The sequence below is a fragment of the Heteronotia binoei genome, chromosome 20 (assembly GCF_032191835.1).
Source record: "Heteronotia binoei isolate CCM8104 ecotype False Entrance Well chromosome 20, APGP_CSIRO_Hbin_v1, whole genome shotgun sequence".
NCBI classification, from domain to species: domain Eukaryota; kingdom Metazoa; phylum Chordata; class Lepidosauria; order Squamata; family Gekkonidae; genus Heteronotia; species Heteronotia binoei.
In genome coordinates, this window is record NC_083242.1 from 206,793 (window position 1) to 343,428 (window position 136,636).

Genomic DNA, 136,636 nt, shown 5'->3' on the forward strand with positions numbered 1-136,636 from the left:
TCTTCCCAGACTAGCGGCTGCTGCTCAGGGGCGGAGCCTCTGCCTGCCCTGCCATGGTCCCGGGTTTGATCCCCACCATCTCCAGGCAGAAGAGGAGCAGGCAGGAAAGACCTCTCTGCCTGAGACCCCAGAGAACCACTGCCAGTCTCAGTAGCGACACTGACTCGGATGGAGCAATGGGGCTGATTCAGCAGATGGGGAGGGGCCATGACTCCGTGGTAGCTCTGCATGCAGAAGGTCCCTGGTTCAATCCCCAGCACCTCCAGCCTGATCGTAAGCGATGTGAAAGGCGCCTGCCCCCCTGAAGAGCTGCTGCTGGTCTGAGGAGACAAGGCTGCCTTGGATGGTCCCAGCAGGGTGTGACTCAGCAGAAGGCAGCTTCAGGGGTGTCCCTGTAGTCATCTCTCTGGGCTGGAATGGGGGGTGGGGCAGTGTCCTTTGCAGAAGTGCTAGACTGGGAAGCCTCCTGCAGAGGAAGGTTAGGGAGATAGATAGATAGATAGATAATTTTATTTGTATCCCGCCCTCCCCGCCGAGGCAGGCTCAGGGCGGCTAACAACATCATACAAATTTCAATTATACAAAAAGCAAAAAACACAAAATTACATTTAAGCATTAAAATTCTGATTAGGTTTAAAATTAGTTAATTAAGTTAATAAAAGTGCTAATACTGTTCTTTAGGATGGCGGTTATCATTAACAATTTCTTCCTTCGTCAGCGAAAGCTAGTCGGAAGAGGAAGGTCTTGCAGGCCCTGCGGAATTGTTCAAGGTCCCGCAGGGCCCGCATTTCCTCTGGAAGTTGGTTCCATAGGCTCGGGGCTACAGAGGAGAAGGCCCGGTTACGGGTACATTGCAGCTTCACCTCTCTCGGTCCGGGAGTAGTCAACAAGTTTTTTCCAGTTGACCTCAGTGCTCTCTGGGGTTCATATGGGGAGAGACGGTCCCTAAGGTAGACAGGTCCTCGACCATATAGGGCTTTAAAGGTAATGACCAGCACTTGGGTCAGCCATAGCCCTGGCAGAGGTTGTCCTTGAAAGGGCAGCTGCTGTGAGAGCCCTCTCAGCCCCACCCACCTCACAGGGTGTCTGTTGGGGGGAGGGAAGGTAAAGGGAGATTGTAAGCCACTCTGAGATTCGGAGTGGAGGACGGGAGCTCCAGCCTCCTCCTCCTTCTCACAGTATGGAGGGGGGAAGGGGACACGACAAGAGCTGCTGGCACATTCATCCACAGGTTTGTGTGGGGGGGGGGGATGGGGGGAGCCAAACATGGTGGCTGGGCTGCTTCCCATAACAGTCATATTGCCTCATGTGCTTGTGGACCGCTGGTGGCAATTGCCTATTGTACAGCTCAGAAAATAAAGCTCTGAAAGTCCCTGCCAGTTTGGTGTAGTGGTTCAGTGCCTGGACTCTTATCTGAGAGAACCGGGTTTGATTCCCCACTCCTCCACTTGCAGCTGCTGGAATGGCCTTGGGTCAGCCAGAGCTCTCTTATCTGGGAGAAATGGGTTGGATTCCCCACTCCTCCCCTTGCAGCTGCTGGAATGGCCTTGGGTCAGCTATAGCTCTCTTATCTGGGAGAACCGGGTTGGATTCCCCACTCCTCCACTTGCAGCTGCTGGAATGGCCTTGGGTCAGCCAGAGCTCTCTTATCTGGGAGAAATGGGTTGGATTCCCCACTCCTCCCCTTGCAGCTGCTGGAATGGCCTTGGGTTAGTCAGAGCTCTCTTATCTGGGAGAACCGGGTTTGATTCCCCACTCCTCCACTTGCACCTGCTGGAATGGCCTTGGGTCAGCCATAGCCCTGGCAGAGGTTGTCCTTGAAAGGGCAGCTGCTGTGAGAGCCCTCTCAGCCCCACCCACCTCACAGGGTGTCTGTTGGGGGGAGGGAAGGTAAAGGGAGATTGTAAGCCACTCTGAGATTCGGAGTGGAGGACGGGATATAAATCCAATACCACTACCATCACCACCACCACCTCCTTCTCCTTCCTAGGTCTCAAGGAGAGCAGTCATCTCAGCGTGGCCCTGGGGTTAGTGATCAATGTACTGCTTTGGAGCAGGCAGAGAGCCTTCATCTCCCTGAGTCTGTTCTAAAAGGAGGGCTTCTTATGAGAGCCAGTTTGGTGTAGTGGTTAAGGGTGTGGACTCTTATCTGGGAGAACCGGGTTTGATTCCCCACTCCTCCACTTGCACCTGCTAGCATGGCCTTGGGTCAGCCATAGCCCTGGCAGAGGTTGTCCTTGAAAGGGCAGCTGCTGTGAGAGCCCTCTCAGTCTCACCCACATCACAGGGTGTCTGTTGGGGGGTGGGGAAGGTAAAGGAGATTTTGAGCATTCAGACTCTGAGATTCAGAGTATAGGGCAGGATATAAATCCAACATCATAATCTTCTTCTTCTTCTCAGAGTAAGTAGTGTGTTTGCGTGTGTGTATGTGTGAAAGCACAATTCATACCCAGACTGGGGTTTCTCCAAGGAGACAGTCAGGCTTGCAAAGACAAGTTTTCTGGTCTGCTGGCAAGAACTGATCCTCTCTCCGTCACAGATGGAAGCACCCAGAGAGCATCTCCCCTCTGGCATTTTGGCAGCATTTTGGAAGATGGGTGCAGCCTGGAGGCTTGCAAAAGGCCAGGCAGGCTTCAGGTGGGGGAAGGACCCGAAGGAGGAATGTCTCACACGCTCCCTGTGCAGCAGCAGCAGCATGGGATACTGTTGCAGCCCCAGAAATACCCACAAACCCTGCCCCTCTGCCCTGTGCAGACAGCTGGGTGCTCTCACACAGGGGAGAGTTGATTTCTAACCGCCCCCCCCCCCCCGCCGTCAGCCATGAAGCTCACCTGAGCAAGCTACAGACCTCGAAGGAGGAACCTGGAGGAGCCTGGCTGATGGAACACAGCTGTGTCAGGTCAAATAAGTGCACACAGCAGAGCACCATGGGAAGGGACTTCCTTTCTGCAAAAGAGGGTGCTTGCTGGGGGCATGGTCCCTTCCATGGAAGTGGGAGCAGAGGGGAAATGGGTTTTGCCCCCTCTCTGCATTGTGAGCTCATCTTTCTAGGGATGCTTCCTCCTTCGTGAGCAGGGCCAGAGGCAGGAGGCTTGAATCCAAGCCTAGAGAACCTGCACAGCCTTGCCTTGCTTTGACACGTGTGGCAGAATGAGGCTGCTCCGGCCTGCAGGCCCCATTTCCTCCCTGCCCTCCTGGGTCCTCCCCCCGCCTGACCTGTGTATGGAATTGCCCACTAGGAAGGCCAGACTCCTCGCTTCCCTTCCCAGTTCTGAGACCTGGCCTCTGGGTGTCCCACTGCCCGGTGCCTGGTCACCAGGGGGGGGGGGCAGTTCACTGCCTTGGGCACCCCTGGAGGAATAGCTCTTTGCCTGCCGCCTCCCTCCCCCAGAATGGCTTCTAAAAGAGAGCATCTGACAGGATGAAGGCCTGCGTGGTACAGAGACTCACAGCCAGCATCCAGAGTGATCAAGTATTTATTAAAAAGGAAATGTTAACAAGCCTCCTTTCCGCAGAACAGCTGGCCTCCTTGTTCCTTTCCTGACATGCCCAGGGGGCAGGGTGCGGGAGGGGTGGGGGTGGTCCGCCTTCCCACCAGGGCTCCCCAGCACATGAAGCCAGAGGGTCACTGCCTCTCAGCCCTCCCAGTGAGCAGCCATTGACGGACCTGTCCTCCCTCAGCTTGGATAATCCCTCTTCAAGCTGTCCTGAGCCGCCAGGGAAAGGCAGGTGTATAAATATTTCAATAAGCAAAGCCAGCTTAACCAGCAGCCATCGCTATGTCTGCCCACTGGGGGGGGAGGTTTGCAACTTTTTGTAATATAGGGAAAGGGAGGGAAAGTTCTCTCTGTCCACCTTCCCCTCTGCAGGCACAAATGCTCCAGAGCGACCCTAACCTGTGGCCCACAACCTCTGGCAAGATGTGTGGCTCTGAAAACCCCTTTGGCGGTCAGGCCTTGCAGCTAAGTCCCTCCTCCGGGCTGGCTTCGGGGGGGGGGGGACCTTGTAGCTCAACCAGTGAGGAGTTTCCAGGCCTGCCAGCATTTTGTTTTCCTCTGTGCTTCACCACCTGCCAGACAGATTGATTGGGGTTCCCCTCTCGTCCCCCCATTCTGAGGGTGCCAAGGAAGAAAAACCCTCCTCTATAGAACACATCCTGGGTGCGCTTAAACAAAGTCCGCTCTGCTACAGACGACGACTCTTTTGTTGTCTGCATTCAGCCTCTTCTCTTGGTGCCCATGTTGAGAAGCACAGGGAAATGTTCATCTGCCAACAAAACAGGAGCATTTAATTACAGACTGTGAGTGTTTGGAGGGTATGATTTTGGAATGTTTGCCAGAGGAAAGCAAGAAGCAGGAAGCCAACTGTGAGAGACGGAACCGCCTGTTTTCATGTCGGAGATGTTTACGACTTGTGATACTCAGCCACTGCGAAGCTGTAATTTAAGGATTTAACCAGAAAACGATTAAGCGTGATTCAGACCGAGGCTATCTGCATACCCCACCCCCTCTCTTGTGTGTGTGTGTGAGAGCGAGAGAGAGAGAGAGAGAGCGAGAGAGAGCTTGTCCATCTTTTTGGACCTGGAAACTGGTAAAGTTTCTCCCCCACCCAGCACATAATGAGGCTTTTTGTTTGTTTTACTGGAAACAGCCCTCATTTGAAAGTCACCTGCATCTTCCTGTAGGCAGGCTTGCCAAGAGGAGGCATTTATCAAAGGGAGGGAGTGAAGTCATTTGGGAGAGAAGTCAGGAAGCAGAACTCCTCAAGAGGAGGTGAAGCAGTCCAACGGTTTGATCAAAGGAGAAAGAGGGAGAATCCAGGGAATCAAAAACTGCAATTGTCGCTGCAATCGTCCTGCGGGCCTTTGACTGGAAGGGCAGGCCGGTCAACCACACGCAGCCCCCTGAGTGTTTTGGCTTGACAGGACTGGACAGAAGAGGAGGTAGGATGAAGCAGAGCAGCTGAGAGGGGAGGCCTTGGGGCCTTGGAGAGAGAAAGGTTATCGCCTCCATCCCACTAAAGCTCTGGGTCTTCCTAATTCCAGAAAGGTTTGCAATCCCTCTGCCTGGGAGTCTCTTTGCTTCCAGACAGCCATTGCCCAGCCAGGCCCTGCAGCCTCAGGAGGGGATGGGAGCTGTCCAGTGCTGATGTCTGCCCTGTGGGCATTCTGATGCAGATTTATACCCCGCCCTTCTCTCTGAACCAGAGTCTCAGAGCGGCTCACAATCTCCTTTATCTTCCTCCCCCACAACAGACACTCTGTGAGGTGGGTGGGGCTGGAGAGGGCTCTCACAACAGCCGCCCTTTCAAGGACAACCTCTGCCAGAGCTCTGGCTGACCCAAGGCCATGCTAGCAGCTGCAAGTGGAGGAGTGGGGAATCAAACCTGGTTCTCCCATATAAGAGAGCTCTGGCTGACCCAAGGCCATTCCAGCAGGTGCAAGTGGAGGAGTGGGGAATCAAACCCGCTTCTCTCAGATAAGAGAGCTCTGGCTGACCCAAGGCCATTCCAGCAGGTGCAAGTGGAGGAGTGGGGACTCAAACCCGGTTCTCCCAGATAAGAGAGCTCTGGCTGACCCAAGGCCATTCCAGCAGGTGCAAGTGGAGGAGTGGGGAATCAAACCCAGCTCTCCCAGATAAGAGAGCTCTGGCTGACCCAAGGCCATCCCAGCAGGTGCAAGTGGAGGAGGGGGAATCAAACCCGGCTCTCCCAGATAAGAGAGCTATCGCTGACCCAAGGCCATTCCAGCAGCTGCAAGTGGAGGAGTGGGGAATCAAATCTGGTTCTCCCAGATAAGAGAGCTATGGCTGACCCAAGGCCATTCCAGCAGCTGCAAGTGGAGGAGGGGGAATCAAACTCGGTTCTTCCAGATAAGAGTCTGCACACTTCACCACTATGCCAAACTGGCTCACTGCACCAAATTGGAAGACAAGCTCAGTGCCCAGCGCAGCGTGTTGCCCTGGCTGGCAGGGCCCATCAGTGGTCATCAGGCTCCTCTGCAGACAAGACATCCTGGGGGGGGGCTGCTCTCTCTGCATGCTCTCCTGCCTGCCACCCCCCTGCTGTGTGACTCATACCTCCCCTCTCCCTGGTAGGCTGTGGGGTTGCCCCTTCTGAAAAACCAATCACTGGCTGACTGGTAACATCCTCTTGTCAAAGTTGATGGATTCTTACAGGAGCGGCTCTAATGCATCCCAGAAACCTCTGTGGCCCCCAGAAGACTCCAAGGTGAGGAGGAGGCCCCACGCCTGCCTGCTTTGTGTTCTGATCACGCATTTTGCAGCTCTTGCTCCCCACCTACCAGAGTAGCCTAGATGTTGCTGTACTCTGTAACAGGGGCCCCCACTGTTAGCAGTCAGACCCATTCTTTGCGGGGGGGGGGGAGGCATCCCTACAAGATCATCTCCAGAATCCTCAGTGCAGTGCCCTGCCAGGCCCCAAAGGACACAAAGCAGATGCCAGACAGAGGCAAGGCGGGTGGGAAAGAGGGAGGGAAAGAGGGCCTCCTCCCCACCCTAGAGGGACATCTGGCCTCAACACTCACCTCATTTCCCTTCAAGCAACACTTGGCACTATTCACCAAACCTGGTAGCTTTTCCCATCTGGTACTTACAGGCAGGGGTCATTTCCTAGCAAAAGAGGTGCTGGAGCTCATTGGCACAACTCATTTGCATAACTTATTTGCATATGCCACACACACCCCCTGACATCACTGGAAGGTGAACTCAATTATATCAGCTCAGCTTCTACCTTAAAGTGCTTCTTGAATTATCACTGTCGTAATCAAACCTTACTCCCATCATACTTATTAAATTACTTTCTCCTATGTGACCACAGTGACATGATGGAGATTTCCATCTGTCTGCTTTATATGTTTTGGTTATTTCCCCATTTTTTGGGGGGAAATATTAGAAAGTTTGTCAAATCTTAGAGTTCAGCCGAATTGCCACGGGGTGGGGGTGGGGTTGAAGGATGGAGCCCAGAAGCCTCTCCCTGGGGGGGCACATGAAGACAGGAAGTCTGGGAGGGGTCAGTTATGTAGGAGAGGGAGGCTCAGAGCAGGCCTCTCTCCTCAGCTTGCTGGAGCAGAAGGGATGATATTTATTTATTTTAAAATATTGGTCAGCCTGCCGCTCTCCCTGCAGAGAATGGCCCTGGCCAGTAGGGCAGAGAGACAGGGAGGGAATTCTCAGCCTTGCCTTGGGTGGGCAGGAATCTCTCCTCCTTTCCCAAGCAACCCCCAGGCAGGGAGCAGAGCCTGGCAGAGGACCCAGCTGCTGTGGGGCTCCTCTTGGGGAAACGGAAGGGCCAGAGAGAGCTCTGCGGTGGCAGACTGGACTTCCCGGGGCCTCCTGACAGCATCCTGTCCTGCCCTTGCTTCTCCTGCACTCTAGGAGGGGATCCCCCCTTTGAGCAGAGACCCTGCCCCACTGGCTGGAGGATGCCCTTCCTTGCTGCCCCCAGGGCCTGAAGGAGGAAGGGGCCTCGGTGGGGGGAGGCTTGGGAGCAGAGGCATCTTCACCGTGGGCCGTGGGGCAGAGGAGCGCTGGGGCTGGAGCCTCCAAGGGCCAGTGGGATTCCAGGCTCCAGGCCTTGTGGTGCCATCCAGTGCTCTTGCTGGCAGTCAGGGTGAGGCCGCCAGACACAAGTGTGCCAGGAGGGCTTCCCATGCAAGTCGACACTTGAGCACGGTGGAAACACTGCTCTGACCGCCCCCCTTCCAGGCTCCCACACAAGCGACAAGCCAGCAGGCAGGCTGGAGGGAGATGTTTGTTAGCCTAATGTGAGCACTGTGGCACACCACCAGATGGGCCTGCCTGTTGCCACTGGGTGTAATTGCTCCGCCCCCCCCCCCAGCCTCTGTCAGAGCCCCCACTGTGATTGCTCCCTTGCTCCAAAACACCGGCACCCTGGGGATGGTGCAAAAGGAGCCGTAAGGAAGACCTCAGGAGCCTCGTGAGTCTAACAACATTCATCCCAGCAGCTGCTTTTCATGGAGTGGAACGGCGGAATCACAGCGGAGGCCTTTCAGGTGCCGCAGGAGGTGCCTGCTGCTGATTCTCTCAGCAGCAGACTAAGGGGGAGAGTCTTCCAAAGAGTTCCAGCTGGCTCACAGATCAACAGCCCTTCCTCTGCAAGGAGGAGGAGGAGGAAGCATCTCTGAGGAGCTGCCAAGCTGCAGTGGCTGCAAAGGAGGGAGAGTTAGACAGGGAGGATCGGAGCTCCCCTCTGCATAGAGGGCCCAGAAGTCACTGGAAGAATTACCTCAACTCCCCCCCCCCCCCGCAACATCTACCTTGAGATTCGCCAGGCAATGCTTAGAACCAAAGGCCCCACCTGCTGCTGCTTCCCACGGATGCCACCAGCACTAGACACAAGGATCCCTCGGCCCACCCTGGAAGCCGGACGGAGAATGCGGAGCTGCAAACTTTCTGGTCAATGTTGCTCTGAAAGGAAACTGTGCAGGCAACATGCACTGAATCCCCCACATAAAATGAGCACATCATGAATTGACCAAGATGGGCAGCAGCTGCATTAGTCTGTCCTCAGCTGGAGAAAAGAGCCGGAGTCCAGGAACACCTTCCGGGCTGGCAGAAGCCGGGGCCTCGGGGGGGGGGGGGAGGAGGAGGCTTCACCCTCTCTGCTTCAGACACATTCCTTCCTCCGGGGCTCCTGCTCTTCTCTCACCTGGTTCCTTTTGCCTTGGAAAATGGCCCTGGGCATCCAGGCCCCGGAAGAACGGCCAGACAGAGAGAAGTTTCAGGACAGAGAGAATAATAATTCCACTTGGACTCAGGACATTCTTAAACTGACATAATTTGGGTTGGATTTTGAGAAGTATCTTTCTGACTTCTCATCTCCATAAGCTCCTTCAGCTCAGAAGCTCTGCTGGCTGCATGGAGCCTCCTACCCACTCAATGTGCCCCCTGCCCAGGCTGACCTCACTGGGCCCAGTCATAAGAGCATAAGAGAAGCCGTGTTGGAACAGGCCAAGGGCCCTGCCAGCCCAACACTCTGTGTCACATAAGAGAAGCCCTGTTGGAGCAGGCCTCTGGTCCATCCAGTCCAGCACTCTGTGTCACATAAGAACAGAAGAGAAGCCCTGTTGGATCAGCCCAATGGCCCCTCCAGTTCAACACTCTGTGTCACATAAGAACATAAGAGAAGCCCTGTTGGATCAGGCCAATGGCCCATCCAGTCCAACACTCTGTGTCACATAAGACCATAAGAGAAGCCATGTTGGATCAGGCCTCTGGCCCATCCAATCCAACACTCTATGTCACATAAGAACATAAGAGAAGCCCTGTTGGATCAGCCCAATGGCCCCTCCAGTTCAACACTCTGTGTCACATAAGAACATAAGAGAAGCCATGTTGGATCAGGCCAATGGCCCATCCAGTCCAACACTCTGTGTCACATAAGACCATAGGAGAAGCCCTGTTGGATCAGCCCAATGGCCCCTCCAGTTCAACACTCTATGTCACATAAGAACATAAGAGAAGCCATGTTGGAACAGGCCAGTGGCCCCTCCAGTCCAACACTCTGTGTCACATAAGAGAAGCCCTGTTGGATCAGGCCAGGGGTCCCTCCAGCCCAACACTCTGTGTCACATAAGAGAAGCCCTGTTGGATCAGGCCAGGGGTCCCTCCAGCCCAACACTCTGTGTCACATAAGAGAAGCCCTGTTGGATCAGACCAATGGCCCATCCAGCCCAACACTCTGTGTCACAGAAGAATATAAGAGAAGCCATGTTGGATCAGGCCAGTGGCCCATCCAGTCCAACACTCTGTGTCACATAAGAGAAGCCCTGTTGGATCAGGCCAGGGGTCCCTCCAGCCCAACACTCTGTGTCACATAAGAGAAGCCCTGTTGGATCAGACCAATGGCCCATCCAGTCCAACACTCTGTGTCACAGAAGAATATAAGAGAAGCCATGTTGGATCAGGCCAGTGGCCCATCCAGTCCAACACTCTGTGTTACATAAGAGAAGCCATGTTGGGTCAGGCCAAGGGCCCCTCCAGCCCAACACTCTGTGTCACATAAGAAAAGCCATGTTGGGTCAGGCCAAGGGCCCTTCCAGCCCAACACTCTGTGTCACATAAGAGAAGCCATGTTGGGTCAGGCCAAGGGCCCCTCCAGCCCAACACTCTGTGTCACAATATAGAAGCCATGTTGGATCAGGCCAAGGGCCCCTCCAGCCCAACACTCTGTGTCACAATATAGAAGCCATGTTGGATCAGGCCAAGGGCCCCTCCAGCCCAACACTCTGTATCATACAGTGGCCAAAAAAAGCAGGCACCATCAGGAGGTCCACCGGTGGGGTCAGAACTCCAGAAGCCCTCCCACTGTTGCCCCTCCCAAGCACCAGTCTGGGCACCCAAAGGGGGGCCATCAGTGCCAGGAGGTTCAGCTGACAGGAGCAGTTGCTGGGGCACGCACACACACACACTCCAGCAGTGAAAAAGGCAAGAGAAGGACTCCCTTCCCAGCCCCCCCTTCCTGGTTTTACTTCCCACCAAGGGCAGTTTGGAAGAGAGGGTGCAGCCTGCCTCAGCCCACCCCACTGAAGGCTGCCCTCTGGAGGGGGTCTGTACCAGTGTCCCCTCTACGCTGAGTTAGCGTGAGCTAGCTCACAGATTTTTAACCTCCAACTCACACATTTGTGTCTTAGCTCAGGAAGGATGACCCCAGAGCACACTAATTGATGCAGCAGCTCACAGCTTTAATACCAGCAGCTCACCAAGTAGAATTTTTGCTTCCAAGATTCTGCAGCTTAGAGGGAACATTGGTCTGCACCCAACTCCTGGGGGTCAAGCGCAGAGAGGCGCCGGTCTCACCCTGCAGGGACGCAGGGCCATCTAAAGCCCTCTTGAACACTAATGGGCTCCTCGGCTCCACAGCCTCCCTGCAGTCTTCCCTCCCTCCCTCCCTCGAAGGGCAGTGGCTCTTCACCTCCGCAGTGACCTGGCGTGGAGCAGATGGTGCAGGCAGAAGGACACAATGATGCTGGAGAGGTAAGACCTCCCTCACTTTTTCCAAAAGGAGGCTTCATATGCAAATCCTTCTCTCAAGAGCTGAGAAATCACAGCTCCAAAGCGCATTTCTCCTTGGCTACGGAGAAATCGCTGCCCTTTGGGTCTCAGAGGCGCCAGAAAACATGGGGGCCACCACAGCCAAGAGCCCTCTTGCCCTGGCTCCAGAGCCAGCCCGGGCCTGCCCTTCCCCCAGCTGCCGAGGCCAGAGGGAGGAGACAGCCCGGCCTTCTGGGTCCAGCCTGCCCTGGGGCTTCAGAGGAGCTCTGCAGTGGGGCAGAGTCCCTCTGGCTGGGGGACCTGCTTCCCGCCCCCCCCCCCAGGTTGTGGGAAAGAGCAGGGCTCAATAACGCCCTCGCCCGGTCACTTGGAATGGCTCTGTCTGGCCACAAAAGACCGCTGCAGGAGACCCCCCCAGCACAGGCCACGGGGGAAGCGGGGAGGGGGGCTTGGCCTGCAGCTCAGCTTCCTGCTGGCCAAAGGAAGCCTGTCCTGCCTCAGTTCCCCAGCTGTAGGATGGTGGGATTCTTCAGCCTGGGAACAGGAAAAATGGAGGAGGAGGAGGAGGAAGAAGACTGCAGATTTATACCCCACCCTTCTCTCTGAACCAGAGTCTCAGAGCATCTCACAATCTCCTTTACCTTCCCCCCCTACAAGAGACAGCATGTGAGGTGGGTGGGGCTAAGAGAGTTCTCCCAGAAGCTGCCCTTTCAAGGACAACTCTTGCCTTGATGGCTGACCCAAGGCCCTTCCAGCAGCTGCAAGTGGAGGAGTGGGGAATCAAACCCGGTTCTCCCAGATAAGAGAGCTATGGCTGACCCAAGGCCCTTCCAGCAGGTGCAAGTGGAAGAGTGGGGACTCAAACCTGGATCTCCCAGATAAGAGTCTGCACACTTAACCACGACACCCAACTGGCTGTCAAAGGGACTAGAGGAAGGAACCCCCTCCCTTGGCAGAGGCAGCTTCTCACAGGAGCTGATGGACTCACCCTGCCTGAGGACAAGACCTAGGTGCAGGCTGAGGGGTGCACTCCTCCCATGCTCTGCTGCAGCCCCTTGTTTGTCTCTGGGTGTGTCTGCTCATTCCCTGGGGCGGGTCTGGCCTGAGCAAGGAGCCTTGCCCGTGTGGCGCCCCTCCTCCCTCTGCCCCCCCCCCAGTCTCCTTTTGTGCCTCTGCCTTCTGGAAAGCTCCACGCAGCCACTTCTTGCCAGCCCAGAGGAGCGTTCACTGGGCACGCTGTCCAGGTCCAGTTTTGACGGGATTATAATTGGATCTGACTCCTCTCGGCAGCCGGGGGTCTTGGTTGATCAGCTCCCCCTCAGCAGAAGACAGCCTCTCCCTCCGTTTCCTGGGGCCTGGTCTGGCAGGCAGGCAGCTTCAGGCAGGACACACCCCACTGCCCCCTTGACTTTGCCGTCTCCAGGAGAGCTGCTCTCTCTCTCTCTGAGATCTCCCAGCCTCATCTGTCTCATGGAAATCAGATGCAGGCTGGAAACATCAAGGAGACAAACTGTAAAGGCAATAAAGCATTCCAGCTGCACAAAAAGCTCCCAGCTCTCGGCCTGACGGCCCGCCAGCAGCCAGAAGATTTGGGCTTGAGCGGCAGAGAGAGAGATGGTTGGGGGGGAGGGGGCAGCAGAAAACATGGCCTCTCCTTCTGCGGAGGCCAGAAGGGCTTCAGCTGGCTGCTTGTGGGCAAGAGCCTCTCTTTGCCTGCAGTGGAGGAGGAGGGGGCGGCGATCCCCTATCTGGGCCCAGCCCTGTGGCTGGCTCAGCAAGAGCAGCCACCACCTGGGAGAGAGCCCCTCCATCCAGCCGTCTGTCCAGTGTTTACATTGTCAAACTTGTTGCAAATCCATTGGCTCCACGTGTACCAGATCCGATTGCATTTTGTTAGCCGACACAGGGAATGGTTTTCCCCTTGATGGCAAGCCGGGCTTTGTTCAAGGCAGCGTTTTAGAATAATTGAGACCAAGCAACCATCCTCCTTATTAATATTAATCCAGACATGCTTGGGAAACTTTGTCTCTTTTAGATGAATTTTTAATGCACTCTATAATCTATTGCACGGACAGAAAAGGCGGGAGAAGGCGGGGGGTTGGGTGGGTGCCCGGGGACGCTGCCAGCGATTGGGCCAGCTGGCTTTCTGCAAAGACCAGAGGGGGGCAGAAGCAGTGGCTTAGTGAGGGGGGGTCTCACCTGACTGCACCTCCCCCCAGTCCAGAGAGGCTCTTCCAGGAAACCCCCCTCTGGAGAGGGGCTTCATTCTGCCCTTTTTGTCTTCCTGATGCTAGGCCAGGCAGAGTCCGACAAGAGAGGTGCACAAAACGGTAGACATCATTGGAGTTTATTTTGCTTTTTGGTTTCTTAGTTTGTTCTCTAGATAATAACCCTGCCTGCTTGGGATTCTATCCTTCCCCCACCTCCAACTGCAGCGGCAGCGTCCCCTGCTCAGTGGCAGGACCACCCTTGCGGGGGGGGGGGGAGTGCCAGGCCCGGGGGGGGGGGCTGGAGCTACTGGGGCTGCCAGCATCGTGCCCACACAGCAGCCCTGGAGCAATGCCAGGACACTTGGATGTGGGCACAAGAGACGCAGAGGCAGGCAGGGATGAAGCCTCACCCTCATCCAAAGGAGAACCCCAAATGCTTCCAGCCACAGGAGGCACCCAAGGAGACCCAGAGTTATGGCTGCAGGGTGCTAGCAAGGCCGGAGCCCCGAGACAAGGCAGAAGGCTGGCCGGCCAACCACAGTACTGCAGCCTGCTGGGACACCAGGCCGCCTTCAAGCCTCACTCCCCTGCCCAGGATGGTGCTGGTCTCTGGAACTCCTCAGCGGCCCCTTGTCTCAGACTCTGAGATTGGAAGTTTCCATGTGCACACACCTCCCCTAAATCCTCCCCAGCGAATTGGGCAGTGTGGGGGGTGGGGTGGAAGGAGTTTGTCCCCGGCCTCTCTGCAGGCCTCTCTGCTCACGGCTGAGTCCCTGGAACGTCCTGCTGCTCCTACTCAGAGGCCCAGCTTGAGCTGGTGAAGTCTTTTCCCACCACCAGCCCTGCATCATCAGCCCGGGGAGGCAGGGGCAGGGAAGGGAAGGGAGAGCGGACACGCAACAGCTTGTCCCTCCCTGGCAGGCTGCTCCAAAACATTCTCATGCTGCAGGCCCAAAATGTGCAAAGGCCCTCCCTCTCAATTGACCCACCAGGAAGATCTGCAGGATGAGGCTCCCTGCAACCGCCCCCCCCCAACACATGCTCCTGTGCAGCTCCACTCCGGGCGAGGGGGAGCAGCGCTTGCAGGAGAGCTCTCTCTGGTGGGTTGCTAGAGACGCCTGCTGGGTGCCCACCTTCCACCTTCCCCACACTCCCTCTTCTGCACCCCAAACCCTATAACCGCAAGAGCCCTCCTGGACCCGTGCTTATCTCTGCAATTCCTACAACGTTACCAGAGAATCTCGGGGGCTTGCCTAGGAGTCCTTGGCTGCTGTGAGAGGGCGGGGGGGCCCCCCAAGACTGGCAGACCTGATGTGGCTGCCCTTTGCCACAAGAGGAGCTCTTCGTGAACTGGAGGAGCCCCCAGTCTCCCCACCTCTGGGGCTCTAATAGAGCAGCAGCAGCAGCATTTCTCAGAGGCTGCCTTGGGAGGGAGAACTGAGCTGCCTGGACTCCTTCCGGTGGAGAGGTGAATGGGGGGGATCGCTCTGTCCACGAGGGGGTGCCCTACCCGTGGGCAGAAGGGAGGGAGAGGAGGTTTGCCTCCTCCTTCTCCTCAGCATATTTGCAGCTGGACGAGATGGGTTTTCTGCAGCTGTCTGCCTTGTGCCTGCCTGGCCGGTGTGTACATTTCCTAGGACTGCATTCCTGGTACCAGCCCAGAGTTATGGCTGCATGGAGGCAGTAAAAGTTTGACTCTCCCTGCTCCACCACAGCAGGCCATAAACAACCCAAATTACCTCTTTCTTTAGCTTCCAAGAGGACTAATCCCCCGTCTGGTGCTTTATCAGTCAGCTGAGAAAGAGTTAGGCTGACCTGCCAATCCAAACAGAATATATTGGGGGGAGTCATATTACTCCAGTCTGAGACTCCTCTATAATTCAACAAACAGCACCCACAGCGAGATTCTAATTCTTTTCTCTGTAATGAGGAGAGACGTTGACGCCCTGGGTGCCCCCCTTCCTCTCTCTTTCCCGCTTCTGCTGGTTTTGATACATTTTTCTGTTCTGTGTAATTAATTGCTATTGAGAGCATCTTCACAAAAGGCTTCAAACATTTGGAGCAGCGGAATGTTATTTGAAATAAACAAACAGAGGGCGGCGGCTTCTTCCCTCGAGTGGGCAAGAACTGCGTGCCGAGGGAGTCCCACTGCCTGGGCACCTCTGGAGCCAGAATGCCAGCTGCTACCCTTGCCCAGGGCATGGCAGGCCAGGCCCATCCCACCACCCTGCCCCCGGCTCTCGCTTCTCCACATGGACGTAGGGAGGCTGGGTTGCTCGGAGCTTTATCAGAAAATGATCAGGTTAGAACATGTTCCAGCAGGCGAGAGGAAATTTATTGGTGCTCCGGCCTGCAGCCCAGCAGAGCCTCAATAAGCCCTGTGCTGGGAGAGCCATAAATCCCCCCTGTGGAAATCACACAGCAAAGAAGACAGGGGAACAATAGCAAATGGAGGCCAGTTAATATTTCTTCCACCTCGCCAAGAAGCAATATTTAAAAAGGAAGCCCAACTGACTGACAACTGAGGAAGAGGGCCAGCCAGGCAACTGGCGGAGACTTTCACTCTAGCCTTGGAGTAACCCCCAGCTCCTCTAGAGGCCAGCAAAGAGGGGGTTCCACCTGCCTTCAGGAAGGGGAGGGGCATGTCCTGATCACAGCATGTCCAGACCCTGTGCCTGGAGGACCACCTGCTCCCCCCTTCTTCTCATCACCTTATGGGAGAGCAGGAATTCCTGCTGCTCTGAGCCCAGCCAGACCCAGAGGGCTCAAATCCATCCCCCAAGCAACTGTCGCCTTCTGCTTCCTTCCCCTGAACTGCTGCTGCTGCAGTCACTTGCTCTCTCCCCCTGTCCCCCTCCGCTCCCTCAGTGGCTCCCTTTGCCTCCTGTTTCCCGCCTCCCCCCTTCCCAGGCACACTGAGAGTTGCTTCCTGCTTTGTGCTTGAGAGATGCAAAGACAAGCCTCTCTCTCTCTCATCCACACACACACAGAGCTTCCATATCCTTCTCCAGGTTTGGGGCGGGGGGAAGAAAGTCCTAAGGCAGCTTTAAGACCAACCATGTTTTATTCCAGGTCGAAGCTTCTGTGTGCAAGCACTCTTCTTCTTCTGAGGGTGGTTGAATTCTTCTAAGAAGCACAATTTACATTGAGGAAATTATTTTGGCTTATTCTGAAAAGTTGTTTTTTTAAAAAAAGATTGGATTGCCTTTGTTCCTATCTGGATTTATTTCCTTCCAAAACAACTCTGATTAGGAATTAGAACACTTGGATTGGTATCTTGGCGAGTGGAGTGACTTCAGATGCCAAATGATAACAGCACACATTGGAAATGAGGCAGGAAGCTGAGGTTTCAGTTCAGTCCTGGAGGATACCTTGTCTTGAGCAACTGTCATTTGCAATTCAGCAGTCTTTTCTTTCTAATCTTCCTTTGAAATTCCTTTGTAAGAGAATTGCTATTCTTAGGTCAGCAAATGAATGTTGTAGTTTCTAATGTCAGACTTATGTCCATTTATTCTTTGCCTTCTCCTGGACTGAATCCTCCAGGACAGAACTGAGACCTCGGTTTCCTGTCTCACTACCAACACTGGTATCTCCACGCCTCCTCTTCCTCTGTATATCACACCTGATCCAATCAAGGCTCCTATGGCCATTCACCTGCTACTGCCATCTGAAATCACCTTTATGAAGTTTATACCTTCAGTGCCTTGTGTTACATTTTATGGCAGGCATGGGCAGGTCCCACAAAGTGGCATTGTCGCAAAAGAATGTGGCGCCTCTGTCCTATTCACTGGGAGTGGCAGGATTTTGATTTCCCACCTCGAGTGCCAAAGTGCTTCAGCCCAGCCCAGAGGACAGCTCATGTGACAGAGGAAAGCTGGAGAAACATCTGGGCAGATGTGAAACAGTAACTCCCCAGGCCAATTTCCCAAGCTGCTCACTAGACGGGCAGGTGGCGGGTGGGAGGGAGGCTGTCCTCCTCCCCCTCCCCCTCGCCACTCTTTGCTTTGCTCTCTCTCTAAAGCTCTGGGGATTATTGGCTTTCATGCTAAAGAGCAGCTCAGTTGGGCTGCAGCAATTTGGGTTTAGATGCATTTTAATCCTCCACTTGGTAAATGAATTCTTGGAGCTCTGCCAAATTATGCCAGCCTCAGCCCCACCCCCCTTTGAAAAGAGGCCCCTGCCCAGCAATGCCAGGTGCCCGGACCTCTGGGCATGGAGCTGCTGCAACAGCTCCCTCTGTCTCTGGCCATCGAGGCTGCGGGGAAGTGCTGGGGAAAGAGCAGGTGGCAGGCAGCCTTCTCCCTGGGGCTCCTCCCCTCCACGTGTGCCACGCACATCCTCCTCACACACCAGGGTGGGGGCAATACTTTTTACAGCAGGAGCCACCAATACGACCAGCAAGCAGCGCAAGCAGAGGCAGAAGGGTTCAGATTCCTTCCAGCAGGATCATCTCACTGGTTTAGTTTTTGTGCCATGGGGGTGGGGGAGGGAGGGGGGAATCCACGCCTCGCAATAGCTGCAGGCCTAAGCTGGTGGGTCTTCTTGAGGTCTTTCCCTGCCTAGTAAGCCTTCAGTTCCAGGCAATCAGCCCAAGGGGAACCAGCAGCAGCAGGCCTTCCTTCTGAGGCCCTTCCCTGGGCAGGGGGCATCCAAGGCAGCCAGGAAGGCCAGGGGTCCAGTTTCCAGGGCTCTGGCTTATAGGCTGCTTCCTCTTCCCTGGAGTGCGGAAATGGCCCAAGCCCTTGGGAAGTGAGAGCTCTGCTCTGGGTCTGCTTCTCTCCTCTGTCTCCCTTCTTCAACGCACTTGCTTCTTAAAACCTTTGTGAGTCTGCCTGGTTTGCTCCTGAGAATAAATATTTCAAGAAATTAAGTGCTCTTTCTGGGTCATGTGGGGCTAACACCCCACCCCTCCTGCCTGGCATCCACTCTCTGCCTCATCCAACTTCTGTATATTTCATTGTGGGAGCAGGAGGGACTGTGCTGCTCCCACCAGACCCAGATTTCCTGAAGCAGGAAGAACATAAGAACACACAAGAAGTCATGTTGGATCAAGCCAGTGGCCCATCCAGTCCAACACTCTGTGTCACACAGCGGCCAAAATTCAGGTGCCCTCAGGAGGTCCACCCACAGGGCCAGAACTCCAGAAGTCCTTCCACTGTGCCCCCCACCCCAGACACCAAAAAGACATAAGAACATCAGAGAAGCCATGCTGGATCAGGTCAGTGGCCCATCCAGTCCATCACTCTGTGTCACACAGTGGCCAAAACCCAGGGACCATCAGGAGGTCCACCAGTGGAACCAGAACTCCAGAAGCCCTTCCACTGTTGCCCCCCAAGCACCAAGAAGACACAGTATCACCACCCAAGACAGAGAGTCTGGGGGAATCACTGCTGAACTTCTGCACATGCACCATACACTTATGCAGTCCCCTCTTGAAGCTGTCTATGTTTGTAGCTGCTACTGCTTCCTGTGGCAGATAATCCCACCCATGAATGACTCCTTGGATGAGGAAGTACTTCCTTTTCTCTGTTTAGCAGTTCAGCCACCACCAAACACCTGTTTAGCCAAATGGTCACCTGGAGTCTCCTGGCTATGGCTCCCTCAATATGCTGCTTGCTGGCAAGATGGCCTCTGTATTCAGAATGCAGCCAATCAGAGCTCTCTCTCTTTGTTGTCATTTTACTTCAAAAAGCAAGTTAGACACTTTGCTGCAAGGGAGCATTGACGAATGAGAGAGTCATCCACTGGCATTTCATTGAGCCAGGGTCATTTATATTCTTCATGGCCCATAACTATTGACCACTGTGCCGGAAATGTCCAGTTCCGAGAGGGTTATGGGAGGACTGGGCAAGAACTGAAGTTTCCTCTTTTTCAGTTCTCTTTATTTTTCCTATAAGGGCCTCCAGCCTGCTTTCCAAACACCCCATAAATGTGATTGACTATCCCAGTGGATACTGGCTGACTTCTGATTCGTCTGAGGGAGCCCCTGGACTCCCTCAGAGGGGTCTACCTTTCAGGCACTCCAGCACAACCCAGACCACTCCTTTCTTCATCATTGGATCCATCACCAAAACCCTCCATTGTTTCCCCTGTAAGCTGAGGGAAGAGATGTCTGAGGCAGGAGGGCTGCAGGTCTACATTCCCCATCTCTGCCTCCGAAAGAGGTGTGACCCACTGGCTTATGGGTAGTTCTCTGGGCCTACTCTGCATCATGTCTTAGAAGCAACATCAGTCTTCCTTGAGAGCTGTCCTGGGTCCTGAAAAGCCTGCCTCTGCCTTCCTGGTACTTATTAATTTATTTCCATCACTTATAGTCGGTTTTCCTCCCTTGGGCTCCAGGTAGATGGCCCAAAGTGAGTGTGCCTGACTTTGTGGCAGCTGCTGGCTGTTCCCAGCTCTTCCGCTTGGGCCTCACTTGGCCCATCCATGGGACTCATACACCAGAAGCAGCCTCAGCCAACCGATAAGGAAACGGCTTCTCCATGGAACTCTCCACTCCTCTGCATTTGCTCTTGGGCCAGGTTGCCATCCAAGGTGAAGGGCCAGCTCTGCAGCAGTAGAGACCAACGAGCAAACATGGGGGGGGGGGTGGCTAAGGAAGAGCAGGCTGAGACTGAACCCAATAAAGATGGAGGTGCTGAGATGCGTGGGGGGGAGGGGGCTCAGGATTGGGGCAGAGACTTCCTGCTCTTGATGGGGCACAGTTGACACTGGCACAGTGTGACAGGAGTTTGGGCATGATCCTTGATGCCTCCTTGAATATCAAGGCTGAGGTCACGCATATCGCCAGACTGGTGTTTTTTCATTTGCGTCAGGCTCAGCAACCCGCCCCTTTCCTGCCACACCCCAACCTAGCCATGGTTATCCACACAACAGTCACCTTCAGGCTAGACTGCTGTAACATGCTGTACACTGGCTTGCCCTCGAGGCTGGCCCGGTAGCTTCAACTGGTCCAGAATGCAGCATTGTGAGTCCTGACAGGAACATCACAAACAGCACACACACGATCCGTGCTGCTCCAGCTACACTGGGTCCCAGTGGAGTGTCAAGTCAAGTTTAAGGTTTTGGTGTTAACCTTTAAGGCCTTGAGAGGTCAGGGACGGCCTCCTCCAGCATGCCCCCAGGAGAGTGTCACGCTCCTTGGAAAACAATCTGCTGGTGGTCCCTGCCCCCAAACATATCAGGGCCTTTTTAGTCCTAGCCCCAACCTGGTGGAGCTCTCTGCCAAATACCATCAGGGCCCTGCAGGACCTGCAAGGCAGAAATGTTTTGCCAGGCCTTTGGTTGAGGACAGCAATGGTTTCCATTCTGGCGGGCACTCTCCCCTATTCTCCTTTCCCTTTAGATTGCCCCCCCGCCCCCACAGCCATGTGGCAGTCACAGTCCTGAATTAGGGGCTGAATTGTAATGTTGTCTTTGCCACTTGCTTGTTTAGATTGCTGCAGAATTTGTCAGTATTCATTTTTAAAATGTTAAATGTTTTACTATGTTGTACATAACCCTGAGCCCTGCAGCCCCCCCCCCTCGTGGTTTCTGGAAAGGGTGTTTTTGGCCCCTTACCAGAGCCCAGGGATCCCCAGCATGTTACCCCAAGCCTCCCCCCGCCTCCACCCCCCCGCCCCCACATCATGCTCAGCACAGCAGCCAAACCTTCACACTGAAAGCTCCAGTACAGATCAATAGCATTTGCAGCAGCCTGGGTTCTGCTCAGTCACACTTTGGAGTGCACAAATTAAGAATCTATCAGTGAGCAAATTGCAAAGAAGCACCTTCAACTGAAGGATGGGGGATGGGGTGGGAGAACATCTCTGGATCTAGCAGAGAAATGGCTTTGCTTCCCTTCCCTTCGCTTCTCTCCTCTATCCCCTTCCCTGAGCAGACAAGCAGCTGCCAGACCACACGGCCACACGGCCCATCTTTCCTCCCCAAACGCAGCATGTAAATCCTGCTGTTGGTGAGTTCAAGCAAAGGATTTTCCGTCTAATCTGTTGTTAACAGAGCTATTAAAGAGAATGTTTAAGCTGCAAGGATCTAACTGATTACAATATTTAACCACCGTGCTCCGAGGAAAGCAACCCTAAGCCCTCTCAAGGACCCAATCTGGACTGCAGCCCCACCTCCCCCCTGCAACACACACACACACAGCAGCCAGAGTCGGCCTGAGGAAGCAACATGAAGCTGGGCCGTGGGGCTGCTGATCATGGCGGGAGAGGGAACCAGCCTTTCTCTAGGGGAAATCCTAGGGCTCTGGGTGGGGCCAGTAGCAAAAGCGACCTGACCCACCCCTGCCACAGGATGAGGGGACCCATGGCCACTGCTGGCTGCAGGGTAAGAACCCTCCCTTCATGCAGAAAAGTAGCCCAGCAAGGAGCAGGCTGAGTTGGGACTGCTGGTTGTGCTCACTTGCAAGGTGGCTGCTTGTACGCTGAGGAGCATTTGGAAATGGTAAGTCCCTGCAGGGGCACAGCCTATATCCAGGGTCTATGTGCCCTCCTGGAGCTGTGCATGTGAGCAGACCAGGGTAGGGGCTCAGGTGGCATCTCCAGGGCTTTCAAGGTGTGGCTGGCTGGCAGGTGGGGGACTTTGTGGGCATCTGTTGGCGACATAATAGGTCAGCCTAAGAGTGAGATGTCAACATGGCTGTCTTGTTTTTAGCATGCGACCTACCTTGCCCCCTTCTCTGTTTTCAGAAGTAGGAAAAAAAATGCCAAAGGCCAAAAAAGCACATTGTAATGCAGCCTTATAGCCCCACCAATTAAAACCTGGGGTCCTGGAATTGTCTCACAGGAAACAGAAGCCAATACAAATAAGAATGATAACAGAATACACAATGTTCCAAATGTTGTTTGTCAGAAGCTGGTGTGGGAAGAGCCACAGGGGCCTCTGGTGGGCTGAGGGGTGTGTGTGTGAGTGGGTGTATGTGCGTGCGTGAGAGGGAGAGAGAGAGAGAGAGAGCACTCAGATCTGTGTCCACCTTGGCTTTGGTGTGTATAAACACAAGTCTTCCTAGCTCTTCCAAAAAGGTCCAGAACAGCTAACCACATCATTAAAAGCAGAGTGACCAAAACACACCTGTGGCGGAACCGGCCCGATTCTGCCTTCAGGCCCGGTCCCGTCAGCTCCCTATGGAGTCGCCAACTCCTGGAGGGAGCTATTTCTCCTCCTGCCCCTTGGGCTCGCTGCCACCACCTGCTCAGTCCCGGGGTTCAGATTGAGAGGAACAGGACTCCCAATCCCCCTCTCCAGCTGTGAGGCCAGGCCTCAAGGTCCTCTGCCACCCTGCACTTGGGTTTCACAGAGACCTCAGCGCTTCTTTGGGGCACCCCTGGAGGATTGGCACCTTATCCAACTGCATGCCTTCCCCCTTCTCCGGGGCCCCCTTCTCAAAACCAGCGTGGTCTAAAGCGGTCTGGGGATCTAGGTGGTACAGAGATTGACTGCCAGCATTTAAACAGTAAAAATATATTTATTTAAAAAGAGAAAAAGATAGGAAAAGAAAAACAAACCAAAAACAGTTGCCTTTAAAAAGTTAGCACAGCACAGCACCGCACAGCAAAGCCCAGCAAACAGCATAACAAAATAAAGGTGGTTTTTAAACGCATCGTATTGTCCCTGGTCTATACTTGATCTGCCTAAGAGAATGACTTACTTTGTCTTACTGCCTGGAGGCCTCATTTTCCTGAGCAGGCCCCCCCCCCCACAGGCCGGAGCTCAGAGGCAAGCAGCCTCTCTTCCCGAGCCTCTGCTGCAAACTGAGAAACTCTTCCTGCCTAGCACATGGCAAGAACAACAGCCCTTCCTGCCTCTCTAGGAGACTTTCCCCCTAGCGTTGTTGGTTTGGCTCTGGAAGGGAGGGGGGGAGTGAGGGGAAGGCTACAAAGCCTGCTGAATGGATTTACTGATCCCTGCCTTTTTGGATGAAGCACCAACACTCTCAGATGGCGTTTCTCCACACTTCCCCCTCCTTAAATTCTGAGCCGGAGGGGTTGCCTCCTACAGAGGTGACCCCGTAGCAGAATCCAAACAAACAAGGAGAAACCCATTAACCAAAATATTACACAAACATTCAGGTATTTCTCCAATAATACACAAAGTCCAGCACCCTAGGTGCCCATGTCCTTTCTGGACAAAACGTTGCATGGCTGCATGCAGCAGGAATGTCCAGTCTTTAAGATGTACTCCTCCATCTCCCAGGACCACCTCTGGAGTTTGGTGCTCTCCCTCCGTTGCTGCTGTTGCTGGGGTGAGTGGCCCATCACAGGAGGAAATTCCTGGCCCCACATATGAGGTTGGAAACTGCCCAGTTCCCACACAGTTGCTTCATCTTTATCCCTCATTGGTGGAATATTCCCTCTGTCCACTCTGTCCTCCCAGAAAACCACCTCTGGGGCTCCAAACAATTGCTGTCCCAGCTTCTTTTTGTCTCCTTCCTTCCTACCTATAGGCAACACCATGGACCTCGCAGAGAATGGCTGTGGTATATTCACCTGCACCACTTTAACTGCCTTTCCCATTTTCTCCATAGCCCCCACACAGGTAGCATCGTCTAGATCATCCACAATCACATGGGGTCCCTCCCATTCCATTTTCCGTTCACCAGTATGAAGGGGCAGGAAAACCATCACCCTATCCCCTGTCTCAGCTTCTGCGAACTCCACCTTCTGGTCCCTTGCCACATCACACAGTGTTTCCAGCCTCGGGTCACTTTGAACCTCAGACAGGAACAGTTCTGGCTGCCCCAGACTTCCTATCATCTGTTCCTTCAAGCCACCCCTAGTCCCACTGTTTCCAGAACACTTAGCCAAAGTTTGATCTGGGTTCTCCGCCCGCTCAGTGGCTTTTCCAGTGTCAGCCAACTGAGTTCCTTCCTTCCTGGAAGGCTCCACAGCATCCTGCTGCCCTTGCGGAAATTGGCACCCCTCTTCCCATTGGGCACACCCTCCTGCAGGGTTTGAGACAGACTGGTCCTCCCCCTCCCTGGTTAGTGGTGAGGTGGCTTCCCTAAAGTTGCCTTCCTCCCCCCACCTTCCCCTGAGGGTTTGGCTTGGGTTCTCAGTCCCCTCGGTTGGTTTTTCAGTACTACCCAACTGACCCCCTTCCTGCCTGGAAGGTCCCACAGCTTCCCAGGATTCCTGTCTGCCCTGCTTCAAGACGACCTGTTTTGAGAGCGTCTCGGACGATCCCACTTCCTGATCCACAGCTACTTGGTGAACCGGTTCCAACCTAAGGCCGCTCCGGACCCCCTTCTGGAACCGCTCCCGTTCCCCCAAGCCTTCAGCTATGTGCTCCTCTGAGCCCCCATTAGCCTTGCTGCTCTCAGAACCTCCTGTGAAATCTCCACTCTCCACCTTGGTCTCTTCAGCATGCACATCCTTTATGCTAGACAGGTTCCTTTCCTTGCTAGGAACATCCACAGCCTCTTGCTGCACTTGGGGAAAGCTACACCCCTCTTCCCCTTGGGAACACCCTCCTCCAGGGCTTGAGATAGGCTGGCCCTCCCCCTCCTGGGTGACTGCCCTCTCTTCGTCCTCAATAACCTGGGCTATTTCCCCCTCCCTGGTTGGTGGTGAGGTGGTTTCCTTAAAGTTGCCTTCCTCCTCCCACTTCCCCCTGAGGGTTTGGCTGTGGGTTACAGCATTGATAGAGTACTGGCCCACCAACAAATCCCGACCCAATAGCACTGGAACTGTCTGTTCCTTCATTACCCCACATTCAGAATAGGATTTACCTTCTTGTGGAGCCAAACCCCTGAACTGCCTTCGGGAGTGGTCTGGCCCCAGTTTAAACCTTTTAAACACAGTGGCTTTATAGGCCGCAAAAGTTATCCCCCCATCTTCCACAGGCATGCTGTAATAGATGGCTGAAAGCTCTCCAGTCAGGTTGCTGCAGAGGTAAGACATATAGTCCTCCTCTGCAATCCCCCACTGTTTGGCTGCCCTCTCAAAGTTGGAGAGGTACATGGAGGGGTCTTCTCCCTCTTGGTACACTGCAAAGTCCTTGGGGGTGACTTGGATCTCTTTGCTTAGTTCAGCTTCCAGACGTAGCACCTCAAGCTCATGGCGACGTTGCTCCTCCTGCTCCCGTCTGCGAATATCAGCTCTCTCTTTTTCCTCCTGCCGGCGGATCTCTGCTTCTTCCTGTCTGCGGATCGCATCCCTCTCTGCTTGTCGTTCCTCTCTCTCTCTTTCCTCCCGTCTGCGGACTGCATCCCTCTCTGCTTGTCGTTCCTCTCTCTCTCTGCGCTCTTGGTACGCCTTGGTACGTATTCTTGCCAGTTCCAACTGTAGCTGCAAGGTTACTTCTGACTGGGTGGGGGCCATTTTTGCAAGTGCCCCTGCATGCTGATGATACTCCAAAAGGAGGTCTTTCATATCTACTACAGTCATGTTGTCACACTCCAGCTTGTGCTTTGCACACTCTTCCTGGAGCTGTGGCTTTGTCATCTTCAGGATTTCCAGCATCTTAGCACGCTCCATCCTAACTAGCTAAACTTTCCCTACTCCAGTTGACCCGAAAATAAAACAAAACCGCTGTTGCTTCCTCTGGGTGCTTGCACGTATCAAAAAGCAAAAATGCCTGGCCAATCAAGTTCTCTGTTTGTTCTCATCCCACCGCTGCCGCCAAGTGTGGCGGAACCGGCCCGATTCTGCCTTCAGGCCCGGTCCCGTCAGCTCCCTATGGAGTCGCCAACTCCTGGAGGGAGCTATTTCTCCTCCTGCCCCTTGGGCTCGCTGCCACCACCTGCTCAGTCCCGGGGTTCAGATTGAGAGGAACAGGACTCCCAATCCCCCTCTCCAGCTGTGAGGCCAGGCCTCAAGGTCCTCTGCCACCCTGCACTTGGGTTTCACAGAGACCTCAGCGCTTCTTTGGGGCACCCCTGGAGGATTGGCACCTTATCCAACTGCATGCCTTCCCCCTTCTCCGGGGCCCCCTTCTCAAAACCAGCGTGGTCTAAAGCGGTCTGGGGATCTAGGTGGTACAGAGATTGACTGCCAGCATTTAAACAGTAAAAATATATTTATTTAAAAAGAGAAAAAGATAGGAAAAGAAAAACAAACCAAAAACAGTTGCCTTTAAAAAGTTAGCACAGCACAGCACAGCACCGCACAGCAAAGCCCAGCAAACAGCATAACAAAATAAAGGTGGTTTTTAAACGCATCGTATTGTCCCTGGTCTATACTTGATCTGCCTAAGAGAATGACTTACTTTGTCTTACTGCCTGGAGGCCTCATTTTCCTGAGCAGGCCCCCCCCCCCACAGGCCGGAGCTCAGAGGCAAGCAGCCTCTCTTCCCGAGCCTCTGCTGCAAACTGAGAAACTCTTCCTGCCTAGCACATGGCAAGAACAACAGCCCTTCCTGCCTCTCTAGGAGACTTTCCCCCTAGCGTTGTTGGTTTGGCTCTGGAAGGGAGGGGGGGAGTGAGGGGAAGGCTACAAAGCCTGCTGAATGGATTTACTGATCCCTGCCTTTTTGGATGAAGCACCAACACTCTCAGATGGCGTTTCTCCACAACACCCATCACTGACCCCCTTCAGCCATTTTAAGGCATCTCCTCCACTGCCTCATAAGCCAGACATAAACGTTGCAACCGGAGGGGAACCAGCGCGCCCTCTGAAATCACCATGCCACATCCCAGGTCTTTCCAGAGATCCCAAGAGTGGAGATGGGGTGAATTCCTTTGTGAGTCCTGGGCTTCACTGCACTGCTTCTGTGGCCCCGTTGCAGCCCCTGGACCATTCAGGAGGGTGACTTGTGCTGGCTCCTGGCGTCCGTGGGGGCCCCAATCCCTCCTGCTGCCCCCTCTGCTCAAGACCACTTGAATTGCCTCTGAAGAGAGTGCCTCTCCTCCTCCTCCTCTCTGCCGACCATCCTTGGGGGGTGGGATCCTTTGAGGAAGGGACCCTGCCGCCTCCGGAGAATTTTGCTTAATTGGATCAGGGGGATTTAGAAAGGGATCCAGAAAAGTGTTTCTCACAGAAGCCAAATGGGAATGAAGAAGGAAGGTAAAGGGAGAACAGGAGAAAAGAGGCAGAGGTCAAGGAGGATGATACAGACAGAGAAGGGGGTGGGGGAGCACTGAAGACAAAAATGAGGCTCACGCAGAGTTGTTCCCCTCCTGAGCCTCTCTTGGGTGAGCTCTGCCCGCCAGACGAATTTCTCCCCTGCAAGGTCTTTGGCCAGGCTAGACGGGCAGAACTAGCAGAGCTGGTGAAACCGCCAGCAACACCGTTTAGAAAAACAAAACCCTACAGCCCCGAGCTGCTGTTTGTATTCTGTGGGAGATATTAACTGTAGAAAATCTGAGGTCAAGACAGTGTCATATAATTTCATGGTTGACAACACCAGGCCTTAGCAGAGGACTTGCTGATAAGGTGTTCTGCACTGGAGGGGAAATGTCATCAGAGAGAGCCTGAGCGCAGCTGGGGCCCAGAACAAAGCCCCCAAAGCCCCCGGCTTTGTTCTGTCCCACGATCTGCAGGAGGGGAGGGGGAAGGGGAGGGGAGGGGAGGGGGCAGCACAGCAAAGCATTCGGGAAGGGGGGGCTTCAGAGACAGCCCCATGCCTTCAGGGACACTCCAAGCACATGGCTGCCACAATGGCAGTCACTGGAGAAGCTGGGCCATGGTGGACTCTGGAGGCCTTCTGGGGGCCTCGCCCCCTAGCACATGGGGGGAGGAAGGGGCTTTGCTTTCCTGGGGAAGCCACCAGGCCCCTGCCCCAGAGAACCTCAGGCAGGGGGACGAGAGCAAGGGATGAGTGGGCACAGCATGGCCAGTGACTGTGGCTGGAAGTGTGCCATACAAAACAAAAAATTCCTTCCCTTTTTGGCAAAAGACACAGAGAGAGGGAGGCAGATGAATCCACGGGGTGGTGGTGGGGAGAAATGTCAGAGTTTTGGTGCCAGGACCCAGAAGGTGCTTCCTCGGGCTGCCCCCCCACCTCCCGTCTATCTTCTCAGATTGGGGGCAGCTGAAGCAGGACCTCCTAAGAGGAGTTGTTGGGCATGGGCAGGCTCAGACAGGAGGAGGCAGTGGTCCTTCAGATACGCTGTCTGGTTTCCTTATCCCTGAAAAGGAGGTCACAACAGGGGTGGGTGGGGGGTGGGCATGCAACCTGTGGAAAGCCCCACTCTCCTGTCTTGTGCCAGCCTGGTCTTGTCTCGCAGCAAACCCCAGCACAGCCCAGGCCCTGAGAGCTTTCTTTTCTGCCACAAAGGCATCCAGGCATGGGTGGAGTTGGCACAGAGGGGACTGCCCTGTCAGTACACATTCTGGTCTTTCAGCCTCCAACCAGCCAATGCCAGAATGTTCTGCTTCTCACACAGCAAAGAGGAATCAGGATATCAATATGAAATGTGGGATACTTGGTGAGCGGCACAATCCAGCCCCATTCTAGAGAAACCCAGCAAAGAAGGGCTGCTTTAGAGTAGCAAAGGTTTCATTTTTTGCTTTGCTGAGTGTGGGAGGGGGGGGGGGAGGACCCTGTTAGCAAGCAATTCTCTTTCTTCCCCCTGCAGACTCCAGACTCCTCTTTTTGGCAGTTTAACGATGCTTTAAAATCCCCCGGGCTTGGTGCCACTGAAAATCTGCTGCACATTCCTGAAGTTCGGAGGTTTCAAAGGTCAGCTTTTAATCAGCAGGAAGGGAAGAGGGAGGAAGTGGTGTCTGTTGGGCAGAAGAGAGCCAAGTGGGGCCACAGAGTCCCCCCCCCCAGCAAACCGGCCCCAGCTGCACAGAGCAGCCTTCAGATGTGAGGGAGGGGCACAACATTCTCTGATAGGGGGAGGCTGATGGCAGTTTGTGTGGGGGAGGGCACTGTCTAAGGATCCCTCTCAGAGTAGGAGACAGAAGGCCCAGGGTTCTCCTGGCTTCTGGGCAGGCCTTCTGGGGCGGATGGGAGAAGGGGAACCGTCACCTGCTCCAAATGGCTCCTCGTGTCATGGGTGCTGGGGACCCTTCAGAGGAAGTTGAGTCTGATGAGGAAACTGTGCCCCTGCCACCTGCACCAGTGCCCCTGCCTCCTGCTGGAGAAGATCCCAGCCCCCCTGCCTCGCCCTCTCGGGTGGCTCGTGTGCGTGACCGCCTCCGGCAGGACCTCAGGGATCGGAGGAGGGCGGCACGCTCACAAGCAAGACGCTCCCTGAGCCCTGAGTTCTGAGAGGATTCTGGCCCTTCTAAGAGCAAGGATGCTTGAGTGGTAACAGGATCCTGGCTGCCTCCCTGAGCCAGCAATTAGCCCAAACGGGCAACAGCCAGCAGAGGGCTATATAGCTGTGGGCTTTGGGAGGAAGCTTTGTGGAAGCAACTAGTCATCTCCCTGACATTCTAGCATCCACTCCGGCTTGACTTTGGTTCCTGACTCCCTGACTTTGGCTTTGGACTTCTGGACTCCCTGACCTCGGCTTCTGGACCTCAGACCTGCGATACTTCTACAGTGATTCGGATTTGGTGCCTCGGACCCTCCTGCTTACTGGCTACAGACCTCGGACTGCCTCTGGACTTTGCCTGACCCGGCCCCAGCCGTGACACCTCGTGCCTTTAGCACCAGCCCATGTGGTGCAGGAAAGCCAGTGGGGAGTGGGGGTTAAGAGGGTCAGAGTAGGACTGGAGAGACCCAGGTTCAAATCCTTCCTGGTGGCTGGAAGTTCTTTGGCCATGACCTCTGCTTCCCCCCCCCTCGCCACTGACTCAGAAGGCAGCAGAGTGTCCCTCTTTATATGGATCCCAAATCCAGGATTTCAGGAGTGCAAAGATAAGAAAGGCTTTTGAGAAGGTTTCCCATGCTATCCTTGTTGACAAGGTGGTAAAATGTGGCTTGTTACTGTTAGGGGGATCTGTAACTGGTTGACAGATCGCACCCAAAAAGTGCTTGTGAATGGTTCCTCATCCTCTTGGAGAGGAGTGACAAGTGGAGGGCCTCAAGGATCTGTCCTGGGACCTGTTTTGTTTGTTTTAAACAGTTTTATTAATAGCATATGGTAACAATATCCATTTATATCATCTCTATCCCTAACCCATATGATATTTTCTAATCCCCCCTTCCTCCGTTTCTAGACTCCCGCCGAAGTTATATACTTCAAGTTCACATATAAAGGTACCTTTAACTATAACAATCTAAATTCACATTCTACCTTTTCCTAATACTCATTATTAAAAAATTGTCCAATGTCTTTTTATGTTCCATTCTTTCTCTACATAACCTCTAAATTTCTTCCAATCCCTTTTAAACACTTCTAAATCATCTCTTAGAATTCTTGTTAGTTTATCCATCTCACTCCACGATAAAACTTTCACAATCCAATCCCATTTCTCTGGTATTTGTAATCCCAAAAGAAAAGTCTCTGCTACTTTCTTGAAGTCATATCCCAGAATCTTAGATATTTCTTGTTGTATCATCTGCCAGAACTTTTTCGCTCTTTCACATGTTGGGACCTGTTTTGTTCAACATCTTTATCAATGATTTGGATGCAGGAACAGAGGGAATGCTTATTAAATTTGCAGATGATACTAAATTGGGAGGGGCTGCAAACACAGAAGAAGACAGAAACAGGATACAGGATGACCTTGACAGGCTGGAAAACTGGGCTAAAATCAATAAAATGAATTTTAACAGGGATAAATGTAAAGTTCTGCATTTAGGTAGGAAAAATCCAATGCATGGTTATAGGATGGGGGAGACTTGTCTGGGCAGTAGTATGTGCAAATTTTTTATTTAATGAATTATTTATCAAATTGTACTGATGTTTTACTGTAAACTGAAATTTATATGTTGTGAGCCGTCCTGAGCCTGCTTCGGCGGAGAGTGCGGGATATAAATAAAATGTATTATTATTATTATTATTAAAAGATCTAGCTGTCTTAGTGGACCATACGCTGAACATGAGTCAACAGTGTGATGCAGTGGCTAAAAAGGCAAATGCAATACTGGGCTGTATCAACAGAAGTCTAGTGTCCAGACCACGTGAAGTGATGGTATCGCTTTACTCTGTTCTGGTAAGACCTCACCTGGAGTATTGTGTTCAGTTTTAGGCACCACATTTTAAGAAGGATATAGACAAGCTGGAACGAGTCCAGAGGAGGGCGACGAAGATGGTGAGGGGTCTGGAGACCGAGTTCTATGAGGAAACGTCGAAGGAGCTGGGGGTGTTTAGCCTGGAGAGGAGGTGGCTGAGAGGTGATACGATCACCATCTTCAAGTACTTGAAGGGCTGTCATCTGGAGGATGGTGTGGAATTGTTTTCTGTGGCCCCAGAAAGGCCAAAAAGAATTAGTTCTAAATGTGAGCAAGAGCAGTTATTTGTTGCTGTAGTTTGGTCTCCTTTCATGTAAAGGAAACTCATTTGCTGCAGCGGATCTCAGTCTCCCTCACTCCTCCTCCCTCCACCTCTGAAACCTCAGACTTTCTGTCCAAATGCTGCAGCTGGGACCGAAGAGAGGTGGCTGAGAGGTTGGGCTGCTTTGGCTTTCTCAGGGTGGCACACTTTGTCTTTCTCCAGCTTCGCCTTCCCTACAGCAGGTCTTCTTGGGGTGGAGGGTTTTTGTTTTTTTGGTGTTTTAAATGTGCCGGAGTTTAAAATGCTGCTCTGTTTGTAAGAATTCAATTATCCCTGAAGATTACACAAAGATTATCAAACTTGTAAACAGCCGAATATGTTCCAAGATCAATGAAGCACACCAAAGACCATATTTAACAGGAGGCATAAAAACCCCGCCTGGCTGGCTAACAGTGACAAGTGAGCGAGATGTCGCACCGTCATCCCACTGAAGGTTAGGAAGTAATTGAAATCTCAGTTACGGCACAATCCAGCCTGGTGCGCAGCCCGCCAGCCAGCCAGCCACCCCCTTGCTCCAAGCGGGCACAGCATTAGCCCCCCGACCCTATTATGCTGCCTGAAAAGAGGGGTTCTGGAAGAGGGGGGCTGCCTCCTCCACAACTGGCATCCAACAAGAACCCCACAAACTGCACCAAAGGCATTCCTCACAGTGTGGGAAAGGGCAGCTAGAAGCAAGGCAGGAGGGGACTTGACTGGCACCTTCCCACAAAGGCCCTGTGGACTCCTGGCCAGGGGCAGGAGAAAGGGAGGGAGGGAGGCAGGGAGGAAGAGAGGAAGGAAGAGAGGGAGGAAGAGAGGGAGGAAGAGAGGCAGGGAGGGAGGCAGGGAGGGAGGGAGGCTCGAGGAGTTGCACTCTACAGAACTTCCCAAGTGAGGGTCAGGCCTTCTGGGATAATTAGGGGGTTGGTGGGGGGAAGGAGGCCCACAGCTCTGGAGGTAACATGAAAGCAGGTTTCACCCAGAAGGCAGGGCGGGCAGCGCTAGGTGGAGAGGAGGCCTTTTCCATGGGGCTTGCATGGCTCTTCCGCAGCCCCCTTTACAGATTCACAGTGCGAGCCCAGAAGGAAACCCCACTGTTTCTGAGAGGACTCCCTCCTCAGCGTGAGTAGAGTTGAGACTGCAAGCTGTCATAAGTTGCAGCCTCGCTCTGAGATTCCTCTCTGGAGACATGTACAGGGCCTGACTTTAAAGGCAGAAGCGCCACTGGCTGGAAAAGTCGTACACGTGGGGAGGCAAAGCCAAACCCCAACCTGGCTTAGCAGAGGGAAGTCTCTTGGATGGCTTGCCTCTGTGTGTGTGTGTGAGAGAGAGACAGAGCCCCTTGTTTGTGGGAGGAAGAGACATAGGCTTTCTTCTGTCCTTCTGGTCCGGAGAGTCTCTTGGGAGAGAAAGAGCCCCTCCCCAGCCTCATCCCCCAAGAAGAATCTTCGGGCTTTAGACATCTGCTGTTTTCTCAGGATACTATTAAAAATGTAAATCACAAATTACAAGTCTTGCCTGGGAAGAAAAAAATGGCTTCCCTACCAATTACAGTTAATAGGAGAAAATTAATGTACCAATTAATAGGGCTGCTTTTAAAACTCCATCTAATGTGTTAACCACTGTTCCTGCCACTCTCCACATGGCAAAAACGGAGTGGCACCTCGGAAAGAAAGAGGCAGGCAGGAAGGCAGGCACGGGGCTGGGGAAATGTCGCCTCCCCGACACTTGAGGTATTTGGCAGGAGATGCGACACCTCGGAAAGGAGGTTATTTAACATTTGGAGGTTTGCAGGAGCCATAAATCACGGAGTGCATGCCAGGCGGGTTGAAAAGGATAGAATACATTCAATTTTACAGTATATTAAACTTCATCTAATTTGAACATAGGAAGGGACCAGCAAAATAAATGACCAATTTCTGAAGCAGAAATTACCATTTGGCTGGGGCCATTATGAAGCTCCTGGCGTTTTGTCATATTCTTAACATAATATCGCTTGTCTATTGATGCAGAGTTATAATGCAGCCTCAAATGAGAAGGCAGCGAGAGAGCACAGCAGAGCAGAGGCCTCCTTGGAAACACAGGTGTTGCTGCTGCTGCCGCTGCTCACAAACCATTCAGAAGGTCTTCTGCACGAGGAGAGACTACGAGTAAACAGGAGAAAAGGTGGCAGACGAGAGGGTGTGGGAGGGGCCGTGAGGAGGGGGGGCCACTCCTGCAATGCCCCACAGAGGGCAGAAGCCATTGGGACCCACACGGCCTCCTCTGCTTGCCGGGTCTGGGAGGGGCCTCTCCTGGAGTTCCCCCTGAAGGCGAGAGCCACAAAATGATCCGGCATCATCATGAAACACAGAAGAACCTCCTGGAATGTCCGACTCGCCCGCTTTGCCAGAGCAACCAGGGACTAGACCAAGGAAGGGTGAAGAGAAGCCACGTTCCTGGGGCAGAGAAGAGAGTGAGCTGCTATTAGGGGGGGGGGGAGTGGAAGGGAAGGCAGCCAGCAGAGCTGAGCAAATGTCTGGGGAGAGCCAGTTTGGTGTCATGGTTATCTGGGAGAACCGGGTTTGATTCCCCACTCCTCCACTTGCAGCTGCTGAAATGGCCTTAGGTCAGCCAGAGCTCTCTTATCTGGGAGAACCGGGTTTGATTCCCTCCTCCTCCACTTGCACCTGCTGGGATAGCCTTGGGTCAGCCAGAGCTCTCTTATCTGGGAGAACCGGGTTTGATTCCCCCCTCCTCCACTTGCACCTGCTGGAATGGCCTTGGGTCAGCCAGAGCTCTCTTATCTGGGAGAACAGGGTTTGATTCCCCCCTCCTCCACTTGCAGCTGCTGGAATGGCCTTAGGTCAGCCAGAGCTCTCTTATCTGGGAGAACCGGGTTTGATTCCCTCCTCCTCCACTTGCACCTGCTGGGATAGCCTTGGGTCAGCCAGAGCTCTCTTATCTGGGAGAACCGGGTTTGATTCCCTCCTCCTCCACTTGCACCTGCTGGAATGGCCTTGGGTCAGCCAGAGCTCTCTTATCTGGGAGAACCGGGTTTGATTCCCTCCTCCTCCACTTCCACCTGCTGGAATGGCCTTGGGTCAGTCAGAGCTCTCTTATCTTGGAGAACCGGGTTTGATTCCCTCCTCCTCCACTTGCACCTGCTGGAATGGCCTTGGGTCAGCCAGAGCTCTCTTATCTGGGAGAACCGGGTTTGATTCCCTCCGCCTCCACTTCCACCTGCTGGAATGGCCTTGGGTCAGCCAGAGCTCTCTTATCTGGGAGAACCGGGTTTGATTCCCTCCGCCTCCACTTCCACCTGCTGGAATGGCCTTGGGTCAGCCAGAGCTCTCTTATCTGGGAGAAGCGGATTTGATTCCCTCCTCCTCCACTTGCACCTGCTGGAATGGCCTTGGGTCAGCCACAGCTCTCTTATCTGGGAGAACGGATTTGATTCCCTACTCCTCCACTTGCAGCTGCTGGAATGGCCTTGGGTCAGCCATAGCTCTCGCAGGAGTTGTCCTTGAAAGGGCAGCTTCTGTCAAAGCTCTCGCAGCCCCACCCACCTCACAGGGTGTCTGTTGTGGGGGGAGAAGATAAGATTGTAAGCCGCTCTGAGACTCTGATTCAGAGAGAAGGGTGGGGTATAAATCTATGGTCTCCTTCCTTCCTTCCTTCCTTCCTTCCTTCCTTCCTTCCTTCCTTCCTTCCTTCCTTCCTTCCTTCCTTCCTTCCTTCCTCCCTTCCTTCCTCCCTCCCTCCCCCCCCACACACACTGTGGGTAATAGCCGCTGATGGACCTCTGCTGCATATTTTTCTGTTAGCCGGACCTCATCAGTTCTCTGGCGCTCAGCAGGATCAGGCCTGGTGAGTATTTGGAGGGGGGCCACGCAGGAATGCCAGGGCTGGAGGCAGGCAATGGCTGGCCACCTCTGAGCCTCTCTTGCCTTGAAAACCTAACAGGGTTGCCGTAAGACAGCTGTGACCGGATGGCAGAAATGAGAAGGTGCTCTCCCTTGGCTTGGCCGACCTCCTTGCCAGAGGGCTCCATGACTGCTGCAATGATGCCCCCAAAGAAAGACAACTTGGAAGCTCCAGTGAGCACAGGAGACCCAGCCCAGCTGCTGTGGGGTGCTGAGGAACATCTGCACATCACCCCCACCCCCAGCTGACATGTCCCTCGCTGGGACAGCTCCACTCACGGGGGAGGGGGGGGCCTCCTGCAGGGGCTGGCTTTGCCAACAGGTAGGATGGGCAGCTGCCTGTTCCTGCCCTTCTCTACAGAGGCCCCTGTGCTTTATGGAACAGTCTATCTGAAGCATCGGTCTTTTCACAAAATGCACAGAGCAGAGTTGTTGAGGGGGGCAGTCTCTCTCGTAGGGGGGTCGAGCTGTGGTGTAATGGGTTGGCTCAGGAGGTGAACTCTATTAGGGACAACAACACGGCTTGTTCTTTTCTTCCAGCTCTTCCACCGCATTATGTTGGTTTACTAATACTCCTTGGTTTTATACTCAAATAGTGCCATGTTTTGTAAAGCTGCCTTCTCATGAATCAGACCCGCCCCCCCCCCCTGTCCATCAAAGTCAGTCTTGTCTCCTCAGACCAGCGGTCTCAGGCAGAAAAGGGTCTTTCCCCTCCCCTCCTACCTGAACCTTTCCCCCTGGAGATTCTGGGGACTGAACCCTGGACCTTCTGCAGGCTGAGCAGAGGTTCAGCCCGTGCGCCATCAGCCCTGGCTGACTGACAGAAGAGCTTTGTGTTAAGAGGCATCTTTGCTGTTACATTTAGATGTTATCAGTCAGATGTTATCATGTTTTGTAACTGGCTTACTGATGGACCAAACAGCTCTATCAGGCTTGTAATCTGTCTTGACTCCCAGCGAGAGAGCCAGACAGTCAATGAAACGAAAGGAAATAAAACAAGAAACAACCCCCCTCCCATCTTGCAGTCTGCTGACCCTCCCTTTTAGATGGGGTGATGATGATGCCCCCCCTTTCTCTGCATCCTTTGCGGGAGGGATGTCTCACCTGCTGTTTCACACTCTCTCAGCCACCTGGAGTCTCCAAGAGAAGGGGGGGCTATAAATAAAGAAAATAAGTAACATAAATAACAGCAGAGCCTGGAAATTCCTGGGAGGGGTGTGGGCAGTGAAAGTCCCTCATGTCAGCACATGCCCCCAGCCATGGTGGGCGGATGGCTTCCACACTCACCTCACCCACGGGGGGAGCTTCTCTCTCTCCTCCCCCCCCCCTCCATCATTCACCAGCTGCAGCAACCACAACTCTGAGTGCAAATAAAAACTATGTTTAGTTTGCAAAAGAGGAGGCTGCTGGCATTTCCATCCTGTAAAGTTCATTGTTCTGGCTGGCTTGCTGTTATAGCAGCCGTATATTAGAGGGAAGCCATTGCAGCTGGCTGAGCCCCATTCGGAGAGACAGACAGAGGGGGCTGCACCGCCCAGAGGCGAAGGACTGGGAGGGGGGGGCAAAAAGAACACAAGCAGAGTCCAGCGGGGCCAGAGCAAGAAACCAGATCCTAGGAGGCCCCGGGAGGAGGAGGAGGAGGAAGAGGAGGAGTCCCTCCTGCTGGGATCCATCCAGAGGCTCCCCGCCCCCTCCCTGGCGGGCTCTCTCTTTCAAGAGGCCTTCCAAGGCTCTCTGGGTTCTTGGCCAGCACCGCCTCTCCTGCCCACCAGTCCCCCAGTTTAGCTGCTCCTGGAGGGAAGTGGGGTCTCGTTCTGCCTGCCCGGCCAGTATCCCTTCATTGGGCGCCCCTCCAGTTCTAGCGCCAGCGGGGAGGGGGACGTGTCTCTCTCGCGGGGTCTCCATAGGATGAACGATCTCTGGGGGTGGATCCAAGTGGGCAAAGAACAAAAGAGGAGTCCAGGGGCACCTAGAAGACCAGAATGGAGGCTTCCCTCGGCATGCCATGCGAAAGAGGGGTCCCCCCCCCCCCACCGTGCCCTCCTCTGGCCTCTGGGCCGCCTCGCCTCGCCTCCCCCGCGGCTGCTCCCCTCCGGCTGGCTCCTTTGCGAGAGCGCGTCTCTCCTGCCGGGGCCGCTGAAGCGCCAGGGCACGAAAGTGCGGCGGTGAACTAGAAGTGCTCCGGCCCCTTCCAGCCCTCCTTGCCGGCCTCGGGCAGCCGGCGGGCCCGGGGGGAGATGGAGTCACCTCACACGGCCGCGCGCGCGCAAAAGGGGAGTCCCTGCTGGCCCCATGCCCGCGGCGCTCTCGCCTCCCTCCCTCCGTCTCGTCGAGGGGCTTCTTCAGCCGGCCTCCTTCCTTCCTTCATTGCTGGCCCGGCGGCCGGGCGGGCGGGCGGAGGGGGCTTCGTTTCCCACCCAGAAGCCCCCGAGCGGCTCCCCCCCTCCCCGTCCCGTCCCGTTCAGTCCCGCGCCTCCGTGGCCGGAAGGAGCAGCTGGTGCCTCAGCCTTGTGCCTCGGGGGCGCGAAGCCCCGGTTCCCCCGGCTTGCTGGACTCCAGCGCAGCTCTTCGGACCCTGCAGAGGCAGCTGAGCAAGCCCCCCTTCCCCGCCTCTCCCGAGGGTCTCTTCGGCCTCCCCCTGCCACTGGGCCTTTGTCCTTTCCCGAAAGCCTGGAGTGGGGCAGTGGGGAGGAAGTAGGAGAGACCAGCCGGCTGTTTCCACAGCCCCCAGGCAGAGAGAGCGAGAGAGCGCGCTGGCCACGGACTCCTGTGGAATCGCAGGACTTCCAAAGGGCGCTCCGAGGAGCTGGCCCCGGGCAGTGGGGCGGGGAGGGGCAGAGGCCCCTGCAGAGACGCCGAGCAGCGGGGGCGGGAGCACAGCCCTGTCCAGTAGCCCGTGGGACCTCCTTCTCCATCGCGGGGCCTTGGGAAAGAACGGTGGGGCGCCCCTGCTCGCTTCTGGCACGGCGGGCAGGCAGATGGGTTGGGCTGCAGGCACTCCGCCTGGCATGGCCTCCCGTCCTGGGGGCGCCTCTTCGGCACCATGCTCCGTGAGGGCGTGGGTCTTGGAGTGGCCAGAGGCCCTGCCAATTGTGCCATTGTAAACAGCTGCGCAGTTGGGGGGAAGAATTCTCTGCTGGGCCCCGGGAAGGGCTGAGGTGAGGGTGGGCACCTATGACTCCCCCCCCCTCAAGTGGGAGGAAGGAAGGTGCTAAAAGCCGCCGCCGCTATGTCTGTTCCTCGTCACCGGCTTGCTCATTGCCACTTCAGCGACATCCTGGGGTCTGAATGGGCAGAACCCCACCCGCTGAAGAAGCTGCAGCAGCGGAACAGAAGGGACTCTCTGCCCACGACGTCCACTGAGCCCAGTGCTGCGCCAGCCGCCTGCAGCAGCAAGGAGGGAGGGAGAGGAGCCCCCCAGAACAGCCCAGATGGCCCCTCCCTCGGAGGAAGCGCTGCCAGTCACCCGAGGAGGTGGTCTCTTGTTTCAATGGGGAAAGTAACTTCGCCAGAGACGGTTCCGGGGATCGCCACCAATGTATGGCAGGATTTTCCCCTTAGAGAACTCTGGGAGTGTTTCCATTGGAAAATAACTTTAAAAGGCAAAAAACACGGAGGCAAGCACTCTGGAAAACACAGTTCATGAAGAGGAAAGGAACGGTGGAAATGGGAAAGCTTGTTAGGGAAGCACAATATTTACCAACTCTTGTAGAGGAGGGTCTGCAGAGAGAGCAAAACAGCCTGCCTCTCATGGAGTGGAGCGGGGAGGAAAGCCCCCCCCTACAAGAAGGGCAGGGGTGCATGGTAGTGCTGAGAACACCGCCCCCCCCCTCCGAGCTGGGTGCTCTTTGTCTAGGAAATGCTGAGTTGTGCCCCCGAAAACAATGACCGGAGGGTCTTCCCAGGATGCCTGCAACACCTTGGGTGTGCGCTCTCTCTCAGTGGGAATGTTTATTGGGGGCCCTTCAGTATAAAGTGGGGCCTTTATCCTTTGGGTGAAGGTGTTCAGAAGGATAAACGGGGCCGGGGGAGGACCAGGCAGGATGAGATCAAAAGGCTGTAAATGCCTTTCTTTTGCGGATCGGGGGAGGACTCAGAAGAGAGCTGCTAGCAAGCCAGCCATTCTGGGAGAACCAGGTTTGATTCCCCACTCCTCCAGTTGCACCTGCTGGAATGGCCTTGGGTCAGCCGTAGCTCTCGCAGGAGTTGTCCTTGAAAGAGCAGCTTCTGGGAGAGCTCTCTCAGCCTCACCCACCTCACAGGGTGTCTGTTGTGGGGGGGAGAAGATAGAGGAGATGGTAAGTCGCTCTGAGTCTCTGATTCAGAGAGAAGGGCAGGGTATAAATCGGCAGTCGTCGTCTTCTTCTTTGCGCTGCACATAGGATTGGGGGAGGATATTTTATAAGAAGGGTGTTTCCTCTCTCTAAGCAGAACTGCCCCTTCTGCAGCCAGGAGGAGGGTCTGTTGTGGCCACTAACAGAGGGGTCCACCAGGGTCTCTTTGCTTGAGCACTGCTGGCTGAATTCCAGATGGAGGGGGAGAAAACCCAGTTTGCCCTGTCAGTTGGGTGAGGTCTCCGCAGCTGCATGGCTCAGCTCCATTGTGCAGAGGGGCAGAGTCTCTCCTCATCAGCTTTAGCAAAGCCCCAGGGTTTGCAAGCACACCGTCCCCTCCCTGAGAGAACTGCTCTGGAGAGAACTTGTGGCTGACGCAAGGTCACCCAGCCGGCTGCATGTGGAGGAGACGTGGGGGATCAAACCTGGTTCTCCAGATTACAGCCCACCATTTTTAACCACGGCATCCAATTGGCTTTCCACCAAACTGGCTCTCCAACACCCTCAAGGGCAGATGCAGCTTTCAGGAAGCATCACAAGCTGTGCAGGCCCTGCTCTTGAGGGAGGTACTTGACCTGGCTCCCAGAATCCTTTGCTCCTTCATGGAATACCCCCCCACACATTGGGCCCTCCTTCCTAAGCTAAGACACAAATGTGGGAGCCAGAGGCTAAAAACCTGTGAGCTGGCTCACACTAACTCAGCTGAGAGGGAACACTGCTTACAAAAGCAACTTTTAAATTTGAGAAGGCATTGAGAAAGAATCATTTCCTCCCTCCCTCTCCCCCACCAACCCCGCCCCTGCAGCTTCGTAAATCTTACTTTAGTGGTGAACACAAAGGTACAAGGAAACCTGGGCCCCCCAAAGGAGGGGCCCTGCAGAGGGGAGGGGTTTTTTAACAGAGCAGCAAGGCCCCCCCCCGGAGCCCCCATAGCTACAGGCCTGCTAAGCCCCCTTGACTTCCGTCTTTCGTCTGCCTGCTCAGACTACTCCCGGGGCATGAGTAGGCAGACTTCTGATGGCAGGGAGTGGGTGTGGATTCCTGATGTCTCCTGGGTGGAGGCTTGGTGCCCCCCGGACTCTCCAGAAGTGGTTCTGACCCGAGGGCTCAGAGGACAGGCAGTTGGCCAAAGGTGCAGAGTTTCCTTTCCCCCTTCCAAGGCAGGGAGGGCAAAGGCCACAGAGGGGGGAGGGGCCAAGCCAAGAGACCAGAATGCCTTTGTCCCACAGCCATCCTCTCCCCCTGCCCAGAGTCCAGCTGCCCAGCCAGGCAGTCCTTGGCCGGCCTCCCCCAGACTCAAGGAGCACGTGGGCCCTCCCCTGCTCCGCCAGGGGCCTGGCTGAGGCCTCTCTCCTCCCCTTAAGGAAGGTCATCTTCTTATTTGCATTTCAGGAGGTTGTTGGAGCCACTGCAGTTTGTGGAGGTGACTCTGGCCTCATCCAGGCTCCTGGATGGGAGAGAAGGAACAGGAAGATGTGGCCCAGCAGACTCAGGACTGGAAAGAAACACTGCTGTGTGGGGACAAGGATGTTCTTCTCTGGGCCAGTTGGGCCAGGGAATCCTGGAGGTATTTTTTTGGGGGTGGGGGCTGCTGTCTTCCGGACATGGTGCAAGGTCACCGGGGGCGTGAGTGGAAGGTATTTACGAATTACCTGCCTTGTGCAGGGGGTTGGACTAGATGACTCTGGAGATCCCTTCCAACTCTTCTGTGATGCTATGAGGGCAGAAGGTGGAGATGACGGCCTTGCTGGCCAGCGGCACCTTCTCCTCCCACCAGGAGCTTCCGCTTGGGCTGGTGCCCTGCATGGCTTTCCCAGCAACAGGAGGGGAGCCAATGGGCTTAAATGGGGTCCCTTGGAAGGGGAGGAGCTTCCCGGCTGAGGCCCTGAATTCTGGGATCCTTCGGGGCCCCAAAAGCCACCCAGGCGGAGTTTGGGATTTCTCTCTTCAGCGTTCCTTCCAGGGGACTCCCGCCCCGCCTAATCATAACAAATGTTTTTAAAATGTATCTTAATGTGGTGCTTAATGGATCATTTGAGAAGAGTTGCAGCATCTGGCGGAGGGTTGGGGGCACAGCAGGGGAGCGCCGGGAGGCATCCCTTCTTCCCCTCCTCCAGCCCAGCCTTTGTTCCTTCCTGCCCACCCACCCCCAGGAGGAGGAGGAGCAGCAGCCCCCTTCTTCCACCTTGCCTCGGTAACACCCACCACTAATGGTGCTTAATGGGGCCTGTAATTGGTGTCTCAAGTTATTCAAAAGTAAATTTACTAGAAAATAATTAGCAATTTTACAGTTCACTACTTTCTTCATTTTGTTGATTAAAAAAATCCAGTGGCATTTATCAGATGACACAATTGCATGAGGCCTGGGGGAGGAAGGGGAGATTGTTTCTGCAGACTTCAGGGTGGGGCCCCTCCCCCCAAGCCCCTGCCCCACTTCTCCATGCTGGGGGGAGGGGTGTTGCGGAGGTTTTCTGGAGCTCCTCTCTCCCTCCCGGGGTCTGGCAGGGTCACTCCTCCGCCAGCTCCCCTCTCTTGCACCTGGGACATGGCAGGCAGGCCCAGTTGCGGGCTGGGGGGTCCCTGGAGATTGGGGGGCTGGAGCCTGAGGAGGGGGAGGCCTCAGCACAGGAGGAGCACACCAGAGAGTCCACCCTTCCGGAGAAGCAATTTCTGTCACTTGGAGATCAGTTGTAATCCCAGAGATCCCCAGCCACCACCTGGTGGGTGGCACCCTAAAACCAGAGGCCCTGTCTGTGCTGGAACCAGGAAGGGGGCAGGAGGGAGCTGGAGTTCCGATTTCCACTCAGAAGCCATGTTCGCGTTTTGGCCCTTGGCCCAGCCTTGGGGTCACAAGAGGAGAGAGAGAGAGAGAGAGACCTGTGCTTGGGCCCTGCTCCCAGCAGCCCGGTTGGGAGGACTTGAACTCTTCACTTCCCGACTTGCAGATTTGCTGATTAAAGCTGACCCCCCACCCCCACACACACTGATGCTGCTTTGCAGAAGAAAAAGGCAGAAGCACAGAGATGACCACACCCCCTTGCCTGAGCCTCCGCGCAGGGTCCTCATTAGCATTTCTGCACAATGTTGCCAAGATCCGACCCCAGAGCTCCCTGGCTGTGGCCTCCTTGGCCCACCTGACCTCCTGGGATAACAGCGGTGTGCGGGGGAGGGGGGGAGGAGCACTCTGCCTCCAGGCTCCCTTCCCTGCTTCGCCTGGGCCTCAGCCCCACCCCAGAGACCCAGGGCCCTCTGCTCCGAGGCAAGAGAGTGAACCCAGAGGGGGGGATTTGAGAGAACTTCCTAGGCTGGGAAGCCCCTCCCCATCTTCCACTGGACCTTGGGGGGAGGGCAGAGAGATAGACAGACAGCAGTTGACAAGATGATGCATGGAATAGAGAAGGGAGAGAAAGAAGTCCTTTTCTCCCTTTCTCACAATACGAGAACTCATAAGTGGGCACTCAATGAAATTGCTGAGCAGTCGGGTTAGAATGATAAATGGAAGTCCTTCCTCTCCCAAAGGGTGATTAACACATGGAATTCTCTGCCACAGGAGGTGGCAGCGGCTACAAGCATAGGCAGCTTCAAGAGGGAATGGATAAGCATATGGAGCAGAGGTCCATCAGTGGCTGTTAGCCACAGCTTATCATTGGAACTCTCTGTCTGGGGCAGGGATGCTCTGGATTCTTGCGCTTGGGGGGGCACAGTGGAAGGGCTTCTAGCCCCACTGGTGGACCTCCTAATGGCACCTGGTTTTTATGGCCCCTGTGTGACACAGAGTGTTGGACTGAATGGGCCATTGGCCTGATCCAACATGACTTCTCTTATGTTCAGTGACTGAGGGAGACACACAGCAAAACCCTTTCAGTTGAGATAGACCACAAAGCAACTTTTGAGAAGGCAGCAGCCCCAACCATAACTCCGCCCCCCGCCCCAGAGAGAGCAGAGCATTGCAGCTGTTTCAAGGTTTTTATTGTGAAGAAGAGCGGTGGGGGCTCCAGATTCACACTTTGCATTTCCCTAACTTCCAGGCCAAGGGTGTGGACACAGACAGGCGGGGTGGTGGTGCATGGGGGGTGATGGAGGCAGCATAGCGATGGAGCTGGGAGGGGAGGCAGCGAATCCTTCCGCTGCCAGTCTCTGAGCCATTAGATCCCCAGCTTTCCAGGACAATAAATCATCCAGTCTCTGTGAGTAGAAAATTAAATATAATTTATGCTTTGCTAATTGAAATCAAATACAAAATTCAATCTCTTGTGTGCAGGAGAATGCTGACATTTAAATAGGGGAGAGCAAGAGGGGGTGTGTGTGCAAAGATGGTGTTCTCTGAGCTGGGGACTTCCTCAGAAGACAACGTCCTGCCCTGCAAAAGCAGAGGGGGTGGTGCTGGCAGAATGCAGGCAGAGTGCCTTGTCCCCAAACAGGCCGGCCCTTCCTCCGTTGGATGCCCAGCCCAGGGGCATCAGAGTGGGCCGGGGGGGGTGGTCACACTCCAAGAGAGGCCTGCAGGTTGTGCTTGGGAGAAACACCTGATTGCCCGGCCCACTGGAGGGGTCTTGCCACGCCACCAGTCATGAAGCAGCCATGCTTCCGTTTCTCACTTCTACCCTCGCGGGCTCAGGCCATATAAAAAATAAACCTCTGAAGAGATGGTGCAGGATGCGTGAAGCGGCTCTTCTCCCCACCCCCTTCAGGCAAACCATATCCATCTCCAGCAGCCAAGACATCCAGCTGAGCCATCTTTTCTTCCTCTCCGGACGCACAAAGACCCGGGCTTGGTTCTGCCAGGACAGACGGCCCAGGTGCCCAGAAAGGTGTGTCCTTGGGACATGCTTGGCTCTCAGGCGCCTGCTGCTCACGGGAGAGGTGATTGTACGTCTTCCAGGTGCAAAAAGGGAGCTTTGGCTACCGGCTTGTGCAGAACTGGTCATGGATCTCAGGGCCTGGAGAAGTCAAGGCGCTTCTCCAGCTTCAAGCAGATTCTGTGTTAAGGAAAAGAAAAGGCAAGAATTAAAGAGGGCCAGACCCACTGCGGAGGACCACCCCTTCACCCCCCCACCCTTCCTCTCCAGGAACAGGCCTCCTGCACTTCTCCTCTTGCAAAGTCTGGCTTACCCAAGGCCAGGTGCCCTCTTGTGCTGGGCCCACTGGAACAGCGCAAAAGAACAATCCCCCCCCTCAGCCCCCTCTCCCCGCCCCGAGGGCCAGAAGGCGGGACTCTCTTGGCCAATTGCCTCTTCTATGCCCTGAGGAAGAAGGTCGTGGGGGCGGCCCCCAGTCACCCAATGAGGTGAAACAATCAGCCATCACTGAGGATTAAATGGTGTGCTGCCACAGCTCTCATTTAGCAGAAGAAATGGCAGTTTCAAGAACATGTGAAACAATCAGAGCTGGTGCATATTTCCAGTTTTCACAAAAGAATTTCTGGGATTGGAGGCTGGTGGGGGAAGAGGGGTGTGTGCCGAACCCTCCTTTTATACCTCATTGGGCAAAGGACCTCTTTGGAGAGCAGCATTCTCACACCCTTGAAGGCCACACCCAAGCGCTGGAAGGCCTGGCCTGGGGCCCCCTGCTCTCTCCATCTGTCCTGATTCTCAGCCGGGAAGAGGGGGGGGGGGCTTCCGTGGCAGCAGGATCCCAAGTGGCCGGCCTCAAACAGGCCCGATGTCACTGGCTGAGTTCACCACCACCACCACTCCCACCACAAAGGCACAGCAGGGATCAGGGGGGTGGGCTAGGAAGACCCCGGGCAACCTGGGTTGGAATCCCTACTGGAGGGGAGGAGAACAAGTTTCTAAAAGCTGCTTTGAGTCTTTACTAGGGAGAGAGGAAGGAAGGAAGGAAGGAAGGAAGGAAGGAAGGAAGGAAGGAAGGAAGGAAGGAAGGAAGGAAGGAAGGAAGGCAGGAAGGAAGGAAGGAAGGAAGGAAGGAAGGAAGGAAGGAAGGAAGGAAGGAAGGAAGGAAGGAAGGAAGGAAGGAAGGAACTGCAAGTACATGGGAATGGAGGATATGATCTGATGGGAAAACATTCCCAGCTCTCTCCAGATTAAGGTGGTTGCCCAAAGTGGGCAGGGCCATCCCAGCCCTGTCTGTGAAAGGAGAGAGCAGAAAAAGACATCCCCCCCCCGCCGCCTGAAGTGAGCTCAGAGGTGCTGGAGAGCAGATTTCCCCCCCTTCCATTGCCAATCTCAGGGCGGGGGGGGGGGGGCTTCTTCCTTTGCTGTGGCTGGCAAAGAGCCGGGCAGTGGAGAGCAGCAGGCCTTGCTGGGGCTCGCTCTCTTCCCTCCAGATCAAGCAGCTCACCTCTGGACAGAGAGGGCCTCCTCCTCCTCTTTCCGGCCTGCTGCGGCCTCACTTCTCCCCCCCTTCCTGCTCCCACTGGAAATCCTCTCCGGTCATCTGGTAGAACATGACGTTGAAGGGCTTGTAGAATTTCCGCAGCCTCTGGATGACGCTCTGGTCGATTCTGGGGTGAGTTCGGCCCTTGGACTTGCCCAGGCAGCGGGGAGCGCTGCTGTCCTCGGGCCTCTTGAGGCAGGGGAAGCCCTTGGTCTGGTTGAAGAAGAAGTATTTCTCCGTCACGACCCTCTTGAGACCCAGGAAGTCCTGCACTTTGGCCATCTCCCCCGCCGGGTCTTCGATGAGCCGCTCCCCGCTGACAAAGTGGATCTGTGAGAGAGGGAAATACTGGAGCCAGTTCTCCAGGTGCAGCGCGTAGATCCCGATGCGGATGGCGCTCCAGGAGGCGTCGATCAGGCCCAGCGTTCGGTTCTTGAAGGCCAGCACCTCAAAGGTGGGGATGTCTGGCTTCTTGGAGAGGGTCTGGGTGTAGTCGGAGATGGCTCTGGTCACAGGGTCGCGCACCACCACGATCAGCTTGGTGTCCTTGGCCATGGCGTAGATGCGCTGCGGTGCTTCGCTGGTGACAAAGTAGCTGGGTGTCTTCTCCATGGTCAGCTGCCCTTCGAGGGTCTTGGGCATGACGTCCCTGCAAGGCAAGAGAGAGCCAGGAAGGGGTCAGAACTGGAGCCAGGAAGGCCGGCAGAAGAGGGTGGGGGGCCTCTGGCCTCTAGGCTCCTGGGCCCGGCAAGGGTTAATGCTGGTCCCGAGAAGCGGCTCCACAGTCAATTTGCCATTGGCATCTGTAGGCAAAAGTTAATTGACAATAAACCTGTCCCGTACCTGCCGGAGCAGCAGCCATCTGCTCAATTAAGTCTCTGCACTTCACAGCCTTGTTCCAAAGTGGTGCATTTAGGATTACACGAGACCTCTTTGTTCGCAAGACGTGCTTTTAAATGTCTCTGCTAATAAAACATAATACAGACGCGGATCCCCTGCCTCTTGTCCCCCTAATTAAATTTATTTACTATCTGGTGCGCGAGGAGGAGCGCCGACTTTGCTTTTATCTCAAATTCACATGCGCTGTCAATAATTAACTGCGCCGGGGCCTTCAGTTACCCAGGCAAGCAAGGAAAGAAGGAAGGAAGGAAGGGCGGGCTTTTGGGGAGACAGCAGGAAGAGCAGGCCGGCCAGCCTGGCACTCCTTCCTTGGCAGGGAGCCCCCCACGCCCCGGGCTGCAGTCCGAGGGGAGGGGAGGGGAGGGTGGTGGAGGTGGCGGTAGCTTTGAGAGGGCAACCCAGGTGACCCCAAGGGAGGGGGAGGGCAGGGGTTGTTGCCTTGCCAGCTCTGAACCAGGAAAGTCCTGGAGATTTGGGAGGGTGGCCTTTGGAGGGTTTTCTCTGGGCAAACTAAGTTGGGAACCCTAGAGGGGAGGGAGAGAGGAGAGCCGGGCCCTGCTCTCCTTCTCCTGCCGGGCTCCTCCTGGCACTCCCAACAAAGAGACTGGGCAGCCAAGGCCCCGCTAGGCTGCCCCTCGGGACTGGGAAGCAGCAGGGCCCCGGGTGTGGCGGGGCGGCCACTGGCGCAGGGTCTCTCTCTCGGCAGCTCCAGGGCAGGCCAGGGAGAGCGGGCCCCAGGGGGTGGGGCAGCCGGGCTGGAAGCGGCCCCCCTGAGTCCCGGGGCGGTGGGGCTGCAGCAGCAACAACAGCAGCGGAGGCTGCCTGGGAGGGGAGGGGGGGCGGCGGGCAGGTGCTTGAGTGATGGCGCTTAAGCGCCGACTTCAACCAGGCTCTTAATTTTGAAAGGAAACGTTTTACCAAGTGGTGCATTTGCATGTGGCCAATCCGCCCCGGGTGGCTTGTTTAAAGCCCGCTTATCCTGTTTATTCCTCCGACGCAGCTGCCATTTATCTCCGCGCCGGCGGCAGCAGCAGCCTCGGCCCGCCCGCCAGCCGCCTCCCCCCCTCCCGCACACACCGCCCGGGCTCCCAGGGGGGCGGCGGCGCAGCTCCTTGGCCTCCAGCCCCGGGGGCCTGCCGAGGGCAGGGCAGGACACGCCAGACATCTGCCCCCCGCCCCTGCCGGCCCGTGGTCGCTCCGCAGCAGCAGCCCAGGCAAGGCGGCCGGCAGGGGAGCGCCTGCCATGAAAGGGAGCCCGCCAGACCGCCGGTCTATTTGCTGGAAGCGCCGAGTCCAGTCCCTTGTTGAATTTGCTCAAGGGGGGGGGGGGGCAAGGCCTCCGCGGTGTCTGCTGCAATTTGCATCGCTCTAATGTCTTGCAAATCTCTCCCTGCTCCCGGAATCCATATTCAAGACTGAAAGCATCAAGGCGGCTGAACTGTGGCGCTTAATGCAGAAAAGAATGTTAATCTCTGGCCTCCTCGTGGCCTCCCTCCCACCCCTGCAGCAGCTGCCGGCCGCGCCAGAAGGTGGGCGGGGGGGAGGGCGCGGCATATGGCTCTAATTCCCGGAGGGCTCAGCCACCCTTAAGCGCCTTGGCAGGGCGCATCCCAGCCCCCGCCCCCCCCCGCCCGCAGATGGGTCAGGATGACCACGGGGGAGCCGCAGGTCCTCCACCCCAGAGACCCTCCGCGTTAAAGAGCAAGCCTAGATTAGACCAGGGGAGCAGCGCTTTTGTTTTGCGGGTGGGGAAGCCTCCTTTTGCCCGAGAACCCCGGAGAGCTGCTGCCAGCCAGAGCTGGTGACACACAGCCAGCGAGCCAGTCGGGCGTCATGGTGAAGTATGCTGCTCTTATCTGGGAGAACCAGGTCTGATTCCCCACTCCTCCACTTGCACCTGCTGGAATAACCTTGGGTCAGCCATAGCTCTCTTATCCGGGAGAACCGGGTCTGATTCCCCACTCCTCCACTTGCACCTGCTGGAATAACCTTGGGTCAGCCATAGCTCTCTTATCCGGGAGAACCGGGTCTGATTCCCCACTCCTCCACTTGCACCTGCTGGAATAACCTTGGGTCAGCCAGAGCTCTCTTATCCGGGAGAACCGGGTCTGATTCCCCACTCCTCCTCTTGCACCTCCTGGAATAACCTTGGGACAGCCATAGCTCTCTTATCCGGGAGAACCGGGTTGGATTCCCCACTCCTCCGCTTGCACCTGCTGGAATAACCTTGGGTCAGCCAGAGCTCTCTTATCCGGGAGAACCGGGTCTGATTCCCCACTCCTCCACTTGCACCTGCTGGAATAACCTTGGGACAGCCATAGCTCTCTTATCCGGGAGAACCAGGTCTGATTCCCCACTCCTCCACTTGCACCTGCTGGAATAACCTTGGGTCAGCCATAGCTCTCTTATCCGGGAGAACCGGGTCTGATTCCCCACTCCTCCACTTGCACCTGCTGGAATAACCTTGGGTCAGCCATAGCTCTCTTATCCGGGAGAACCGGGTCTGATTCCCCACTCCCTCACTTGCACCTGCTGGAATAACCTTGGGTCAGCCAGAGCTCTCTTATCCGGGAGAACCGGGTCTGATTCCCCACTCCTCCTCTTGCACCTGCTGGAATAACCTTGGGACAGCCATAGCTCTCTTATCCAGGAGAACCGGGTTGGATTCCCCACTCCTCCGCTTGCACCTGCTGGAATAACCTTGGGTCAGCCAGAACTCTCTTATCCGGGAGAACCGGGTCTGATTCCCCACTCCTCCACTTGCACCTGCTGGAATAACCTTGGGACAGCCATAGCTCTCTTATCTGGGAGAACCGGGTCTGATTCCCCACTCCTCCACTTGCACCTGCTGGAATAACCTTGGGTCAGCCAGAGCTCTCTTATCCGGGAGAACCGGGTCTGATTCCCCACTCCTCCACTTGCACCTGCTGGAATAACCTTGGGACAGCCATAGCTCTCTTATCTGGGAGAACCGGGTCTGATTCCCCACTCCTCCACTTACAGCTGCTGGAATGGCCTTGGGTCAGCCATAGCTCTCTTATCCAGGAGAACCGGGTTGGATTCCCCACTCCTCCACTTGCAGCTGCTGGAATGGCCTTGGGTCAGCCAGAGCTCTCTTATCTGGGAGAACCGGGTTTGATTCCCCCTCTCCTCCACTTGCAGCTGCTGGATTGGCCTTGGAACAGCCATAGCTCTCTTATCTGGGAGAACCGGGTCTGATTCCCCACTCCTCCACTTGCAGCTGCTGGAATAACCTTGGGTCAGCCATAGCTCTCTTATCCGGGAGAACCGGGTTGGATTCCCCACTCCTCCACTTGGACCTGCTGGAACGGCCTTGGGTCAGCCATAGCTCTGGCGGAGGTTGTCCTTGAAAGGGGAGCTGCTGTCAGAGCTCTCTCAGCCTCACACACCTCACAGGGTGTCTGTTGTGGGGGAGAAAGATAAAGGAGATTGTGAGCCACTCTGAGCTTCAGAGTGAACGGTGGGGTATAAATCCAATATCATCATCTATGCAGGGTCAAAGAACCTCATGCAGATGCAGCTCCTCTGCTGGAATCAGAAGCCCCGGCTGGTCCCAGAATGCCCTGCCAGAGAACAGCCAATCCACAGCCCTTCTGGATCCAGGGTGGGTCTCAGCCGCAAGGCACCAGCCAGCCCCGCCACCTCCCCGACACAAAGAGACCAAGTTAGAATCTTGGTATGAAACATACAATGCAATCGTTTAGAACCACACTCTACGTCAGTCAATCTTAAATAATCCTTCCCAGCTCATCAAAAGCCTTCTGTCTTGCACGGGGGGCTGAGAACAGAGGAGTTCTCTCTGCAAGCCCCCCCCCCCGCAAAGGCCCAAGAGCAGAAGGGAAAGAAGCACCCCCCAATCCTCCCACCCGGCCTGCCAGCCAAAGGAAGGTGGTTCTCCAGAACTTCCAGGGGTCACCAAGGAACACGCCAACCTCCTCCGCTCCCACCAATGGCCGAAGTCTGGACTGAGGGCTCTGCAGACTGAGAAGAGGGGAGCTGCTGCTGGCACTGGGCCTCCACAGCCCCTGCTCCATTGGCTCCCGCCCCACCCCACCCCTGCCAGGAGAAGGCCTCAGAGAGGGTTACCGTAACAACCAAGGTGCCAGCAGCAGCCTTGACTGAGCTGCAAACAGAGAGGATCATTAAAAGCAGATGAAAGAAGGGAAGGACCAGGTTGCTACAGCAACTGGAAGGTGGGTTTGGGGAAATGTGTCAGTTGCTGTGGCTAGCAAGGAAATAGCAACCTCTCCTTCCGCCTTCCCTCCCCCTGGCCCCAAGCCCCTCCCCCCCGTGCCGAACCGGACCTGGAACCCAGGAGATGGCCTCTTTGCGGCTGGCTGCTTCAAACCTTCACAGCCAGAACTTGCAAGCCCAAAAGCTGGGGGAGGCGAAGGGATTGAGAGCCACTTGAATGAACCAGGGCGGGGGGGGGGGGTAGTGAAGTCCCAGCAGTTTACAGCAGGCAACCCTCCAGGCCTTGCATGACCAGGTGAGCAGAGGGCAGGTGAGAGCAGCACACCTGGGAGCTCCAGAACAGGAGTTAAGCCCTGCAGGACCGGCCAAGGGGGCTCCATCCAGGCACCAATCCATCAGTGCCTCTCAAACAGAAGAGACTCTGAGGCTGTTCCCTGCTCCCAGCAGCTAGTAGGTTATAGGAAGAGGCCTTCCTGACTGTTCCATCAATCAAAGAAGCTCATTTGGTGGGTGCCCAAGACAGGGCCTTTTTGGCGGCAGCCCCATGAATATGGAACAACCGCCCCAGGGAGCCAGGCTGGGGTTGGGGGCCAGTGTTTGCATTGTGCACCCCTTGCAACGAGTGCAGCATGCAGGTGTCTGCTTTCGGGTTGGAGCGGCCGAGGGGCGCCTTCCCGTTGTGCTCATCAGTGCAATGGGAAGGCGCCACTTTCAACCCAGAAGCAGCTGGGCACTGCTAAAACAGTGACTCTTCAGTGACTGCGAAGGTTTGCCTCTGAAGAGCGCGCTGCAGGGGAAAGCGACGGCGGGACAGCACCATTTGTGCCGCATGTTGCTCCCTCATCCTCTGCATGATGATGTCACTTTCAGTGATGTCATCATTCTGAGCAGGATGATGTTTCCTGAGGGAGCTTTGAGGGGAGTGGGGACACGGCACAGGGGTCTGCCTCGAGCAGCAGAACCGCCAACCCCAGGGCTGCCCCGGCCCCCTCCGGGTGGATCTTTGGGAGGCAGTCAGAGATGGCTGTATTCAGGACTGTGTTTAATTAAGCTGACTAGCAGTCCCAAGTTGTGGTTTTACATTTTGTTTTCTACGTTTTTAATACATCTTATGTGGCTTATCTGTGCTGTAAGCTGCCCCAAGCACCTTAAGGGGGGAAGGCAGCTCATGATGTGAGTGTTTAAAAGAAATCGCAGCCAGCTGCAAAGGGCCCCCAATTGTGGAGCTCTCACTCCGTCACGCAGTGTCAAGGTGTCTCCTTGGCAGGCTCAGATATTCAAACTCTGTGCCTTGTGCTTGCAGCTGCAGCTGGCTGCTTCATCAGACATAGTGCGTCTGGGAAACTCACAAGTGTCCGTTTCTCACCCTGAGGTATTTTGTGTGCCTGAACCTTTCAAGGCCCTTCTCTCAGAGACCATCCTTGCTTGCAGCTAATGGGAACTGGAATGCTGGGGTGGGGCAAGCATTTCCCTTCATTGGTAGGAAAAAGGCGCTTTCTTATTTGAAATAATGGTCTGAACCAACCAATATATCTGATTGTTTACCTATGACTCTTTCATTCTATAAGAGCCCCGTGGTGCAGAGTGTTAAAGCTACAGTACTGCAGTCCTAAGCTCTGCTCAAGACCTGAGTTCGATCCCCGGCAGACGCTGAGTTTTCGGGTAGCTGGCTCAAGGTTGACTCAGCCTTCCCTCCTTCTGAGGATGGTAAAATGAGTCCCCAGCTTGCTGGTGGGAAAGCGTAGATGACTGGGGAAGGCAAGGGCAAAGCACCCCGTAAAAAGTCTGCCGTGAAAACGTTGTGAAAGCAGCATCACCCTAGAGTTGGAAACGACTGGTGCTTGCACAGGGGACCTTTCCTTTCCTTTAGCTCTAGCAAGACCTGGTCTTGCCTGATACAGCTTCATTACTGAATAAAAGTTTCAACGATTAAACAAACCTAGAGCTCATCATGAATGACGACTGTGCAGTCCTTGAGCGGCAGCTTCCAGGCCCAGCCGGCCTCCACTCCCCCCCCCCTCCCCGGCTTCACTGATCTTTCCCTCAACAGTTTCCCTGTCTGCTTTTCGCTGCCAGTTCTGCTGAGTTGTTTGTACCATAATGTTGGGTTTTATAAGCAATGTGTGTGGCATTTATGCACACAACATATGTGCGGCTTCATGTGTGAATCTGAGGGTCAAAGCAGCAGAGACAAGAACGTTGCGATCGTCCCTAGACCGAGTCTTGCATTTGCATCAGTCCCTTGCCTGAGATTTGCTTTCTTCCCTGTTGTCACAAGCAGAGCTGACCATTTCCTTGCATGATCCATACCTAGTGGCAGGGTGTGTGGAACCATGAGCGGTTTTGTCCCACCCGCCCCTTTGCTGGCCACTCACCCACCTTCAAGAGATCCAAGAATAATCTGTAAACTGACTCCCCCCACCCCCCCTGTTCACCCTGACTCCCAAACCATTTGCAAGTAAATCTAGTCACCCTCAGTGGAGAGCCTTGGGGTCATTCTGTCCGTGGCAAAGAGAGCCAGTGGATTCCTACTCCCGGCAGTATCGAGTGGCTCTTGTGCAAAGCCTGCCTCCGGCCTCACTCTGACCCACATACTTCGTGCCACTCACAAAGGCTGGTGAGGCAGGATTTCCTTCTGCAGAGCCCATGCTGCATCGCTCTCGGTACAGCTTGTTCCTCCTCTAGAAGCTTAACAAATCTCTCTTTAATGGCACTTCTCACCAACTGAGCAGGAACAGATGTTAGGCTTGCGATTGACTGGATTTCCCTTTTGTCAAAAGCCCTGTTCTGTTGGCTGCTTCCCAATCCTCCCATAAAGAGGCAGATTTGCTGTTAGGAGCTCAGCAATCTCACTTCTCTGCAAGTAAGATAATAAAAATCCCCTGTGAAAACTGGTGCCCACAGTCCCATCCCTTTCTGCAGGGGCAGGATTGTCTGGGGCAGCTGGCAGGAATGTAAATACACTCAGAAATGCCCGCTGCCATCTGTCCAGGTCAAGACAGGTTTCCAAGAGCCCCAAATAGAGAGCCAAGCTGCTCCACCAAAGTTTCTTTGCGGCAGCAACGACCACAGCCCACAACCACCACTGAGCCCAGGCCCTCGACACCACATCAGTCTAATTCAGCACTGGGGGGCTGCTAGGAGCCCGAGAGAGACTCCAACCACAGGCAGTCCTGCACCCTTGAGTCCCCCCCAAGGAGGCTGCTGGCAATGTCCCAGCAAAGCCCAGGTCCTCACCCTACCCCGCAGGACTCTTGCTCCCTGGGACCTCCCCAGCAGCCTCAAGCAGTTCGTGTGGGCTGACCATTCCACCACCAAAGCCACCCCCAGAGCTGAGGCAGGGTGGAGCTGTGAGGTCTCCTCCTGCCCATGAAAGCTTGCCCTGAGGCATGCCCCACAAAGATGGGGCTGGGCCCCACAGTGAGCTCAGGAGCAGGCAGGAAGCCCCACCCCGCCGGCAGGAAGCACTGCTTTCCCAGGAGCCTGCCCACTGCCTGGCCTGCACTATGAAGGCAGAGTTGCTGCTGCCAGTCCTTGCTGCCCCCTTCTCTCTGGGGGGGGGAAGCAGAGCCTGCCCTCCCCATACCCTTTGCCCATCCAAGGCCTTCTGCTGAGTGCCACACCACACCACGAGGCCTCTCCTCCTTCCTCCTTCTGCAGGATAACTGAGTGAGTTCCCAAGAAGCCGCTCAGAATTCCCCAGGGGGAAAAAGAGATTGTCGCTGGAGAGAAAATGCCGAAGGCAGCAGGAGACACAAGAATGCGCTCCAGCAATAGACGCACACCATGGGTGGGGGGGGGGGATGCACAAACTCTGGGGGAGGCACCAGCACCAAGCAGCTCTGCCTCCCCCACCGGAGCCAGCTGGGAATCTTCTCTGCTCAGCATCCCAGCTTTGCGGCAAGAGCCCACCTGGTGCTGCAGACAAAAGCCACCCTGGGGGTGGGTGGATCAGCACGCAGCCCTTCCAACCAATGTTCTGGGGCAGCACACGGGCCCACCACCTTGGCTGGAGGAAGTCAGGCTTCTCTGTTGGCTCAGTGGAGGGGGCTGCAGCCCCCGCAGAGGAGGAAAAGCACTTGGCCCCAGTGAGCCCAGCTGGGCGGCTCAGCCTGCTTGAGGCCAAAGGAGCAAAGTGGAATCAGCCACAGATTCCCCATTAAGAGTTTTACAAGCAGACTCTCTTCTTGTGTTAAGTCTCTAAGCAGCTTGGAGGAGCCTTCCCTGAAAGCATCTGCATGCGCTGGCTGTGGGAGGAGACCTGCCTCACGAGGGAGGGAGGCGTCCTTGGGGTTCCAGCCAGTTCCAGTGGAAATGCCTAGACTGCTGCATCCCTGTGCTCTGGGCCCCCCCCCCAAGCCCAAGCCCATGAAAGGGGGCCAGACAACCTTTGCTGCCGTGGGGAACGGGGGGCAGAGGGGCCCCACGCGAGCAGGAGAAAAGTCACATACCCCCCCAGACCCCGGCTGCAGGGCTCTCTCCTGGCCCAAGGATGCAGAGAGATCCGAGCATCTGGGTTGTTCCCAATTCCTCCCGCAGGTGTGCCAAAGGATGCTGCTAATGGCCAACGTATGAGCTGTACAGTTGCCATCCTCAGGAAAACCAGTTTCAAGCAGGAAAGCAATGGTGAAGGGGAGTTCCCTGTCGACTGGATTCAATGGTGCAATTTAGGCCGTTCCGATTCCCCCCCCCCCCCCCGAGAGGGCTGCTGCTGCTCCTGAGGAGAGAGGAGGATTGTCAAAACGATGTGTTAAAAATGTAATACCAAAGATCTCCATGGCAGAGAGTTCAGTTTCATCTGCGGGGGAATTTACTCCCACCAAAAAGAGCAGGCAGAAAATAATGGGCCTCCGCTGGATCAGCCTCACAGCTTTTCAGAAGAAAACAGTCAACACCATGTTCCATCTCTCGCTGTGGGGGTGGAGGTTGTCTGAGCGTAGCCAGAGCCCTCAGCACAGACCCTTCAGGGAGGCGGGCTACGGAGAAGGGTCCTCGGCTGGCTGCAGGAAGACTCGGCAAGGGCAGCCAGGAGGGGTCCCGCTCCGAGGAGCACCTCCGGACGGGGTGGGGGGGTGGGGCGGGGCTGGAGTCTGCCCCCAGGCTGTGTGGTGCAAACTGGAGGCTTCCTGCAGAGAAGCCGAGCATGTCCCCCCATCCCCACCCTCATTTCCGGAGATGCTTCGCCCGCTGTGGGTGCTGGGCAGCAAAGGGGCCGAGGCGGGGCCTCTCGAGTGCAGTCTGGCCTGACACTCTTTCTGCTGCACCGGACTTCTGTGTGCTGCCATCGGACCAAGTCAGCATCACCTGCGTGCCGAGTGAAAACGCACCTGGCTGAAATGGAGGCACCTTCAGAGGGGGCTTGGGATGCCAGCTGGCAGAGCCCCAGCGGGGGGGGGGGGTTGCGGGTAACAGAGGTCCCTTCCTTCGGGGGGATGAGACCACTGGCCGATCCTGGCCTGAGCTGCTGGGGCCAATGTGGGAATTTGGAGACAGGGAGTGGCCACAACCAGGACGCGAAATGTCAGGCAGCTGGTTTGGATGGGGGGCGGGGAGCCTGCAGAGGCCAGCTTCCTTCCAGGGCTCCTCTGCAGCACCTTCTCTGTGTGACAAGAGAGGCCAGCAGAGGCCCCTCCCCTATCCCACCTCCCTGGCACCTGGAGGCACTGGCTGGGCGCTGAGAGCAGCAGCAGCCTCCTCGTCTTGTCCTGCGTCTGGCCCTTGATTAGGCATGCCAAAATGGCATGTCCCCTGCAGCCCCGCCTTCCCCTTCATTGGCTGACTGGCTGGCTTGCTTGGAGATGGGCTGGCCCTGCCATTTTACTAGAGGGAGCTGGGGGGGAACTGGGGGGGAGGGGTGGCCGCAGCCAGCACTGCTGCCAGGAATTGACTGCATGCAAATAGCCAGGAAGGTGGCAGAGCAGCCGCGGCAGCCAAAGGGGGGCTGGAAGTTGGAAGGGCTGGGGGGGGGAGGAGGGGGGGAACAACCTGCTTGCTTCTGTGTGGAGCAGTACCTGGAGGGGGGGGCTTGCCTGCCTGCCTGTGCACGTGCACGATCCCAGGGTGACAGTTTGGGCATTAACACAGATAGAGTATTATTTATATCAGTTTGTACATTTAATCAGATTTTTTGCAGTTTTCAGCAAGATGCGGACTCCATCCTTGTGCGTTTGGTTCAAATCAGCAGAGACAGAGCATAATCAAGATTTATGATCCTCATTCCGACTCCGGATCACACAGTCAGTGCAGCTGGAACAGCTTGGCGTCCTTTCCCAAAGCCTGACTGGCATGCATGCCACTCTCCCGCGCGCGCCAGCTATTTAATGTCCATCTTGTGAAGCTGTCAAAACGCTTCTGCCACCGCTGCTGAGAACAACAGCCACGCCCCCCCCCCCCAGCACAGCCGCCCCGGAACATCCTCCTGCGAAGGGGGCCACGTCCCGGAGAGGCGGAGGGATCCGGCCAGGCAGGGCTCATCACGACAGACCAGCCCTGCGAGCAAAGCCCATCTGCTGGGGCTTCACCTACAGGCCTGTTTGCTGACGGCTTCTTCACAAACAAGGCATGTCACCGAGGAAAGGATATCCAGCAACACATTTCTGTGTTTGCTAAGCCATCCTTCAAAGGCTCATCTGTGCAAACAGAAAAGCCCCGGCAAATCAGGCCAGTGGCCTGTCTCATCCTGCACCCTGTTGCACGGCAAGGGACAACCGACAGCCCAGAGGCCTTCCCCAGCCCTGATGCCACCTCCTGGCTCTGGCATCCAGAGACTGTCTCCCTCTGAGCGTGGAGGTGCCACACGGTCACCACAGCTGGCAGCCACAGCACTGTCCGTGGCGGCAGAAGGTCAAGATGCAAATCCAGCCTGCAGGCAACGGTCCAAAAGGGCACTTCTTTCCATTCCGAGATGTTCCTTCTTGATGTCTTTAGGCCATTGCTAATGCAAAGCGCCTATTGGTGGCTTTGGGGCTTAAACACACACACACACACACCCTGAGTGCTTTACTACCTCAGAACTTTCTCCCTGCAGAGAGAAAAGCCCTGGGGGAGGCCATTTGAACCAGGCATGCAGCTATCAGAGGAACGGCATGCAACCCTTCGGCCTGCAGGTCTGCTTCCGGTTCTTCTCTTTGGAGCAGCTTAGTTCTTGTCTTTTAATGAGGCGCAGGGGCCCTCTTAGTGGCTTTGCTATGCCAGATGTAATTGGCCCCCTTGTAGACCCCGCCAAAACTTGCTGCTTACCGGGAGATGTGAGCTCCTGACTGCTGGATCAAGAGCTTTGCTGCCTTTCCAAGCAAGGAGAATCACATTCCTTCATCCCCTTCAAAACTTGGCTCTGTGGGGTCTCCACAGCTTGGCTGGGCCAAGGCTGCAGGGAATGGTATTCAGGAGGGGCCATGGCTCAGTGGGGAAACATCTGCTTGGCAAGCCGAAGGTCCCCGGTTCAATCCCTGGCGTCTCCAGCTAAAAAAGGATGAGGCAGCAAGCAGTGTGAGGGACCTCCGCCCGAGACCCTGGAGAGCGGCTGCCAGTCTGAGCAGACAATGCTCACCTTGATGGACCAGTGGTTGCCTGATTCTGCAGATGGCATCTGCCTCCGGGCCTTCCAGAGAAGCCAGCTCATTCTCAGCAGGCTTAGCAAAGGAGGCTTTGGGCCGCATTGGACACAGGCCATTGATGTGCCATTTCTCATTCATGAAAGCAAAGCTCTAGAACCTTCCAGGAATGCGGGAAACGCCCCCTAAGAACCTTCTCCATCTCCATTCCCTTCATCACAGAATCAGGAGAGGTGGGATGAGCTCTTTGCATGGCCCTGCAGAGCAGGTGGGAAGACAAAAGTTCTGCCCGGCCAGGCAAGGGACACCCCTCCCCTCTCCTCTACCAGCACCAATCCTGCACAGACTGCCGGCCTCTGATCCAGGACACAACGACCCAGCCCACAGGGCCTCACCCACCCACAGCAGGGACCCCCCACTCAGGACAAGAAGGAAATGAGGGGCTCCCGGACACAGCTGGTTGCAGACCCTCCCAGGGCAGCTTTTCCTGTGTCACTCAGCTCTGGCACAGGGCATGATGCTAAACACACTTTGGCACCACCATCCAGTCTCTCAGCCCCAAAAGGAAACACTCTACAGTACTATGGCCCCACCTGGATGTACTGCATTCCCCCCCCGCCCCACCCCAAACCCAAAGCTGCCAGGGTATGTGGGCTAAGAGCAGACAGCCTTTCTCTCTTGCTAAGGCCTCTGGCCAGGATCACCAGGGCTTAAATGCCATGAAGAAAAACTTCAGAGGCTGTGCAGCTGATGGAGATGCTCCCAAGATCCTCCTCCTCTCAGTGTCCCCCAAGAGTCTTCTACTCCTTGCTCCTCCATCAGGGGCACCACCTTCCAAGCTGAGGGGACCACCTGAGACAGAGAACAATGCCCCTATGAAGGCCACACGCTGACCTCCAGCCTCAGGCCCTGCATGCTTAGCCCAACGGTCAGTCTGGCCCATACCAGCGTGCTCCTGCCTCAGCCTCAGGCCCTGTATGCTTAGCCCAACGGTCAGTCTGGCCCATACCAGCGTGCTCCTGCCTCAGCCTCAGGCCCTGTATGCTTAGCCCAACGGTCAGTCTGGCCCATACCAGCATGCTCCTGCCTCAGCCTCAGGCCCTGTATGCTTAGCCCAACGGTCAGTCTGGCCCATACCAACGTGCTCCTGCTTCAGCCTCAGGCCCTGTATACTTAGCCCAACGGTCAGTCTGGCCCATACCAGCGTGCTCCTGCCTCAGCCTCAAGCCCTGTATGTTTAGCCCAACGGTCAGTCTGGCCCATACCAGCATGCTCCTGCCTCAGCCTCAGGCCCTGTATGCTTAGCCCAACGGTCAGTCTGGCCCATACCAGCGTGCTCCTGCTTCAGCCTCAGGCCCTGTATGCTTAGCCCAACAGTCAGTCTGGTCCATACCAGTGTGCTCCTGCCTCAGCCTCAGGCCCTGTATGCTTAGCCCAATGGTCAGTCTGGTCCATACCAGCGTGCTTCTGCCTCAGCCTCAGGCCCTGTATGCTTAGCCCAACAGTCAGTCTGGTCCATACCAGCGTGCTCCTGCCTCAGCCTCAGGCCCTGTATGCTTAGCCCAACGGTCAGTCTGGCCCATACCAGCGTGCTTCTGCCTCAGCCTCAGGCCCTGTATGCTTAGCCCAACAGTCAGTCTGGTCCATACCAGCGTGCTCCTGCCTCAGCCTCAGGCCCTGTATGCTTAGCCCAATGGTCAGTCTGGTCCATACCAGCGTGCTCCTGCCTCAGCCTCAAGCCCTGTATGCTTAGCCCAACGGTCAGTCTGGCCCATACCAGCGTGCTCCTGCCTCAGCCTCAGGCCCTGTATGCTTAGCCCAACGGTCAGTCTGGTCCATACCAGCATGCTCCTGCCTCAGCCTCAGGCCCTGTATGCTTAGCCCAATGGTCAGTCTGGTCCATACCAGCATGCTCCTGCCTCAGCTTTGCCCAGGTTTCCATTCAGATCCTGAGCTGAGGGTGCCTTTTGCAGGCTGGCTGTGGGGGAGGCCCCAGTTCCAAGCAGCTCACCCAGAGGGTCCCAGACAAGCTGCTGCATCCTCTGCTTCTGCCATGATGATGCTAAAACAACCAGCCTTTCCTTGCCCTGCTCACCCGCTGCTGAAGCCTCCATGCTTTTCTTCCAAGGGAGGTCAGGTTTAGTAAAATCCTGCGGAATACTCCAAAGGGCACCCAAGGAAAAAGCAAAGCAAGGCTGGCCTTGGCGATTCTGTACCTATGAAGCAGCCTCCTGATCAGGTTCACCTCCTGAGGCCGGCAGCCCCCTCTCCGCTGAGTGGCAGCCACTTCCCCAGGCCTCAGGCAGAAGTCTGGCCACTGCTTCCTGACCCTTAAAGCGGTTCCTCAGTGGAACAGGCTTCCTCCTTGGGAGGTGGTGGGCTCTCCATCCTTGGAGGTTTTTCAACAGAGGCTAGATGGCCATCTGACAGCAATGAGGATCCTGTGAATTTAGGGGGAGGGGTTTGTGAGTTTAGAGCGGTTCCTCAGTGGAACAGGCTTCCTCCTTGGGAGGTGGTGGGCTCTCCATCCTTGGAGGTTTTTCAACAGAGGCTAGATGGCCATCTGACAGCAATGAGGATCCTGTGAATTTAGGGGGAGGGGTTTGTGAGTTTAGAGCGGTTCCTCAGTGGAACAGGCTTCCTCCTCGGGAGGTGGTGGGCTCTCCTTCCTTGGAGGTTTTGAAACAGAGGCTAGATGGCCATCTGACAGCAATGAGGATCCTGTGAATTTAGGGGGAGGTTTTTGTGAGTTTAGAGCGGTTCCTCAGTGGAACAGGCTTCCTCTTTGGGAGGTGGTGGGCTCTCCTTCCTTGGAGGTTTTTAAACAGAGGCTAGATGGCCATCTGACAGCAATGAGGATCCTGTGAATTTAGGGGGAGGGGTTTGTGAGTTTAGAGTGGCTCCTCAGTGGAAGAGGCTTCCTCCTCGGGAGGTGGTGGGCTCTCCTTCCTTGGAGGTTTTTCAACAGAGGCAAGATGGCCCTCTGACAGCAATGAAGGTCCTGTGAATTTAGGGGAAGGTGTTTGTGAATTTCCTGCATTGTGCAGGGGGTTGGACTAGATGACCCTGGAGGTCCCTTCCAACTCTTCTATGATTCTAACAGGCTTCCTTCTTGGGAGGTGGTGGGCTCTCCTTCCTTGGAGGTTTTTAAAAAGAGGCTAGATGGCCCTCTGACAGCAATGAGGATCCTGTGAATTTAGGGGGAGGGGTTTGTGAGTTTAGAGCGGTTCCTCAGTGGAACAGGCTTCCTCCTCGGGAGGTGGTGGGCTCTCCTTCCTTGGAGGTTTTTAAAAAGAGGCTAGATGGCCCTCTGACAGCAATGAGGATCCTGTGAATTTAGGGGGAGGGGTTTGTGAGTTTAGAGCGGTTCCTCAGTGGAACAGGCTTCCTCCTGAGGAGGTGGTGGGCTCTCCTTCCTTGGAGGTTTTTCAACAGAGGCTAGATGGCCATCTGACAGCAATGAAGATCCTGTGAATTTAGGGGGAGGAGTTTGTGGAGTTCCTGCATTGTGCAGGGGGTTGGACTAGATGGCCCTGGAGGTCCCTTCCAACTCTATCATTCTGTGCTGGATTCTTTCCACCGGAGTGGAGCTTTCTGCATCCCACGGAGGTGCTCTGCCACATCCAAGCCCCACAGCCCCTCCACTTACAGAGCCTCCTTTTAAGGGAGACCTTCTAACCGCCTCCCGTTTGCCTTAGTGGAGGGCCCCTTCCAACCCTGCTGGAGACCCCTTCTGCTCCCAGGATCCCCTTTGTTGCTCTGGGGGTGCTTCAATGGCCTGCCTCTCCCCGCCTCTGGCTCCTCCCCAAGCAACTTCCGGCAAATGTTCAAACCTGGGGTGGGGGGAAGAGATCCTGGCACACCCCCCCACAGTAGGACCCCTCCTGGCTGCAACAGACCAAATAAAAACCAGCAATAAACTCTGAGCCTCTGCCAGGAAACCAGCAGCTGGTGTCCTAAAACACGGGAGGGACAAACAGGATGAGAAGTTGGTCACCGAGGGAGGGGGGGCAGAGTGTGGCAAAGGCAATTTGGAGGGTGCTGCTGTCTTTCCAGTCAACAGGCAGTGCAGGCAGCCAAGGCTGAGTGGCAGGACAGATGGGCCGGCTGGCCTGAGGAGGGGACCCCCTCCCCCCCGCACAGAGGACCTCAGCATCCCCCAAGTGTGGCAGGGGCACAGGGCCTGGGGGGGGCAGTCTGCTGCCTCACTGTCTCCTCTGCCGCAGCCACCTGCTGTCCTTGGGGCTGGGCTGGAGGGGCACAGTCTGGGCCTCACGGACGGTTCCAGGTAGCTCAAGCTGCGGAGCCCTCAGAATTCTTTGGCTGCATCTCCCCGGGATCCACAGACCGAAGCCTCCAAGGCTGGAGGAAGAGAGCAGGAGCAGAGGAGCAGCTGCGGCTTTGCGCTCTTCCCTTCCGGAACCCCATGCCCCGCAGGGCAGCCGCCGCCTTGCAGAGGGCCGGGGGGATGGGCCAAGCACGGCCCTGCCGCCAGGCAAACGAGGCAATCGCCTCGGGCACCGGCCTTCCGGGGGCACTGGACTGAGTGGCCCCCATGTGATTCGGTGAGGCTCTCCGTGCAGAGGGTGTGCCAGAAGTCAGCCTTGCCGAGAGTGCCAGACCGTCTAGGGCCAGCAGAGCATAAGAACCGAAGAGAAGCCATGTTGGATGAGGTCAGTGGCCCCTCCAGTCCAGCACTCTGTGGCACACAGTGGCCAATATATGTGTGTGTGCGTCTATAGATATACACATGCACAGCCCCACAGCCAGCCTGCCTGCCTCCCGCCGCCCAGTTGGCCCTTGTAGAGGGTTGGATGTGGGGGGGAGAAGCCTGAGTGGGCTGGGCTGAGGAGAGATGTGGGGGCCCCACTGCAGCCAGAGTTCTGCAGGCCCTGAGGACAAATCCTCTCCCTCCCTCCCTCCCGGGAGCTGCCAGTCAGTCCCTTCCTTTCTGGAGGTGGCGTCCATGAAAGACACTCTCCTGCCTGCTGCCAAGAGGAGTCTTTCTGAGGGCCAGCAGCTGCTGTGAGGAAGCAACAGGTGCAGCGAGGAGGGGCGGGTGAGGCGGGGCACCCAGGTTGGGGGAGCTAATTGGGGCCAGGCAGGCCAGCCCAGATTGTCGGCTGCCAGCAGTGCAGAGGGAGCAGGAGCCGCACAAGGAGGAGGCGGGGCCAGGCTGGCCATTCAGGCACCTTCCCCCATTGGAGGGGCGGGGGGGGGGGGCTCTCAGTCTTCAGGCTAATGAGAGGGAATTGAGGCCCTCCAGCCAAACAAAGGTTGGCCAAGGCATGCTCAGCCCCAGCCGGTGAGTAAGCAGCTCCCCAGGAGGAGGAGGCCTCATTAGCTCCAAGGAGGAGGGGGCCAGGAGGGGCAAATGAAGGGCCAGCCAAACGGCAGAATAGAAGCAGTGCCTGAGCTTCTATTCAGACGCTTCAGTGTCAGGCCTAAAATAACATTTCTATGGAGGCTTCTGAGCGTAAACAGCACGGCTGACTCAAAGCCAGAGTGAAGCAGCCCCCTCCTTTGGAACAAGACTTGCCCATTTGGAGCAAGCACCTCCCCCCCCCCTGCCTAATAGCAAAGGCAGCTGGAGGAAGGGAAGGGCGGCCCGGAAGCCCCTGCCTGGGGGTGGGAGGCCAGTCTGCCATGATGCCTGAACCCAGAAATGCCCGGCTGGGTCCTGCAGGGGGGGGGAGGAGCCCCCTCTGCCCCTCCAACTCTCTGCCCCGCCCGCTCTGCCACCGATGGGATGGTCGCTCTCTGGCCCCACATGGCCAGGCAGCGGGGCTCGAAGGCCCCAACTCTTCCTCTCTCTGGCAGCTCCACCCTCATGCCTGCCCAGAGGACCTCCAGCCCACCAGCAGCCGGAGGGAGGTGAGGGGAACTCTGTGCCCACCTGCACCCCCCATCTGGAGGAGGCCCTGCTGGCAGCAGGGCTGCAGGGACACGAAGGGGAGCCCCAGCCAAGGAGGGGGAGCCTCAGCTCAGCCTCCACACCCCGGGAAGAGCAGGGCTCACCCAGCTGCCACCTGCTCGAGTTGGGAGTCGAGTTCACCTGTACCCAGCCCAGCCTTGCTCCGATCAGAAGGGAAGCCAGCAGGCATGTGGGGCCTGGCCCCCCCGACAGGGGCTTTGGGGCCCCTCACCCCGCATCCCCCTCGCCCCCTCCTGGGCCATTCAAAGGGCTCACCTATCAGCTGACCAGCGGGCTCCAAATCACACCAGAGGGGGGTAGGAGCAGCCAGTGGCCGGCCTGCATGCCCCTCCTACCTAATCGAAATAACGCCAGGGAGAGGGGGCAGCCCCACCCTCTCCAGCTTCCTGCTCTCCCCCCCTGCAGCCCCCCCCCGTGGCTCTCCCACAGCCCCTAGCTATGGGGCAGAGGGGAAGCCCAAGGGGGGCAGGGCAGCTGGGCTCAACCAAAGAGGGTCTTCCTGGTGCCAGAAAACGGGGAGGGTAGGTGGGTGGCCACAACTGCAAGATCGATAGGTACTTAACGCGTCGCCTACCCTTTGGAGGCCCTTAATTGTAAATTAATCATCATTAACTGACAGTAATTGAACTCACTGGAAGCCAGGCTCCTCATGCTCTCTGGAGAGGCCTCCAGTGGGGGGGGCACAGCCTCCACGGAGAGAGCCCGAAAGGACCCCCCAGCACAAAACGGGGCCTCTCCTGGACACTGGACCTCCCCACTTCCCATAAGAAGTGCTCCTCCAAGAGAGCAGCTCCACCCAGAGCTTTGTAAACTGGTGGGGGCACCCCAAGGGCCTCCCCCAGATCTCTCCCGGGACACACAGCGGACAGTTGGAAGGCCCCCAAGAGCGGCACCACCCAGACCCCAAAGGAGAGCCAGCGATGGGGAGGGCTGCCGGCCTCCACCTGGGACCTGGCGCTCTCCCAGAATCCCCACTGAACTTCAGAGTTCCCTCCCCCTGGAGGAGGCAAGGGCTGCTCTGGAGTGGGGAGTGGATGGCATTAGCCCCTCCCCCTCCCCTCCCCCCACCCTGCCCGCCTAGGCAGGATTTCCCCAGTCTTCCCTTAGCAACTCAGCAGAGGGCCCCAGTAGTAGAGGCCCTCTTCTCGGAGGGGAGTTTCCCAGGACGGAGAGGGCAAAGGGTCTTGGGCCGCCAGGGGCCATCAGTCCATCTCCTCTGGTGGGCAGAACCCACCTCTGGAGCCTCAGAGAGAGCTCTTCCACCTGTGGTACCGCCTCCTCCTAAGTTCTTCCCTGGAATCATTGGCAGGCCCCCCAACAGATGCCCAGCCACTGCGCCCCCACCAGTCTACCACAGGCCCTGCACTCAGCCTCGGCCCTGCCCTCCTGGGATGGGGGCCTGGCAACAGCCCATCCAAGCCCACTCAGCCAGGCAGCAGCTCTCCAGGCAGAGGTCCTTCCCATAGCAACACAGAGCCGGGGGGCCTCAAAGGTCATGCAGACCAGCAGGGAAGCTGCGCTACTCCTCCTGCCGGGCCCTTCCCACTGGGGGTGCTCAGGACGGAGGCTGTCTGAAGGAATGACGGCGGATTTGCAGCCCCTGCAGCACGTTCCCAACTCTCCCCCCACCCGGCAAGGAGCGACTGGCATGTCGAGGACAGCCTGGCCTTTGTGTCTTGCTTGTTGGGAGCCACGCAGCTCAGGCGCGTTGGTACGGAGCCGGGCCTCCCGCCTCTCTCTTTTCAATGGGCCACAACAATATCATTTCAAAAGGAGCAGCCGCTCTTTAAAGAGGAGTTCTTGTCACTGGCTGTCTCTTCTGAAGGGAAGAAAGGGCGGAGAGACACCCAGACGCAGGCCTCCGTGCAGCTTCTGCCAGGAGGGAGGCTGCTGGCAGGGCGGGAGGGGACGCTCATTGGTATGGATCAGCCAGGGCCAGCCAAAGAAACCAAACACCCCTCCTGAAGCAAAGCAGCCCAGCTGCTGAGCACAACACCTGCTCCTTCCCCCAGCCCATCAGAGCCAGAGCCAGCCCAATAGATACCTGGGCAGCCAAAGTTGCCACACAGAGAAGCTCTCCAGATGCTGGCGGGGGGTGTGTGTGCCTAGCACTGGGACAGGACCTGGCTGACCGGGGAAGCAGGTGAGCACAGGTGAGCAGAGCTGGGCGCAGCAGCTGGTGCTTTCTGCCTGGGGTGGGGGGGACAACTACTCAGGACCAATCCCAGCAAAGACAGCCCCAGGCTATGCTTTGTAGTGTGAGGGAGAGAGGGAGGGAGGGAGGGAGGAAGGAAGGAAGGAAGGAAGGAAGGAAGGAAGGAAGGAAGGAAGGAAGGAAGGAAGGAAGGAAGGAAGGAAGGAAGGAAGGAAAGCAAGGGAGGGAGGAGAGGGAGGGAGGGAGGAGAGGGAGGGAGGGAGGAGAGGGAGGGAAGGAGGAAGGAAGGAAGGAAGGAAGGAAGGAAGGAAGGAAGGAAGGAAGGAAGGAAGGAAGGAAGGAAGGAAGGAAGGAAAGCGGGGGAGGGAGGAGAGAGAGGAAGGAAGGGAGGGAGAGAGGGAAAAAGGGAGGGAGGAGAGGGAGGGAGGGAGGGAGGAGGGGAAGGAGGGAGGAAGGAAGGAAGGGTGGAGAGGGAGGGAGGAGAGGGAGGGAGGAAGGAAGGGAGGGAGGAAGGGAAGGAGGGAGGGAGGAGAGGGAGGAAGGGAGGGAGGGAGGAAGGGAGGGAGGAAGGAAGGGAGGGAGGGGGGAAGGGAGGGAGGAAAGAAGGGAGGGAGGGAGGAAGGGGGAGGGAGGGTGGGAGGGAGGGAGGAAGGAAGGGGGAGGGGCATGTGTAGCCATGTGTAGAAGGGAGGAAGGAAGGGAGGGAGTGAGGAAGGAAGGAAGGGAGGGAAGGAGGGAGGGAGGGAGGAACTCCCAGAAACCTTCTCTCAACACTTCACCTGGTCCCTTCCATGGCCCACAAGGGACGCGTGAGGCCAGGGTTCCCCCCCCACACACACACACATGCATACACAAAGGGCCCAAGCCTCTTGGAGCCACGCAAGAGGGCTGCAGTGTACCTGCCAGGGAGGTGGGGAGGGGAGCGAGAGGTGCCTCAAGTGCCATGAAAAATTATCCCTTCCCCCCCAAGCTGAAGCAATCACAGATTTATAGTTTCATCTGCAAGGCCTCAACACCTCCTTCAGTGCAGTTATGCGGCCATTATTAGGGCGATTTAGCAATAAAATGTGACTGACTTCATTACGGGCAAAGAAAAAGAGCCCGGCTGCTCTTAAATCACCGGCAGGCCCCCCCTCCACAGGAGCAGGGCATGTAAATGGGCTCACTCCAAGGAGGAAGAGGAGGAGGAGGCTTCCTCCCAGCTGAGGGGGGCTCTCTCGTCCTGAGCAGCAGGCCCTAGGGAGGGGCTGTCAAGAAAGACACACCTTTCCCAAGGGGCGATCCATCGGGGTGCCTCTCAGGAGAGACCACAAGAGGGGGACTGGGTGGGGGAGAGGCTGTGGTTCGGGGCTACAACATCCCCCTTCTGTGCCGGAAGGACGCCGGTTCAATCCCCAGCAACCCCTGCCAGAAGGACCAGGCAGTGGGTCATGGGAAAGACCTTTCTCTGCCTGAGACCCTGGAGAGCTGCTGCCGGCCTGAGCAGGCAATACTGACGCTGACAGTCCGATTCGGTGTAAGACAGTTTTGTGTGTTTGTGTGGCTGTTGGTGCAGAGGCGGAGGAAGCTGAGGGGTGCCCTGGGGGGGCAGGCCCTTGAACCCACATCTGACTGGGAGAAGGCTGCCATTCCCAAGGGAAAACTTGCCCCCCCTCACTTGCCCACCTTGCCTAGCTCTCACTGCCCCCAGACTCAGGCAGGAATGTTTGGCTGCTGGATAGAGGGAGGCAGGTTGGATCCAGCCCACAGGTGAGGGGGCAAATGCTCCCTTTGCATTGCTGGGACACAACCAGGGAGAGAGAGGGTGTTCTGGTCCAGCCGGGGGTGGGGGCAGTGGCAACCATGAGATGCAGCATAGCCAGGCTTCCCACAGAGACGGCAGAGGGGGCAGGGAGAGGAGAATTTGGCTGGCTCTTCTTGCCCAGGCTATGCTTGGCATGTGGGTGCCAGGGTTTCCACCTGCCCTTGCTGGAAGCAGGCCCCAAACAGACTGTGGAATGAGATCCATCTGTCTGGCACATTCATTCTGCAGGACATCAGCTGGGCCATGGGGGGGGGGAATAAACAGAGAGCTCAGAACAGGCAGAGGTCAAGGACTGACCTGCCTTTGGAAGGAGGCCGGCAAACAGCCGCTCTCTGCTGTCTCTGTCTCTTCCTCCCCTCCTCCCCCTGGCTGGCATTCCTCACTTGATAGCTTAGCCGGCTCCCATGCCAGCCTCACTGACAAACAGAACCAACCCAACTGGCCTGGCTTGCAAAATCGTGCTCTCTCGCTCTCTCTCTCTGTCTTTCTGTCTCTCTCTGCCTCTGCCTGTCTGTCTCTCTCTCTCCCTCCCTCTGTCTTTCAGCATCAAGCGCAGCAGACAGGAGATGTTTGCACACAGCAGACTTCTACACACAACCCAAGTGCTCTGGCCCTGCCTGGACTGCTCTCCAAGGTCTCAGTCTTGCCCGTCACCCACAACCTCCCCCCTTTCACTGGAGATGCTGGGGCTCCAACGGGGGACCTGCTGCAGGCCAAGCAGAGGCTTAGCTGGTGAGCCCCCATGGCCCCTCCCCAGAAGAGCACCCAAGGCTCTGTGTCTCGGCCTTGCCACGTGCCCCCCACCCCCATCTCTCATCCAGGCCATTTCCCAGGGGCCCAGCACTTGGAGCAGCCACCCTCTCTGAGCAGGCTGAAGGAAACCCACCCCACTCCCCCGAGCAGGATCCTCATCTGGCAGGCCTGGCCTCTCTCCTCCACGTCCAGAGCCCTGAAATCCTAAATGTGCTTGTTAGATGGAGAGCCTTCTCCGCACTCGGGCAGCTCTGCTCTTATCTCAGATAAGTCAGAGCCAAAATCAATTTTGCTTGACAGGTGATGCACTTCAAGTCAACCTGCTCGACAGGCCTCGGGCGCCAAAAGAGGGGTGGGGGTGGGGGGCTTCTCGGCTGGCTGCCGTGCAGAGAATGCAGAGTGGGCTGGCCGGCCTGGAACAGGGGGCAGGGCTGGGAGGGGCTTCTGGAAGCAGAGGGGGGCGGGGTCTATCCAGGCCTGCCACGGACAGCCCTTCAGATGAGGCGGCAGCTACAGACGGGGAGATCTCAGCAGAGACTTCCCAATGGGAGGCAGCCTTAGCCTGCGCAGTGAATGCTCTCGGATCATGACCCAGTTCCCCAGGGCTCAATGAAGGAGCTGGTGTGGCTGGTAGCTCCTGATGCCCCCTCCCTCTAGAGATGGGTGTGACTCGCCCCCCCCCCATCACAGCTGCTTGGAGGAGATGCTGTTGAGTCACCCATGGGCTAGAAAAGGTCCTTGTCCGAGGAAGCAGCAGAGCCCGGAGGAGCTCATGCTCTGCGTCTTTCACAGCATCAGTATGCAAAGCCTGGTGCAGACCCCAGGGGTGAATTCCTGCCTCTGCCTCACACTCCAGAAGCCCCGTGGGATTTCTGCCCACTTGACCTGTGGAGGCAGACTACAGCCAGACTCCCCCCCCCCGCACCCGCACGGCACCTACACGGGTCGGAATGAGACTCTGTTTCCACTGCAGCTGCAGCGTCCGCGGATGGACACCTCATCGGGCCCACGTTCCCACTCCACATGGGAAGGAACTGTGTCTTTGGGGAGGGGGCAGCACAGGCGCCCCCCCTTGAGAAAGCCCCATCCCCACCCCTCCTCAAATCCCACTTGCAGATCTATGGGGCAAATCCTTGCACCCCACCTCATCAGTGAGAACTCAAGCGACGTCCAGCTTCTGTATTCCTTGAGAGCTGGGAAGTGTGTAAATGTATCCATAAGCTATCCAAAGCTGCTCCGCCCCAGCTTTGGGGGGGAGGCGATGTTTCCCTCCACCGGAGTGCCTTGAGAGCAGGTACAGGCAGTGCACAGGCCAGGTGTGGCTGGGGGTTGCAGGGGCAGTCCAGCCACAGTAGTGCAATGGGGGGCGGGGGGCAAGGCCTCCTGCTGAAGGACAAAAGGATCGGGGGGGGGGGCTTTACAAGCCAATTGGCCCCTTCTGTCCCCCGGGGCTCCTGTGGCCATCAATCTGGGCCGTTCTGCAAGGGAACAGCTGCTTTGGCCGGCCAAATTTCCCAGGCACTTTTATAGTAGCCACAACTCTGATATATCTATTTTACTGCGGCACCATTTGCACTCCTTCGAGATCCGCCTGAGTCAGCAGTCCTCCTCACCTGACTGCCAGCCTTTATGGCTCCGGAGTGAACGCCAGGAGAGAGGGAGGCGGGGGGGCGGGTTTGGAGACTGCAGGTGGCAGCTGCTGATCACAGCCCTTCCCCCAATAGGGCCCTGCACCCCCCAACTGCCTCATACCCTCTCCCACACACACAAACCCTCACCTTTGGAGGCAAAGGAGGGAGGGAGGGGGCTGCTCTCTGGGGGCAACCTGGCAGCAGAATGCCCTCCCCACAGTGTCCCTGCGGAGTCCCAGGGGCCAGGCACAAAGGGGAAAGGCTGGTTCCCTTTGACTTTTTAGTTAATTGCTTTGTGTTCTCTCCTTTACTACCCTCCTGAATTTTATGCTGCAATCCTTTATTTTGCTTCGAAAGAGAGAGATCTCCTTTTAATCTTTCCTTTCAAACTGTTTTGTTTTATCTGAACCTGCGGTGTTATTTGTGTTCTCTGGCCCGTTCCTTTTATTGGCTTTATGTGGTTCTCAATTGTGCGAGGTTTTAAATGTCTTCGGGAAGGGAAGGTGCCCTGAGAGTGGAGCAGGAGCGGGCAGGGGGGCCCATCGGCTGGCCTCACCTGCTGGAGCAGACCTGGACGACCAACGGACTGCTCTCTTGTGGAGAGCCTGGCGGGGTTGTGGAGCTGCATTTCGGCCTCTCTTGGGCTGCAGAAGCTGCCCCCAGCCTTCAAGGCCTTTCTCCCACAGCCGTGTCACCCCCCAGAAGCACCAGCAGGCATCATTTCTGCTCATGCCATGAGCCAGGATCCCCCCCTCCCTCTCTCTCACACGCACACAGATGGTTGTCCGTGGGGATGGGGGCTCTGAAGACCATGGGGAAGGAGGAGCACTTTTGGCTGAAGCCCCTCCCCCAAGAGCCTCCAAGGATTCACTGGAAGAACTTCTTGCATCTCAGGGGAGCCCCCACCCACCCTGGCAAGTCCCAGAGGCCTTCCAGTGCCCCCGCCCCCCAACGCCCAGCTGCATGTTGACTGGAAAATACAGACTAGCCCAACTTTCATCCAGCAATCAAGACTCACAGACAGTGCACAACAGCATATTCCAGTTAAGCTGCATCCCATAACCACCGCAGGAATCCCACCACCAGCCCTCTTTCCAGGCCCCCCTCAAAGGGGGGGGGGTGGAGGAGAAAGAGCGCCAGTGGGACCCACCCTCTTCAGCCAGGAAGAGACGCCAAACGCCACCAATCTGAACAGCAGAGGTGTCACCCTGGGCAGCAGCAGGGGGGCCCCTGCCCACCCAGCACTCCAGGAGAAGGCATGGGGCCTTCTCCCCCCCCCCCAGCTGCTCCCTCCTGAGAGGCGGGGCTGGCAGGGCCAGATCTAGGGGGGAGCAGAGCAGGCACCAAATTGGGTATGGAGTCCATTCTATTCAGTGGCCCATAAGATAGAATGGGCCCATAAGGGGGTGTCATTTCTTAATCCCCCCTTCAAAAAACATGTAGATCCCAGTCGTCCCTCACCTAGGGGGGCTGCTCAGAGGCCATCCTGGGAGTGAGCTGTGGTCCTCGCCAGGCCTGCTGTGCCACAGGCGGCCCCCAGAAAGAGGCCAGGAAGGAAGGGTGTGGTTGGCTTCAGCCCCACAAACCACAGCCACGTGCGACCTTCGGAGTCCCCCTGCCCTTCTGCTCAAGGGGCACGTCCCCCCCAGACCCAGCGAGTGGCCAGAGGGGCACCTGGAGCTAAAGGGAGGGCTCCCCCCCCCGCCCCGGAGGCCCAAAGCCAGGCTGGCTTCACACTCCTTCTTGGGGAGGAAGAACAGGGCCTATTAAAAAGTCAATGGCTCCTTCGACTTCCCTTCCTGTGGCTCAGGTTCCGCGGGGACTTGACAATGATAGAAAACAGATTTGTGTTCAATACTGCCAATAGCAGCGCCTCATTGTTCAAGGTTACGCCGCTCCTCACGGGCAGCTGCTGCAAGTAATCTACTGCCTGGGAATGAGCGCCCATCCCCAGCCGCTACTCGGATTGCAAGCTGAAAGCCAACAAATCCAGGCTCTGGGGAATCCCAGCAGAGCCACAACCCGCAGGCGCTCTGGGGCCCCCACACAGATGCTCCGGCTGGTGCAAGACAGCCCCACTGCTGTGCAGCTGGCACCGTTCCGATCAGAACGCACCTCTGCGGCTTTCCGGGGGGACTAGCAAGCAGCATCCTTTGGCTCACGGCTTTGTGCAACTGAATGCAAATGGCAGGTTTGGGATTTGCCAATTTGGCTGGCATTGCAGCAGCCCCCCCCCCCCCCTGATTTCGTTTGCACCCTCTGTGCATCTGACCAAAGCCTCCAGTCTGCTTCAAGCCAAAGGCTCGCCTCCTTCTCCAGGCCCAGAAGGGTGGAGAAAGGAGATGCCAGGGCAGGGAGCCATCAGGAGCCAGCCCAGCACCCTTTCACACCACAAGGCTTCTCCATGCAAGGTGCCCCACCACCTGCCCTGGACAATGTCCCCAAAACACTGCCCAGACCACACCCAGGCCCCTTGCAGAGGGTGGGGCTCGTGCCAAGGGGCACAGCTAGCCACTGGCCTGGGAAGGAAGACAGGCTGGGAGGGTGTGCCCTTTGCTCTGGCACCAGGGCAGCTGCCTCTCTGCACTCCTGAAGGCTGGAGCCCTTGGCAGGCAGGCAGGACGAGCCCCCCCACACACACACACTGACTGCCCCTGGGAGGGAAGGGCGAGAGGCCAAGGGAGAAGCAGGTGGGGGGGGGGAACACAACCCATCACTCCTTGGCCTGGAGAACAGAACGCAGGCAGCAGGCGCAGCGCTGCTTCCCCCTCCCCTCCCCTCCCCACTTTGGGGGTGGAAGCAGCCCCCACGAAGCATCCACAGGGCATGCTGGAGCCCATGCGACCCAATCCCATCCCAGAAGGTGGCCCCCTCCCTCCCCTCCCCTCCCCTCCCCTCTCCCATCCAGCTCCTCTGCCTGGCTGGGGGGGCCCTTTGTTCCCCAGACCGGGATCCTAGCAGCGAGAGAGAGAGAGAGAGAGAGAGAGGAGCCCCAATACAAGCCCTCATTAGCCTCTGGACCGAAAGAGAGAGCCAGGAGGGGGGGAGGGAAGGGAGGCTGCTATAACTTGGGGGGGGGGGTGTCTGCTGCTACAAGCCTGCAGGGGAGAACAGCCTCTCTAGGGTCTGTGCAGGAGGGAGGATGTGAAAGGGGGGCTACAGATCTCCCCCCCCTCTCAAACAGTGCCTGTGCTGAATTCATTCATTATTTGCTCAGCTCTCCGCCCTGGCCTATGAATAATGCACAATTCCCTCTAACAAGCAGCAGCTGCTCTGAATAAGGAAACAGACTGGGGAGGGCTCAGGGCCCCTCCCAGACAACAGCCCCCCCCCCCTGCTCAGCTTCTGCTTCTCTGGGGCTGCAGGTAGGAGTGCCATGGGGGGGGGGGAGAATTCCCTCCACTAGGGTCCTCAAAGGTGGGAAAGGTCCTTCTCCAGGGGGCAGGGGGACTGGCTATCCAGCTCACAGCTTTGAGTTGGGCCCCCTTCCTGTTGTGGGTGGAATAAGATGCCCCCCCTTATCCTCTAGTTCTAGCTCCACAAGTTTCTAGGAGCAAGCCCCAAAGGGCTCAGAGAATGCCCTAAGAGAAAGGGGCTGTTGTGCCCCCTTGGAGTCCTCTGTCAGGTCAGAGCAGGTTTTGAGGGATGGAACCTTCAGGAAGGTGGCCCAGACCTCCAGCCAGAGCTGCAGAAGGGCTCAGCATCCCAAGAGATGCGGGATGCAGTAAAGGCCCAAGAGAACTCCACGCCTGCTCTCTCCGCCTCTCCACTTTTCTTGCCTTCTCCCTCTGTGTCCCAGTCTGACTTCATCTAAGAGAGCTGTCTGCTGATCATTGTACCCTGCACAATATCCCCACAGTGAGGAAAGGGGGTGCATTTTTTAGGATCAGCTGTTGTTTTGGCACACAGGTGTCTCTCACATGTCTAATTACCAAGAAAGCTGAACAAAACGTTCACAGAAAGACAAAACATCCAGCCAAAGCCCAGGTGGGGAGATTTGGGGGTGAGGCCTGGAGAGGGCAGGGTTTGGAGAGTGCAGGAGGGACTTCAGCAGGGTAGAATGCCAAAGCAGCCATGTTCTCCAGGGGAACTGATCTCTTTTGCCTGGAGACATGAGTTGTAATCCCAGGAGATCTCCAGCTGCCAACTGGAGTTTGGTAACCCAACAGCCATTCCTAAGGAACCCTGCTTCTGCTCCCCTCCTTCTCCTCCCCCCCAGCAAGGGGAGCAGATTTTCCTGTAGATTTCCCTTTACTCCTCACCCCACCTTGGGGAAGGCTTGAAGGCCCAGTTTGTTTGGCTCCCATCCTGGCCACAAAGAGGGGCGTGGCTTGGAGGGCAGCGGCTTCACTGATCTGTCTGCAGGGTTCTTCCCTCTCATTCTTTGCCATATTCCTTCCTGTTCAGCTCAGACTGGAGCAATCATTGCAACTGGAGTGTTTGCACAGCCCCCGCCCCCTGCCTCTGTCTTGAGCAGGTTTTAGGAGATGTTGCTTCAGCGGTTGGGGGGCGAATTCAAGTTCTATTGCAATTAGTGCATTCCACATCTGGACTCGTCAGCCACCGTGGCCCACAAGGGAAAGGTGGTGCGTCAACATGGCAACCAATAAAGGGAAGAAGAGCCATTCCCATGCCCAAGTCGAGAGCCTTTGCCAGGCGAACTGCGACTGACTCTGCCAGTTTCTTCCTCCTGCCAACAAGACGGGCATCTTTTCTTCTGCTTCTGCTGACCTGACTTCAACCTGACACTGGCAGAGCTCAAAGGCCTACTGCCCCCCCCAAAGCCCTCCACAGAGAACCCCCCCCCCTTGAGCATCACAGGAGCATTGCCTGGTGGGGAGGAGACAGCTGAAAGGAGGACATGATGTGCACACACACACACACACACAGAGGAGGCCTCTCCTTGGCCTGACACCACACCAGGGGACCCCCCCCCCCCCCGGCAGGGCAAGGCACTTCAGTGACAGGAGGATGCTTTTTGCCCGAAATAAGCCCTCTTCTTCTCAAAAGCATTTCCTTGTTTTGATTCCAGGTTCTGGCTGTGGACCAGAGCAGCTCAGCGGGGTCTTAAGCTCAGCAAACGTAGGGATAAAACATGAGCTGGGAAGAAGAAGCTAAGCCAGGGGGCTGGGGAGGGGGTTCTGGGGCATGGTGGAAAAGAGCTTTTAAGGGTCAGGCCCCCAGTGCCGGGTGGGGGTGGGGGGAGAGGCATGTTTGCAAGCACAGAACATTTCTGGACTCCAAACGGACAAGCCGCTTCCATTCAAGCTCTGCGTCATCTGAAAAGGCTCAAAAGGGGTGACGCGATTATTAATTAGGAGGACGGGAAACTCGGTGTTTGCACAAAAGCAACATTGTAGCAAGAGGCCTTTTCCGGATGGAAGCGTCAAAGGAGCAGAGAACAAAGGGCTTCACTTGATTGCCTGCGCTGGAGGAAGCTGTTTAACGGGCGAGCAGTGGCTTAAAAGCATGCAAGAGATTAATTAAGTGGATCCATGTCCACATTAACAAGCTGCCAATTGAAAAGCGGGGAGGGGGGATCACTCAGCTGGGCCCAGCACAAACACCCCTCCTCCAAAGTCTGTTTCTGGGGAGAGCAACTTCTTCCTTCCCTGGAAGGGGAGCTCTTGGCCTCCTCTTAACTTTACGTCATTTATAGCCTGTCTTTCTCACTTGGATTCCAGGCCGATCAACCATACTAAGGAGGCAGAAACCACAGTGGAGGAACAACCCAAACCACACCTTTTTCTACCCAGAGCTCCGCTTGGGGTGGCCTCTGGGATCCTGGACTCTCCAAAAGGCCCGAGTGAAAACTTGTGCCATTGCCTGAACATCCCTCACCAGGGGAGAGACCTGTAGTGCCCCTCTGATGGCCAGATCCTGTCCTCCTCCCTCTTGCCGATGCTGAGGAAGGGACAGATCCATCTCCTGCTATGGGTCAGGATGGACCCTCCCTGGTCTGACCCAGCAGGGCTCTTCTGATCTTCTCAGGGGAAGGCCTCAGCCTCTCTGCCCTGTTGTTGGCCCTCCAGAGGGACTGGCTGGCCACTGTGTGAGACAGGAGGCTGGACTAGATGGACCCTCCCTAGTCTGACCCAGCAGGGCTCTTCTGATGTTATTTTCAGGGGAAACCCTCGGCCTCTCTGCCCTGTTGTTGGCCCTCCAGAGGAACTGGCTGGCCCCTGTGTGAGGCAGGAGGCTGGACTAGATGGACCCTCCCTGGTCTGACCCAGCAGGGCTCTTCTGATGTTCTTCTGAGGGGAAGGCCTCAGCCTCTCTGCCCTGTTGTTGGCCCTCCAGAGGAACTGGCTGGCCACTGTGTGAGACAGGAGGCTGGACTAGATGGACCTTCCCTGGTTTGACCCAGCAGGGCTCTTCTGATGTTTTAATGAAGGCCTTGGCCTCTCTGCCCTGTTGTTGGCCCTCCGGAGGAACTAGTTGGCCACTTTGTGTGACAGGAGGCTGGACTAGATGGACCCTCCCTGGTCTGACCCAGCAGGGCTCTTCTGATGCTCTTCTCAGGGGAAGGCCTCAGCCTCTCTGCCCCATTGTTGGCCCTCCAGAGGAACTGGCTGGCCACTGTGTGAGACAGGAGGCTGGACTAGATGGACCCTCCCTGGTCTGACCCAGCAGGGCTTTTCTGATGTTCTTCTCAGGGGAAGGCCTCAGCCTCTCTGCCCTGTTGTTGGCCCTCCAGAGGAACTGGCTGGCCCCTGTGTGAGGCAGGAGGCTGGACTAGATGGACCCTCCCTGGTCTGACCCAGCAGGGCTCTTCTGAGGTTCTTCTCAGGGGAAGGCCTCAGCCTCTCTGCCCTGTTGTTGGCCCTCCAGAGGAACTGGCTGGCCCCTGTGTGAGACAGGAGGCTGGACTAGATGGACCCTCCCTGGTCTGACCCAGCAGGGCTTTTCTGATGTTCTTCTCAGGGGAAGGCCTCAGCCTCTCTGCCCTGTTGTTGGCCCTCCAGAGGAACTGGCTGGCCCCTGTGTGAGGCAGGAGGCTGGACTAGATGGACCCTCCCTGGTCTGACCCAGCAGGGCTTTTCTGATGTTCTTCTCAGGGGAAGGCCTCAGCCTCTCTGCCCTGTTGTTGGCCCTCCAGAGGAACTGGCTGGCCCCTGTGTGAGGCAGGAGGCTGGACTAGATGGACCCGCCCTGGTCTGACCCAGCAGGGCTCTTCTGATGTTCTTCTCAGGGGAAGGCCTTAGCCTCTCTGCCCTGTTGTTGGCCCTCCAGAGGAACTGGTTGGCCACTGTGAGAGACAGGAGGCTGGACTGGATTGACCCTCCCTGGTCTGACCCAGCAGGGCTCTTCTGATGCTCTTCTCAGGGGAAGGCCTCAGCCTCTCTGCCCTGTTGTTGGCCCTCCAGAGGAACTGGCTGGCCCCTGTGTGAGGCAGGAGGCTGGACTAGATGGACCCTCCCTGGTCTGACCCAGCAGGGCTCTTCTGATGTTTTTCTCAGGGGAAGGCTTCCGCCTCTCTGGCCTGTTGTTGGCCCTCCAGAGGAACTGGCTGGCCTCTGTGTGAGACAGGAGGCTGGACTGGATTGACCCTCCCTGGTCTGACCCAGCAGGGCTCTTCTGATGCTCTTCTCAGGGGAAGGCCTCAGCCTCTCTGCCCTGTTGTTGGCCCTCCAGAGGAACTGGCTGGCCCCTGTGTGAGGCAGGAGGCTGGACTAGATGGACCCTCCCTGGTCTGACCCAGCAGGGCTCTTCTGAGGTTCTTCTCAGGGGAAGGCCTCAGCCTCTCTGCCCTGTTGCTGGCCCTCCAGAGGAACTGGCTGGCCCCTGTGTGAGGAGACTAGATGGACCCTCCCTGGTCTGATCCAGCAGGACTTTTCTTAGGTTCTTCTTAGCTAAAGTCCTCAGCCTCTCTGCCCTGTTCTTCGCCCTCCAGAAGAACTGGCTGGCCACTGTGGGAGACAGGAGGCTGGACTAGATGGACCCTCCCTGGTCTGACCCAGCAGGGCTCTTCTGATGTTCTTCTCAGGGGAAGGCCTCAGCCTCTCTGCCCTGTTGTTGGCCCTTCAGAGGAACTGGCTGGCCTCTGTGTGAGACAGGAGGCTGGACTAGATGGACCCTCCCTGGTCTGACCCAGCAGGGCTTTTCTGATGTTCTTCTCAGGGGAAGGCCTCGGCCTCTCTGCCCTGTTGTTGGCCCTTCAGAGGAACTGGCTGGCCTCTGTGTGAGACAGGAGGCTGGACTAGATGGACCCTCCCTGGTCTGACCCAGCAGGGCTCTTCTGATGTTCTTCTCAGGGGAAGGCCTCAGCCTCTCTGCCCTGTTGTTGGCCCTTCAGAGGAACTGGCTGGCCTCTGTGTGAGACAGGAGGCTGGACTATGTGGACCCTCCCTGGTCTGATCCAGCAGGGCTCTTCTGATGCTCTTCTCAGGGGAAGGCCTCAGCCTCTCTGCCCAGTTGTTGGCCCTCCAGAGGAACTGGCTGGCCCCTGTGTGAGGCAGGAGGCTGGACTAGATGGACCCTCACTGGTCTGATCCAGCAGGGCTCTTCTGATGCTCTTCTCAGGGGAAGGCCTCAGCCTCTCTGCCCAGTTGTTGGCCCTCCAGAGGAACTGGCTGGCCCCTGTGTGAGGCAGGAGGCTGGACTAGATGGACCCTCCCTGGTCTGATCCAGCAGGGCTTTTCTGATGTTCTCCTCAGGGGAAGGCCTCTGCCTCTCTGGCCTGTTGTTGGCCCTCCAGAGGAACTAGTTGGCCACTGTGTAAGACATGAGGCTGGACTAGATGGACCCTCCCTGGTCTGACCCAGCAGGGCTCTTCTGATGCTCTTCTCAGGGGAAGGCCTCAGCCTCTCTGCCCTGTTGTTGGCCCTCCAGAGGAACTGGCTGGCCACTGTGTGAGAGAGGAGGCTGGACCCTCCCTGGTCTGACCCAGCAGGGCTCTTCTGATGTTCTTCTCAGGGGAAGGCCTCAGCCTCTCTGCTCTGTTGTTGGCCCTCCAGAGGAACTGGCTGGCCATTGTGTGAGACAGGAGGCTGGACTGGATGGACCCTCCCTGGTCTGACCCGGCAGGGCTCTTCTGATGTTCTCCTTAGGGGAAGGCCTCAGCCTCTCTGCCTCGTTGTTGGCCCCCAGAGGAACTGGCTGGCCCCTGTGTGAGACAGGAGGCTGGACTGGATGGACCCTCCCTGGTCTGACCCAGCAGGGCTCTTCTGATGTTCTTCTCAGGGGAAGGCCTCGGCCTCTCTGCCCTGTTTTTGGCCCTCCAGAGGAACTGGCTGGCCCCTGTGTGAGACAGGAGGCTGGACTGGATGAACCCTCCCTGGTCTGACCCAGCAGGGCTCTTCTGAGGTTCTTCTCAGGAGAAGGCCTCAGCCTCTCTGCCCTGTTGTTGGCCCTCCAGAGGAACTGGTTGGCCCCTGTGTGAGGCAGGAGGCTGGACTAGATGGACCCTCCCTGGTCTGACCCAGCAGGGCTCTTCTGATGTTCTTCTCAGGGGAAGGCCTTGGCATCTCTGCCCTGTTATTGGCCCTCCAGAGGAACTGGTTGGCCACTGTGTGAGACAGGAGGCTGGACTAGATGGACCCTCCCTGGTCTGACCCAGCAGGGCTCTTCTGAGGTTCTTCTCAGGGGAAGGCCTCAGCCTCTCTGCCCTGTTGTTGGCTCTCCAGAGGAACTGGCTGGCCACTGTGTGAGACAGGAGGCTGGACTGGATGGACCCTCCCTGGTCTGCTCCTGCAGGGCTCTTCTGATGTTCTTCTAAGGGGAAGGCCTCGGCCTCTCTGCCCTGTTGTTGGCCCTCCAGAGGAACTGGGTGGCCACTGTGTGAGGCAGGAGGCTGCCCTAGATGGACCCTCCCTGGTCTGACCCAGCAGGGCTCTTCTGAGGTTCTTCTCAGGGGAAGGCCTCAGCCTCTCTGCCCTGTGGTTGGCTCTCCAGAGGAACTGGCTGGCCACTGTGTGAGACAGGAGGCTGGACTGGATGGACCCTCCCTGGTCTGCTCCTGCAGGGCTCTTCTGATGTTCTTCTCAGGGGAAGGCCTCGGCCTCTCTGCCCTGTTGTTGGCCCTCCAGAGGAACTGGGTGGCCCCTGTGTGAGACAGGAGGCTGGACTAGATGGACCCTCCCTGGTCTGACCCAGCAGGGCTCTTCTGATGTTCTTCTCAGAGGAAGGCCTCGGCCTCTCTGCCCTCTTGCCCACCAGAGGGACTGGTTGGCCACTGTGTGAGACAGGAGGCTGGACTAGATGGACCCTCACTGGTCGGATCCAGCAGGGCTCTTCTGAGGTTCTTCTCAGGGGAAGGCCTCAGCCTCTCTGCCCTGTTGTTGGCCCTCCAGAGGAACTGGGTGGCTACTGTGTGAGACAGGAGGCTGGACTAGATGGACCCTCCCTGGTCTGACCCAGCAGGGCTCTTGTGAGGTTCTTCAGCTGCAGGTCAGTTTGGCTCTGCCTTGCAGTGGAAGGCGGGGTTGACACTGCCCCTTTGGTGATTATTCCCATCCCCTGAGATGGGCTGAAGCTGGACAGTGTTTTGCCTCCTCAGCTGCTGAAACAGACCGGCCTCCCTGGCCGTGGCTCCTTCAAGCAGGCCTGAAAGCAGCCTCTGGTCGCAGAGCCCACGCAGCCTCATGCTCCGAGCACCTCCAAGCCCACGAGGGGGGAGAGGAGAAGATCTCCTTGCAGGGCCCCCTCAGAAGCCCCTGCCAAGCCAAAGCACCAGCTGACTCTGGACTCTGTGGTGTCAGGAGTCACCCCATCCTGTTCCTCTTGTCATGTGTAGTCAATTGTACAATGCTAGGCTGTGCTTCAATGCTATGCTGTGCTTGCCATGCCTTTGATATAACTGTAACTTGTTGCTTATCTGGAGGGAGGATGGCATGTCTGGGAACCGGCTAGTTGCTATGCAACCAAGGATAAAGAGCTGGAGGAGATGCGAACCATGAACTGATAGTGAGCCCCTGTGGTGATGAGAGCTTAGCAAAAACCCCGCGCAAAACCCCCGCTTTTGCTTGGCGCGCTTTGGCTTGAATTATAACGGTCAGAGCAAAAGGTATATAAGGCGGGGGAACTGACAGAGAGGTCAGTTCCAACAACGTGTGTGTACACCCATGAAGCTGGAATAAAGATCTTGAACTCTACTTGTCTTTTCCTTGGCTCTTGGTCTGACATGTGGTTGCCAACTCCTGCTTGGGAAAGACCTGGAGATTTGGGTGTGGATCCTGTGGAGAGTGGGGTTTGGGAAAGGGAGGGACTCAGTGGGGTAGAACACCCTAGAAGAGTCTACCTTCCTTCCAGCACATCCTTTTTCTCTAGGTGAGCTGACCTGTGTTGTCTGGAGATCAGGTATTTGTGGGGGAGCTCTCCAGCCACCAGCCTTCGATGTTCTTCTCAGGTTGGCAACTCTACAATGGGTATGTGCCACTCTGGGCAGAGGTGGGGGGCTGAGCACTTCTATGGGGGAGATCAACCACCTGGCCCCACAGCACAGACAAGGCTGCTGGGGGGGGGGTGGCGTTGGGACCTCTGAAGGCTCTTCCGTCCTTCTGCTGGAGGAGAGAACGAAATGGCCTCTCTCTCCCCCATCCATGGTGCTGACACAAACAGCGCACAACCTTGAAGCCTGGAGCCCCCTCCCCCTCCCCACCCCCTGCCATTATTTATTAGTCAGATCAGTGGGAATGTTCTGTTTGCGGGAGAGAGAAAAAACCCCTCCTAGGCCGGCTGCACTTCAGCCCCTAACAGGAAAATATATGCTTATTTAAAAATCAATCTAAGAATCAAGGTTTCCTTTTCAAATCGTTTACAGGAGAAAAGAAACACATAACAAAAACCCTTGAGTGGGGCACCCACCGATCGAGGACGCTGGCATGCAGCTATCCACTCTGAAGCGCCACAAATGGGGATTGATTTCTGGCGAGGCAGAAGAGGTGGACGGCTGACCCAGGCGTGCCAGAATGCAACTGCACCACGCTGGGGCCCTGGCATTAGACTGCCCACCCTCCCAGGCAAATGGGGACGGAGCTGCCATAGCCCTTCACTGCCTCTCCTGTCAGGACAAAGGAGAAGAGGACAGGAGAGGCACCCCCACACCCTCCAGTGACCCATGTTCTACTGACAAAGAAGAAGAAGAACTGCAGATTTATACCCCGCCCTTCTCCCTGAATTAGAGACTCAGAGCGGCTTACAATCTCCTATATCTTCTCCCCCACAACAGACACCCTGTGAGGTGGGTGGGGCTGAGAGGGCTCTCACAGCAGCTGCCCTTTCAAGGACAACTCCCACGAGAGCTATGGCTGACCCAAGGCCATTCCAGCAGGTGCAAGTGGAGGAGTGGGGAATCAAACCTGGTTCTCCCAGATAAGAGAGCTCTGGCTTACCCAAGGCCATTCCAGCAGCTGCAAGTGGAGGAGTGGGGAATCAAACCTGGTTCTCCCAGATAAGAGAGCTATGGCTGACCCAAGGCCATTCCAGCAGGTGCAAGTGGAGGAGTGGGGAATCAAACCCGGTTCTCCCAGATAAGAGTCCACACACTTAACCACTACACCAAACTGGCTCTCAGGAACTGTTCTGTCAGGAAGTTCTTTCAAACGTTTAGCTGAAAACTCTTTTGATTAAATGTCTATGTGACAGCCCTTCAGATACTTGAAGATGGTGATCCTATCACCTCTCAGCTGCCTCCTCTCCAGGCTAAACATGCCCAGATCCTTCAACCTTTCCTCATACAACTTGGTCTCACTGTCACCCTCCTCTGGATATGTTCCAGCTTGTCTATATCCTTCTTAAACTGTGGTGCCCAAAACTCTAGGTGAGGTCTAACCAGAGAAGAGTAAAGTGATACCATCACTTTGCGTGGTCTGGACACTGTACTTCTGTTAATACAGTCTAAAACTGAATTTGCCTTTTTAGCCACCACATCACACTATTGACTCAAGTTCAGCGTATGGTTCACTAAGACCTCTTTTCGTACATACTATTGCTAAGACAAGTTTCCCCCATCCTATAACCCCTACCTAAATGCAGAACTTTACATTTATCCCAGTTAAAATCCATCTTAACTTCTGCCACCCCAGCAGACAGCAACTACACAGACAATTATCTCTCTCCCCCACAGCAGCCTTGAAAGGGTTTGGCCCTGATCACCCCCTCCCTGCTGGCTTCCCCCATCTCCCCTTTTCTCAGGACTTTGTGTTTTCCTTCTTAGAACCTTATTTTCAGGTAAAGATGGAATCAAAAGATGACCTTTTCACAAAGGTCTCTCACTCTGGCAAACCCATGCACAATTCAGTCTCCTTAAATGAAAGGAATCTCTGTCAGAAAAGCTATTTTATACACACACACACACACACACAAAATCTGTCTGTGAGGCTTGAGCAGCGAGCTGTTTTTGAGAACAGGAAGGCCAAGGGTGTTGTGGGACACAAAGCGGAATCTCAGTCAAAGCACATATATCTTGGCTCCTGCTTCCAAGCATTTTGCTTTTCAGCTCCAAAATTATGCCATCGCCGGGCACAACAAGAAGGATCAGGGCTGCCCCACCCCCTGGGGCAAATGCCTAACCCAGCAGCCTCCCCACCCCACCCCAGGGAGCAGGTCAAGTACAGCAGGGGTGACCAACGTTGGCTCTCCAGATGTTTTTTGCCTACAACTCCCATCAGCCCCAGCCAGCATGGCCAATGGTTGGGGCTGATGGGAGTTGTAGGCAAAAAGCATCTGGAGAGCTACCCTTGGCCACTCCTGAAGTACAGGGTGGCCAGCAGCCCCCTCCCCCACTCCCTTGCAGCAGGACTGGGAGTTCAGAGACAGCAGGAGGATGCTGGGGAAGACTCAGCCCCCAAAGCGTTGTCCTCTCATGCCACACCAAGGCTCATTGTGCCAACCTCCTCTCACGGCTGCAAGGCCATCCCCTCACAGGCCCTCCATCCTCTGCCTCGGGGGGGGGGGGCAGACTGCCTGGGCAGGGCTGCAGCTGAGGAGCAGAGCAGAGCCGTGGTGGAGCAGGTCCAAGACCCCAGGCAGGCAGAGGCAACAGAGAGAGGAGTCTCCGGGACAGACCCCAAGAAGGCACTCCGTGCAGGGGAAGGGAGACCCACAGCCAACCGAGGGTCCAGCCAGCCTGCAAATCTTTTGCACCTCTTGGTGTGGCGTCTGCATTCTCGACTTTGGCTGCAAAGTGGGCTGTGTGTCTATAAAATGATCTTGTGCTTTGTTTGCATATGTTGAAACAAATATATAGCATATTATTTGATTTAAAAAATCTTTCAAAGTTCACACAAAAGACAGGGGAAAAAACAGAGTGGCGAAGAGCCAGCTGGCACAGAACAGACTCCGGCTTGGAAACCAAAATGACAATCTGGAGTCTGGGGAAAAACAGGAACAAGACATACGCAGCAAAGGGAACCAGAACTGCCGGGAGCTGGCATTCCCACACGGGAAGAGGCAAGGCCCTGGCAGCCACATATGCCGGCTCCTCCTGAACCAGCCATGGCAGCAACGTGGGCAGCAGTGGGGCTTCTTGGCATCCCTCTCCCAAAAGCAGGGGCTGCCGCACAGTTCTCTCCTGGGTCCAGGCCCAATCAGCACATGCCATTAAAGCCACAAATGGACCACCACCACCCCGCATAAGTTCAAGTCTCAGGGTGGGACTTCTGAACACCAAAGGCCAGCCTCACATCCCATCATAGTCATACCCCTGCCCGACCTGGATTATTGCTCAGGCAAACCCAATCTTGTCAGATCTCAGAAACTAAGCAGGGTCAACCCTGGTTGGTATTTGGGTGGGAGACCTCAAAGGAAGACCAGCAGTCGGGAGGACTGGGCAGGCTTTATTCAGCCCCCTCCCTGAATATCCTCCACGCCCCCAGCAGGGGTCAGGCATCAGAGGTTCACACACACACACACACGAAAGTACCACAAACCCCATACTCCTGAAACAGCCCCCTCATCAAACCTTTCCTTTTTACAATTCTAAAAGCCATCCACCGCTTTTCCCATGTTCAAAACAAAACAAAAATCCATAAAACATTTTTAAAACAAGTCAATAAAACCTCAAATGCCAATCAAATCGAAAATACAGAACAGTCAAACCCCTTGATGAGCCAAAAGCCAAGAAGAAAAACTTTATCCCTTGCAAAAATGCAGGAGAGATGGGGCTTTCCACACCTCTCGGAGGGGGGGGGGTTGACTTTAGAGTGGGGCGGGGTCTTGTTCCTTTCTGCGCCTTTCTCACCCTGACATGTAGACCGGCTGTCTTGATTCCAGCATGGGGGGAGAGAGATGGTGGCCCTTTTTTGGGGGGGGGGGCTGAGCTTCCAGTCCACAAGGAGCTTTGGAGTTTCAAATCAGCCATTTATGTTTTATATATTTAGATATTAATTGTGCCCCAATTTCATACACCCCCCCCCACAGTGGGTGCACAAAGCCCCTCACAGCCCCCTTCTCTTCCAGCCCCTTTCTGCCTGACAACAACAGTCCTGTGGAAGTTTAGCCAGTGGGATTCCATGGCAGACCCCAGAAACCAATTTCACTCCCATGAGCACAGAATAGGTCCCTCTGGCCACCGGCAGCAAACTGCACCACTTGAATGAAGCCTTTGGGCTGCCTTCAAGGGCACCCCCGTGTCGAGTGTGCATTGCAGTAGCCAAGTCTGGGATGGATGGGCACAGCACGGCTGAGCTGTCTGCAAGGGAGGGAGGAGGCCCCGTCCACCAGCCAGGTACCTGGAAGAAGGCGCTCTGAATGAAAGCTCCAGTTTGCTTGGCAAAAAGAAGGCCTGGAAGGTCCTAAGCCTAGTCCCACCTTGTCTGTCACAGGCCAGACAATCCATCCCCATCTGTGACCACTGCCATGCCTTCCCTCTCCCCTGGAGAAGAGCCCCATCTGCTCACCCTCTTCCTCCTGACCAAGAAGCTCAGCCCCCTGCTCAGGAAGGAGGCCTCAGGCTGCTCCTGAGGAATTCCACTGGAAGGGAATTCAGAGGGGGCTTCCCTTCCTCAGAGCACAGGGGCACAGAAGAGCCCTAGAGAGAGCACCAGTCCCCACAGACAGCACTCCTCCAAGGAAGGTGGGCCTGGAGATCAAGACGACACCTCAACCCAAAGCCCGGGAGATCCAGTCTGGAGAGTCTGCCCAGGTTCTCATCCCCAGTCAGACAAGAAGAGGTGGCTGCCCTTATCGAAAGCCAGGGAGAGGCCCAACAGAATCCATCCAGAAGAACTCCCCAGGTCAATCACCCCCCCCCCCCGGATGCTGCCCCACCCCCCAGCAGGCCCGAAGCCAGAAGGAAGAGGTGGGCTGGGAAGGAAGCCCCCACCTGCAGGGACACGAAGAGGTGGCCTGCCCCCTCCTCCCCCCACTCCCAAATGTTGCAGCACTCACCATCCTCAGCGGCCCCCTCCCCACACCTGTTGAGAAGCCAGCAGCACAAGGAGACGGAGGAGGAGGCCAGGCCTGAGGGTGTCCAATGGCTTTGCACTAACTGGATAGAGCTGAAAGGAGGGGCCCTCCCCCCCTCCCTCCCTCCCAAAGTCCACAGCAGTTAGCAGGGCAGACTGTTCTGCCTCCCCCCCACCCGGGGAAAGGACCCAGCCTGGCTGGCTGGCTGGGGGCTCCTCCTTGGGTAGCCCCCTCGGATGCCCCACGGGGCCTGCTAGCATTCTGGGGCTGTGGGATGAAGGGCGGGCCCCGCAAAGAGGCCACATTTGTATACAGAGAGCGAGCAAGCGAGCGGTGCGCAGCCCGGCAGCCTTCCCCACAACCGGGTCTATTCAGCCGTGTTATTACAGATTGCTCGTTCCCTTGAAAGGTCAGATAACACAATACAATTGAATCATATTAGCGAGCCAAGCGTCTCTCGGCTTGGGATTTTACTGCAAAACCCCATAAAGCAGGTTGGGGGAGGTGGTGGTGGGGAAACATGCATTGTAAAATAAAGTCGGCATAATTGTCTCCAGAAACAAACAATCCGTTTATGAGAAGAGCCGCCTGTAATTGCCAAGCCCGCAAACAGCTACTTGCCCCCGGTCCGTGTGCAAACGAGGCTCCGGGAGAATATTGAGTGTGGATATTACCCGGACGCATCTTATGCCATTTCAGCACCGCACCTAAGCGCCAAGCAGAAGGGCGAGGAGAGGAATAAACAACCACAGAGCGCATTGTTGTGAGACCAATATTCAATACTCTGTGTAATGTATAGCTTGCAGTTAGCGGTTAATCTAAGACAATGGAGAGAGCAACCGACCCTCCTTCTGCACAAGCTGCTATTAAGGAAACGCAGAATTGATTGCAGGCATGATTGAAGATTCCTGAGGAGGGCAATTCCCCAGCCAGCCGTGCCCCTTCCTGCGACTTTTTAAAATTTGCCTCTAATCTGCTCCAGCAAATCCTTTTTAGCACGTTTATTTCCTTTCCACGTTACCGTCGGTTTGATTAATCGCCAAGTGCAGCCGTCTTTCCCGTCCCACTCTACAGTCTAATTTTTCATCGGGCTGTTAAAGGGCTTTCCATCCTAAATGGACAGCATTTCTTTGCAAGATTCGTTACCGTGTTAGGTTATTAAGGGGGGCTTCCAATCAGCTCCATCTCAGTCCCAGAGAGATTAGGGTATTGTGCCAGGGACCCTCAGACTTGTTCTGCCAACGGACGGTGTCATTTGTCACTTCAGCAGCCCTGGTTGCAGAAACCAGGCCTGCTTTCCCTTCCTCTGTCTGGGGCAGAGGAAAGCTCCTGCCCCAAAGCCACAACACGGGTGCTCCACGCACAAGGGACTCGCGTGGGCCATGAACTAGGAAGGATTTTTAGAAACCCACTCTGGAAATCCTCTAACAGTGAGCCCCCGTGGAACAAAAAGCAAGGAGAAAGCGAGCCAGCCCATTTCACCTCCATGGTGAAAGCTTTTAGGTCACACCAAACAATTCCTCACGTCGGGGAGAGACAGCGCCTCTATGCAGACTCTGGAAACCAACGGAGCAGACCGGGAAGGAAGGGCAGTTCTGATTGCGCCGGGATCACAAGAGACGCACACGGCGTAGGCAACGGACCCCGTGAGATGTGAGAGCTGCTGCTTACAGTGTCCCCCACAGGCCAGCCATAGACTGTCTGGTCCCCAGGCAAGGCTAATTTCTGGCCACTGAGTCATCCACTTTGCCTAGTTTGCCTCACCCCACGGCACCCCCGTTCAAGTCCTCCCTCTGCCACGGACGCTTGCTGGGTGACCTTGGCTGCTTTGGGTCTAACCTGCCTCTCAGGTAAGGGGCTGTAAGGATCAAGTGGAGGGCAGGAGACGCAGGGGGACAACCTTGGGAGGAAAGGCAGGGAATAAATGACATTTTTAAAAAGGGTCTTCCACAGGCCACAAAGCGGGGGAGGGCCCGGGGGTGAGCAGCACGTGACTCCTCTCACCTCACGCGTAGGAATCTCTTCCTTTGCATTCTCTGCAGCCACTGCTGCCCTCAGCATCCACGTGCTGCTAACCAGGAGCAGACTGGGATGTTAACACCCCCTGCAGCCAGCAGAACCAAGGAGCCTTGTAGGGTAGGCCCAGCCACAGGGGCCGCTCAGCCTCCCTCCAACCCTCCAAGAGCAAACAGAGCACAGCTGGCTAAAGTCCACTTCTCTACCAAGTTCATGGCCCAGGTGAGAAAAAAGTCAGCCGTTTAGAGATGCAGGCGTGCCTCTCCCTCCCTCCCCCCCCCCCGCTCTGCTGCACCACTGCTCTGCCAGCTCTCTGGGGGGTGGGAAAGGCCATTCCAAGCACCTCCCTCCCTCCCTCCTTCCTTCCTTCTCCCCACCACTCTGCACATCTTTCGCGCTCCCTCAATGACCTCTGTGGTGTGCCAGCAGAACAATCAGATGTAAATCTGCTCTCCTGCTGCTGCTGTTTGCATCTTCTCATAGCTGCAATGCCAAGGAGGGCTCAGCCCAGGGGCTCGCCAGCCCAGGCTGAAGGAGGGTGAGCCAGGATGGTTCCACCACGGAGCTGGGAATTGCCCCAAAGGAGAAAAGGACTGCAGAGGCAGGGCTGGCCTTGAAGAAAGACCAGCAAGGTGAAGAGTCCACTGGGGTCTTGGCAAACCTTTCCTTCTGGCTCCAGAGCAAGGGAAGCAACACTATTGCTATTGCCTTCAGCTTCTTGAAACCTGTGGCTTTGGCAAAGAAAGGCCGGTGCAGTATCCACACCCACACCCAGAGCTGGTCCTAGTCTGCCTGCCCCCCTAGGAAAGGCTAACTTCTGGCACCCTCCCCTGCACTGATGACATCACCAAGTCACATGGGGCGGCATCCAATTCGGCGCCCCCAGAAGGCCGGTGCCCTACCCAAGTGGCAGAAGCAGCCTTGCCCACAGGCCCCACTTCCGGCTGAATCTTGTGATGCCGCAGGAAGGAATGTCGCTGGAGATGCCGGTGGTGGGACTGGGGACCCTGGGAGGGCCAGCTGCTTGCTCAGGCCAGGCAGCTCACAAGTGGAAGCGGAGACCCTTGCTGGGCTGGGGAAGGGACGCCTTTGCTCCTGTCCAGGGAAGCTTTGGTTAGAAGGCTTGCTTGACCATTAGATGCCTCAAGGCTCCAGGGAACCTTCCAGTGCCAGGCTGTATACTGGTTAGGCTAGGATCTGGGAAAGCCGCATTCAAATCCCCCCTCTGCCAGGGAAGCTCACTGGGCCAGCCCCCCCTCCTCACCTGCTTCAGAGGTTTGCTGCTGGGACAATGAAATGGAGAAGGACCTCACTCTGCTCTCCGCCTGCACCAAAATGAGAAGCCAAGAAGCAAAGAAATACATAGATTTCTTCTGGATATAAAATCAATGGAGAGGCCAAGAGATGTGCTGGGGAGGGGGTATGCCACTGAGAGACCTCTGGGGGGCTTTGGCTGGAGGGCCATTGGGGGGGGGGCAACATCCAGCCTGCCTGCGAGCTCCTTCCCCCTCAGAGGCCTCCTCTACCCCATTTTTAATAGTGTAATGTGGAGCCAAAGGAAATAAGGAGAGGCTGCTCATTTCCATGCCACAGAGGGAATTGTTTTATTACTAAAGCAGCAAATAGAACTAATTGAATCCACAGTTTAAAAAGAAGCAGGGGGGAAGGGAGGGGAGGGGGCGGCCGGGGAGGGGGCCAAATGAAGCCGGAATATTCATAGGGCAGGAAGTGGAGAGCAGGCTGGGGCGGACAGGGAAGTGCCTTCTGCAGGGGCCAGGCGGGAGGGAGGGAGGCTTCCTCCAAGGAGCTCGGGCTGTGGGCACCAATCCGACACCCCCCCCCAGATGGTGGGAGGTGTGGCCACGAGGGCCCAGAGAGCCCCTTGCATGCAGCCAGCCAGTTTGGTGTAGTGATGAAGTGCACGGACTCTTATCTGGGAGAACCAGGTTTGATTCTCCACTCCTGCACTTACAGCTGCTGGAATGGCCTTGGGTCAGCCAGAGCTCTGGCAGAGGTTGTCCTTGAAAGAGCAGCTTCTGGGAGAGCTCTCTCAGCCCCACCCACCTCACAGGGTGTCCGTTGTGAGGGAGGAAAGTAAAGCCGCTCTGAGATTTGGAGTGGAGGGCGGGATATAAATCCAACATCTTCTTCTTCTTCTTCAGCCACCAGCCCAGCTCCCTTGACCCAGAGAAGCAGAGGGGGAGTGGCAAGACCACAGCCCACCCGCCCTCCCACACGCCAGCACTTGTGACGGAGGAGGAGTCAGAAGAGGGTGAGTGACGGGAAGGGAAGCACCTCTCAGCCCCGCCCCCCACCAAAGAGGGCCATCATCAGTGGCAGCTCTGCAGTTTGAGGAGGAAGCGCCGACTCCGCGCCCTGCCCCTGGTGAAGGGAAGCCAGTCCTCTCACAGCCCTGTGGGGAGTTCAGCCACGCAGTGTTTTGCTCGCTTGCCCTGTTCCGGCATCACAGGCCCAGAAGGATCCTGGAGAACTCGCCAGCACTCCCTTCAGCCCTCTCCGTCCGCTCTGAGAGACGGAAGCTTGTGGCCCAACAGATGTCTGCAAAGGCTTCTCTTCTCCTTCAGATGTGCCGTCCCAAGACAAGACCAGACATCATCCTTTGCCCAGCTGGGCGTGGCTGGTGGTGCCTATGTCCCCTTCGGGGGTGCTCCCGTTCTCCACACGGAGGACCCTGCTGCTGTCTCCAGGATTTCCACACATCTCGGGTGGCCTCTGACCCCCTCTGCCCCCCACCTGATCCTGCCCAGGCTGCGTGGCGGAATCTGGCCAACCCCCTCTCTGTACAGCACAGCATTTAATGGCAAAATCCTTTCAGCACCGCGCACAGCCAATTAAACCTGCCACTCGCTTCCCTGACTCCCCACCATTTATGACCCTCCATTTCCAATGGCAACACAAATATTAATTACAATACAGAATCCTGCATTAATGTAACACCAAGGTTATTCATTAAACACCACGGAGTTCAAGCAATAAGAATGGGGGGGGGCAGGGGGGCTCATGCACATTAATGAAGACAAATCCATGTTCCAGGCTCCGCTCTGGTGTTCTCACTGGGGGTGCCACGGGGGGCTCCAAGAGCCCACACACCCACAAACACACTCCCCAAGGCTGGCAAAGCAGCCTGTCTTTTGCGGATGCACCCTTATGGCTCACCGCCAGGGGATGGGTGGGCAAAGCTAGCCTCCCATGTGAGCATTTGGACCTGCATTCCATGGCTCAGCCAGCACAAGCACACCCAACGTGGAGCTCTGGGAGGTGGGAGGAAGAGAGCAGGAATTCTGGGCAGGACCCTCCCCTCTAAAGCACAGCAGCCAACTCTTAGGAGACCCTCCCCAGAGGATTTCCTGCCTGCTCAGAAACTATAAGGCACGCCCTGAGCTGGTGAGCTCCTCTTGGCTCCCTGCCTCTAAAGACCCCTCCCCCCCACCTGCCTGTAGGGTTGCCAATCCCCAGGTGAGGGCAGGGGATCCCCCAGTTTGGAGACACCCCCCTCCCGTTTCAGGGTCATCAGAAAGCGGGGGGAGGGGAGGGAAATGTCTGCTGGAAACTCTATTATTCCCTATGGAGATTTATTCCCCTAGAAAATCATGAAAAATTGATCCACGGGTATCTGGGGCTTTGGGGGGGCTGTTTTTTGGGGTAGATGCACCAAATTTTCAGTATAGCATCTAGTGCCTCTCCCCAAAATACCCCCCCACCAAGTTTCAAAAAGATTGGACTAGGGGGTCCAATTCTATGAGCCCCCAAAGAAGGTGCCCCTATCCTTCATTATTTCCGAAGGAAGGAAGGAATTGAAAAGGTCCCTTTAAATGTGATGGCCAGAACTCCCTTTGGAGTTCAATTATGCTTGTCACAGCCTCGATCTTGGCTCCACCCCTAATGTCTCCTGGCTCCACCCCCAAAGTCCCCAGATATTTCTTGAATTGGACTTGGCAACCCTACCTGCCAGCCTACAGCACATGAGGCCCAGAGAGGCAGAGGGCTACCTGGTTGGCTTTCTGCCCCCCGCCTCCCTCACCAGGGCCTCTGGCTCCTTCTCCTCTTCGGACCTCACTTCCCACTCATTCAACAAGTGTCCATCAGCCCCACTGCTTGCTTGGCCACTGGATGCCACCCTCTGGCTGGCAAGATGCCTCACCACCACTCCCCCCCCCCGGCACCTGTCCAATCTAGCAGCAGTCTTGAAGGCCCTCAACAAACAAACAAACCTTCCTGTGAGGGCATCAGCTCCCCTGTTTGGACACCAAGAGGCCACTTGCTGCAGCTGAAGCTACCAACATCCAGGGGGGCCCTGGAGATCTCCTGGAACTTCACTTCATCACTAGAGACCAGTCCCCCTGCTTTGGCTGCTTTGGCAGGAGAACTCTAGGGCAATGTGCCCCAATGAGGCCCCTCCCATCTACAAGCCCCGCCCTCCCCACGCTCCACCCCCAAATCCCTCGGGATTTCCCAACCTGCAGCTGGAAGTCTTAACTGCAACTTCTAGCAACTGCCAACAAAAAAGCTGAACTGATTCATAGGCCAGTTTTGCGAGGCTGCACAACTACGTGTTTTCCAAGGATGCCCCTGTGAGTGGGGACTGTTGTGGAGCCTTCATCTGGGCACAGAGAGCTTGCAGCTGGCATGCTGCTGCTGAGTCACTGGACTGTGCACAAGAGAGGTGATGCGGGCCCTGAGCTGGGTAGCCCAGGCGAGCCCAGCCTCGGAAGCTCAGCAGGGCTGACTCTGGCAAAGACTGGGATGGGAGACCTCCCAGGAATACCAGCAGCGGGAGGGCGGGGCAGGCTCTATTCAGCCACCTCCCGGAATATCTTCCAGGCCCCCAGTAGGGGTCACTCACCAGAGGTCGCCATGACTTCCAGGTGTGCACACACACATGCACTCACATGCATGCACAGATTAAAAATACAAAACAAAAAGAGAGAGAGAGGTGATGCAGGGCTGCTCCTGGGGATAGAAAAAACTTTCCCCCCCTCTGGTGAAGATCAAGGTAGCCAGTCTGGGGTCAGCAGGAATACATGGCCACTTTAGAGTCCACCCAGTTTGGTGTAGTGGTTAAGTGTGCAGACTGTTATCTGGGAGAACCGGGTCTGATTCCCCACTCCCCCACTTGCAGCTGCTAGCATGGCCTTGGGTCAGCCATAGCTTTCGCAGGAGTTGTCCTTGAAATGGCAGCTTGTGGGAGAGCCCTCTCAGCCCCACCCACCTCACAGGGTGTCTGTTGTTGGGGGGGAGGTAAAGGAGATTGTGAGCCGCTCTGAGACTCTGAGATTCGGAGTGGAGGGTGGGATAGAAATCATTATCATCATTATCATCACTCTCCAGTGCAGCCATTTCCTCCCAGCTCAGGTTGCAGAATCCAAGGTCAGAAATCCCCTCCTGTTAACAAGGGAAGATAGGGGGCAGGAGGGGGGAGAATCCCTTTTTGCCTCCTTTGCCTCCTGCCAGATGTTCCTGTTCTGCAGCTGGCCAAAGTCCTTGCTTGCTAGTGATGTTCTGGGCTAGTTTCGGTGTTTCCTCCCCCTTTCTCACCTGTATTTCATTTCTTTAGGGAGCCAAGGGAGGAATCTCCATTTCTTTAATCAATGTGGAGACGGACTGTGCCCTCAGCATCAGGCAAGTGAGGGGTCCTTTCCCAACCGCAAGGGGATTGGCTGATGCCAGGTGCCCCCCCCATGACACCACAAGGTGGCTCCTGAGACAGACCCCTCCCAAGCAGCAGATGGGCTGGCAGGACATCTACTTGTGAAGAGCAGCCTGCATTTGGCACCGCTTCACTCTGCTCTGGGAAGACCTCCCCTGGAGTCTGGTGTTCCGTTTGGGGCACCACAGTTTAAGAAGGATGTAGGCAAGCTAGAACGGGTCCAGAGGAGGGTGACAAAGATGGTGAGGGGTCTGGAGACCAAGTCCTATGAGGAAAGGTTGAAGGAGCTGGGCATGTTTAGCCTGGAGAGGAGGAGGCTGAGAGGTGACAGGATCACCATCTTCAAGGACTTGAAGGGCTGCCCTCTAGAGGATGGGGTGGAATTGTTTTCTGTGGCCCCAGAAGGTAGGACCAGAACCAATGGGTTGAAATTAAATCAAAAGAGTTTCCGGCTCAACATTAGGAAGAACTTCTTGACCGTTAGAGCGGTTCCTCAGTGGAACAGGCTTCCTCCTTGGGAGGTGGTGGGCTCTCCTTCCTTGGAGGTTTTTAAACAGAGGCTAGATGGCCATCTGACAGCAATGAAGGTCCTGTGAATTTAGGGGGAGGGGTTTGTGAGTTTAGAGTGGTTCCTCAGTGGAACAGGCTTCCTCCTTGTGAGGTGGTGGGCTCTCCTTCCTTGGAGGTTTTTAAACAGAAGCTAGATGGCCATCTGACAGCAATGAAGGTCCTGTGAATTTAGGGGGAAGTGTTTGTGAGTTTCCTGTTTGTGAGTTTCCTTCATTGTGCAGGGGGTTGGACTAGATGACTCTGGAAATCCCTTCCAACTCTATGATTCTATGATTTGTACTGAGTCACTGCACTGTGTCACACTGCTTGTTGTATTACTTTGTGGTTTGTAGAATTTTCCTTGTTATAGCGGGCTTTGTTACTTTACATATTGTTCTTAATTACAGATGTCAAATAGTTTAGAATGTTGTTAAGTATTCGAGTATTTTGTCACCCTGGGGCTTTTCTTCATTTCATAGCCCCCCAAAGCAGCAGGCGGGGCAAATGCCCCCGTGGGCACCACCCAAGCACCTCTGGACAGCCTGAGACAAGTGGGGTTTACTGAGCCCAAAGGATCCACTGGCTCCTCTCCCCGCTTTCCACCCCTTTGTGAACAAGACCTGCTCCTCCGCACAGCAGGTCTGAGTGGGAAGAGACAGGCTTTGAGCCCCAAGAGAGCCGGGGTGCCTCCTGCGACAGGTTTCCCCAGGATGCTCCAAAGGCTGCTGGGAATTCCACAAATGGAAGATCTGGTATGAGGCGGGGCAGGGGAGGGGGGAGGACTGAGGCTTCTGTCTCCTGGCTGGGAAAAGCAGCCCCAGGAAGCTCCCCTTTGCTCTTCTGCATCCCAGAGAAGCCTGAGCAAAAAGGAGCGGCTGCATTTTCTGCAGTCAGAAGGCCAGGGGCTGCTTCCTCCTCCACCTCCCATCATACTGCCCTCTGTGTCCTCTTGGCTCAGGCCATGTCCCCCTCCCTCTGGCCAAGGACCATTCCAAGTGCAGCATCTTCCCCCCCTCCCAAGCTGGTCAGACTCAGTGGAGAGCCCTGGGCGTCCCTCCCTTGCTCTCTCCAGGCGGGACCAGCAAGGCCAGTTCTTCTGGGAGGAGCAGGACTGAGGCCCTGCATGGCAGGTCAAAGGAAGGAAGGGCCCAGCTCCAGGGCTTGGGAGTCTCTCCTTAAAAGTCCTCTGACAGCCAGTGTCACGGCTGGGGCCGGGTCAGGCAAAGTCCAGAGGCAGTCCGAGGTCTGTAGCCAGTAAGCAGGAGGGTCCGAGGCGCCAAATCCGAATCACTGTAGAAGTATCGTAGGTCTGAGGTCCAGAAGCCGAGGTCAGGGAGTCCAGAAGTCCAAAGCCAAAGTCAGGGAGTCAGGAACCAAAGTCAAGCCGGAGTGGATGCTAGAATGTCAGGGAGATGACTAGTTGCTTCCACAAAGCTTCCTCCCAAAGCCCACAGCTATATAGCCCTCTGCTGGCTGTTGCCCGTTTGGGCTAATTGCTGGCTCAGGGAGGCAGCCAGGATCCTGTTACCACTCAAGCATCCTTGCTCTTAGAAGGGCCAGAATTCTCTCAGAACTCAGGGCTCAGGGAGCGTCTTGCTTGTGAGCGTGCCGCCCTCCTCCGATCCCTGAGGTCCTGCCGGAGGCGGTCACGCACACGAGCCACCCGAGAGGGCGAGGCAGGGGGGCTGGGATCTTCTCCAGCAGGAGGCAGGGGCACTGGTGCAGGTGGCAGGGGCACAGTTTCCTCATCAGACTCAACTTCCTCTGAAGGGTCCCCAGCACCCATGACACTATCCCCCCCCCCAGGGCCCCCCTCCGTCGAGGGACCTGGAAGGTCGGGGTGGTCGTTGTGGAACTGGTGCACCAAGTCCGGGGCATGAAGATTGTCCTCGGGCTCCCAAGACCGGTCTTCTGGGCCGTATCCCTCCCAGTCCACCAGGTACTGGAGGCCTCCACGATGGTACCGGGAGTCCAGGATCTGGCGCACCTCATATTCTTCCTCGTCATCCACCAACACTGGTGGTGGCGGCGGTGGGGAAGGAGTCCGAGCTGGGTCAGGGGGTGCAGCCGGAACAAGGAGGGAGCGATGAAACACGGGGTGAATGCGGAGGTGGGGTGGCAACTGGAGCCTGAAGGCGACGGGGTTTATTTGTTCAACGACGGGGTAGGGTCCAATGAACCATGCATCCAGCTTGTGAGACCGACCAGGCCGGCGCAGGTAGCGAGTTGAGAGCCACACCTGATCCCCCGGCTGCACTGGAGGGCCTTCTTGCCTCTTTCGGTCCGCAGCCCGTTTATATGCCTCCTTGGCTTGCTGTAGCTGCTCTCGGAGCAAGTCTTGGCTGGCACGGAGTTCTTGCAGGTAGGCATCAATGGCGGGGACATTCGTGGGTGGTAGGATCGCTGGGAAGAACCGAGGGTGGTACCCGTAGGTTGCAGCAAACGGGGTCATTTGGGTGGATGAATGGACCGCGTTGTTGTATGCAAACTCCGCTAGGGGCAATAGAGTGGTCCAGTCATCCTGCTGGTAACAGGTGTAACAGCGGAGATATTGCTCTAGCGTGGCATTGGTGCGCTCTGTCTGGCCATCTGTCTGTGGGTGGTAGGCCGAGGACAGGTGCACTCGAGTACCCAGGCTGGAATGGAGGGCTTGCCAGAACCGAGAGGAGAACTGAGGGCCCCGATCGGAGATCAGATGGGCTGGGAGTCCATGCAGACGAAAGATGTGTTGCAGGTAAAGCTGGGCCGTCTCCTGAGCTGTGGGGAGTTTCGGGCACAGAACAAAGTGGGCCATCTTGGTAAATAGGTCGACGACCACCCAGATACAAGTCTGACCCTTGGAGCGTGGAAGTTCCGTGATGAAGTCCATCGAGATGGTATCCCAGGGTCCTGAAGATGTGGGCAAGGGCTGCAGCAACCCTGAGGGTTTGGCTGGGATGTCTTTGGCCCGTCGGCAGACGTCACAGGAGCTGACATAGCGGGCAACATCAGCGCGAACTCGTGGCCACCAGAATTCCCTTGTCAGCAAGTGGGTGGTCTTATGCTGTTCAAAGTGCCCGGCGGGTAACGAGTCGTGGGTCAGGCGTAGCACTTCTGCCCGCAAGGGCCCGGGCGGCACATAGAGGCGTTCGCGGTGTAGCAAGAGGCCGCCTCGAGTCGTGAACTCCCCTGTTGGGTCATCTTGGAGAGCCTGGAGGTGTTGCTGGACCCAGGGATCATTGGCCTGGCTAGCCCGAATGTCCTCCACGAGTGCTGGTGAAGTGGAGGTGGCTGCAAATACTGAGGGCGGCAGGATTGGAGCAGCGGGCGCGGTCTCAGTTGAGGCAGGGGCGTATTCCGGTTTCCGGGAGAGCGCGTCTGCTTTCCGGTTCTGGGTATGGGGGATGTAGGAGATCCGGAAGTCGAAGCGAGAGAAGAATAGGGACCACCGGATCTGGCGCTGGTTGAGACGGCGGGTGGTCTGGAGGTGTTCCAAGTTCCGGTGATCGGTGAGCACTTGAACAGGGTGGCGAGCCCCTTCGAGGTAATGTCGCCAAACCTCAAACGCCGCCTTGATCGCGAGCAACTCCCTCTCCCAGATGGTATAGTTCCTCTCTGCAGCAGTGAGCTGCCGCGAGTAATAGGCGCAGGGCTGTAGTGGCTGGGACGGCTCCTCGCGCTGGGACAGCACTGCTCCCAGGGCCACGTTGGAGGCATCAGCTTCCACCGTAAAGGGAAGCTGGGGGTCGGGGTATCTCAGGAGTGGCCCGGTGGCAAAGCGAGTCTTCAGGGTGGAGAAGGCGTTATCGGCCTCTGGGGACCAGTGGAAGGGTTCTTTGGGGCGGAGTAGTTGAGTCAGGGGTGTGGTCAGGGATGCGTAGGCCGGGATGAATTGCCGATAGTAGTTGGCAAAACCGAGGAACCGCTGCAGGTCTTTGCGATTCTGAGGAGCCTGCCAGGTCAGGACCGCTTCTACTTTTTTCGGGTCCATGAGGATCCCCTGCGGTGACACGATGTGCCCAAGGAACTCGACGGAGCGCAGGTCGAAGTCGCACTTCTCCAGCTTGGCGTAGAGACCATGGGCTCGTAGGCGCTGCAGGACCTGGCGGACGTGCTCGGCGTGCTGGGCAGGATTGCGGGAGTAAATTAGGATGTCATCCAGGTATATGATCGCGAAGCGGTCGAGCAGGTCCCGGAATATGTCATTCATGAACCTCTGGAAGACAGCGGGGGCATTGGTCAGTCCGAAGGGCATTACCAGGTGCTCGTACTGCCCGTATCGGGTCCCAAACGCGGTCTTCCATTCATCTCCGGGCCGTATGTGCACCAAATTGTACGCTCCACGGAGGTCCAGCTTGGTGTAGATTTGGGCCCCCTTTAGGCGATCCAAGAGTTCAGGGATCAGTGGTAGAGGGTACCGGTCGCGGATGGTGATCTTGTTCAGGGCCCGGTAGTCATTGCACAGCCGGAGCTCCCCACTTTTCTTCTTCACGAAGAGCACTGGAGCAGATAGGGGAGAGGTTGAGGGTCGGATGAATCCGCGTTTCAGGTTCTTGTCCAGGAAGTCTCGCAGAGCTGCCAACTCCGGCTCCGACATTGGGTACAGACGCCCCACCGGGAGTGGTGCCCCAGGTACCAAATCAATGGCACAGTCGTAGGGCCGGTGAGGGGGAAGCTGATCAGCTCCTGTCTCTTCGAAGACATCAGCAAAGTCCACATACTTCTGAGGGAGCTGAGGACCACCACTCGGGATGCCAGCTGCTAGAGTGGTGGGAGGAGTCAGATGGGGGCATGGGTCTCGGAAGCGTAGTTCCTGCTGGGCCCAGTCCACGATGGGGTTGTGCAGCTTCAGCCAGGAAAGGCCTAGAATCAGCGGGAAGCGAGGCATGCGGGCGACATCAAACCGCAGCTGTTCTTGGTGCTGCTGGACGTGGAAGGTGATGGGACAGGTCTCCTGGGTGACGGGGCTTGAATTCAGTGGCATATTGAGCCACCGAGGAGTTGCCTTGTTTCAGTGCCCTGATCTTCCGGTTGGCTGTGGCTGCTTGGACTGGGTCTGAGAAAGCAGCAGACAGGTGGGCCTCAAACCCCTGGTAATCAGTCAGTAGGGGAGAGGACGCGACCAGTAAGGGTGTGGCCCATTTGGCCGCCTGCCCCTTTAACAGACTGATGACGAAACACACCTTGGTTTTGTCATTGAGGAAGTCCCGTGCTCTCAGTTCAAAGTACAGCCGACACTGTGCTAGGAAGGCAGGAAATTCTTCCACGGCACCCCCAAATCTGTCAGGTGGGGGAACTGGGCACTTGGCTGGAGCACTGGCCGCAGGTTGTTGCTGCAAGTGCACTACTGCCTGTGTTAGCTGCTGTACCTGGGCTTGGAGCGCAGCCAGTAGTTCTGTGGTTTCACTTGCTTCAGCATCCATCCTGTGGAGTGGGTGTTTGTCGGTGGAAGCAATCTGTCACGGCTGGGGCCGGGTCAGGCAAAGTCCAGAGGCAGTCCGAGGTCTGTAGCCAGTAAGCAGGAGGGTCCGAGGCGCCAAATCCGAATCACTGTAGAAGTATCGTAGGTCTGAGGTCCAGAAGCCGAGGTCAGGGAGTCCAGAAGTCCAAAGCCAAAGTCAGGGAGTCAGGAACCAAAGTCAAGCCGGAGTGGATGCTAGAATGTCAGGGAGATGACTAGTTGCTTCCACAAAGCTTCCTCCCAAAGCCCACAGCTATATAGCCCTCTGCTGGCTGTTGCCCGTTTGGGCTAATTGCTGGCTCAGGGAGGCAGCCAGGATCCTGTTACCACTCAAGCATCCTTGCTCTTAGAAGGGCCAGAATTCTCTCAGAACTCAGGGCTCAGGGAGCGTCTTGCTTGTGAGCGTGCCGCCCTCCTCCGATCCCTGAGGTCCTGCCGGAGGCGGTCACGCACACGAGCCACCCGAGAGGGCGAGGCAGGGGGGCTGGGATCTTCTCCAGCAGGAGGCAGGGGCACTGGTGCAGGTGGCAGGGGCACAGTTTCCTCATCAGACTCAACTTCCTCTGAAGGGTCCCCAGCACCCATGACAGCCAGCAGGTGGGAAAGGCCTTTCTCTCCCAGAGGCCCTGGAGAGAGCTGGCCAGGCTCAACTCCCGCAAGCAGAGCCGGCCCTGCCATTAGGCAGACTAGGCAGCCGTCTAGGGCGCCAGCCTTCTGGGGGACTAAACTGGGCACCCCCCAAGTGTTTCAGTGACATTATCAGTGCAGGGGGGGCAGACATTAGCCTTGCCTAGGGTGCCAGACAGTCTTGGGTCGGCCCTGCCAAATGCTCAACTCAGCTCAAAGACCAACTCAGAGACCCAAGGCTCAACTCAGCTCAAGGGGCCTTCCCACCCAGGAGCTGCAGAACCAGGAAGTGGGCCAGAGAAGCCCCTGACATCTGCCTGCCTGCCTTGGGTGGGCCTGATCCTAACACAGGGACTGACTGGAGCACTCAGAAGGGAAAGATGAAAGTCACTCTTCTTTTAAAGACAGACAGATCCCGGTTCTGTTTGCTCAAAAGGAACCAGAGGAGCCGGCTGCATCACCAGAAAGGGGCAGGAAAGGCCAAAATGCCTCTTTGCCACACCCTCCAGGCCCTGTCTCCTCGCCCCCCCACCCACCCACTCCCCTCCGCCAGGGCCCTCAGATCGAACCCTGGGCTGGGCTGCTTCCTTCCTGCCTGGCACCGCAACGGAACACACCTAATGAAAACAAGTGGCTGAGGAGGAGGAGGAGGATTCTTCGCAGGGAGGACGTGCTGAGCGGAGCGGCCGTTTATGAGGCAGGGATTCATTTAGTCCAAATAAATAGCTGGGAAATTAGCCAAAAGGTGAGAGCGCTGACTGTGCATGCCAAACAGGGCAGGATCAATGCCTGCCCGCCCTGCTCTGGGGGAAGAGCCGGTCGTCAATCAGAGCACGAGAGAGAGAACCAGAACCGCCGGCAGCTTCTTCTCCTGGGGCTGCCGCTGCCCATCTCCCCAGCAGCTCAGGGGCTTGGCAAGCCGGGTCCAGCAGAAGCTGCCTGGGGCACATTCTCCAAAAGAAGGTGAGCAGCCTCACCTCCATGGGGGGCGGGGAGAGAGAGACAGGTGCTTCTGCTAGGGTTGCCAGTCTCCAGGTGGGGTCAACAGAGAATGGGACTACGAAGGTAAGGAGAACTGTGGAATAACGATGCTCTCACTCCGTGTAGAACACTATCAAATGCTGCAGGATAGAGGCTGGCAGTGGCGTTTCAATAAGGGATTCTATACCAAATACTAATTTGGAAGGCCAAGATATGAAATGCAGCACTACAACACTTCTGAACTCATCAATATAAAAGACGGTCCCCTGCAGAAGGGTTCTTCCCAAAATGAAATGGACCACTTCTTTTATGATTCGTTGGACTTTAATCAATTTTGATTATTTTTTTGGACAGTAGGAGTGTTGTGCACAAATGGTTTTTGGTCTGTACCACTGAGATAAGAGGATCTATTTTGAAATAGACTGCATATATACTGAATAGAACTGCATTTTTTCTGCATGGAGTGAGAGTGTCCTTATTCCACAGCCTCCAGATGGGGCCTGGAGATCTCCCACGTTCACAACAGATCTCCAGCTGGCAGAGATCAGCTCCCCTGGAGGAAATGGCTGCTCTGGAGGGGGATCTCTCTGGCAATGGACCCTGCGGAGGCCCCTCCCCTCCCCAAACCCCGGCCTCTCCCGGCTCCACCCCCAAAGTCTCCAGGGATTTCCCAACACAGACCTGGCAACCCTTCCTGTTGCTGCTGCTTGGGGGGTGGGGTGGCAGAGGATAAAGTCAGAGAAGGGCTGGCATGGGGGGGGGCAGCAGGCAGGGCTTTGGGCTCAGCTGAGATCCCATCTCCCCTCTGAGTGGCCCAAGGTCACCCCATGAGCTTCAGGGCACTCACTTGACCAGCCCTGCAAGGTTGTTGTGAGGCAAAGGACTGTGGGGGGAGCCCGGAAGTTGTCACCCCCAATGAATCCCTGTCGCTCTCACCCCTCCCCCTCCCCCTGAAGCCAGAGTGCAGACCTTTCTCCCCCTCCCCACTCCTCCCTTCGCTGCCCCACTGAGGGCAAAGGGCAGATCGATCGACAGAGAGCCGCTGGAGGACAACTGGGCAGAGTCAGCAGGAGGTGGGAAAGGATGGGATGCAGCTGAATTTTGGCAAAGAAAGAATCATCTTAGGAGGGCGATTGAAAGAGAGGGATCAGCCACTGACCAAAAGAACCCCCCCAAAGAATGGGAGGCAAGAGAGACGGCCAGGAGATATTCCCAGCAGCTAGAGAGCAGCCCCCCGCCCTCTCCCCTCAGCCAGGCTCTCCTCGGCACGTCCCCCCCACACACACACACCCTGGGCCACCCAGCCCCCTTTGCCTCTTGATGCTGTGGAATAAACTCTCTGCTTGTTTTGAAGTAAAGGGTATCCTTTGCCTAAAATGTGGCTTTTGTTTGTAGCATGGGGAGGCCTTTATGACCCCCGCCCCTTGATGCTGGGAGATGTGAAACATGACAGGGAGGGGAGGGTGAGGGGCTCCGACAGACAGAGACCCCAGGCCAGTGCGGAAGTGCTGGGGCAAGGACTCCCCGAAGGAGGTGCACAAAAGATGCCTTTTTGGCCCTGGAGCGGCTCCACTTCCCAGCCTTTGCAGTTGTGCTTCCTTGCTTGCCTCAAAAAACACCCCACCCCAAACCCCCCGGCCTGGAATTGCAAGCCCTCCGTCCCCAGACTGGCTGCAGGGTCACCAAGCAGCACAAGGCAGCGGGGGGGGGGGGGGGGCGGGCAGAGGCCTCACTTCTTGGATCTGGGCCCAGCCCAGTCCTCTGGCCTCTCGTAGGGCCCGTTGGGTGCCGCAAGAAAAGCCCAGAAGTGACCCTGCTGAGAGGGGGGGGAGATGGGGGGCTTCACTTCCTCTGGGGCTAAGAGACACCCAGGGAGACAGGCTGCTGTCCAGGAAAGAGGGCAGCAAGGGCTGGAACAGTCACGCTCCACCTGCCACCAATCCAAACAGACCCCTTGCAGTGGGACGGGAAGCCTCCTCCTCCTGCTGCTCCTGAGAGAGACCCCAGCAAGGACGAGGTCTCCATTCAGTGGCTCCTTTAAGGCCAACCAAGTTCTATTCAAGGTGTGAGCTTTTGTGTGCAGCACACAGACTGTACCTGAAGAAATGTGCATGAGCACAAAAGCTGACACTTTGAATAAAACTTTGTTGGTCTCAGAGGTGCCAGGAGACTCATACTTTCTTCAGACCAACCTGGCAGCCGCCCTGAATGAGGCCAGATCTGTTCTCTTCCGGCAGACAGGAAGCGAAGTGGCAGGTGGGGAGACACCAGGTAGGCTGGCCAAGACATCAGTTACGAAGGAGAGGGGGAAGCAGATTTCCGGGGCGGGGTGGGGGGGCTCATGACCGCTGAGTCCGCTGCCTCCTTGCAGAGCTCCAGTAAAAATTATTCGGTCTCTGCAGCGCAGGCAGGCAGATGCTGGACACGGCGTCCCCCGCCCCCAGTTCTGGCGCTCCATGCCTGGACAGTCCTTCACACACACACCCTTGCTCAATTCATCGAAAGTATTTCAAGCAAAAATCATTGGGAAGGAATTGCCTCTGTGTATTACATCACAGGCCCTGACAAATGCCCCACCAGAGCCTCCCTGGCCCCCAAAGCAATAAAATTTCTGCTGAAGCACACAATATAATAACTCAGGGAGAAGAAGTCCCCATGACAACAAGAAAGGGGAAAGAAAACCATGAAAAGCAGAAGATTCAATCCTCTTTCTGTACCAGGCCTCGCCAATTTGTGCTGCTGCTTCTGTTGCACTCGCCAAAGGCTTTCCCTCCGGATTCTCCCAGACAACTGGCTAGCCTTTCTACTCCCAGGGAGGATTTCACGCCGTGAGGGGCAGGAGCCTGTCCATCGCAAGGGGGACTCCCTTTGAAGGAAGAAAGGGCTTGTCCCGTGTGGAGGCAGAGGGCTGTCAGCAGTCCACGGGGGCAGGCAGGCTCCTCCGCGGGTTGGGGAGAGGGCAGGGGCGGCATTTCAGCACCAGGAGGTCAAGAACAGCTCCTGGCCTGGGCTGCAGATTAAGCTGAGGCCAGCCGGCCCTAGAGACCTGCTGAAAAGCTGGCAGCTCTGCTGATGTTTCTCTCTGGCTTATTTTGTTGGCTCCATTTTTGCCCCAACAAGGAACTTTCCCCTTTTCTCTTGAGACAACCCTGCAGGCTCAAAGCTGGCCCTCCCTGGCCTACTCAAGCACCCTGGCCCTCATAGCCCCCCCCCACCCTCTCCCCCTGGCTCCCTCAACATCAGAAGGGCTGAGCCATGCCATCTAACCCCCTCCCCTTAGAGCCTGGGGACCCTGAATAGACCCCCCCACACACACACCCCCTTGGCCAGCTATTCTGGCACCCAGGGAGCTCTCAGGCCTGCTCCAGAAGAGGCTGCAGGGGGGGGGGGACCAGGGCCCATTGCAGTCATGGAGGCGACCCACTCCAAGAGGGGCTGCCCTACTGCTCTCCCTTGGACCCTCTCCACTGTCTACCCCCCTGCTCTCCCAGAGGAGCCTTTTGTGAGAGCAAAAATGGTTGGGGGTGAGGGAGAAGAATAAATCTATGCATACAATTATCATTGCCAATTCCACCCCCCCCCAAGAAAAAAAAAACCCTCCTAGAATTATAATCCAAAGGTTTTAATCAAATTACAAATATTAAAAATTGTGCATCAGAAAACAGCAATCTTTGGTTACACGTACATGCGCCTTCTCCCAGGGTATAAAAATGTCTTAGCAAAATTGCACTTGTCCACACAAGAGGGGTGACATCATTGCAACAAGGTTTATTCCTGTGACCAGCAACATTCACAAATGCATAAGATGCATGTAAACCAAACACAACCAAAGGCATTTTGGCTGTGAGGCCTTTCTCAGAGGTTGAAATGGTGTGTGCACAAGTGTGTGTGTGTGTGTGTGTGTGGAAGCATATGCCCAGAACAAAACTTTGCTGGACTCAGAGTTTGTTCTCCTGCTGACCCACCTGGATCCAGCAATACACCAAGTAAGGGACATCTTGTGGGGTCTGCAGTTAAGACACGAGTTGGTAGCCAGCTTCTGGCCCCACAGGACTCTTCCCCTGACCGGCTACTGCTCTGGGTGTGCGTGGAGGGGAGAGACTGCAGGACCAAGTGGGCACAGCCCATTGCTCAGCTGTGTCTGCTGACACAAGGGGGGGAGCAGAGACCCAGTGTTCGTCCTGCAGCCCCACAAGACCACCTTGCATCCTCGGCAACTTCAAGCAACAGCAGCAAGAAACCCGATCCTGAGCCTACCAAGCGCCTGGATTGGCCATCGATCAGGGACACTTTTAGCCTCCCCAGGAAGGCAGGTCCGCCAGCAGCTACACTAATTGCCTCTTATTTCATAGCTGAATAATCCAGGTTGACTGCGTGAGCCACTTAGAAGCTCTGCTGTGACCCTTCGCCGATTCAAGCACCTGTCTCCACGGAGGAACCACTGAGCCTTGGCCAAGACATGTCCCTCTGGCCACCCAAACCAGCACTACGCCAAAAGCTAACCGGTGACAACAGCCTGAGGAGCAGAATCAGCATGGCACCATCCCATCAGCCCAAAACACACCCTGCTGGGCACAGACCTGAGCAACAGCGTCTGTCACCAGGGACAGCCCAGCTCCAGAGAGCAAAACCTTGGTCTTTTGGAAGAGCTCCAAACTCCCCATCTTGCTCAACAGAGAGAGGAGATTCTTGGTGTGGGAAGGGAAGCATCCTGGCTCAGCTGGGCCTCAGGCACGTAGCTCCCCACCCCACCCCGGGAGGCAGGCAGGCAGGCAGGCAGCCTGGGACAGGCTGTAAGTGCTGCGGAGATTTGGGCTCTGAACAGCCACCACCACCAGAGCGTGGAAGAAACCTTCCTCACCCAGGCAGCCCTGCCTCTTACCTTTGCACCAGCCCCACCCACCCCCTGGGGCCAGCTCCCTCACCTTGGAGCTCTGTGGCAACATCGCCCGCCCCGTCCTTGGCAGCAGGAGCCCAGCTCCCCCACCTGGAGAGCACTGGGGGGCAGGGGACCTGAAGATGGTGATCCTAACACAGCCACCTCCTCTCCTTCAGCCTTTCTTCATAGGTCTCCGGACCCCTCACCATCTTTGTTGCCCTTATTTACCAGGCCAGTTCCAGATCTGTTATGAATGAATTAAATATGACCAGCGCCAATGCCAATCCTCGTGGGACCTCACTGCTTACTTTCCTCCATTGTGAGAACTGCCCATTATCCCTGCTCTTTGCTTCCCATCATATAAACAGGTTTTAATCCATAAAAGAACCCATCTTTCTGTCCCATGGCCGCTAAGTTGACTCCAGAGCCTTTGGTGAGGTACGTTGTCCGAAGCCTTCTGGAAGTCCAGGTATGGAATGCCACTGGGCCACCCACCATTCTCTACCTGCTTGTCCACTTTCTCAAAGAACTCCCACAGGCTGGTGAGGCAGGGCTTCCCTTTGCAGCAGCCCTGCTGATCTTTCCTCTGCAGGCTTGTCCCTCTCTATGCCACACAATTCTACCTTTGATTACAGCAGCTTCCAATATACCTGGGACAGAGGCTAGGCTGACTGGCCTGTAATTTCCTGGCTCCCCTCTTCTGGATCCCTTTTTGAAAATCAGTATCACATTCTCTAACTCACCAGAATTCTGGTACAGTGGCTGAATCTAGTAATGGGTTCTGTATCCAGCTAGTGGATGTAGTCTCATATCTGCACTGCTGAAGACCTCGTGGGTGTCTGGCGTCAGAACCTGGATACTCGCTGGTTTTTAATTTCCCCAGCAAATCGAGAACTTCATCTTTGGCCACCTCCATCTGGCTCAGTTCTTCAGATGCCCTTCTTGAAAACGGGGTCTGTGGCCTGGGCACAGTGGGGGAAGTCCAAGAACACCGCCCTCCTGGCTGGCTGGCTCTGTGCCCAGCTGTCCCAATGCCCAGTCACCCCCTCCAGGCAGCCACAGGCATCCTCACCAACCCCCCAGCCCTTCAGGGACACTTGAGGGGAGAGGCCTTGGCTCAGGGCCAGAGCCTCTGCTTGGCACCCGGAAGGGCACAGGCTCAGCCCCCTGCCCTGGAAGGGAGCATCTCCAGGCAACCTGAGGGTAGGTGGTGGGAAAGACCTTTCTCTGCCTGAGACCCCAGAGAGGAGAGCAGAGCGGCTGCCAGTCTGGTGGGCAACACTGCTGACTTTAATGGAGGGAGGGAGGGAGGGTCTGATTCAGCAGAAGGCTGCTTGGGTGTTCACTGCAGAGAGGCCTTCTCTAACTCCTCCCCGCCCCCCCCCCCGCACCAGCAGAGGGGTGGAAACCCCAAGAGGAGCAGGAGGGCACTTGGGGGGGGGCACCCACAGGCAGTAGCCACATGGTGGCTGGCACCCATCAGCAGAACCAGAGGGCCCAGAAGCACCCCCCAGTGGAAAGCGCCCTGCATGGGGGGCTGCCAGGCTGCTTCCCAAAGGGGGGACACCCACTGCAGTCTCCCCACCCCTGCTGCTGCCTGCCCGACAGGGGACTCCCCAGCGGGACTTGGAGAAAGGCGGGCTGCAAAGGCTCAGGAGAAGGGCGGGGAGTGGCAGGGCTCTGCCGGTCTTGTGGGGGGGGGGGTGGAGTCATGATGAGAGGGGACCGAGGCCACCCCCGCCGGGAGGCAGGTTCAGACATCGCGCGCGGCTGAGAAAGACGGGTCTCCCCCACCCCGCCCCGCCCCGCCCAGCACACACGAGGCCCTCAGGGAAGAGCCCGGGCGGTGTCCTGAGGGCCGACCCCCCCCCCCCCCCGCCACCACACCAGGACCCACCGGCTCGGGGCCGCCCCGCAGAAAGTCTCTCAGAAACAGGCGCTGTCCTCCCGGCCCCTTCGCCCGCACCCGGCGGAGCCCTCCGCCTCTCCTCGCCCCGCGTCCCCCACGAAAGGGGCCTCCAAGACACACCAAGACGCCCCCAGCCCGCCCCCCGCAGGGAGAGCGCGCCCCCAGGGAAGCGGAGGGGGAGACTCGGCGTGCGCTCCGACGTCGCTCGGGCCGGGGCAGAGGCCGCCTTCTTGGGGCGGGGGAGCAGCGGGGCGGCAGAAGGGGAAGAAGAGGGCCGGCTCGGGGGTCTCTCACCTGTACCAGTCGAGGCCCTTGTGGTAGTTGCGGTCGAAGAAGTGGGGCTCGGTGCCGACGGCGCGGACGTCGGGGTGCGCCCGGAGCGCCTCGAGCAGGGCGCGGGTGCCGCCTTTCTTCACGCCGACGATGAGCGCCTGCGGCAGCCGCTTCTCTCCGTAGTCCGGCGTCGGGGTGGGGGCGGCCGGGGCGCCTTCGGAGGCTCCACCGCTCCCGGGGCAGGGGCTGCTGCTGGCGGCGGCGGCGGCGCTGCTGGTCCCACCGGTGGCGGCGGCGGCGGCGGGTGGTGCGCTGGGCCGGGCGAGGTGGCGGGCGGCGGCGGCGGGGCTGGAGCTCGGGGTGGGCGGCGGGGGTCGTCGGGCGGGGCCGGGGGCGAGGGGGGCGCGCCGTCCGCCGGGCCCCCCCATGAGGCTGTAGCAGAGGTAGGTGAGGCCGAGCGAGAGGGTGCACATGCAGAGCAGCTTGCGGGCGGCGGGGCCCTTAGGCGGCGGGGGGGCCATGCCGCCTGCCCGCCCCCAGCCCCGGCCGCATCCTGTCCGCCGCCCGCCCGCATGGGCCGCCGCCCGCCCGCCCCGCCGCCCGGGGGCAGCCCCGCATGGCCCGAGACGCCCCCGCTGCCGCCCCCGCCGAACTTCGCGCCCGCGCCAGCAGGAGCCCGAGCCGGAGCAGCAGGCGGCGGGAGGACGCGGCGGCCGCGCTCGCTCGGGCTCGGCTCCGGCTGCCTGGCTGGCTGGCTCGCTGGCTGGCTGGCTGACGCCCGGCCGGCGCAGCGAGCGAACGAGCCAGCGAGCGAGAGCAGGCGGGGAGGGAGGGAGGGAGCGCGCGCCCGGCGCCCGCACAGCCGGCTCCGCCCCCAGCCCCGGGCGGGGGAGCGCGCTGGCCTCTGAGCACGTGCAAAGGGCCCGGCCCGGAGACGCGCGCCTCCAGCCGCCGCACCAGCACCCTGGACAGGGCCCGCCCCGCCTCTGCCTCGCGGCACCCCACCCGGCAGGCAGGCAGGCAGGCAGCGTCGAGGGGCTTGGCCTGCCGCCCCAAACGGGCTTCTGTCCCTGCGCAGCCTGCCAAGACCGCCGGGTTGGACCCCAGGAGGAGGGCAGGCGGGCAGGCGCACTCCTCCCTTCCTTTCCCTGGGCCGGAGCCCCACTTTTTGGGGCAGGAGGAGTGGGGCAGGGAACGGGACTAGCCAGCCCTGGCGCCTCCCTCCCTCGGCCATCAGGGCAGGGCACTGACCACTCTGCCCTACTGCCCCCTGGGCCGGAAAGGTGGCCTGCGCTTCCAGGCAGTGGCCCCTGGAGGGTGGGAAGGGGGCGGGTCTTCCCAGCAACAGGCAGAGAGCTGGGCTTGGCTCCCTCTGCCCCTCGGGACTCCCTGCAGGGCCCCGTGTAGGTGGCCCCGGCCCAGGTTCAGAGCTCTCATCCCGAAGGGTGTCCTGGCAACGGGGGAATGAGGTGCTGAAAGGGCGGTTCTGAAGACTGTGCTCAGAAGTCCTTTGGAGCCGGCAGGGGAGACTCAGGAATGGTGTTGGCGCTGGCTGAAGCCAGGTGCTGGTGCCCCCCCCCCCCAGCCTGCCCGGGTCTTTCACGTGCCCGCTAGCAGTTCTGCTTGCCCCCTCCCCAGCTGTCCCGCACAGCTGAGAGAATCCTGGCTCCCCTTGGCTGCCTGGGGGTGGGGGCGGGCGGGAGGCAGAGGCTGCCCTTTCCTCTCCAGTAGCTCAGGAGAAGTTGCCCCTTCCCAGAGTCCCCTGGGCCACCTGTGCCCACCAGGCCCCTGTGCCAGGGAGGCAGCTGGCACCCCAGGTAGCAAAGCCGCTGCTGATGTCTCCGGCGATGGTTGATCGCCTGACAAGTGCAGCGGGTGGAGAAATAAATGTGGGCCACAATTCGTGGCCTATTCGGAACCTTCCCTGGCTTTCTTCCCAGGCAGGCCTGGCAGAAGCGGCTGCAGGAAGAGCGAATGGGGGGGGGGGGGCAGGCTTTCCCCTCTGCCAAGAGAAGCTCGCTGCTGCTCCCAGCTGGACAAGCCGCTCCACTCGCCGCTTGAGCCCAGATAAAGATTATTCCTGGCTAATATGTTTTTATGGGCCGTTGGGGACCTCTGGGAGAGAGAGGCGGGCGGGCCTGCAAATCATCGTCTGCTGGAGCTCGTGGGCCTTTCCCCCTCTCCCAGGCACCCCCACCCTCTGCAGGAGCAGCAAAGGCCCAGGGAGGCCTCCCTTCCCCTCCCCTCACACCCCCTGCAGCTGAGGCCCCAGGCAGGCAGGGCCAGCAGCTCAGAGGCAAGGGGGGCAAAGCAGAGCCACCCTCTGAAGCAGCAGGAAAGGGGCCCTGGGCTTGCTAGCCCCCGCCACAGCATGGAAACGCTGCTTGCCAGAGCACAGAGTCAAAAAGGGGAGATCCCGGAAACCTTTTTTAAAAACCAGGGCAGCCCCAGGGCTGCAGCAGCCAAGAGGGGCAGGTCCTCACTCCACTGACCCCAAGGCAGGGCTCCACTCTGCACCCCACCCCCCTTGACCACACCGGTCCAAGCAGGGGCTGGGGGGGGGGCTTGTGCTCAAGCAGCAGCAAACCAGTGTTGCCCGGCAAGAGTTCGCAGGAAGAGCTCATGGGGTGGGAGGACTCTTCCCTGAACCTGCCTTCTCCTGGCCCATTGGGAGGGTGCAAAGCCCACCCCACCCCCATGGATTCTTCGCCTGGGGCTGATGACTGACTTCACCCAGGGCTTGCCTGGGCGAGGTGGCCTAAGAGGAGAGCTCCCCCCCCACCGCCGTAGGTGGGCAAGGTCCACCATGTCCCTCCCACGGATGAACCGGGGCCTGCCTGCAGACATTGGAGTCCCAAGACTTGGAGTCCCAGAGGACACCTGCTCTACTGGAAAGGAAGCCCACTCAGATGAAGGGCCCGGAGGGTGTAGCGCAAGAGCAGCCAAACTTGCTTAATATAAGAGCCACATGGAAAAAACGTCAGATGTTTGAGAGTCACAAGACACGAACATCAGATGGTTGGAAGTAGGGAGGGAGGGAAATAGATGGGGAGGGAGAGATGGGAAGAAAACAACTTTAAATGCATTCTCCAAGCTGCCAGCTGGCTTGGCTTGGAGAATTGACTTAAAGACAGATGCCTTCTCCCAGCTGGCTGACCGGGCAGAGGAGGCTTTGAGAGCCACACGCCATGTGTGAAAGAGCCATAGTTTGGCCACCCCGGTGTAGAGAGAGAGGCACACAGTTGCAGCAAAAGAAAACCAGAGTCTGGTAGCAGCACACAGAGGAACCACCATGTTCCTTTCCACCTGCGAGTCAGTGCCTGGTCAGCCCATCCCGGGAGCTGGCACATGCCCCCCCCCCAGCCCTCTTTGGGGAAGCAGCCAAACGTCCTTCTTGGCAGGAGAGCCTGTTCCCGTGCTCGCTTTGTTGCGCAGAGCTTCAGTTGCGACGACAGGCAATCTGTTCCGTTTCTCTGAGCCCGGCATTGGCATCGCTGCTGTTTCAGGGCTCCCTTTCATGGGGAAGCGAGGCGGGCCGCCTTCCTGGTGCGTCCTCTTCCGTGATGCGGCAAGTGACAGATCATAAGCCTGAAAGAATATCTCAACTAGGAGGGAAGAGAAGGAAAACTCTCCAACCCCCGTAAATGAAAAAGGATGGGACTGGGCTTGATCGCTGACATTTTGCCATTCCCAGATCCATCATGCAAGGAATTGAAAACGAAGGCCTTCCTAATGAATTAATCTTCCCAGCTCCGGCTCAGCCGATGGACAGGAGACTTCTGGGGCCTCACATAGGCGTCAGGAGAGACCTTGTGACATCCAAGAACTTTGCAGGCCGAGGAAGAGGAGGAGGGGCACCCAGAGGGGCTCCTGGCTGCAGGACCCCGGCTTCCCAAATCACTCCGGTTACTGTGCCAGAGAGAGAGGGGGTGAAAGAAGGCAGGCTGTGGCAGCCAGAGTTTGGGTCCCTCAGGCCCCCTCCCACTAAGGGGATGCTGAAAGACGGAGGCAACACAAGCCAGAACAGGAACCCGTCTGGCAGGGGCTTCCTGCTTCTCGTGAGCAAAACCCACAGCAGTTCTTGGGCTTGTTGAGCCAGTGCATAAAGTGGGCCAATGCCCAGCACTCAGGAGGGAATTGATAAGGAACCAGGCACCCCCCTCCCATCAAGGCATCTGCCACAAAGGGTGGGAAAGACACCCCCTCCCCATCTAAGCTGCCTTCTGTGTGGCTCCCCCAAGGAACGGGCTGCACAGATGCAAACCGAGGAGGGATTTCTAAAAGAGCAAACTGCCTAGCAAAGATTAAAAGGATGCGAAGCTCCCACGAACCAGAGCTGGAGCAAAATATTCATGTCCAGTGCTGCTAACAAGTCATGGAGCCTTAATAGCTCAATGAATTTCTGTTTCCAAAGCTTGCAACAAGAAGGGGCTCCATGGGGGGGAGGGGGCTGCTGGGCGAGATGAATGACTGCCAGCAAGCCACCCTTTGGGCAGGATAGGGCCACCTGCTGGCCGCAGGGCTGAGGAGGGAGAAAAGGTACAGGGCAGCGTGGGGAGGCACCCTCAAGGCCATGGCCAGGCGACCTGAAGAGAGAACTTCTCACTCCCAGAAGATCCCCCTCAAAAGGTCTTGGAGTCACCAAGTGTGACCGTTGGACGGGCGGTGGGGAGGAAGCAGGGCTGGACTAGCAATTAGGCTGAGTAGGCACTGACCTATGGGCCCTGGGCTGGCTCCCCCCCCCTCCCAGCCTGCACCTTGCAGCCCTCTCAGCCACTGAGCCACTCTTTGCTTGACTTGCCTGGTGCAGCTGCTGCCGCCATTGTTGCCAAGTTTGCCTCTCTCTGCTTCTCCCCCACAGCTTTGTCAAAGCGGCTTTGGAGAAGGGGCCTGCAGGCTGCAGCAGGGGGGGCCACAAATGGTGGGCCAGGAGCTCCAACTCTGAGATAATTTGCAAGGGGGTCCCCAAGATTTTGACTGCCTCAGGACCTCCACAGGGGCCCTGGGAGAAAGCAGGCATGGGCAGGCAGGACCAAGAAAGGCACAGCTGTGTCTCCTCCCACCTTCTGGTTCTGGCCTCCTCCTCCTTCCCCACTCCCCTCCAAGAGAGAGCAGGGGGCTTTCGCTGCTCTGCCACAAACACCCTTCAGAAGAAGGATCCCTCCTCCTCCTCCTCTTTTGTGGCAGCTTGTTTCTCGTGAGACTCTTTCTCCTTTCTTCCTCTGGGTTGACCCACAGTCTTCTGGGGCCTCTTTCAGAGAAAGACACAGAGGAGGATTCTCAACCTGAAGGAGTCTCAGAGCAGCTTGCAATCCCCGTCCCTTCCTCTCCGCACAAGAGGCGCTGTGTGAGGTAGGTGAGGCTGAGAGAGTTCGGAGAGAACTGGGATGGGCCCCAGGTCACTCACCCAGCAGGTCTCAGGAGGAGGAGGAGGAGTGGGGAATCCCACCCAGTTCCCCAGATGAGAGTCTTAACCATGACATCAGGCTGGCTTTCCTTTCAGGCTGCTCTAAGCCTTGCCTTCCAAAGATGCCTCCTCGGCTGGTCCTGGGGCGGGAGCAACACTGGCCTCCCAAGAGCCTGTTGGGCTCTGCTGTTCCCTGCCATCCTTCTCTAGCCACAAATGAAGCAAAGGCGTCTCCACCCTTGCCCACAACTTGATCATGCTGCAGAAGAGGAAGGATTTCAGATCTGAAAACTTCTCCACAGTCAAAATGTCCGGAAACTGGGCTAAGAGGAAGGAGAAAGCATCCCTGCTCTCCGCATGTGGGGCAGCAGCTTGGACCCGTTTGCCAGCCCGTCCTACCTTCTCCCCAGAGGCTGCCTGACCAGGCCTCCCTCCGTGGGGAAGATGGCTCTTTCTTGACCCTGAGTGCCTGCAGCCCTCCCCAAAAGCCTGCAGGATGCTGGATCAGAAGGAGGTGCTGAGCCATCCTCACTCATCGCAGAGTTCAAAAACATTTTTTTCTTCTTAACCAAGGATGGAGCCTGTTTACATTAGAGTCATAGAAGCAGGGGATCCTAGTCTAACTCCCTGCACAATGCAGGAAACTCACAAATACTTCTTCCCTAGACACACACACACACACACAAAGTGATCCCTGCGCCATGCCCAGGAGATGGCACCCCCCCCAAAAAAAAACCCTCCAGGACCCCTGGCCAAACCAATATGGAGAAAAATTGCTGACTGACCCAAAGTGACAATCAGCATTTCCCTGGGCATGTAAGAAGGGGCCACGAGAACTAAGCACTGAGGCAGCCCTTCCTGCCCTCCTTCCCACGATCTGCCTGTTCGCAGGATCTGCATTGCTGTCAGGTGGCCATCTAGCCTCTCTTTAAAAACCTCTGAGGAAGGAGAGCCCACTACCTCCCAAGGAGGAAGCCTGTTCTACTGAGGAACTGCTCTAACGGGCAGGAAGTTTCTCCTAATGTTTAGTTGAAAACTCTTCTGATTTCATTTCAATCTGTTGAACATAAGAACATAAGAGAAGCCATGTTGGATCAGGCCAATGGCCCATCTAGTCCAACACTCTGCTGTGTCGCACTGTGGCCCCAAAAAACCCAGGCACCATAAGGAGGTCCATCAGTGGGGCCAGGACACTAGAAGCTCTTCCACTGTGCCCCCCCCCAAGCACAAGAATATAGAGCATCCCTGCCCCAGACAGAGAGTTCCAACAATACACTGTGGCTAATAGCCACTGATGGACCTCTGCTCCATATGCTTATCCAATCCCCTCTTGAAGCTGTCTATGCTTGCAGCCGCCTCCACCTCCTGTGGCAGTGAATTCCATGCGTTAATCACCTTTTGGTTCTGGAGTCACGGAAAGCAACTCCACACCATATATGTGACAGCCCTTCAAGTACTTGAAGATGGTGATTATATCACCTCTCAGTTGTCGCCTCTCCAGGCTAAACATATCCAGCTCCTTCAGCCTTTCCTCATAGGACTTGGTCTCCAGTCCCTTCACCATCTTCGTCGCCCTCTTCTGGAAACCTTTCAGCTTGTCTAGATCCTTCTTAAACTGTGGTGCCCAAAACTGAACACAATACTCTAGGTGGGGTCTAACCAGGACAGAATAGAAAAATACCATCTCTTTTTGTGATCTGGACATGGGTAAACCTCTGTTGATACAGCTCAAAATCACATTTGCCTTTTTAGCTGACATGTTCAATGTATGGTCCACTAAGACCCCAAGATCCCTTTCGCACATACTATTGCCAAAACAAGTCTCTCCCATCCTATTATATGTTTGATTTTCCCTGCCTAAATGCAGAACTTTACATTCATCCCTGTTAAAATTCTCCTTGTTTTAGCCCAGTTTTCCAGTCATTTTGACTGTGGAGAAGTTTCCAGACTTGAAACCCATCCAGTCCTATGGAAGCATCTGCCTTTTCTAGTTGGGACGGTTCCCCAGAGCTCTCCTTCTGTTTCCAAACTTGGAGCCTCTCTGGCAACTGAGCCAGCCGAAATGTTTTCTTCTTCTTTACCGGAGGTGTCTCTATAGACACCTGTGTTTACTCTCCTTGTGTTTACATGTGAAGACAGATCCAATTTGAGCAGGGGGTGGTCTGTGTGTGTGTGGGGGGGGGGTGTTGGGCCATTGAACTGTCTTTTTCTGTTCTCAGCTTACAAGGTTGCTCCCCAATTGTCTAGTCTGACGCTCTAAAGAGAGTCTGATTTGGCAAGCAATTTATCTACATCGTTTATATATTCATAAGAACAACCGCAGACGCAATCCCCCGCCATACGTCCCTGCTTGGAAATGGGTCCCAGTTGGGCTGTGCAAACAGCTGTCTTTTCTTCTGGGCTGGGCCTGCCTGGTGCTCTCACATTCTGGGCAAGCTGAAAAACACCTCCTTGCAAGGAGGAGAAGGGCTGTTGGCCCTTTCCAGGGTAGGACAGCTCATCAAGGAGGGGTGAGCATGCCAATTGCCAGAAATGCCCTTCCTACTGCAATGGGGGTGGGGGGGGGTGTTGCCCCACTTGGCACTATGATCTGTCAGTCTGTGTCTTTGCTCCTCTCATTTGAAGCCCGGCCTCTTTCTTCTGCGAAAGCAAAGCCCCCGACCGACTGCTGAGCCTGCCTGTAGAATTATTGATCAGAAGGAAACCTCAAGCAAGGGAGAGCCTTGTAGCTGGTCCAAGGCCTTCTGGTTTTGATCAGCCAGGGTGGAAAATGAAACAGCACCAGCTTTTAGGTCAACACAGAGCTCTTCTGTGGACTGGGCTGGAAAAAATTCTACACATGGTAGCAACTGTGGGGGAAAGACTGCTTTGCCCCAAATGAAGCAAGGGGTGGAGAGACAACAATAGTCATACATGGGATGGGAACAGAGGCTGCAGAACGCAGCAAGCAGGTGGCACCGCTTTCCCAAAGGGGACTGAGAAGTTGCCTGTCCATCACCCTCTCTCTCCCTTGGGGGGACAGTGATTGAATGCAGGCTGGAGCTGCTTCCTGGACTTTGGGGGGGGGGGTCCTGTCCCTGCTGGGGCTGGTGATGTTGGCTCAGGTTCCCCCTTGGCTGGCACAGCTGCCTTGGTTTGGAAGATGCCAAGTGGCTTCTTGCCCTATTTTACCAGGAAGCACGAGCTCATTGGGGTGGGCCAGCCAGCCAAGCCAGGACTTCTGGGCTGCTTGGGCAAGCCCCCATCTCCATCCTGAAGGCCACGGCCAGAACGCTTTGGACTTCCACTGGATGGCACAGCTGCATCTCTTCAAGAGCACAGGCCCGGCTCACGAGGCTGCGGGTTTCTGGCTTGCCTCTCCCTGCCCCAGTCTGGCTGGGCAGAGGCGCTCTCCAGGTAGCCAGGGCCGTCCACGCCACCCATGCAGAGGTCCCCTTTCCAAGGCGGTGGGGGGCCCTTCTTGCTGTCCTTGAAATGGCGCTGCTGCTCCGGCAGCTGGTGCGTGTAACACTCTCCACAGGAGACGCTTAATCCTTCCAAATGAGGCAACAGGCGGGAGGGGGGCTGGATGCGTGTACGTACACATCCCGTTTTGCTCTCGTTACTTTAAAAAATAGGAGCCATGTCACACTCAGGAATAATAATGAGGCGAGCTTGAGAAAAGCCCTCGCCAGCCCACCAAGGCCCCCTTCCATATGCTTCGACATGGAAATTATGCAAATATGACTTGGCACCAAGAGGCTGTGATGGAACCTCTGGCACATTATGGCAGTTGTTTCAAAATGTTATTTTGCCTTTGCTCATTAAATTACTTCTTAAAAAGCTGCTCCGATCCATCCATTCAAGGACTCCCTCCCCTTCTCTCCCCACCCCCGACATTCAGAGGGGGGGGGGTGGGTCCGAGCAGGGCCAAGCAGAAATCCTCCCCCAATTGGGAGGTTGCTCAACTGCAGGCAGGGAGCCCAGACTCTCCACCCCCCCCCCGGCCTCCTCTCCCCCCCAGCCTGCTTTTTTTTGGGGGGAGGGACGACATCAGTTGCCACCATGGAAAGCAAGGCCGCCTCTAGAGCACATGGGGGCAGCTCTGTCTTCCTTTCCACGGGGGGCCCCTATTTAGAAGGACCACGCTGCAGGCCCTGCACTCAGGAAGCCCAGAGAAAGCCTCCAGAAAAGTGCCAAAGATGTCGAAGCGCAAGCTCTCTCCCTCCAGTTCTTTCTCAGACACACCCTGTCACACAGCAGGGGGCCAGGGAGGGCCTTGACTGGCTGACCCCACAGCACGCACCGGACCCTTGGGTCTTTCTTCTCAGCAAATACCATCTATCTGTGACCAAAGAGACACACAGACCCAGGCAGTATAACCACAACACGTTTATTACAATGCTCAAAAACAAGTGGTTTGCAAAAACGTTTAGTGCAACAGTGAATATGGAAACAGTAAAAGTTGGTATAAAGAACTGAAAGCCCTGATGCGGCTAACTAGACGTCCCTTCCTCTAATTCCAGTTGACTCACTCGACCTCCTTGGAGGAGGGGTCTCTGCCCAGCTGCATCCCTCTCCAGGCCAGCCTTTTCAAAGAGAGCCCTCCCCTTTCTGCAGCTACCATCCCATGCTTTCCTCTCAGGTCCCACCCCTCTTGGCAAGTTTTCCCTCCAAAACTGCTGTCCACCCAATCAGAAGAGATCCTGGGAAATATAAGCCCTGTAGCTACTCTGAGACAGGCTTCCCTGGAGCCTGTAGGCTGCAGTAGGCCTAGAATCACAGGGTTGCCAAGTCTGTGTTGGAAAATACCTGGAGACTTTGGGGAGGGGGTGGATCCAGGAGAGAGCAGGCTTGGGGAGGGGCCTCATCAGGGTGCAGCGCTGCAGAGTCCCCCCTTCCAAGCAGCCATTGTCTCTGGGGGAGCTGGTCTCTGCCAGCTGGGAGATCTCCAGGCCCCACCTGGAGGCTGGCAACCCTACAATCGTGACACACACATCAATTGGTGAGGCCTGCCGCAGGGCCAGGAGTGTGGAGGGGTGTTATGTGAGGGGGCCATAAGTGCCAGAGGCTGGGTGAGGGGACACCACATCCCCCCTTGCTTTGCACCCTGCTGGGCAGAACCGTCTGCACCGGCCGTGTCGCCCCTCCAGAGCCTTGCCATGGCTCCCCAAGAGCCAGGCAGAGTTCTCCCCTTCCTGCCCCCCACCCCACTCTCTGCATCCTCCGGGGAACAGGAGACCGCTCCTCTCCACACGCCACTGGGACTATGTCCTCCTGCCCCCCCAGCTGCCAGTGTGGAAGGATGGAGCCGTCTGGTGCCAGGGCACCACCTTGCCCAGCAACCCTCCCTCCAGCTCCTGCCCTGGCTGTGTTGACTGCCCACCAGGCTGGCAGGACAGGAAGAGAGAGCCAAGAGCAGAACCCAGCTGCTGCCATGGTGCCCGGGCTGAATTTGGAGGTTCCAACGGCCCCAAACATGACTCAGGAGAACTCTGCCAGCCTGGTGCCAGTCTAGGTGGTGGCTCCTCTTCCCTCCAGGGGCCCCCTTCTTCTTCCTCTGGCCTGCCAAGAGACCTGGGGTGGGGCCAGGCCCTACAGGGAGGCAGTGAAGGGACCACATGTGGCCAAACTTCCTTTTGGCACCTTCTGGCGTCAATGCAAAAGGTGAGGGAGCAGGACTGGAACCCAGCACCTCCCCCTACCCCAGTGCCCAAGCCCAGCTGCCTCCCCCCTCAACCTCGTGCTTGGGTTGCAGCCGCCTCTGGAGGTCCCAGTGTGCTGTGCCCAGGCTCTTGGCTGCGCCTGAATCCTCCTGCCTTCCAGAAGGGGGGGGGGAGAGCAAAACTCTGGCTGCACCCCCTCCCCACTTCTCCCCCCCCCTCCCTCGGGTTTTGTTCAGCTGCTTGTTTATTCCCCGGCCAATGGTTGGGCTGCTTGACTTTCAAATGAGTCCCCTCCGGGTAGATAAAGCATTCAGCGGGCGGACGGAGGAGGACTCTGATCCGTCTGCTCAGATACTTGCTTGACCCTGCTCTGTTTGTTTCCTCGGTGGTGTTAATAGAGGGACTGGATTATTTGGACATGGTCGGGGCAGGAGGGGAGAGCAGTCCTCGCTGCGGTGGGGGCAGGGATCAATTTCAAAGAGTCAACACGGCAGGCTTGTCAGTAAACACTGAGCGGATTGTTCCTGACGCGCACCAGCGGAGGCCGGGCTCAGGGTGACCCCATGGCAGAGCTCTGAGTGGCACTCGCAGCCACAAAAGCAAGCCAGGGCCAACCTCGCCACGGCTGGAGTTGAGCTCCCGCAGCCAAGGGCATGAGCCAGAAAGCAGCAGGGAGCCAGGAAGCAAGACTCAGGAGGCATTTCCCCCGGAGGAACAGACATCTGCACACAAAACATGAGAGCATGACAAGGCATGCTCTTAACTGGCCCCGCATCCCCACCCTGCCCACTGGAGACGTATCCTCTGAGAGCATCACAAAGGGCCAACAGTCCCAGCGAGACTTTTTCCTTGAGGGCACCTCTGGGGTCTTCTTCCCCAGAGCCCCTCGGGGGTCTTTCTCCATTGCAAACTTCACCCTGCTATCATTCAGCAGATGGTGTGATGATGATGGTGATATTGGATTTATATCCTGCCCTATACTCTGAATCTCAGAGTCTCAGAGCGGCTCACAATCTCCTTTATCTTTCTCCCCTCCCACAACAGACACCCTGTGAGGCAGGTGGGGCTGAGAGGGCTCTCCCAGAAGCTGCCCTTTCAAGGACAACTCTTGCAAGGGCTATAGCTAACCCAAGGCCATTCCAGCAGCTGCAAGTGGAGGAGTGGGGAATCAAACCCGGTTCTCCCAGGTAAGAGTCTGTGCACTTCACCACTACACCAGATTGGCTCTCAAACTGGTGTGGAACAGGAGGGAGCAGGAATGCCCATCTCCACAAACAGAACAGGTCTGTGCTCTGCTCTGATGTCTCTTGTATGTTTTGTTCCTCCTCTTAATGCTTCTGAAATCCCATCTTTCTGAGGAAGGGTGCCTGCCCACGGAAGCTCATACCCGGAATAAGTGTTTGTTGGTCTTAAAGGTTTCAGTGGGTGCAAAAGTCGTTCTGCATTTTTCTGCACTGTTTATGACATGTCATCTCTGATGTCGCTTTCTTCTGTGTCATTATCAGCAACTTGTCCTGTTCTTAGACCTCTTTCCCTGTTTCTTGGATCTCTTCTGTGCTGATTACTTTGCTTGTTTGCTTCTGGGCTGCCTTTTCCCCAGGACTCCAGGCAGATAGGTGAGCCCCGCAGCTGGTTTTGTGCACAAACTGCCTTTCTGCACTGGAGCCAGCTGCTGGCAGGGAAAGGGAGCTGAGAGCCACAGGGTGGGGGGCAACCACGAAGAGCCCCAACTTCAGGGCAGAGAGAATGTTGGCAGCAGCATGTGGTGGAGGAAGGATTGTGGCCACTGAGCTGAAGAGAGACTTGGGGTCACTCGGAATGGCCTTTGGCCTATGGGGAGGCTGCAGCTGGGCCTTGAACACCCCCATGTTCACCTTCCCAAAGGGCTGGGGAGTTTCCGCCAGGGGGTGACCGTTAGGAGGTGGCCAGCAGCGCTTGTGGCCAGCGTGAACTGCTCTCCTCTGAAGGGGCTGGGCAAGCAGGGTGGCCATATGTGTGTGTGTGTGTGTGTTTGTGTAGAAACAGCAGAGAGAGAGAGAGAAAGAGAGAGCTACCAGCCAGATCTGCTGCCCTGTAGGAAGGCTATGCCCTGGCTCTCACTTGGCCTTTGCTTGCCCGTCGGTGAATTTGGCCAATCTGACGAACTGCCAGAGCCTCCAGTGCTCTCTTCCCCAGCACGAGGGCTGCTGCCAACTCCAGTGGGGGCAATTCCTGGAGATGGAGAAGGGTGAAGTTTGGGGAGGGGAGGGAGTGCTGTGGAGCCACTGAGTCCATCGCCCATCTGAAGCGGCTGTTTCCTCGGGGTGAGAGGGGAGGGGAACTGACCGCTGCAGTCAGGAGGAGGTCATCCGTCTAGAATTTCAGGCTCTTCCTGGAGGTTGGCACCCTAAGTCTATCAATCTAGATAAGCCCCTCCTCCTCACTGGGGGTGCCTAACCCACTTTTTTTGGGGGGGCAGCTGGATTCTGTGCATGCTGGGTGGGGGGGAGGCCCTTCCCTGCCTCTGCGCAGCGACCCGGGACCCCCTGGGTGGTCTCCATCAAAGCACTGACCAGGGCTGGACTGGGCCTGCCCCTGTTGACTCAGGAGTCAATGTCACTGTGCTCCATGAGCTGGCAATTGGGAACCCAGCACCCATGGTCCTCAACCGGGGGGGGGGAGAAAGAGAGACCCCCCAGCCCCCCACTCAAGGAGCACAGACTCCTCTTCGGCCCCAAGAGCAGGCCCAGGAGGGTGCCTGCTAGCCCATGTTCCCTCTCAGCTGCGGAGTGGAGTCTGGTGAGCAAAACTTCTCCTTGGTGAGCTCCTGGCGTGAAAGTGGTGAGGGGGGGGGGTCATCCTTCCTGAGTGAAGACAAAAATCTGAGCTGGAGGCTAAAAACCTGTGAGCCGGCTCACGCTCACTCAGCCTAGAGGGAACACTGCTGCTGACCCCCAGTCTTTGGGGCCCCTCCCTTGGTGAAGGGGGCGGCCCCCAGCCAGGGTCTCTCCTGCCCGGGGGAGGGGAGGACGGAGCCCTCCTCCATCTTCTGCTCCCTCCGCTCCCCCTCCCCACGCCCTGTCCGGCCCCCGGGTGCTAAGCAGACCTGCCAAAGCCTCCGCCCCCCAGCTGGCTGGAGGGGATATGATAGATACGGGGGTAATAATCAATCGATACTTTTGTTTAGGCCCTTGTCTGCCCGTCTGGCATCCCGCGGACTAATTAGATGATAAAATGTGATGAATGTGTATGGAAGTCAGCTTCTCCCTGTTAGCACTCCGGGGACCCTTTCCATTTTCTCGCTGACCTTTTAGATCTCAGCTTTATTGTACGTGAATGCAATTAAATCCATTTGTCAGATTTCTGCATCGCGCCAGCTTGTTCAGAATTCAATTAGTCAGTGTCACATCCCCGTCCTTGTAAGCCCCTGGAACAGCCGCCACAGCCGCCCCCTTTGGGGGGAAAGAAAGCACCGCCACAGACCTGCCTCCCTTCCCAAACGCCAGGCCTCTCACCAAACCTTCACTCTGCCGCCGCTCGGAGAAGAGGGCGGGGGGGGGCCCTTCCAGAGGCATCAGAGCCGCTGCCCTAACCTCCAGAGGGGTGGGGGGCACTCACTGGTGCTGCGGGGGGGGGGTTCTTGTCATTCTGTGCAACCCAGGGGCTTCCCAAGAGGAGCAGAGTCAGTCGGCCTGCAGGATCCCCCCCCTCCTGTGACGCAGCCAGAATACCCACCCCTGGAAAAGGATTTCACAGCAACTGCTTGGCACGCCCTGCAAGTGGGTTCAAAACGTTCCTCTCCTGGAGGCTGGATGGTTTGGCGGAGGGGTGGGGATGACACCTCCCATCCCCTTGCCTCTCTGTGCTTTGGGGGGACTTCCCCAGCCTGCCTGCTCCCCTCTGTGGAAGCCACCCCCCCTTCCCTTGTGCAGCTCTGGGAGAGAACCCAGCCCGCCCAGCGCAATTATTTCCTTGCCTGCTGTTCTAAAGTGAGGGCTCTTTTATCCATATTTGATCACACCATGAGAACCAGCCCAGATGCAGTGGCTTGATTTATGCCAATTAAAGTCCTGGGGAAATTAGCACACGGCACCAGTCCTGAGCAGCAAACAGAAAAGGGCCAGTCATCCCTTCCAGGGGGGGGGCATGGGGGCCTGGAGAAGCAGAGCCAACCTCTGGGACTGGGGGGCACCTTGGCAGAGACAGCCCCCCATTGCAGCAGAGGAGCAGCGAAGGAGAAGCCCCTCAAGGACAGCTCTCACTGGGCAGGCGAGGGGGGGACGTGGAGAGGAGAAGAGAAGAGAAGGTGGTGGGTGGGGGGCTGCATCCCTCCCAGGACAGCCCCCCTGCTTCCAACCACCCTCCAGGCAGAAGGCTGCAGTGGGCACCCGGAGGGGCCTTGGGCTTTCCAGGGCAGGCTTTCTTTCAAGGCCAGAGGCCAGGGAGGGGCAGAGCCAGCCCTCCTGGGCAGCCCCTGACGCCTCTGGGAGGAAACAGGCCTGAGAAGCATCTCACCTCTCTGGGCTCCCTGGCCCTGCCCTGGCAAGAAGAGGCTCAGCTATGCTGGAGCCTCTGGGGCATCGCCAAACCCTGCTGGGGCCTTGCAGGGCAGTCAGCGGGCAACGCTGCCCCATTCTTCTCAAAAGGGATCCCGTTCTTATGCACACACACACCACACACAGCAGCAGCCCCTCCACCTCAACAGAGCCCCTGGGGTGGGTGCGCCCAAAGACCCCGGCACCCTCCTGGTCCTTTCCCTGCTGACCCAGAAGCTACATCACTGTGGGCACTTTAGGAACCTCCTTGTGAAGGTTCTTCCAGTAAGACAGTTGGCTCAGCCACCCCCCTGGCGCAATGGTCCTCTTCCGATGGGGAGGGAGGCACCGTGCGGCTTAAAAGGCCCTCCTCCCACCTTTCCTTGCCTCTGGCAGCCACCGGGCACGCGGAGCAGCTGCACTGGCAACGTGCACCTCCAGATAGCAAGCCCAAGCCGCACGGCTTAATTGGTGTTTGTGGCTGGCGCTTGCAACACCCCGGGTCTTGCTTGGAAACAAACAAGCAAATGAGCGGGCCTCATGCCAACCACCATTGTGGCGCAGGCAAGCCAGTGGAGAAGAGGCCTTTCTGCTGCAGGTCTCATAGCAACCAGCACCAAGGGCCCTCGGCAGAAGGTGGTCTGGCTGCAAGGCGGCCCCACACGGAAAAGGAGGGCCGGAGGGTGTGGCCCTTGAGGAACGCGGCTGCTGCCCCACACAGCAGGAAGCTGGGAGTGGGACCCACACATGCTGCCACTGGAATCCCCCATGAGCCCCTCACTGCCCCCCTGCCCCCTTCTCTGCACCCTCTCTCTTCCCAGCAGGGCCCTCTCTCCACACAGGAGAGCCAGTTTGGTGCAGTGGTTAAGAGCACAGACTCTTATCTGGGAGAACCAGGTTTGATTCCCCACTCCTCCACTTGCAGCTGCTGGTGTGACCTTAGGTCAGTCATACACTCTCAGGAGCTGTTCTGGAAGGAGCAGCTGGTGGGGGCCTAGAGCCTTGCTGGTCCCCAGCGAGGGGTGCAGAGATTTGGTCTGGGAAGGGCTTTGGAGGCAGGAGGAGGCTCAGGGCCCCTCCCTCTCTGGTACAGCTCCTCCTCCCCCACCCCAAGAACACCTCTGGGACTTCTGTGGCCGCCCTGGGCAGAGAAGAGCAGGCAGCCATGGGAACAGGAAGGTGCAGCTCTGTGGGGCGGGAAGTCCATCTCCAGAGGCCAGCAGCTGCAGCCGCTCCTCCCTAGGCAGGGCTCAGCTCATGAGGGGGGGCACCCCTGGGGTTGAGTGGATGCTGAGACAGTGGACGAAAGACTCCCCCCCACACACAAGAGGTCAGAGGGCATCCTCTTTGGAGGCCTCCTTGGTTGGCGTCCTTCTCTTCCAAGCCAGGCTTGCTGTCCCCCCCCCAGCTGTAAGAGTGATGCCACCCTCCTGTGCAGGGCAGCCGTGGGCAGAGGTAGGAGGCTGCTCCTTGCCCTCCGCCCCCCCCCCCAGGCCCAGTGTCTTGGCTCCAAGGAGGAGGCCGGGCCAGCTGAGGGGGCTTCCTGCTCTCCTCCTTGGTGCTTTGGACCCTCCTCCAGTGACACATCCCCTGCTGCTCCCGGCTGCACTCTGGCACTGATGCCAGCGGAGCTCTCCTGCCCCTCGCACCCGCACCCGCTGGCAGACAACTGCAGGGGGCCACCCAATTATAAGCAGCCCTCTCCTGTCTAATCCGGTGCGCCTCTGTCTTCCAAACAAGTCAATAGGAATCAGTCAATGTTTGTGCCCCTTCGATAGCTCTATTAAATCCTCAAGGGTGGCGGATCAAAGAAGACCCTGGAGCAGATGCTGCTGCTGCCGCCCCCCCCTCCCCTTCTGTCAACAGAGGAAGCGCTGCGGAGATTGCTAAGTAACGGCCCCGTCTTCTTGTTGCCTCTGACAAAGAGCCCCCTCTGCTCTGCTCTCTCCCACCTTCTGAGGCCTGGTGGCCTTCGCCTGCCTGCCTGCCTGCTGCTCCTCAAAGAGGCAGCCCTCTCCTCCCCTCTCGTGGGGCACGGAGGGAGGGCCGGCAGCTAGAAGTGGGGGCAGAGAGGCCTGGCTGAGCTGGCAAGATCAAAAGCAGCTGCCCTCTCCTGTTTTCAAGACAACAGAAACCGGCCAGGACAGGACAGAGAAGAGCTGGGCAAAGGACAAGCCCTTCAGAACCACACACGGGCTGCCAGAGCAGCGTGGAGGTCCCACAAGCGCAGGGGTTGGGGCCACCTCCGATCCAGTGACTGAGCAGAGGTTGTCTCTCCCTGGGGGGGGGGGAAGCTCCCTCCTCCTGCTCTGGAAGTTCTCAGGTCCCACAGGCTGGAGAAGGAGGAGTGGGGGGGAGTCTCTAGCTCAGGAGACCACCCTCTCTAGGGCCTCACAACCTTTGCAGGTGCTGGGCCAAACAGAACTCACGGCCTAGGCCACATGGCAGGTGCTCCATGGGGACGTGCCTTGAAAAAGGGAAAGGGAAAAGCAGAGGGTGTTCTCTGCCCCCTGCCCCCCAGTGAGGAAAGGCTCATGAAATGGTGGGATCACAGCCCTCTTCTGTTCTCTCCAGGTCCGCAAAAGGTGATGGAATTGGGATGGAGCAGCTGTCTCTTCTAGCCAGATGGGGGGATCTTAGCAGTATCGATCTAGATGGGGTTAGTCAACTATAAATCATTCTCCCCGCCAGCCCAGCGGATCGATCCATCAAGTGCCAGAGCATCTCTCCAGATGGGGCACAAGCAGCCAGGAGCAGGCTCACCCTTCCTTCCTTCCTTCCTTCCTTCCTTCCTTCCTTCCTTCCTTCCTTCCTTCCTTCCTTCCTTCCTTCCTTCCTTCCTTCCTTCCTTCCTTCCTTCCTTCCTTCCTCCTCCCTCCCTTCCTTCCTCCCTCCCTCCCTCCCTTCCTTCCTCTCACCCTCCCTCCCTCACTTCCTCCTTTCTTTCTTTCCTTCCTTCCTCCCTCCCTCCCTTCCTTCCTGAGGGGTTGCCAGCATCATAGATATTGGGGGGGGGTGTAATTATAAGGGCTGGGAGTGGTTGGAAAGGACAGCATCACTCCCCCCCCCCTCTTTTTGCTGCTTGCTGGTTGATTTTCAAGGACTGAGGCCTACTGAAGACGGAGAAATGCTCTGCTGGAGGAGGAGGAGTTTGGATTTATACTCCACCCTGCTTATACTCTCAGAGGAGTCTCAGAGGAGCTGACAATCTCCTTCCCTTCCCCTCCCCACAACAGACACCCTGTGAGGCAGGTGGAGCTGAGAGAGCCCTGAGAGAACTGCTCTTGAGCAGAACAGCTCTGTGAGAACTTGTGACTGACTCATGGTCACTCCAGCAGCTGCATGTGGAGGAGGGAGGGTATCCAACTTGGTCCTCCCAGACTGCAGCCCACAGCCCTCCTAAGGAAGATGGGACTCGGCCCAATACTCCACCCATGGGGTCCCCTCGCACCCAGCCCTCAGGTGCGCCTTGATCCCCCAGGCAGGAGAGGGAACCCAGGGCAGAGGGGGGGAGGAAGGCTGGAGCAACAGCACAGCATTTGCCCTCTGGCACAGGGAGCATGAGCTGCTGACTCTTGAAAGGGCATCTTCCAAAGCAGGGGACTGAACTCTGTCACCTGGAGATGAGTTGTAATCCCAGGAGGTCTCCAGCCCTCACCTGGAGGTTGGCAACCCTAAGAACATCCCGGGCTGCCAGCAGATTCCTTCTCAGATGATCGCAGCTGACCCTTGGGAACGATCTCATTGGTCAGATGAAGCTGGCCCAACCCAAATGCCCCTGCAGGCAGCAGACCACCTGTATGGCTGACCCAGAAGGAAGAGGCTGCACAAACGCAAACAGGAGGAGGCCCACAGACAGCACACACACCCCCTCGCCATTGGGAGACAAAGAAGGTCAGCTTCATCCTCTCCCCCCAAGCCTCTCAGTTGCTTCACAATGGCTCCCCCCACCTCCTGGACTGGGAAGGGGGGATTGTCCTGAAGAGAGGAGGCATCTTTGATCTTTTTCAACATCACTTACTAGAGGAAGCTGGGCCACCCCCCCCCCCACCTCCCCTCCATCTTGCCTTCTTTGTTTTGCTCCTGAGTTAAATAAGAGAACCGACATCAATATAAGGCAATTACATCGCTGGTCTTTCCGGGATTCTGTTATGAGACAGATAACCATCTCCCCCAACGCCTGATCACAGAGTGTTCTCTTTTCCTTCCAAGACCCAACTCTTGTGAGTTGCATCAGCAGAACAGATACGGTTAATTAAGAATCTCATTTTTAGTATTCAATTTTAGTAGAATCTGGTGGGTTTTTTTAAAAAGAAAAAAAGTAGTATCTTTAATTTCCAAAGACAAGCGGCATCCCTTCCCCTCTGCCTTCTGTCCCTGGGAGGTGACTGAGGAGAGGCCCACTGGGGTGCGGGGGCAAGGATGCCCAGGCCCACCACACCAGCCTCAGAGCTTCAAGCAAGCCCATTCCAGACTAGCCACGAAGGGGACAGGGAGCTCCTGCTGCCGAGGGCGGGGCGGGGGCGCTCCTCACCCAGGCCTCCCTGAGAATCAAGACCGCTCTGTGGGATTCCGCCTGGACATTCGCCTCTGGGGCTCTAAAGGGCCAAGCTCTGGCCCGTCTAAGGAGCCGCCTCTCCACATCCCCCCAAATACGCAAACTGTGGAGAGAGAGATCCTCTTTCCTCCTCCCGTAGTCCTAGACTATAGAGGCACCCAGTGAAGCTGAGGGGAAGAGGAGAAGGATATTGGATTCATAGCCCGCCCTTCACTACCCAAAGGAGTCTCAGAGAGGCTTACAAATCTCCTTCCCCTTCCCCTCCCCACAACAGACACCCTGTGAGGTAGGTGGGGCTGAGAGAGCTCTGACAGAAACTGCTCTTGAGCAGAACAGCCTTGAGAGAACTTGTGGCTGACCCAAGGTCACATCTGCAGGTGTATGTGGAGGAGTGGGGAGTCAAACCCAGTTCTCCCAGATAAGGGTCAGTGTACTTGGTCATGCCACCTCCTTGGAATACCAGCAGTTGGGAGGCAGGGGCAGGCTCTATTCAGCCACCTCGCTGAATATCCTCCAGGCCCCCAGTAGGGGTCACTCACCGGAGGTCGCCAGGACTTCCAGGTACACACACACACACACACACACACAACAAAATAAATAATGTAATCTGTGTTGCTGGTGATTCCTCCCTCTGGTGGCAGTGAATCCCACAATTTAATGACCCATAAACTAATTAAATTACTCCTGAAGTAGTCCTGCTTTCTCTATTGCCCATCTGTTTCATTGGGGACCTATAAATTCTAGATCTGTGGGAGGAGGGAAAAGGTTCTCTCTTTCTCTCTCTCTCCACAGGAGACATAATTTTTATCCACCTCTACCTTGCGCTCCCCCAGTGGTAGAAGCTCTCCTGCGAGGAGGAGGCTGTGAAAAACAAGCTCAGACAAACACACACACACCGTGTTCCCACCAGCCACAGGCCAAAAGACCCACACTTTCCCCTGTTGCCCCACTCCCACCATCGGTCCTCCCGGGTTCTGACTCAGCGGATGGAGAAGAGCTCTCCTGGCTCCAAGGGCAGGCCTCAGGAAACAACAGGCGGAGTCACCAGAAGAAGAGCGAGTGGCAGTTTTAAAACATTGTTTAAAAGCCCAATAAAATCCTAGTAGTAGCACAAATCGACCGGATATTTCCCCATGCTTTCTTTACGTCTCTCAGACTATCCTGTGCTTTCCTGTTTTCTTCTTTGTATTTTTAATGTGAACTGTTCTTTATTACAATGTATGTGCTAAAAAAATAAAATAAAAACCAAAGTTTTAAAAATGCCATAAATACTGTGCAGCGCTAAGGGACCTTAACAGTAGCTGCTAGTTTCCTGTCTCCAGGGGCAGGGGGTTTGGTGTGCAGGAGAGGTCCTTCCACCACTCATGCCAGTCTGCTTAGAGGGCACCTCCCCCCTGGCAGCTTCACACCCCTTTCCTTTGCTGCCCCAGGTAGAATTTTTGTGTGGCATCAAATCTGGGCCTGTTCCATTGGATGGTGTCACCCGCCTGCTGCAAGAACTCCCCTTGCACAGCCATGCCCGCTCAGAGCCAGCTAGGAGGATCTGCCAGACCTCTCATCCCCAAGAAAGGCCAGATGGCACTGGATGGCTTTGGCTTGCCTCGCCTGGGCATCCATCCTCAAGCACCCACCTCTCCGCCGCTGCCACGCTTGCTTCAGAAGGCCAGGAGCCTTTCATCCGCCAGCAGAGCCTCATCAGAAGGGAAACTAATTGCAGATTTGTAAGGCGAAGCCAGGGTTTGATCGAGCCCAGGCCCATGGGGCCGAGGGAGCCACCGAAAGATGTCTGTCATGCTCTGCAGCTCCGCTTTGATGGGGGCTGCCAGGACAGCCGGCCAAAGGGAATTGGCAGCAGGAGAGGCTGACGAGGAGCTGGGAGAGCTCTCCTCCCCACCCCTCCCCTCCCCCCACACATCCCGCACTGGGGCAAGGCCTGAGGGCTGTGGGAGTGTCTGCATGTGTTATGGTTCAAATGTCCATGTAGCAGAGATAAAAACGCAGCCAAGCACATGTGTGAGCTTTAAAAGAGGAACTTTACTTTCTATTAAAGGGTTTACTGGGAGTTGAAAATAACAAGCAATCAACAATGCAGGAAAAACATCCTCTGTAGCTACTCTGAACTGCGTCTTAACACAGAGACTTCTCAAACTCCTGTGTGAGAGGACTAGGGAGACACAAACAAAGAGCAATGAAAGAGAAAACCAATGCCAACTCTACAGTCCCACCCCAATGCATTGATTACCCAACTGAAGCATCCCAATACAAGTTAAAGATGCATATTCTCGCCTAGCTGGGCAGCAAATATGCACAAAGGATACTATTGGCTGTAACCCTAACCAAGGCTAAGACAATCTTCTTGCATGAACAAACAATTCATTGATTATCTCATGACTTCAGGAAGTGAAACTGCCCAGTTCCAAGGGAATGTCGCTTTCCCTTCCGCCTGGCCCCAGCACGCCCTCTCCTCTTGGAAGGCGATGAGGGGCAGAGCAGCTCCAGAGGGGAGGGGGTGCCAGCAGGGATCCCCAGGTCAACACAGGCCGCTCCATCTGCTTCAACTTTATTAGCATTTCCTGTACTGATAAATGCAAGAAGCAGCGGGACATTTGGGGTTGATTTCCAGGGGTCTCCACAGGAGCCTCAGAGTCATTTGCAGGAGCCCCAGACCTGCACAGCCACTGCTGGTCCCCAGACGACTGACTTCCCATCAGCACAGGGGCTGCCTGGTCCTTGAGAGGCCCCTCCAGAGCCTCCCCAAACAAGGAGTTGATGGTCCCTGGCTTGCAGGTCTCTCCAGAGTGACTGCTTGGGCTTCCTTGTTCTTTCCCTCCTCCTCTCCAGCATCTCCAGTAAGGACAGGTGCTGACTGGCCCCACAAACATCGAGGGAGACAGGAACACACAGGCTACTCAACAGCACAGAGGCACAAACCAACAGCGGTCCGTATGGCAGCTGCAGGAAACACCTGGCCTGCAAAGCGGCACTCATCACTGCTAGCAAGTAAGCACGACGGGAGAGCTCTAGCAAACAGGAGAAAGTTCACTGTGGCCTTTTGGGCATGCACCAGAGAGAACAGCAGCAAAACAATGTATGTCCAGGGAGATGGGAGAGGAGAGGCCAAGAGAGAGAGAGAGAGACAAAGCGGGAAGCTTGTACAATAAAGCATCTTTGCGGCGGAGCTGCATGTGCCGGGTGAGTGTCAGGAACGGAATGTATTGACTCCATCTGGAAGAGGGCGAGTTTCATAGGTGATTGGGGGCCCCTTGGGCATCTTCAACAAGAAATGTAACCACTTAGTATAAACCAAGCGGGAGCTGCAGGAGAGGGAAGCCTTTGCTACAGGTGTCTCTCTGCCGCTGCCTGATTCCAGGCCCTTCTTTGAGCTGAAGGGCTCCAAGTTGAAGCACCTGCTTGGAATAGGGCTGGATTAACAATTAAGCGAAGCAGGCCCTGGCCTATGGGCCCCCCCCCTTTAGGAGCCCAGGACTGGCTCCCCCCCCAGCCCTCCCCCCTGCCTGCAGCCCTCCCAGCCTGCACACGCAGCCCAGCAACTGAGCCGCTCTTTGCCCCACTTGCCTGGTGCGGCTGCTGCTGGCGTTGTTGCCAAGTTTGCCTCTCTCTGCCTCCCCCCCGCAGCTTTGTCCGAGGGGCTTTGGAGAAGGGGCCTGCAGGCTGCAGCAGGAGCTGCAGGTAGTGGGGTGGGGGCTTCAGCTCTGAGATGATTTGCAAGGGGGGCCCCATGATTTTGACTGCCTCGGGTCCTCCACAGGGTTTAATCCTGCACTGTCTTGGAATGCAGGAGGTCCCGGGGTATCTCAGCCAGTCAGCAATGGGAAAGACCCTCCCACACCAGAGAAACCTGGGAGAGCTGCTGCCAATCAGAGTGGACAAGACGGGCCCAGAGCCAGCCCTGCCACTTAGACAAACATGGAATTGCCAGGGCCCCTGCCTTCTGGGGGAGCCTGAATCGAGCCCCCCCCCCATGCGACACGGTGACATTATCAGTGCAGGGGGAGGGGGGCCAGAAGTTAGCCTTGCCGAGGGTACCAGACAGTCTAGGATGGCCCTGTCAGAGGCCTTGACCAAGAAGAGCGAGGCCACTCTGTGTGTTCCGGTGGCTAGACTACTGCAGGCCACCCCAAGACAGCTAGGCAGCAAAAGAGCTAGCGTACTGGAGGGATTCGGGCTGGCACAGCTGTCCGCTGCAGGCCAAGGAAGCCAGTTAACCAGAGAGGACAAGAGTGTGTGAGACAGCAGGAGAGGGCCCAGCCCTGTGCAGAGGCAGAAAATTAGCAGCCCATTTAAAGAGAAGGCTCTGAGCTGCGAAGACCCGAGGGAAGAGAGCGAGAGGCCTGGCCAGCTCCACAAGCACCAAACTCTTGTTCATAGGAATCCTCGCGTTGCCAGGTCTGTCCTGGAAAAGACCCGGAGACTTTGGGGGTGGAGCTGGGAGAGAGGAGAAGGTGGTGGTTTGGGGAGGGGGGGGTCTCAGCAGGCTGCAATGCCATAGAGTCCACCCTTCTGAGCAGCCATCTTCTCCAAGGGAGCTGATCGCTGCCAGCAGGAGATCAGTTTGTAAAGCTGGAGATCCCCAGGCCCCACCTGGAGGCTGGCAACCTGAGGTCTTGTCCCACCAGAGACCCTCACAGCCCTTCCATGCAAACCTGAACTCCCGAGGCCCAAGCAAATCTGTACACAACACAACCAGTACCTGCAGCAGAAAAGGCATCTCCCCCTGTAGAGCTGCTCCAGGGAAAACACACACCTGACAAGACCACTCTATCTGCCAGAGAAAAAAAAACACTTGCGGATCTAGCAGACAGGTGGAAAAAGTGTGTGCGTGCACACACACACACACACCCCACACGCACACACTTCCCAGAAGACATGCTTCCAAAGATGTACAAGCACTAACCAAACCAGTCTTTGCAAGCAGTTGGACAAGCTCAGGGCTCCCCCAGGGCAGGCTTCCACTAAGACTCCAGAAAAGAAGCCCCCAGGAGGAGGGGGCCCCCACTGGCTTCCCCAGGCCCCTCCGCTTGGACGAGCCACCCATTCCGCAGCACTGGGCTCCCCCCCCCCCCCACACACATACACAACTTGTCATTTCTCTGGGTCTTCCCAGGGACGCCTGGACACTGGAGGATCAATTTGACTTGGCCTCTCCACATGATGCCTTTGATTGGGTTGGGAATCTGATGCTTGTTTCAGACTCAGAGGTGGGAAGGTGGATCAATTGGACAGGAATGTTGTGTGTGAAGGAAGCTGCAGCCCCTGAAGAGTCCCCTACATATCCACACACACACACACAACCCCACACAGCAGCCTGAGATTGGACAGAAAAGAGGCAGGGAAACACTGTAAGACCCGGCTAAACAAATTGGGTCTCTTGAACCCAGGGGAAAGAAAAGAAGGCTGGTGTGGGTGTGTGGTAGTGGGTGTGTGAGAATCACAGCCTTCAGAGAATTTCTTCCAGACCATGAAGGGTTCCCCTCCCTTCCCAGTTTGTGTAGTGGTGAAGTACGCGGGACTCTTATTTGGGATAACCGGGTTTGATTCCCCACTCCTCCACTCGCAGCTGCTGGAATGGCCTTGGATCAGCCAGAGCTCTCTTATCTGGGAGAACCGGGTTTGATTCCCCACTCCTCCACTCGCAGCTGCTGGAATGGCCCTTGGGTCGGCCATAGCTCTGGCAGGAGTTGTCCTTGAAAGGGCAGTTTCTATCAGAGTTCTCTTAGCCCCACCTACCTCACAGGGTGTCTGTTGTGTGTGTGTGGAGGGGGAAGGTAAAGGTGACCACTCTGAGATTCAGAGTATAGGGTGGGGTATAAATCCAAGATCTTCCGCTTCTTCTTTTTCTCCCCCTGGGCTCTGGCCTGGATTAAGAGTGGCTCCAGAGAGTCTGAGATCCCGAGTCTGGTCTCAGAGGCAGCAGGCTGGTGGATGCCACCCTCTCAGGAGCTGAGGGAGGAGCTGGCACGGTTGGAACTCTCTCTGGCCTGGGAAATCCGTGGGGACTTGGGGGGTGCAGCCTGCAGAGGGCAGGTTTGGGGAAGGAGCGGGGCCCTCAGAGCTCACCTGCCCAAGCAGCCATTTCCTCCAGGGGAACCGGGTTTTGCCGCCTGCGGATCACACGCTGGGTGCAGTCACACAAGGCATCTGGCAGGGCCATATCCTAGCTTTGGGAAAGCCCGTATTCTTCACTGCCTGTGGGAGTGTTCACACAGCCCCCTGCCCTGCTGCCGGGAGAGGCACCAGCCACACACGTGCACAAGGAGCATTCGCACTGCTCATGCCTCTGTGGCTGGGTGCATCGCACACCTGGCCACACAGCAATGTGCCATACAGACGGTTTAGAGAGTTGCCTACTGGGAAGTTCCCAGTAGCTCTTTAATCTGGTTCCAGCCCCTCCTAAGAAGAGGTGGGACTCGGGTGGCAGACGTGCCTGTGTGATTTGGCACATTAGGTGTGGGTAAGAGGCGTGGCTTGGTTGGGCCAGCTCTCTGGTGTGAGGCCCCCACTCCCTGCTTGCCTTCTACTGCTGAAAGAAGAGCTGGTGGGGCAGGGGGGGCGCGGGGAGGTGGGTGGGTGGGGTTAGTGTTCTCCCTGGGCCCTCCTCTCTGCAGACTCACCCTGTGGCCAAAGAGAGGGCCTCCTCAGGCAAAGGTCTCCAAGCGAGGAGGAAGGCATTCCATCCCGCAGCCTTTCTCTTGTTGGTGTGCCTGCCCAGGGTGGCAGTTTCAAGG

General features: G+C 56.8%; 1 protein-coding gene across 1 annotated transcript; it reads right to left on the bottom strand.

Annotated features, from left to right (window-relative positions):
- Window positions 1–46,132: 46,132 nt before the first annotated feature.
- Window positions 46,133–110,387, bottom strand: LOC132588331 (heparan sulfate glucosamine 3-O-sulfotransferase 4-like). Its single transcript, XM_060260699.1, has 2 exons — window positions 109,788–110,387; window positions 46,133–46,780 (listed from the first exon to the last, which is right to left on the bottom strand). Exons 1-2 carry the CDS (start codon window positions 110,285–110,287, stop codon window positions 46,144–46,146), a joined length of 1,137 nt encoding a protein of 378 aa, XP_060116682.1. The 5' UTR covers window positions 110,288–110,387; the 3' UTR covers window positions 46,133–46,143.
- Between the last annotated feature and the right edge of the window lie 26,249 nt (window positions 110,388–136,636).

What these genes read in the sequence shown, in the direction of transcription:
- LOC132588331 (XM_060260699.1), bottom strand. Translation starts at nt 110,287, where the DNA reads ATGGCCCCCCCGCCGCCTAAGGGCCCCGCCGCCCGCAAGCTGCTCTGC. An exon ending in AAGGGCCTCGACTGGTACAG is followed by an intron (nt 46,781 to 109,787) that starts GTGAGAGACCCC and finishes CTTGCCTTGCAG; the next exon opens with GGACGTCATGCCCAAGACCC.